Source organism: Podarcis raffonei, chromosome 5, assembly GCF_027172205.1.
Source record: "Podarcis raffonei isolate rPodRaf1 chromosome 5, rPodRaf1.pri, whole genome shotgun sequence".
NCBI classification, from domain to species: domain Eukaryota; kingdom Metazoa; phylum Chordata; class Lepidosauria; order Squamata; family Lacertidae; genus Podarcis; species Podarcis raffonei.
Genome location: NC_070606.1, coordinates 39,234,687 through 39,344,921, shown reverse-complemented (window position 1 = coordinate 39,344,921; position 110,235 = coordinate 39,234,687). Strand labels below are relative to the sequence as shown.

The 110,235-nt window shown below is 40.0% G+C and overlaps 2 protein-coding genes and 1 long non-coding RNA gene across 12 annotated transcripts; 2 read left to right on the top strand and 1 right to left on the bottom strand.

The window, feature by feature from the left end:
- Positions 1-2,323: 2,323 nt before the first annotated feature.
- LOC128414069 (uncharacterized) lies at positions 2,324-8,697 on the top strand. Its single transcript, XR_008330571.1, has 2 exons — positions 2,324-4,516; positions 6,986-8,697. It is a non-coding gene; the product is annotated as an uncharacterized LOC128414069 (long non-coding RNA).
- Positions 8,698-17,521: 8,824 nt separating this feature from the next.
- Positions 17,522-90,650, bottom strand: CPEB3 (cytoplasmic polyadenylation element binding protein 3). Of its 8 annotated transcripts, none has more exons than XM_053388754.1 (11): positions 90,527-90,650; positions 81,679-82,571; positions 58,434-58,593; positions 48,113-48,169; positions 40,669-40,692; positions 35,415-35,582; positions 35,220-35,309; positions 23,669-23,787; positions 20,829-20,943; positions 19,976-20,157; positions 17,522-17,894 (listed from the first exon to the last, which is right to left on the bottom strand). In XM_053388754.1, exons 2-11 carry the CDS (start codon positions 82,558-82,560, stop codon positions 17,667-17,669), a joined length of 2,025 nt encoding a protein of 674 aa, XP_053244729.1. In that variant the 5' UTR covers positions 82,561-82,571; positions 90,527-90,650; the 3' UTR covers positions 17,522-17,666. The 8 variants fall into 8 exon arrangements, with proteins under 8 accessions (XP_053244729.1, XP_053244730.1, XP_053244725.1 ...); XM_053388755.1 differs by lacking the exon at positions 90,527-90,650 and adding an exon at positions 84,680-84,801; XM_053388750.1 differs by lacking the exon at positions 90,527-90,650 and adding an exon at positions 82,805-82,929.
- A 96-nt stretch (positions 90,651-90,746) lies between these two features.
- MARCHF5 (membrane associated ring-CH-type finger 5) lies at positions 90,747-108,330 on the top strand. Of its 3 annotated transcripts, none has more exons than XM_053388759.1 (6): positions 90,747-90,865; positions 102,838-103,040; positions 103,726-103,856; positions 105,601-105,784; positions 106,245-106,381; positions 107,567-108,330. In XM_053388759.1, the coding sequence occupies exons 1-6, from the start codon at positions 90,783-90,785 to the stop codon at positions 107,681-107,683; spliced, it is 855 nt and encodes a 284-aa protein (XP_053244734.1). In that variant the 5' UTR covers positions 90,747-90,782; the 3' UTR covers positions 107,684-108,330. The 3 variants fall into 3 exon arrangements, with proteins under 3 accessions (XP_053244734.1, XP_053244733.1, XP_053244736.1); XM_053388758.1 differs by having other exon boundaries at positions 90,750-90,865; positions 106,215-106,381; XM_053388761.1 differs by lacking the exon at positions 90,747-90,865 and adding an exon at positions 91,014-91,168 and having other exon boundaries at positions 106,215-106,381.
- Positions 108,331-110,235: the final 1,905 nt, after the last annotated feature.

The window sequence follows — 110,235 nt, the reverse complement described above, 5'->3', positions numbered from 1 at the left end:
TGCATTTTTTGATGTTAACTAGGTAACTTGTGTTGGTCCCTGGTCGTGAATTGTAAGTGAGCTGTGCTTCTTGTATGTGTACAGATCATTAACGTTCAATGGGAGATCACTTCTCTGCAAAGAGATGTGTGAGCTCTTCCCATATTTGGAATACATCATGGCGGTTTGTAGAGGGGTTAACTCAGTTTCAGTAGCTAAATGTGTTCAAAACAAGGAAATGAGTTTACTGCTGTGTTCATGCTGCTGTGTGCTGTCCCTCTGGCCCAAACAGTCAAATGCAGAACCACCAGATTTAGGCGTGTGTGCTTTTAATTTGGAAGTATAAGCAACTTCGTAGTAAAATATACAAGTGGAGCATAAGTGGAAGCAAGCAGGCAGGCAGTCTTCTCAAGCAGGTCCTCAAAGAGCATCTTGAGCTATTCCTCCATTTTCAGCTAACTCCAGCTTGAAACACTTGACTTCTCCTCTTCTGTTTTCTTCCAAACTACCTACTCTGCTTTCTGTGTTTTCTCTTTCCCCCATATACAATTCACATCAAAATCTGATTCATTTAAAAACACTGAAAGATGCCAAACTGCCAGGAGACCATCTCCTTCTAGATGCTAAGCAATTGCCCCTGATGACTTATTGATGTTCAGTTTATCAGCAATTTACCTAACAAAAGAATAGTCAGCCAAAAACCATTAACCCCTAAAATGAACATCAAATCTCTGGATTATACCTGTGATCTTAAAAATGTTTACATACCTTGTTAAATGAGCTCTGTTAAGAATCGGTATGAATATTGGGAGGGAGCTGAAAAGTTTTGTGTGTGTTTATTTTAGGGCTGCTGTATGGAAGATTAGACTCCTTTTTAGGAAGATGTTTAGATGTCACTTTCTGCATTGTAAGGATTACTGTAAATTGTTCCCATCTGTGTCTGTTAGGAAGTAAATCTCATTGAGCTCAGTCAGACATATTCAAGTAAGGATGTATAAACCCGCACTCTTAATGTGGTAAATGGGAAGAGATGTCTAGGGGCATGTAGTCCTCTGGAAGCTACAAAATATGGGTAGGAAGCATTGTGGAAGCTGCTATACTATGGGGCGAAGAAAACAGCACATTGGCACTCACAGCAGCAGCTACCTTGGCCTTAATTCAAGAAGCGAAGGTGGGATTAAATGCTGGAATACGGAAACCATAAGGTTAGAAAGCAGAGGCTTCCCACTCATAAAATAAAATAGGCTATAGCTGCCGTCTAGCTATAAAATGCCTCCAGCACCCCTAAGTAACATTGACTTATCAGTTCATCACCTTTATTACAGTTTATTAGTCAATTGGGTGGTTTGTAAACCAGTCAAACACAGTAAAATATGTACATGATCAGCATTTAAGCTTCAAGTATTTACAGCAGGCATAGGCAAACTCGGCCCTTCAGATGTTTTGGGACTGCAACTCCCATCATCCCTGACCACTGGTCCTGTTAGCTAGGGATGATGGGGGTTGTAGTCCCAAAACATCTGGAGGGCCGAGTTTGCCTATGCCTGATTTACAGCATAAACTACCTGATGATACCTTAAATATATGTGCTCTGAGAGAAAAATGCCGTTAAATAGTAGGCTACTTCCAAAAGGGGTATCAAACTGCCTTGGATAACCCACAGTTGCTATTTATACATTACACTTATTTTAGTACATTGGTTGTCATTGGCATTGCTGTGCTTCTGTTACAACACCCACGGGAGTGAGGTAAATATTAATGATGGCTATTGTTTAAGCTCTAGTTCTAGCAAAGTTCTGCATCAACCTGCTTTAAAATGCCATGAGACCTTAAACCTGGCAATTTTATTTCTATAGTAACCCAGTGAGTCACTTTGCAGAGGCTTTAGGCTGTCCACGTTGTGATTTACAGGCATGAATTTCCTATTTCCTATTTGAATTTCCTATTTGAATTGCCAAAAGGTGGTGTACAGGCCTCGGTCCTGTATACCTGAAGGAGCGTCTCCACCCCCATCGTTCAGCCCAGACACTGAGATCCAGTGCCGAGGGCCTTCTGGCGGTTCCCTCATTGCGAGAAGTGAGGCTACAGGGAACCAGACAGAGGGCCTTCTCGGTAGTGGCGCCCGCCCTGTGGAACGCCCTCCCATCAGATGTCAAAGAGATAAATAATTACCTGACATTCAGAAGACATCTGAAGGCAGCCCTGTTCAGGGAAGTTTTTAATATGTAACGCTGTACTGTTTTTAACACTGATTGGGAGCCGCCCAGAGTGGCTGAGGAAACTCAGCCAGATGGGCGGGGTATAAATAATAAATTATTATTATTATTATTATTATTATTACTGCTTAGCTCCATGGCGTTAAATTTCTATTATCCCACCGCTATTTAATTCCTGCATGAAATTGTTGAGTGAACTCATCAAGAGTGTTGGAATGTGGTGCCATCAAATATGCAGATTATCCCCCCTGCCCCCCTTCAAAAAATAAATCCTAATTCTTCATCTTGTTCAAATGAGGCAGTAGAAATGCCAAACCAGTGTTTGGGCTCAGTAAGAGACTGAAGAACTGTCAACAAACTTAAACTCAGTCCTGATTATCAAAACTGAGTTTGGCTTATGTATTTTGTGGTTTTATATTCTGACTTTATCCTTTGAACCAGCCTGAGACCTGCAGATATAGGGCGGTATACAAATTTAATAGCTGCAGCAGCAACCACAACATCTGAATTCATTTCCTTTTCGATGTCATTTGTTTACTACTACAGGCCAATGTGGCTGTTTCAGAGGCAAATGAAATGTTTTCTTCCCCCTTAGCGGATGACTGCTCAAGTCTTCCTACAAGACTAATATCCCTGGTGGTCTTTTGAAGGCGCTAAATGACATTTGCTGTGATCATCTTGGCCTTGGTTTTTCATCAGCCAGAGGAGCTGTTTATAGCCTCATTTTTCCTCCATGGCAAAGTCTCTTAATTAATGCCCCATGATGATTAGGCCTTGTGCATGCAACCTACTAAGCACCATGCAAATGAGGAATCCTTCCCTACCTTCTCCTTTTTCTCCTTGGGCTTGATTTGTTTTACACAGCTGCCTTTTGGTGCAAGTCCAACATTTCATTTTGCCAGCAGCAGCTCTGCAGGTTAGGTTGTAGAAAGCAGATCACCCGGCAGCATTCTAGAGCCGACGTCGACTGCTTTTACATGATCTTACAGGCAAATGCCATAGCTCAATGGCAGTACGCATGCAAAATGTCCCAGGTTCAAATCCCCAGGTAGGGCTAGGAATGCCTCTGTCTGAAATTCTGGAGAGCTGCTGCCAGTGACAACAGTACAATAAGTTTGAAACTTGGAGAATCATCGTTTAATGCAAGGAGGGCACACAAATCATTTTGAAGGCCTCTCGTTTTTTAACTTGAGGGAACCCTTTATAACCTTGCCTAGAAATAAGCATTGTTAGAATCTTGGCTTAAACCATTCCGCTAACTCTGCTTCCCCGTCCACACTAATATTGTGCTGTGGACATCGCTAAACGTGGGCGGTCTGGGTTTTCTACTATACTTAAAAGGACCTTTAGAATTGTTGCTGAATAACGAATAATCTGATCGGTGAGAGAAGTGGAGAGATGATTCAGCAAACTTGCAGACAGAACAGTAGCTGCTTCAAAGATGTGAAGGGACATCATGACTCAGGAGGGTCAAGGTGAGTGGGTTGTCATGGTAACAATGCCCCGTCCTCTGTGATCGCTAGCTGCAGGTTTAAATTTATTTAATTTATGCCCCAAGGAAGTATTGGTTGGTGGATGCCTGTCTGGCTGCTGCAGGTAAACAAAGTTAGGCTCCCTTGCACCACTCCTCAGTTCAAGGGAAGGAGGAACAAGGCTGGTATTTCTCCCCCGTGGCTGTTTTTGATAGGCTTGTGCACGCCTTAGAAGTTTGTACACCAGCATGAGCAAGAGTTGCCAGCTGCAGGTATTCTAATCCGCCTGCGGGACTGACAATGTACAGTTCTACCCTAACAGCACAGGTGGGAAGATGTTTTTTACATCTTACCTGGCAGGTATTTTGATGAGCTTAAAGAGATTTTTCCATTTCAATTACTTCTCAGCAGCAGTGCCAGATAGGAACAGTATTGGCATGAGAGAGACAGAAGGGGAGCTTATCGCTGGAGAGTTGTGCTGAAACTGCTCAGCCACTAATTAAGTTTACAAAAGCCGTTTGAATTCACTGGAATGCAGCTGGAGGCAACCTGAAGCCGCCAGGCAGGGTGCTTTCCCTGCCATCAAAGTGTTGAAATCGGAAATGAGTTGAGGCAGCAGCTGATGCCATTGGGATAAAGCTTAGCAGTGTTCAGTAGCCATCTCAAAGCTTGGGCAGGAGAAAGAAAGATGGGCTGACTAAACAAGAGGCAATAAAATTGTATGTAATCAATTTGAACTGAAGTGTGGAGGACGAAATATCAGGGAACTTGAGCTCCTGTGTCAGTATCAAACTTCATTCCGCTCACAGAACAGCATAAGATAAAACATACAGATAAGACTTAAAACAGGTATGGAATAAAAACTAGTACAGTGGTACCTCGGGTTACATATGCTTCAGGTTACAGACTCCGCCAACCCAGTAATATTACCTCGGGTTAAGAACTTTGCTTCAGGATGAGAACAGAAATGGCGCGGCAGCGGGAGGCCCCATTAGCTAAAGTGGTGCTTCAGGTTAAGAACAGTTTCAGGTTAAGAACGGACCTCCGGAACGAATTAAGTTCTTAACCCGAGGTACCACTGTAATTGAAAGATGATTATATCATGCATACTTAAAAAGATAGAAACAGGGACAGTTAAAAGTGACAATAAGGGAGGGGGAGTGTGAAGGAGCACAGGCCTTGCATTTTGGGCCTAGTTTGTGGCGCAAACCATCCTTTGACGAATATCCATCATAGCAGCACAGAATCTAGCAGCTGAGTATGTAACATCTGGGTTTTCATCTTGAAGTAGCAGGGGGGTATAAAGTTCTGTGCAACCTGGGGATTTGTGTAATATAGGCAAGATGAACCTAGTTTTTATATCTGTATAGTATTGGCAGTGAAAAAAGACAGGCCACACGGGCATTTCCTCTCCTCATACAGTGTCTTCCTAAAGTGGCTTTCCTGGACGGCTGAAGGGAGGGCCTGGCAGCGGGCCAGAGCAGAAGCCCTTCACTGTTTTGGAATTTCAAGGTTCGTCATATATGGCATCTGGGAGGTGAGGTGTCTTCTGGTTTCACAGATTAAACATTTCAGGGACCTAGCTAGATCTGCTTGGCATTCAGTATCTTCCACACACTGTTTGACATTTTTGTTTTTTGGCTTGTTCATACCCCACGTTGAGTAGGATCTGCGGGGTGAAGCCTAGAGTTGTTATTATGTTTAGCACTGCATGTTTCCATGTCATTTGGAAGCCATCCTTGAAAGTTAAGGGAGCAAGGCCATGCGGGAGGAAGGAAGGATAGTCTCAGCCAGTAATTTAGTGTGGCGAGCCATATTCTAGCCTCAATTCTTGCAAATCCAGTTTCAATATGTATGGTAGCATATGTGTTTAGGGAAGCTTTTAATGTTTAACAGACCACTGTATTTTAATATTTTGTTGGAAGCCGCCCAGAGTAGCTGGGGAAACCCAGCCAGATGGGCAGGGTATAAATAATAATAAAATATTATTATTATTATTATTATTATTATTATTATTATTATTATTATTTTATAGACGTGTTTAGGCACTTGCAGGGCTGATCTTAAGAATTTAGATTGTACCAGTTCTAACAGTTCACAATTGGCAATGGGGCCTAATTGGGCACAATGGATTTGGCCTCAAACAGTTTGAGGGCTGCAGGTATATATTGTCCACCTTCAGTCCTTAGGTACGTGAGTATTGCATTTACAGCTTCTCTTGGCATTCCCTGCAACATAACCCCCTTGGGCTTTTCTACCTCCAAAAGAGTGATGGGTTATACCCAAATATATGAAGCAGGTGACCTGCTCAATCTACGGCCATCGATGTACCTACCAAGAGCAAGGTTTGGGCCTTTGGGCAAAAACCATGATTTTGGTTTTCTGATCATTTAGTTCTCATTTGCTCTCCTTGCAGTATGCTGCCAGTGTTTCCATGGCTCTTTCAAGGCCTATAGGAGTTCTCGAGAGGATAGCTGTGTCATCTGCGTAAAGCAGCACAGGGATGTGCTTTCCTGCTAGTTTTGGAGGGCGGAGGTTCCTATTGTGGAAGAAGGGTGCCGTACCATTTATATAGAGCCACTTGTACACCAAAGTCAAGGCCCGGGATAAGCTTCTCTTGCTCGTTTAATAAGTGGCGGCTATTCTGTCCCTCAGGAAGACAGAGCTCCTCAAATTGCAGGTTCTGTCACAGATTCTGGGAGTCAACTACACCGTCTGTATATTGGCATCAGGTGGGCCATTAACCTCAACGGCTGTCGCCTCAGGTGGCAGGGCAGGAACAGCTGGAAGCAGAGCAGTGCTTGCTGCCCTCAGCCGCTGCCTCAGAAGAGCAGAGCCACTGCTGCCGCCAGCTGCTCCTCACCAGCCTCCTTCCCCACACGCCTTCAGTGTGCAAGGGCTTCTCTAGGGTCACTTCCAGTTACCTCAGGTAGCAGTAGCAGCAGGGGAGAGGAGGGGGAATTGGTGGGTGGAGGGGAGGGTGGCAGCGGCAGGGGGAGCCATTTTCTGTTGTGTCTTGAGCAGCAGAATGTATTGGGCCGGCCCAGGACTTCAGAATCTCCTAAGGTATGTTGTCTGCCATACAAAATGTTCAGTATTTCAGGCAGCCATGCTGTCTCTCAAGGTATGCCGTTTGACTTCCCTTCTGCAACGTCCTTTACCACAACTGCCTTGTGAGGGAGGCCAGCTCTCATTCCCAACGGACATTTAGCACTCTATGGTCACTGAGCAGGCTCAGTCCTCATTGCGCTATTTGGGGAGGGATTAGGCCCTTGGGCTTCTTTTGTAGAGCTATAATGAGGGCTTTTTTTTTCTCAGCCGGAACTCGCCGGAACTCAGTTCTCAGGTGGGAGACATTGCCATTATAAGAGAACACAGGAGGTGTTCATGGTGAGTTCTGGCACCTATTTTTCTAGAGTAATAGCAGTGGATATAGTACGTAAGATGCTAGCCTGATTTGAGCTTCATGGGCTGGCATATGGGGGAAAGGCCTTTTCAGTGGTGGCTCCAGTTCTTTGCAATGCTCTGCCTAGGGAATTTCTTCAGGCCTGCTCTGTTGTGATCTTTTCTTTTTCCAGCAGGCTTCTGGAGATAACAGCTGAACTTGGGTTTTTATACAATTCCTGTGTTACAGGGGATTTTTGGGTCCTGCTGTTTTAATGGTGTATTTGTTAGCAGGTGTTCTGTTTCTGCTTTGTTTATATTTTTTGTGCTTCAAATCACCCCGAGGGTTCAAGTTGCTGAATATTGGGATAAAAAAGTGAATAAATTAATAACTCACAAGCAGGTTTCATACATAAGCTAAATATACAGTGATAATGATCTGGATATAGCATAGAAGCCAATGGTTTGTGCTTATTCTAACTACAAATTAGCCTAGTAAAATTGAATGTTCTTTGAAGCAACTAAGTTAACTATCTTCTACAACCAGGACAGTGTTAACTGGATTATAAAACATCTGGCCTTAGTAATTCTGCCAGGCATGCAGTTTCTTCTGTTGCACACCGCAGACCTGCTGAGGCTGATGTTGAGGAAAACACAAACATGCATGATGACACATACTGACCTTCTCAGGAGTGTCAATCCACTGCTTTATCAGTGTCATCTAACACAGCAAGACCGTTCATTAGCTTTAGTTCCCTGGATATTTCTTTCACAACATTTATATACAGCTTGATTGTAATAAAACCTCAAAGCGGTTTAAGATGCTGTTTCTTTCTTTCCCAAACTGATGGAGAGTGAAGGGTAGCTTTTGCATGTTGGGAGAGCAGTTTCACCCTGACTAGCCATGGAGCAGGACCTATTAAGGCCCTGCTAACATCAATCTGATCTCAACCACCTCCTAACTGCCTGCCTTTTTGCTATCATCCCACCCAGGAGGGGACCCTATCAACTTCTTCCTTCTTAGCTTCAGTTTTGCCATTGTAGAACTCAGCAGGAGGATGGGGACAAAATTTGAGTAAGTTGGCTCTGCCTATGGCTCCCTGTCTTCTACCCCACCAGCCCCACTGGGCACCAACCACCTCTGCTTATCAGGATACCCAGGTGAGCTCTGTTGTTGTCATAGTGGTGGTTTCTCTCTGTATAGCATCACTTGTCATGGACTTAATATTTTCTATGAATTTCTACCATTTTTTGTTCAAAAAAATAGAGGTACAAAGTGGAATTTCACAATCTTATGGTTTACATTGTTTGGGGCTTTAATGCTGTTTTTATTGATCCTGGTTTCCTCTCAAATTTTAATTTTATAGTATTTATATCTGCCGCTACATATGGTGCAGTTTATTATAAAACCATTCTGAGGGTACCAGAAAGCAGAGTAAAATAAAATAAATGAAACATTGCCAGTTCTCCATTATAATTTCATGGAAACTAAAGAATCAGTAGAAGTGTGAATTACAACAACCCTGTTTTTAAAAGACAATGGCATGAGTGTTCATGGGAAATATTGTCAACCAGAATTGTAGAAGCATGCAGCATGTGCAAAGTTAGAACATGCCGAACAAACAAATAAAGCTTATGTATTTCAAGCTTACAAGTTATATTTTAATATCACTATAGAAGCAAATAAAATTGACAGAAAGAGTCTACCATTATTATTTCATAATAACACCAAACTGAATATTTACAGGAGCACATCAATGTCAGTTTCACAGCTAGCAAATTATAAATGCCCCATTGTAAGACAGCTATCAGCATTGAGTAACTGGTGTATATTTTTATGACAGTGAAATGCTTGTACATATTTCCTGCATGAACTTATTTTCAGGCTGTTCTTTATAGCATTATTTGAGAATTCACTGTCTGTTGCATTCTAGTAACCAAGGCATCATTCATATAGAAGTCTACAATCCTCAACATATAGCTGTAAGAGCAAGCTGTTATGTTTAGTATTTGCAGCAGGAGGAAATCCCTCACTGGTGCAAAGTGGGAACAGGGTGTGGTGGTGCAGATCTTCCCCCAAAGCAAAAAACATCTTCAGAAGAGGGGAATTTCCCTCTTGACCCCAGCAGGGAAGGAATGGCTTGAGTTTTCCCTTTGCAACAGATGCAATCCTGTTCATTAGCAGCCTTTCCGTCACATGGATTTTTGCACATTAAATTCAAAAAGACACATTTGATTGTCATCTGCAGTCTGGCCCTCAGACTTTTGCCACCCCCACCCCTCCCTAAAGATTCCCAGAAGCTGTTTGGTTTATTGCACTAGAGTTTTCTAGTGGGGCTCTTTTTCCCCCACTGCTGGAGAATTAGCATTAGTCAGCTTTTATGCACACTTGCTGTCCTGTTGCTGACAAAGCAGGGTTTACAGTGCTGCCTGCTTTTCCACTTCCCCCTGGCAAGTTGCCACGCAAGCTGTTAAGCGATCTTGGACTGTTCTAGAAAGAGCTTGGCTGAATCTTGGCATTCATGTCACAATCCAAATTTATAGGCAGCCTAAGAGGCTGCTTTAGATGTGGTAATGGAGATATAGAGAGTGTGTGTATTACTGCTACAGCTAAAGCAGGATTGGGAAGCAGGCTAAAGCAAGGAGAGACGCCAAAACTTGCTGCACTTGGCACTGCAACATCCTAATCTCTCTGATGATCAACTTTGCAATATAAATTTAGCAGTATGGGGTAAGATATACCTTTTTGTGGATGGGGGTAGAATACATTTACTTTCCTTCATAGTGACAAATGCAAGCTCTAGACTCCCCTGGATCAGGACTGCTACTAATTAATTTACAAGAAGCAATCTGGTGTCAAGCGTGGAGTAGGGGACCCTGAGATCCTCTAGGTTGTTGTTGGACACCGTCCCATCAGCTTCCATCCACCTGGCCAACAGTCATGGATGATGGGAATTGTAATCCAGCAGCATTTGTAGGGCCACATGTTCCCTACCTGTAATCTAAACAACATGTGGAATGGCTCCAAAAGGAGTGATGGGATGACAAAGCAACTTAACAGCATTAATGTGAATGAATGTAAAGTGATGTAAACAAGTGCAAGGAATCCCAGCTTTCAAAAGTGGCAGTGAGCAGAGCCACTTTCGGATCAGTGAGCTTGAGCACAGAGAGTGTGCTGTTGAAGTTGGTGTGGGGAGTCGGGGGACAAATTTCAGCTAGATATGAAATACAGCACACAGCTCTGGCCATCTTGGCTCAAAAGGAGCATGTTACAGCTGGGAAATACACAGAAAAGAGCCATCACCGTCTACAATTATCAAAGGTTGGTGGATCTTTTGTACAACGAAAGGCTAAAGAGCTGGGCTTTGTGAATTTATAAAATCATAAGCTGCAGTGAGAGATTGCATCCTCGTGCCAGAACTTGGGTTTATCCACTGAAGGCAGCTGATAGCAGGTTCAGGAAGATAAGAAATAATCATACGTTACACAAAGCAACTGAAACAATGAGATTCTCTAACTCAAGATATGGCCACAAAATTAGCTAGCTTTGGGAAAACGGGCAAGTAGCTCCAATTAAAAGAGAAGTGAACCTGAAGCAGGTTTGAGATGTATGAACTAACCAGTGCTCCCAACTTCTTGTTCTTTACTTGCAAAAGTAGATACATGACTCTGCCATTTTACTGGCGAAATGGTGCTGTGTGATGTGTTGTGGGTGGGAGGGGTAAGCCTGACTCTAGTGCTACACTCCCAGTCAAATCAGTGGTGGTCCTTTGAAGCAGAACTTACTGTGGATTGTCTGCATCATATATTGTTCAGCTCTTAGGAAGCACCGTTGGAGAAGAGAACTTTGTTAGTTATTGCTTCTATGAAGACATTTGCTGGGTCATTAATTAGCATTCACATATTCTCCTTTAGAATGTAATTGAGGTTGACCTGTGTTGTTTAACTGGATGTCTCAATCCTTTTTAGTCATGAGAGATAAAGCACAGCTCCATGCTTTAAAAAAAGAAGCAGCAGACTGCCAATTATGAGCCAACTTTTCCCAACAATCACTTAGCCACCATCCGGGATTCTAGGTGTGTTTGCTACGTGTCAAAAAGGCAGCTGAGGAGAAGGGTGAGAAGGTGCCGAGGACCAGCAGTAGGCAGGGGGAGCAGTCCCCTCCCAGCCACTACTTAAAATTATAGGCGTCTTCCATGCCACTTCACAGCTGTGTTAGCTTAACAAATAAGTCTCACCTAATGCCTACCCCCATCCCTCATGTGAGAGCAGCAGATGAATGCTTCTGGTTCAGGAGGGATTCCATGTGAAAGTTCACAACATGTGGGCAAACTTCCCACATGAATCCAAAGCATCATGAAAGGCCTCAATGCACACTATTGCTATCCAATGTGTTTTGGCTATACAGTGGTACCTCGGGTTACATGCGCTTCAGGTTACAGACTCCACTAACCCAGAAATAGTGCTTCAGGTTAAGAACTTTGCTTCAGGATGAGAACAGCAATCGTGCTCCGGCGGCGCAGCAGCAGCGAGGCCCCATTAGCTAAAGTGGTGCTTCAGGTTAAGAACAGTTTCAGGTTAAGAACGCACCTCCGGAACAAATTAAGTACTTAACCCGAGGTACCACTGTACACAATTTTGGCTTTCGGCATAAACCCTGGAACATAACCCCTGCACGGGTTTTGGGCTTACTATATAGTAAAACTGGCATTATGGCTTTAGCAGGATTAAAGAAGTGGCTACCATGTGCTACACGTACGAAGGGCAAGTTCCCATTTTGTAAATGATTGCTTGCCTCCACCTTTTTCATAAGACTTCTATTAAACTAATTGAACAAACAAAAGGACTTTATTAGGTGTATGTGTTTAACTGATTAACCTGAAACATTGACATTTCGTATTAAGCAGACAATCAACTAACAGAACAAGGGGGCAAGAGAATGTGCATGCGTGTTGTTAAAGCGCAAAATGTGTAGGAAGGGTTTTCCCCATGGCTTTCTGTTAAATGTGCAAAGGATGACAAGTGTCAGTACTTCATACAACTAGATTTAATAAGTTATTACAGAAAAAAAAATTGTCCAAACTACAAAGTTGAAGCAGTTGTAAGCAATAGCAGCATTGAGCTCCATGTTTAGTCACAGTACTGCAGTTCCATACAAAGCATTAGTCCAAGCCAAAAAAAGGTAAAAGCCTTTTAGGGTTACTAGCAAAACCAGTCTAAGAGAACATGTAGTAAAAGATATGGTACATTTAAAATTAGTTAGTTGAAAAAACAAGTACAGAGATTTTAGCTGTGAACACTCTAAAAGTTATGTCCATTATTTTGACAGCAAAATTACAAATACCTAATACTTTATACCCAAACAGAGCTACATCCAGAAAAAAATAAATAGCAGAAATGATTATCCCGTATTAGCACCCTGGATTTCTATTTGTTGCTAAACGTTATTATTAGGTAAATTTAAAATGTGCAGAATGACATAACAAGCTCCTGATCTGCTACCCTTTTGGGGTATAGAGCAAACCATCAGCATGAATATAAAATACTCTGTGGTAAGACAGAAACACTACAACAGCAGAGATTGAGAAGAAAAGTTTTCTGGTTAAAAAAAAGGTTAAGCTGACATTATACAAACTGGTGTAAAAAGCAACTACATACAAGCCAGGTTTAACAAAAGACTTTTTTATTATTTGTTTTACAAATCTGTGACTAATCTTTCACTCATATCTTGCAAATAGAGATGTCACAATACTGAAATATTAACATGGGGGATTTCCCCCAGTAAAGCACTATACTTTTTGTACTACTCTAACAAAGATCATGAAATCAGCAAAGTTTATTTGCTGACTGCATATTTGTAATACAATTGTCTTTTAGCCCCTGCCTTCCCAAAAGGCAAGTGTGTAGGCAGAATCTAAGAACACACTTTGTACCACTTTGCAGGAAATTTAGAAATTTCTCCTCCACTTCTATTTTACTTGCACAATTTGTGTACATCCCAACCAGTAGTAGTACCTAATTATAGAGTCTAAATTTTACTCACTATTTTATTTTTTTCCTATACATTTCTTACAAAAAGGACACAATGGGCCAACTCTAGACATTTCTACAAGAGATCAATAAATTACCCCCCTTAGGTAGAAGCCAGCGTGAGAATAGATCAAATCTGGCAACTGATCTATCTAGGGATGGCTATTGGATGTTCTGTTTATATAACACCAGTTTGGTTTGCAGGATCGGAAGGGGTGGATAATAGTACCTCTAGCATCGGCACAAAAAAATCTGCCAGGATAACAGCAAAAAGGTAAGGATTAGATAGGCAAAGGGTGGTGGTGATGAACTACATAAAGTGAAGCAGTGTTTTGATAGCAGCAACAGACGTTGCACTTGTGATATTTTTATTTTTTTAAAGGGCCAACACAAAGGGATAAATATACAAGAAGCTCAAAAAAGTGCTCAGATATATAGTAATAACGGTTGCTACACATGCATTACTTAGCACTAACTATGTCATAAATTACACTGTATGGTAATTGCACTGTAACATTATGCAGATACTATACAACTTCCTCCATTTGTTCTGGGTTGCCACTTAAAGAAGTGCATGAATAATGCAGCATGAGGGGCGAGTGGAATAAATAAGATAATGGCAGATCACACTGAAGCATGTTGGGAGAGATTTAAAATAACAGTCCAAAAGAGACCATAAAGAGTATTGGCAGGGGATGGGGGGGGGCGGGCAGGGAATTGACCGAGCATTAATGCTGTGTAGTCTCCATTTGTTTTTTCGGCACTTGCAGGAATGCTGGCTGGGCCTATGCTAATGGCGGGGGGGGGGGGAGCAAATTTGCATTACACTAAACAGCCATGGCTGTAAGCCTGTTATTTTTGTAGATTGGAGTTAATTACAACAGCAATAGTGTTTTATCAGCATTGGTGTTGTATAAATCTAGACAGCGAACTGGTACTGTGACATCCCTAATATCTTCCTAAATCATTCTGACAAAGGAAAAAAAAGGCTTCTCAAAAATATCACATCATTTTCCTGCTTCATTCTGTAATTTTATTGCCCAATTATTCATTACAGTTTTTCAATCATTTTACATATCCAACCATTTTCACACCATTGTAAACCACAACAGCGAGTTAATACATAAAGCTTTGCATTTCAAAAAACTAGACACTTTTAGTAACAATATTACAAAGGTTTTTTCTTAGCTTCAAAAATAACTGAAAATGAAAAAAATAAACTTTTAAAGAATTAGCATCATAAAATTAATTTATTCCAAGTAAAAATACAAAATAATATTAATGACATTGACCAGATATGAAAGTCTCTCCCAGAAACAACTATATTAATGGTTGAGAAAGCACTCCTTAAAGAAAATCTGAAATAAAAATGAAAAATATGTCAATGTTTAAATTTCTCTTAGCAAAAAATCTTTCTAAAAATAACAATGAAAATTTGTCTCAGTACAAAGGCTACATTACTATTGAAAAAATACCAGCATGAAGAAAAGGTACATATTTGACAGTAGAAAAATGATCTTAGTGAATCACAATGTCTAAAGTTTGCAATGAAAATAAATCTGCAATAAAGATTTATGCCTTTTTTCTTTTCTTTTTTCTTTTTTTTATACAAACAGTACAAACAGTATTGCACATAACAACAAATAGTCGAGGTTAAGTTGCCTTCAAAAAAAATCGACTAGTTCAAGTCTCACATCAAGAGAAGGCCACAAGAGGACCTGTTGTACCCAGGGACTTCTTAGTCAAGTTGCAGTTCAGAACACCTTATTTTAAAAAATAACTTCTTTTCTTGAAGGACCCTCTCATAATAATATAACATATTAACAACTTAGGGGGCACATTCATTTACAAAACAAAAAGGGACCATGTTATAATTTAATAAACTAAAAAAGTATCTTTAAAAAAATACAAACAGAAGAACTCTCACAATTCTGGTCAGTCGTGCATAATTGCTTGATTATAAATATACAAATTAAGGGAAAAATATTTTTTCACCTTCTATTCACAACTTCCAGCACCAAATGCAGTTTTTTTACACCTTTCGTTGCTGTGTTTTTGTTTTCATGTTATTACTTATATAACTTCCAGCATCTCTTTTTCTCGCTCTTTCCCTCCTTTCTTTCCGGGGTGTTTGTACAATGAGAGAGGGATATTTCTTCAAAACTGTGTATTATTGTTTCACATAATTAGGTAGACTTCTGTAGATTAGCTATGATCTTCAATATTACAGTTATAAAGCTCTAACTTCTTCATTTTCAAAAACGCAAATAAGCATGAAAAAAATAAAGTTACCCATCTGTTAAATCATTTCCTCGCAGAATTAAATTAATATATATTTTTTTCTGAATAAACTTACTTAGAAAATATTTTCTTTCCTATATTTCAAAATTGAGGTATTGCAAAAGATCATGTCAGTCAGAAAGCATGCCTTTTTCTTTTAAAAAAGAATAATCTGCCAACTATTGAAAACTGTCTAGATACAAAAAGTAGTGCATAACAAATCTTGTATAGATGAAAAGAAAAGAAAACCCCAAACAGAAGAAAAAAGACAGCTGGGCTGGATAAAGCAATATCACAAAAATGCCCAGAAGAAAACGTGAAGGGATACTACGAATGGTTTTGTTTTGTTTTTAAACCAGTAAAAAACTATTTTTCTAAACACAAAGTTTCTTTCAGAGCCAGTAATTGCAACTAAACATTGAAAGAAAAACATACAAAGTTAGACATTAACAAGGCCATCACAACACACAAAATCCGTAACATTTAAATCTACTATGCGGTGCCAGATCCAGTCAGATTGTCCCCAGAACTCCCAGGGGGTGGGGTGGAGAAGGGAACTCACAAAAAACACAGAAGAATAGTGTACACGTCCTCACTTTCTTATAGTTCGCACACTAATGTGTGCTTATGTGTTTGTCTTGCACGCCCAGAATACATGCTAAAAAAATGTCCACTGTTATAAAGTAGATCTCAAATATATTCAAGCTTCACAGGATACATCCAGGGTTCAAGAAATTAAATGTCACACCCAGAGAGTAGACATCTTGCAAGTTAACTTTTGTATGCAGACATTTCTTTAGCACTACTTCCCCACTACCTTTCATAAAATGTGCCTAGTTTATCAGCCTATTAGTGAAGTTAGTAGTGTACATACGCTGCCATGAGCTCTTTGGTTTTCTGGACAAGGGCTGCAGCTACATAAATGGTGCAAGCATTTATGAGATTGTAATTAAAGAGCTCATAATTAATTTTGTGAGTGTGCATATGTATCCGTATCTTTCAGAAGTGATTGAACGTTAGATATAGAGGCTTAAACAGTTAAGTTTGATCACAGTACTAGACATAATCACTTTTACTATATAAAATAAATTGCACAATATATAACAGAGCACCGCAAAGTACTTCGTCTATCATTCAGAAATTTGTTTTAAGGATATTCTACATCTAGTTTTTTTAAAAAATATTTGTTGTAATATAGGTCATACTGCAAAGGGCTGATCCTAATTTCAGAAGCATTTACATTTACTGAGGCATGCCTTCCTCCAGTCAGTAATTTGTGTCTGGTGTGCTAAGTCTGTGTGTGGGTTTTGTTTTGTTTTGAATAACAAGTACTTTGTAGTCTATATAAATCCTTAATTGGTGCATTGTGGGCAGATTTTCATATGAGACATATATAAAAAAAAATTATTGCATGCAGCAACCTGATTTAAGTAAACATGCAGTCAAAACTATTGACCTTCCTTGGAAGCTATACAGATCTCCTTTCAGCAGCCATCACGGTTTTAAATCATATAATCATCTTTTAAACTGATAGATACCCTAGCTTGAATAGAGTATTGTGGTATTAGTAATACCATCTTAATAGCAGCAAAAGCTATTGCAGCATACATTTACATAACACTAAAAGACCTAACCAAATAGGAAACCCTCAGCAAAACAAAAAGGGGTGGGGTGGAGAAAATGTGATCCAGCTTATGAGGTATCAACCTTACCAGTAAAAATGGAGAGCAACTAAAGGCTTTTCAGGGTTATTCCTATGCTAAATGACCCAAACTAATGATTGCTGAATATCCATTTTAAGTTTTTGCTACATCTGCCACCTACCTACTTGTGAGTGTTACCTTTGGTAAGTCATCTGCTAGGGGCAAGTCTATAAGTTTCTGAAAATAAGTGCATGCTCCAGTTTTAAAATAAAATTATAATTTTAAAAGTCGTTCTCACATACACACCAACTCAGTAAAGGCTGATGAGAATGGCAGTCTACTTATTGTCAGACATGACAAGTCTCGTGTAAGAAATTAAGGTACCAAGCAGATGTTTGTGTGAATCAAAGTGCAAAATCAGTATAGTTACACTCTGCTAGGCTTGTATTATACTGGACACAGAGTTCAGTAATGTGACTGTAAATAATCATAATTATCATCATCATAATAATAGTAATCGTAATAAAAAGACCCATCTCTTCATTAAAGTAAAGGATGAATGCACAGATTTCCAGAACACTAAAGCCCTGAGGCAGCACTCTCTTCTCCCTTCAGTTTCTTCAGTTCCAGTACTTCTTTGCTGCTGGATTTAGGCCCAGACTTCAGCTCCAACGGAACGGAACGTGGCGTGGCCGATCCCCCCCTTCCTTCACGAGTGGTTTGTGGAACTCTCGCCCAGCACGAGAGTGAATGCTGGCCCAACAGTATTCGCAGTAATACTGCAAGCAGGTAACATTGGCACAGAAAAATGGAGCAAATTTTCCACCACAGCGAGTGCCCTGGCATTCATCACACATCTGATCATCAAGCACATATGGCTTCACTTCCACCTATAGAAAGGAAGGAGAAACACAAAATAACTCAAAATAGAAAGAAGGCTCTGTGAATTCATCTCATTCATCTGAACACAGGACAAACCTGTATAGTGTATAAATTTGCCAGAATAGCCAGTAACAACACACTCTACTTAGCTTTTCAGTATCAGAGACAATGTGGTGCTTCTGGCTGCTACAGTTTGTCACATCACAGAAGTGCATGGGTTTAGAAAGTGATCTGTCAGAGCTCCCACCATTGTACATTACCATCATGGGTGTCCACAGGAGTTTTTCTGGGGTGGGGCAAAGTAAACTTAAAGATGGGAATCGGGACTAGAGGGGGGACAATTGCCACCTCCACATGGACACCCATATTGCAAGACAAGCCTCAGGCAAGAGCAGCAAGAATGTGTCCTCGTTTCATTACTATTAACTTAACCTTCCAGGTTAATAGTATCAAAATTCTCAGTTCCAATTTTAGATAGAGCAAGTCTACCCAGAAACCTTACGAAAACTAACCCTCGTTATTTCCTGGCCAAAGCTCTCCCACAGCGTTTGGAGAACTGCACCGAACATGAGAGAAGTTTGGGGAGGAAAACTGCGGGGGGAGGAAGGAAATAGAAGTCACTGACAATATCAGTCATCAACGACCTAGGGAATCTGCTATGCTTCAAAGCATTTGCTGGAACTTCCATTTGCATCATTACGTAACCCATGAATGAGCCTTCATATATCAGCATAAAAGTCTAATGTTTTCAAAATCTGCTCTTTTAAATCCTTTTGACGTATTAATAGCACCCCACTCCTATTACAATAGCAAATGTTTAGGATCTCCTTTATATTAAGATCAAGTTTAAAGTACTAGACAGTGCTACTGACCTTAACATAGAGCTTCAAGCCCAATAAAACAACCACATTAGAACATTAACTTGTCATGATCACTGGAAAAAGTGATCAGAGTAGAAAAAGCCTTGTCTTTCTTGTCCTGTCCCATTTTTCTTTTCATAACATTAGATGCTATTGCCAAAATAAGTCTTTAATGATTCAGTGTCAAGGTAATTACATTCTGAGCTCAGCATTTGAGCCAAAGCGACAGCATGACTCAGGATTAACACTGATGGTTCCAGTCATGCAAGAATTAATGGCTTTATAGATTAAGCCCTATCAGATTTATCACACTTAAAAATTATAAATCTGTAAGGATATGAGTCAGCCAAAGTTAAGCATACTTATATCTCACTGGTTTCAATGGAACATGCTTACATACTTCTCATTAAAATCTATGTGGGGGTTTTTCCCCTAAGTAAAGTCTAGAGAGTTTGCTCTCTCCTGGGTGGGGTGGCAGCGCCATTTGGATATTCAATCAGAGCTTTAAAAATATATAATCTTTGGATTTTTTTCACATTCCCTATTTTATTTCTTTAAAAATACATTTCTATGTAAATAAGGTCAAGCCTGAAGAAAAATACGTGTGCCATTTTCACAACAATTTTTTGTTAAAATCATACCAACAGCAGCAGTTTTAGCTGTGGGATGAATTAAGACTATGAAGGAAATCAATTTCATAGGAAAGGGTATTGTTGCTTTGACCTCACATATTTTTGAATATCTGCTATTCTTCCACCTTCCCACATTTAACCACAGTACTTTTGGCCAACTACTGTCTAGTGTATTTTCCAGCCCAAGTGTTATATCCAAAAGTATATTACAGAAAAAAGTAACAAGGAAATTGTACTATGTCTTCACTTATGAAGACAATATTGATTTTGCACACTGTTATTGAAACCCATTTGAGATTGGAAAGAATTTACATTTTAAAATCTAGCAAACACTAAATTTTGGCCATTAAAACAGTGATCAATCACAAACTCATGGGAGGGCTCGTAGCACTGCTGGGGAGGTCATGCATTACATAAAGAAGGTTCCTAAAAGATCTCCTCAAGTAGGACTTGAAAAGGCCACAGCCCAAGATTCTTGAGAGCAAATTTTAGTCAGAGGAGACAGTGGTGGATAAGATGGGCAAATGATTTGAGCCCACTAAAGATGCCTGCACAAATTGTCAGCCGTGTCAATCAGTCATGTGGCATTTTGCTTACCCGTTTATCAATGTCATTGTGTTGGAGCTGGACAAAGCGAGCACTTATAGCAGCAATATAGCTCTGCTGATTGGAGAAAGCCACTCTACCAGCACCTTTTGGGTATTTCAGCTCTGGGTCCGTATCAATGCCAGCATAGCAGACTCCTCCATACAAACGATCCATAATCATTGCTAGTTCAACTGTAAAAGAATATTAAACTATAAAAGACCTATACATTCATTCAACTTCCAGTAGCTAATTTGTGACTTCTTGTTGTTTAGTTTTTTAGTCGTGCCCAGCTCTTGGTGACCCCATGGACCAGAGCACGCCAGGCACTCCTGATTTCCACTGCCTCCCGCAAATTTGTGACTAGTCTACATATATAAAAAACCAAAATTCTTGATAGTTATAGCCCCAGGTAATCTAAAACAGTAAATGGAAATGATTGACCGTGTAAAAGACAAAAATCCTAAAAAAGCAAACAAAGCCAAATGCAACAGAAAACAAACTTCATAAACCAAGACAAACGGAATACCAGAAATGTAAACAAGTTCTTACCAGTTACCTATCTATGACAGTCAACTGATTTTAAAATGAATTGTTTTATATTTCACTGTTTAAAATGCAGAGCAGTCAGTATCTCAACGCAAGTGGTTTTTCAAGAAACATTTAATGAAGATAGTTCTTTAGACTGACATAATACTGTATAATATGTAGTTTGTTCTTTAATCTTGCTGCTTAAGAGGGGAAAAACACATCGAAGTCCTTGCCAATTTGAAATATAATGAAAAGCTCTAGAGACTATTACTGCATCATTCCTTAAACATTTCGTTGGTCATGGTTTTGGTAACCATTAAACATATTCACTCACCAGCTCTGAGGGGTCGTGGGACTCCTCCAACAAAAATAGTTTTTCTGGGGTCTAAAGGTTGAGAGCCATCCATTACAAAGTCACTGTCACTTAAGTTCCAAGGTCGAATTTGCACCTGAAAAAGCCAAAAGATTAGCTTCATTTTAAACTTCTATTTTGAAAGCAACAAAAGTCAAGGGACAACTTTAATCCTTTCCCATTTCTAACAGTTAGCAGTATAACCAAGTTAATTCCATATAAATACAAATCAATGAAGATGGGATGTTCTAGAATTTATCAGAACAGATATGCTGCACTGAAGCACCATCATAAAAGCATCAACTTCTGCAGCTATGCAAAAAGAATGCAGTCAGCAGGCTTGCCCCTAACCAGTGCTGTATCTCCTTGGTGCTCACTACCACCTTTGTCTATCAAACTGGCCTGTTAATTTTGCAGGTACAAAGTAAGCTAGAAAACCTCCATTAGGATTCCCAAATACATCATCTAGATTTCAAATATGTTCAGATATTCCCAAACACTGGTTGTCTTACATGTGACAGCTAAACTGACCAAAAATAAAATAAAAAGCATGGTATCCAGTCAACTCTTGGGTTCCATCCAGGCATAGCAAATCATGCTAATTTGACTTGCCAGCGAAAAACGTTGTGTAAACTTAAAATCAGGGTGTTCATCACTGAATGGAACATTGTTAGGGGTTAGTAAACTGGTGAGCAGCACATACAGAGCTTCTTGCAGAGATAAAATGCAGTATAAGAACAAGATATGTATATGTTATTTTAACAATGTTGCCGAAGAAAATATTTGCTTCGTACATAAAAATCTAATCTGCCCACTCATATCTCTTATAAACTTAATAAAAGGAAATCATTTCATGCAAAAAGTCTAAGTTGTATTTCTTCCATAATGAGTATAAATTCAGTTAAATGCCACATACACAGTCTCTGAATTTAATATTAATTATGGTAATTTACTATTTTATTTACTGCCTCTAGAAATAAGGTTGAGCAATATTTTTTCACATAAATCTACAGCATTTCCTCCTATTTGCTTCTTTTAATACACAATCACACAGTAGAATACAGGCCAAGATTCATTTAATAAGCATTTCATACATTCTGAAAACAGAAGAAAAGGTGGTTGGTAGTGAACTTAATTCCTTTGCTTAGGCTAAGAGGATTGCCCAAACCGAAAGCATTTACGCTGTCCATTTAAGAAGCCAGATGGCTGAATTTGGGACAAAGTCTTTGAATTGTTTTGAACCAAGCAATCAACAAAAAAGTCATTTTCATAAGCCTTACAAAGCCGTGTGAACTTGGAGAAGGTGTTTATAATATCTGAATTTGTCACATCTATGCATTTTTTATCGAGTCAGAATTTTAAAATATTCTAATACCTGTTTGGTTTGTTTTAAAATTCTCTACTGAGAGCACCCTCATCACCACACCTTCATTCATGCCAAAGCCAAGTTCCCCTGAAGACCTTCTATCTACTCATACAATCCTTACCCCATTTTAAAAGGAGGGAAATAGGGCGAGTTAGTTTCTCCTCAGAATCAAACATTGATCCCTAGTTCGTATTTTACTTCTCCCATTTAGCCACAGTGATGGGGTTGCTCCACATCAGTTCGTGAATAGCGGCAAATACACCTGAGAGAATTTTGGAATAATTCCCAATTTGCATACTAGGTAATTAATGTTGATCTGGTTCAGACACAGTTTTGCATTATACAAATGAGACTCAGGCTTATGTACACCTTTCACTTCTTTTTTCAATTAACCCTGGTTCATCATTAGGTCCAAACCTGAAACTGAACTATAATTTTGCAAAACAAATGAAGATCATAAGTAGTTTTATTTGAACTATAGTTTAGGCAAACAAGACAAGTCAGTTTGTCTAGGTTCAGATACAAATAACCATGGCTTTTTAAAAATGGAAGCAAAAGTCTCACTGTGATCATACTTATGGGGGTGGTGGCAGGAGCACACACAAACCAAAAGCCTGTTCACTAATGTTAGACTATATATTAAGACTGAATGATGCTATTAAGAAGAAAAATCAGCTCATGTGTTTTACCTATACACTGCCTTACACCATGACATATCATTCACTTGTGATATTTTACTTCAATGCAGTACTGCTAGACTGCCTTCAACTGTACAGAATTCAGTACTGTTATGTCTGCAGCAATGGAACTTAAGTAAAATAAGGTTAATCGTTATTTGCAAGCTGAAACATCCCATACACAAACTGACTCACAACCCAGTCAAAAGAGCCATATACTCTTGCACATAATTTCTTTTACATTGGAGTATCTACATTTCAAATGAAAGGCGCTAACCAGCACATGGAAAGGGATGCACATAAAGAGTACATTAACACGCGTGATAAAGCTGCTTTGTGTGCTCACTAGAGCTCCCGTACATGGATCAGTTTGTTGGACCAGGGCATTAATCTATTATACAATCTCAAAGGAAAGACTTTTGAATGCTAAATTGTTCTGACATTTACTGAAGTTTAACATGGTCAATATATGCTAAAGCAATATGCCAGTATAACAGACAAAATAACAGGACAGAGACAGCCATTTTTGCACAACAGTAGTTGACTTTCAGCTATATATATATATATATACACACCCCGTATTTTTCGCTCTATAACACGCACCCAACCATAACACGCACGTCGTTTTTAGAGGAGGAAAATCCGTAGGCATGCCACCCGTAGGCATTCCCTCCATAACATGCACAGACATTTCCCCTTACTTTCTAGGAGGAAAAAAGTGAGTGTTATGGTGCAAAAAATACGGTATTTTAAAAAAGGTAGTATGTTGATTTACTTACTGGTTTGTCCTTGATAGTGGGACTTGATACACATAGATAAAGTTTCCCATCCTCTTCCAGACAGGCATCTATTAGAGCTTGCACAGAGCTTTCTTCCTGGAATAGCAGAAAGGCATAACCTTGGAAGAGAACAAAATTACAAAACAGGAATAGAGTCAGAAGATATAAATTATTGTGGGAAAGCAATACATTTAAATACACAAATATTAAAATTAAAACATGGCATGGATTCTGTATGACAGATGTATCGTGGACACAGTTGATTCAAGGCACAATGTTGGTGTGGAAACAAGGCATATACAAACATTCCAGACTCAAACAGGGTCAATTGTTTTGTTTATACCTGACCTCCTAAGGCATTATTTGCATGAAGGCTTAGGATGGGGTTTAATGATTGCTGCATTTGCATAAATTCACAAGCAGAAATGTTATGTTGGGGCATAAGTAAAGTGGGCCTGATAACTGTAGAAAGAAATTTGTGTGTGTGCGCGCGCACGCATGCACGCACGCACACACACACACACAGAGAGAGAGAGAGAGAGAAGATGCCCTTGCTCATTTTACTGGCCTTCACCCTTCCACCACCCTCTTGCTCAACTGCCACAGGCCCCACGCACTCGCCCATGCTACTGCACCTCTCCTCCCGCTCAACCCACTCGCTGCTGCACAACCAGCTTACTTGCCCACTCTGTTAAGGTAACTCTTAAGTTTTGTGCGCCAAAGCACTTGTATATGCAGCTGAATCAGCATTTTAGCACCCATACCCCCTGCAGTAAATATTAAGAGTGACAGAAGACAGCAAGACTCTTGCTGGTTTTCCTCCATTTGTATCTCACCATTAGATATGATCCTATACAAACGTTGAAATAGAACGGTTCCTACCACTTCATAGGAAGAGGATCAGGCTAAAAGACAGACCACTCTCCATATATAAACAATAATTCTATGCTAAGCGAACACCTGAAAAGCCCTTCTTTTAAGTGTACCTATGAGATATCTTGGATCCATAGCTAAATATTAATATTTGAATTGACTCAAACAGATAAAGATAAATAAAAAATAAGGTGTTTTTCTACTGGTAAATGGTAGATTGAATTTGCAAATTCAGGAAATCTTTCTAAACTGTTAACAGCATATCAGCAATAGAACATATCGCTTATAGATATAAAATTTGTTCTGTGCACAGGCACTGTTCAGAAATGTTTTACATAGAATTTCCTATTCATGACAGCTACTGCATTTGATCAGAATGGGGAAGAACACATTTAAACTCTATGACCATAGCTATTCAGCAAAAATACATTTAAATTGCAGACATTTGACACTTTGCCAAGTGTGTTAAAACTGTTTTTCAAGCTTTATAATGTCACCGCAGTGGGCTGCTCCCAATTCCACTGCTGTAAAATGATATTTATTGAGATGACATATAGGCCCCTCTTTATGAAAAACATGAGAAAAACATTTAGTATTTTATCCAAGCCATACCCAGAGTAAACCCACAGAAATCAGTGCATCTAAGTTAGTCCACATTTTTCAACTGGTCTACTCAGAATATAACTTACTTGAATACAGCCCTTAAGAAATGTAGGCAACTTTTTTTTTTAATTAGTTACAATTAGCATAAATGGTCATTGCTCTAGAGTCAGGCATATTTTTTAACTTTATAATTGTATGCTTTGAACACTAATAAAATTGTACTTCAAAATCCAAGGATGAAATGAAAAGTCAAAGAAGCTGATTTAAGAATACGAACCCAGAGGTACTTAAAAAAAAATCTGCAGAGTTTCATTTAAAGCGTTGCTGTGCTGTGACTTGCTTTCCAAAAACATCAAAGGCATTAGCGCTAAAGAAATTGCAAAATAGAAGAGACTAATCTTACTTTAGCTACTGCAGAAGAGTGATATTGCATATTAGGCTATGAAGCTAGTTTCTTTAGGCAGTGGCAATGTACTGCAGTGCCAGCTGACTCATTCAACCAAGGAAATGGTGCATAAACATTTCAGATGTGGTAAAAAAAATAGTTTTACAGCTTGATTCCTATGTAGTGCCCTCCTGTCACAAAGCCACAGGAAAACTGCCACATAAAAGACATTATTCCTTATTGCTATTGGACTTCTTCGTATTAAAGCTTTAAACTAATTTATGCAGCAGTAGCATCTCTGCATCACAAATACAGAAGCACACTGTAAAGAATGAAAGTTAATCTATAAAAGGACGAAGCAACACGGAGAGAGCATAATTATTGCTAGGGATAAAGAAAATCTATTTTGCCTTAACACTCCATTGGAAACATGCAAGAAATTTGTGTCAACTGATCCATTTTCAATGAGCTTTGAAGAGCTGCCCCCAACACAACCGGGGTCAGGGTAAAAGAGTTTCCTGTCCAGGACTGGCAGGATTGCTGACAAGTGTGCACTGGGGGAAGGAGGGCTGGAGTCTGACTCAGGAGAGGTGGTCAATGACATGTGCAGTACTGCACAGGCCAGGAGGCAAGAGCTGGAAGCAGGGGACTTTTCAGAGCTGGAGGGTGGAGCACAGGATGTGTTGGAACAAGAGGAGGAAAAGGCAGGTCAGATAAGTGAAGGACTAGGTGTTTCCCCACCCTCTCCTGCACCACTGTCTCTCAGGAGGGGATTGAAAAGGGATTAGGAGAGGAAGCTTCCACGCAGCTGTAGCCTCTGTCATGCAGCCCATCAGGGAAGGTAGATAAACTGGTAGAGAGGGAGTGGTCTGCTGTTGTGACAGCTGCTCCATAGAGTGTGTAGGTATCCAGAGCTGTAGAAGCTGTAGAACAGGGGATTAACCTCTGATGCTCAGAAAAAGCCATTTACTACACCAGGAGACTGAGAAGTTGTCAGCTCCTGGGAACTCGGATGGGAGTCAGTGATTTAAGTGCCCAAAACCCAAATAAGAGCCCTAATGGGCGTAGGGTCTGCAAAAGCCTTCCTTTCTCTAATTATCTCTGAGACAGTTATAATTTATCACTGAGAGGGGTTCTCTATCTGGAATACCCTTCACATAGGGATGGCGAGACCGTTCTCGCATCCCTATCACCTGAACCAGTGCCTATCCACAACCTTACAAGTTGTGACGATTTGCTACACAGCAGGCGAAACCCAAATGGCAACAGCCAATCAGGGAAATTCCTGCCATGCCCCTGTCCCAATGACACATGACACACGATGGCATAGCAAGGTCAATCACAAAATGCCCTAAAAGTAGGGAGAGATGGGCGGGTGTTCCGAATGCACGAGCCGAAAGAGGAAGCTCTGGGTCACGTACATGGGTATATATGGTCCCTTGATCCATTTAGACTGCGCCTCATTGGCCAGATTGAACCCAACATTGAGGGACCTACCAATCGGGTGTTGTGGCTGACCAATCTTACCCACCCACAACACAGGTGGTCAGTCTCCAGGTCTCACCGCAACGTGTGCCCTCTTTTAGGGAGGACACAATTTATAGTAAGGTTTTGCAACTCTAAATTAATTGTTTAGTGGTCATGGTTAGCATCATTATTTGGGGGAAAATATGAAGTTTCAATACAAAACTTATTTTAAGTCAGTGCTTTAACTTAGCCATTTTTCTTGTTGATTTAAATCATTAATTTGAGTTGCCTTGATTTAAATCCAGTGCTTTTTTCTGGGGGGATGCAGGGGTATGCATACCCCTAAACATTTTGTGAATCTAAGTTCAGCCTCATTGAGGGGCAGTATTTCAATATGAGTAGGAAAATGAGAGTACCCCTAAACATTTTTTAAGGAAAAAAAAACCTGCTTAAATCAGTGCACCCAGCATTACAAACAACTGTTATGGTTTGGTTATTCTTGGCAGGCCACTACATCTTTTTACGTAGAAATATCATATTACTGTTTTGATTACATCTTTCTCCTTAGCTTTATAAGGCAGCTCTTCTTTCAAAAAATCACATCAACTTTAAAGCATCAGACTAAACTGCTAGTACAGTCCATAACAATTTGCAACAAAATGTCGACTAGGGACATACTAAAAAGTTCAGGTGCTATATTCAATTTTAAAATGGTATTTGTCAGTCAAATGAATGAGCAAACAACAAGAAAGATTTCAATGAGGCAAGGATGAACTGCGTTACATTTAAGATAGTATGTAGTCTTTCATAGACAAGAAACAAACCTAAAGTACGATTTAGATTTGGCACTTGGTAGCAATAGGTGGAATAACTTCCAGGTAAGAAAATTACATTTCTATTTCTGTGAATGAAATACAAACAACCACTTCAGAAACCAGTTTAGCATTAACATAGTAAAATGAAGTTTTAGTTTTGTATTCTAAAAGTGTAAAGAGATGACAGATAGAGCTATCATCCTATATATTATGCATGCACACATACACACACATTGATATACATGAACATTCAGGATGAAGCTGAGGGGACAAATACAATCATCTACTTCATACGTAACTGAAGTTGAGTTGTGTGGTTTTAAAGATCATATAATATGCAAATTGAAGGATACAGGCTTCTTCAAAACTCATTTTACCAATTCTGCATTTTTTTAAACAAAAAATTAAAACTCTGAAGCTTTTTGTCATCCAATCTATTTATGATTTTTATTTAGACAGTGCCACTTGCATACCTGGCACATGAAGCAGGGAGAAAGGCGACAGCAGTAAAGAGGATTATGTTTCACAGCATGTGCATTTGAAGAGTTCAGCTGCAGGTTAGCCAGTGGGGAAACCCTGCAGCAATCACATTTATTGTGCCCATGCCTCTTAAGATAACATTAGGAAAGAGCTTTGGTTATCCTATTCCATGACTCTGCTTTCTTCTAACTGATCAATCCAAATCTTTACTAAAACATACCTGACCAAGGTCTTATTTTATCATGCACTTATGCAAGTTACTTTTATTGGCTGGTACCATTTTTGATGTTTTCTGTGCTTGCTATTTAATGTACCCAATTATATTTTCAAATGTATTTTTATGTGATGAAGCATAGTGGCTAAGAGATTGAATTCTGTATCAGGGCACCCCTGCTTCAAATCTTGCTTCTGGTGTAAACTTCCTAACTGGCCTGCGGTAAGCAACCCTCTCTCATCAAACTTCTCCCAATCTGCAATATGGGGGATAAGGACACTGGTTTACCTTATATAAGTGTTGTATATATGATTACAACAGAATAATGCATATAAAGCATTTTGAGCACACTATAAGATGTTAAATAATACTATTAGGATTTTTACAGTATCTTCTATAGAGTCTCTTCTAGGTGGTACATGACACCAGTCAAGCTTGCAAAAATTTATCATTTGTCTGATAATAAATGTTGGAAATGTAAAGAGAACGAAGGTACATTCTTTCACCTTTGGTGGACGTGCCCAAGGATTAAGGCTTTCTGGGAGATGATCTATAATGAAATGAAAAAGGTATTTAAATATACCTTCCTGAAGAAACCAGAGGCCTTTCTCCTGGGCATTGTCGGCCAATTGGTGCCAAAGAAGGATAGAACTTTCTTTATGTACGCTACAACAGCAGCAAGAATACTCATCGCAAAGTATTGGAAGACACAAGATCTACCCACCCTGGAAGAATGGCAGATGAAAGTGATAGACTATATGGAACTGGCGGAAATGACTGGCAGAATCCGAGACCAGGGAGAAGAGTCGGTGGAAGAAGATTGGAAGAAATTTAAAGACTATTTGCGAAAACATTGTAAAATTAATGAATGTTAAAATGATGTCGGATTGAAATGAAGCGGCCTTAGCAACAAGGCTAATAAGAATATGTAAAAATGGATTGATAACGGATGAAAATATAAAGTTATAATATGTTGAGATATAGAATTAAGATAGAAATAAAGAGGGTAAGGATTTGCTGAATTAACCATGTGAACGGCAATACAAAAAAGGGAGGTGTGAGGAGGTCGGGGAAATAAGTAAATGAAATCTAAGATATGAAAAGATTGATTTGTTTTTAATTATTTTCTATTTATTTTTTCTGTATTTTGCATTTTCCCCCCATGTATTTTTGTATTTTTTGTATTTTTCCTTTTTCTTCTTTTTTACTCTGTAACTTTTTTCTTTTTGTAAAACTTTAATAAATATATTTTTTTAAAAAAAATAGAGTCTCTTCTAGGAATAATTGTGAGATACAAATTTTAAGTAATAGAGCAGGCATTTTATAACTTAATAGGAAGCTTATGCACAAAATATTCAGAATTATCTCCATAACCACAAAATGCACTTTACTCAATTGTTTGCAACTAAATACTTTAATTTGAACAACTGCATCAACTAAATTATACTTTTTATTAACTCTAAAACCATATTTTTCTGTGTATGATGATGTTTTTTGCTTTAAAAATAGTCAAAAATTGGGGGGTGGGGTTGTCTTATACATAGGTGGTGAATGCACAGGGGTTTGAGTTTGAGTTCTGGTGTCGGCGGCCCAAGCTCGAGTTTGGTCTCTGGCCCAATTTCTTAATTTTGGGATTTAAAAAAAGGGGGTTGTCTTATATATGGGGGCATCTTATACACAGAAAAATACGGTACTTTGCCATTTGCCCTGGACATACTGTACTGTAATCCTCAGCAATATACAATACACTCCAAGAATCTTCAAAACAACAAATGCTACTTCAGTTTTTCATAGAAGCAAAATCATGGATGGAACTAACACCCACATCACACACAGTGCAGTGCTTCAGAATATGGAGAATGTAAAATGCTATGTGAAAGCCATTTTTTGAATGTCTCAGAGACCAGAAATAGTAATCTCTTGTTCAAATATAGGGACTCAGCTTTAATTCCAAGAAGTCAGCTGTGTGAAAACACTTATGTTCTTAGCACTCTAAGACTCTATTTATTAACATAGTATGAAGATGGTTGGCCTTTGCAATTACAGCTTTTTGATTTAATATTTAATCCACAGCATTACTGTTTAATAAGCAGCACACTTAGCTTAGGATACAAACCATAAGAATACTTACCGTATTTTTCGCTCTATAGGACGCACTTTTTCCCCTTAAAAAATGAAGGGGAAATGTGTGTGCGTCCTATGGAGCAAAGACACCATAGCCCCGCGGCCCTCTCCCGGCTGGAGAGGTGACGCGCGGCTATGGCAGGAGCCTCCATAGCCGCGAGTCACCTCTGCAGCCGGGAGAGCGCGCGCGGAGCTAAAGCAGCCCCCCGCGACCCTCTCCCGGCTGGAGAGGTGACGCGTGGCTATGGCAGGAGCCTCCATAGCCGCGCGTCACCTCTCCAGCTGGGAGAGCGCGCGAGGAGCTAAAGCAGCCCCCCGCGACCCTCTCCCGGCTGGAGAGGTGACGCGCGGCTATGGCAGGAGCCTCTATAGCCGTGTGTCACCTCTCCAGCCGGGAGAGCGCATGCGGGGCTAAAGAAGCCATAGCCCTGCGACCCTCTCCCAGCTGGAGAAGTGACGCGTGACTATGGCAGCAGCCTCTCCGCTGCGCCTTTCCGCTGCTCCCTGACCTGCTCTTTGGGGCTGGTGGTGGGCTTCCCCCCACCAGCCCCAAAGAGCAGGTCGAAAGGAACCTGAAGCCTGGAGAGCGAGAGGGGTCGGTGCGCACTGACCCCTCTAGCTCTCCAGGCTTCCAAGGTAGCCGCCTGAATGCACCTTAAACGGCACCTTGTTTTAGAGTGGGAAAACAAGAGGGGGGAAATTCTCCCACTCTCTGTGCAGCGCTTCCTGCCGCTTCGCTGAAGGGGCGCTGGGCAGAGAGCGGAAGAATTTTTTTCCCTTGTTCTCCCCCCTCTAAAACAAGGTGCGTCCTATTGTCCGGTGCGTCCTATGGTGCGAAAAATACGGTAAATGATTTGTGGTGATTGTTTAAATAATAATAATTACATATACATTTGAGTGATGACTTTAAGGTATCATTTCCTAGTACCGTAATTGGCTCAGGAGTAAAACATCTCAGAGTAACGGTGCTCAACAACAAGTTAGAGGTCTTTTGGTTAAATTAGTAGAATAGGAGGATATAGCGTCTATGCAACTGCTTCCTAAGCATTGGATAGAGTAAAAAAGAAGGCAATATGTAGGTAGTAGTGCCTGATGATTTTTCCAAGAGTTTGTGTAAAATAATAATAATGTACCTGAAAGATCACAAAGAAGCATGGGGTTGTGTGAAGTATCAATAAACTTTGTATTTCAGCAACATGTGACTTGACTGGTAAGTAAGGCTTAGAATTTGAATGACAGGAGAGCATTGGAGGAAGATCTGGGGATTTTGATTGTCTAGCTGGGTCAGATGTTATGTGGAAAAGAAAAGCAGAAATCATATGAGACACAAAACTCTGGTAAAATAAATTCAACTTAGAAGCAGGGTGCATCATCATCAAGCTACTTCAGTGAGAGGAAGGCAAGGTATTCAAAACAAACAAAGTGAAGCGGGATTCTTGACTAACACTGTCGCAGGGAGAGTTGGCCAGTATTTATTCAGGAATGTGACTTAAATTAACTTAGTCAAAAAGTAGGGTGGAGAAAAGACAAAGAATGGGGGAAGGGGCTCCTTAGCTTTGGCACCTTTCAATCCCTGTGCCTCTTTAACACTAGCCAAGATGAGATTTCTTTTAGTGAAATCTTTGAGCTGTTTGTAGCTGTTGAATGCCTTGTTGGCAGTTTTTCACAACTTGGTAGTAGAGAAAGCAGCTGATTCAAAATGCATTACCTAAATCTGAAGACACCAAAGGAGTAGAGTTGTGCTTTTCAGTACAGGACCACTAACCCCAGGGAAAAGTTGTCAAATCTTTTGTATAGATTCTCTCTCCTTTACCTGACATCTCACGCAAAGCTTCAACAACCTTGGATGTGAATTCCTATAATAATAATAATTTAATAATAATTTATTATTTATACCCCGCCCATCTGGCTGGGTACTTAGAACCAAGAGGAGTGGTGATTCTGCTGATGTACACAGCAGACTTCCTGGCTAAGTTGATCACATGTCTGCTGTTGAAATGTTGCTGTCCTGGGAGCAACAAACATCCTCTTCCCAGTGCAGCTCAGGTATTCCTTGCCACTACGTCAACTATTCCATTCTGACTTGCCCCAGTGGGGCTGCCAGGAGGGCTTCTGTCAACAACTACCTTGGAACCATCATTACCAAGAAGTGACAGAGGAGTTTCCCAACAATTACAGGGAAATAATTGACTGAAGATGTACATACTCATCACAAAAAAGTGTGGGGCTGACAAAGCAATGGGAATAATAGGTTTTGTGGGTGGAAATTCCAGAAATACAACCAAAGAGTTCCCTAATGTTGACCACTGCAAAACTAAGACAGGAATGGGAACATACAACTTTAGATGGCAAGCAGACCTTCAGTAGGATTCCAAGTCTTTAACCCAAAAAGCTGCTGGGTGACATGAAGAAGCTTTCCACACTATGGCACTACAGCCAATAAAAGGAGCAGTACTTGCCAAGTGTCTCTGTGCCTTCAAAACACAAAAGCTCCCCTTCACTTAAGGGAGTTGGAATGTGACAATGCTGGTTGGATGGTCAAAGATTTGGTGGGTTACCTAGAAGATTCAAAACACACTTATAGAAAAGGGGTGTGACACCCATGGTGTTGCACAACTATAGTTATAAGCCTGAGATAAACTTTTAAAATATTTACAAGTCACAAGAAAGCAAAATGCTGCAAAGGATACAGTAAAAAGTACTCTTAGCTAGCTGGCATAGATGTTGATCTCAGTAAACAATGGCAAGGTTATTTTTTTAAGCATCCTGACAACCAGTGACGAGTGAGAAGAATGCTCAGGAGGAGTTAGAAACATGATAACAAAGACTGTTGACATAAGAATGTGAACATACCTGCAAAGGCACCAGCCTTTTGAACACAGAAGGAATGGTACTGCAGTTGTCAATTAAGTACCTGTTCCCAAGTTTACCTGACCAACAGAGTTTAATATATTCGTGCTACAGGGTTTGTGCTGAAAGCTTTGACAGCTCAGAAGTCAGTTATAAATAATCTGGAACAGTTGTGACCGAGTGTTCTTTAGCACTTTCAGACAGGCATTCAGGGCAACTGGCAAGGGCTTTGAAAGCTGTTTCCCACATTAGAACCATGATAAAAATAGGAAAAGACTGTTTCCTTGTCTTCTGCTAAAATAGATCTTACTCAACAAGATTTTTACAAGCATGACAGAGCACTGATTTAGCTTCCTCAAAGGTAGTTTAAACTGCTTCCAACAGTAACAATTAAGGCCTTTTGCAGTTCAGCAATAGGTATTTTTTAAAACTAAAGCAAGGGGAAACATGCTGGCTTGGCTCCATAGTTCCCATGTACTCATGGGATGCTTCTGCTGGAGGAAGAAGGGAAGTGATTTTTGCCAATTCCTTCTCCCCCTGCTCCTTCAGACCCCCGTCTCTTCTGAAAATCTTCCCTATAGGGATGCAGAAATCTGTGGAATAGTGAAAGAGATGCCACAGAGGGAAGGAAACAGGCAATAATAAACCCCACCGTTCCCCCAGGGAGGAGTTTCTCCTGGACTGCAATTCTTTATGTGAGCTCAAAGGCAACTCTGAAACCCACACACTATTAGGAATCACCTGGTCAAGCAGAAACTGGTTTTACCCTAGGAATGTATGATAAAATAAAAATAAAATCATATCCTTCTACAAATGCTCTTTGGGGAAAAGGTATCTTTAAACTTTGCAATCAAACTGGCAGGTTAACTGATTCATTTTGGTTTTCTCATCAACATGTTTATATTGTATATTCACTGTGTCATTTTTTGCTATAGTTAAAAATCATTTTGGAAAAATGCAGTTGTTTTTAACATAAACAATTATCAAGTGGATGATCCTCCAGTGATCTGTCCAATAGTTTGAATAGGAATCACAAATCTTATTAGTCAGCATGCTCTCAAAAATATTACTGCTAGAGATGCTTCACTTACTATTAATCAACTCAGCTCAACCCAGCTAGAGAAGAGGAAATGTACGTTTCACAGCCCAAAATACGGCCTATTGAAGTGGCATACATTTTTCTAGGCTAATCATCAGGGGTGATGGAAAATGTAGTCCAGCAACATCTGGAAGGCACCACACTGGCTACTCCTGTCCTATACAGTATGCCTGTGACTATGAAGTATTGTATGGACTAGCTTTGCAACAACTTTAAGCTCTTCTAAACAATCCAGATGCTGGACACTCATGCAAATGGTTATGAATTTATGTCCTAAAACACTAGCAAACACAATGATATTGCATCTAGCATATTGTTAGAGTGACCCTGTGTACATGCTCAAGAGAGAGATTAAAGAACTTTGAAAAGCCAAAAGGAAAAGCCAAGAACCACATATGTCTTTAGAGAAAGAGAAGAAAGAAACTATTCACATACAAAGCCTCATGTGCTGAGATTCTAAATTCATTTCTAAAAAAAATACTGTTAAAAGGACATCCTTTTTGTGTTTATTCCATATTCTACCATCAGAAGCAGCTTAATTTAAAAATACTTCAAGCACTTAAAAACGTATACTTAAAAATAACATTCACACACAGAAGGAACATTTACATGCACCAGAAGGCTTATATTAACCCGATTACCTTTAGGTGGAAAATATGACTTGCTTTCAGCTTTATGAGGCCAGTCTACTACAAGAGGTCCAAACCTACGAAAGCTGGCAGTGATTTCATCTATATAAAAAAAAAGTTGTAAAGACATTTAGAAAGGGAACTTCAAGGAAAAATGACAATAATTCCCTTCCTCTCCCCACACTGAACATTACTATTTCATAGTACCTTCATCAATGTCAGGAGGCAGACCTCCAACAAACACCTTCCTAGAATAACGTTCCACTCTTTCACCATTTTGACAGCGGGTTGGAGAGCTAAGACCTGATGATAAAGACTGGTCACCATGACTGTCATCTAAGAAGCCATCTTCGAAAGGAAAGAGTGAAGAACGACCTGCAAAAAATGTTGTAGTGTATTAGAAGTCAGAACATTACACTTTTCTGGAAAGACATATTCAATGAACAAACTAAGAGTGTTTTAAAATGTTGCAGTTCATGCTTCCCCCCAATGGGTTTTTAAATCCCTTCTATCATGCTATGCTATCACTGTTGTAGCCAGAGGTAAGTGAATTCTATATTGCAGATGAGTACAAATATTTTCTCTTGCCTACCTCTACCACATATTACAGCATGACTTGAACAGTGGTACTCAGATCACCAACCAATAATACACTGTTACTCTAGATGAGCATCTACAAGTGTCAAATTGATGGTGTAAGACACCTGTGTCAAATATAGGAGGGTTCAGATGCTGTGAATAATAATTATATGATCACCATGCATCATGAGGGACGAGTTGAGGTTTGCTTTCAGCACTTCTGTTGGGATTCTGTCCTTTCCTGGGGCTTTACCACATGCCTTGGAGTTGATGGCATAGACAAATGCCAACCAACCAACCACCACACAATTTTTTAAATATGTACTTGATCCTCCAACCATACATGTGAATAAGTGTCATTTCTGATATCAATACATGTCAAGCATGTTACCAGCAATGACCGGTTTGAACATGTGCAGATGACGAGGGTAATGTTGGGACCCCCTTACTCATTCATCCAGATGCACACAATACACACAGTGGTCAAGTGAGTTCAGAAATTAATTTTGGCTGGCTTGGAAAGAGGAGATAAAAGATGATAAAGTAGCCCATTCTGTTTGTAGATCACAAAATTTATCTGTAGCCATTTTCATGTTTTATAGCATTGATTAGAATGTAGGTCTGCAGGTAGGATTTTGTAAATGTTAATGTATTTTGTCCAGCATCTATGTTTTAGTTGCCTAGGAAATTATTTTTATTATTGTAATAAAAATCAAACACAGAAGATTAATCTCTTATTCTGTCACCTGGAATGTTCATAATAATTATAATGGGCAATATATTATAAATTTAGGAAACTAAAAAGTTTTGAAAGGGCCAGTTATATTAAACAATTTTAAACACATGGGAAAAACTCTGTGCTAAGGTGCTTGCTTTGAAGAAATGCTGGATGCATAAGAAAATTTCATCTTAAAATGTAAAGACTAAAGTGGAAGCACAAGCAAGTCCTAATTAATGTAAGTAGCCAATATAGTACGATTGCATCTTACGCACAATTAACTTGCATGATTTTTACTTTGCACAGTTGAAAGCCGTCTGTTTGAAAGCCCACAAATTAATTGCATGCAAGGTGGAGAGCTTAAAAGGTCATTTTGTAACTTGGTTTTCAGACTTGCTTATTGGGCTCTGGGATGCTCTCTGCCTTGCTTGGAAGGTAAGGATGGTCATGTGGGAGCAGTTCAGGTACACATGTTTTTGTGTATACACACCACTGCAGAACATAACACCCTTGCAAGATCCAATCATACTGTAATTCCTATTTTGGATACACTCAAAAACTATGGGTTGGATCGCAAGATAAAAACAAGTATGTGGAAGGAAAGTTTTGCATGCCCGCACTCCTCTCCTCAAATACCCACCTGTGCCCCACTCCAGAGGATCAGAGGGCCTTCCTAAACAATGTAGGAAGGGGTGTGGATGGGGTGTGCTAAGGGAGTAGAAGACTGCCCCAGATCAGGCAGAGGTCTACTCAATTCCTCACCTCCTGCAGTGCCCCCAATGCCATATGCCAAAACTTCTGAAAAGGATTTTTGGGAGGTTCAGGTGGCTGTAAGGAACATAAAATTTTCCTTCTGGAAACTTCCTTAGGTTAAATTAACTTATCTTTGTATCCAAATCCATGTTGGAAAACATTTTCATCAATAATTAGTTTCTTCAGTCTACCCCTGTTCATGTGTCAGTGCTGCTCGGTGAAATTTTATCTTGACAAGGAACCTTGTTAGAAAGAATGCTGGTCATCTCAGCTTTCACTTTAAAATGTTACACTAGTTCAGAATTGTAGAGATAGTCTTAACGCTGTGGGTCTTTCTAGATTTTTGTTTATTTAAGGTATTTGTATCCATTTCTATCAAAAATTAATCAAGACAGTTAAAATAATAAATACCAGCTAAACAATTTTATAAGCAACAAAAATCATTTAAGTTGCTTTAAAATCCAGTAGGGCAAAAGTTGTAAATGTTTCTAAGCAGCAGCACCCAAAAACACTCTAAATACATTTTGCTATTCCATAGACTTGGTGCCAAAATAGAAAGCACCTTGCTTCATGCGTGCCCATTGTTATCCAATAAGCATTCATGGCACTGATGCATCAGCAATCCCCAAAGCAAGAAAACTGCAACATCTATTCCATGAAAATGTCAACCTACAAACTTTTTTCATTCTTAATAAACCTGTTTTATTATCATTTTAAATACAATTTCCCAAAGTTTCATTATCTGGAAACAGTTTTTCAAAATGGAATTTTACATGTGAGTAAAATAACAACAGAAGTTCGACATGCAAGATGACTCAAAATTTCTCTATTATTTTCTCTAAAATTCAGTAAAAGAAAATAGAGAATAGGATAATGACTCTATAATGCGTTGATTGTTTGGCTTTCTCATTTGGTGAACTGAAATGCGTGTGTTCTTGCATTCCCTCTTAATTAGATAATGGTGTTGGGAACAGTTATCCTGCATTCACAACTCTAATTTTAAAAGTGAAACAATTCAATATTTAGTTAAGGACAGAAATGAAAAGGACAGAAAAGTGTAACATGCATGCAGAACAATAGCAACGAAATATAAGTAGAAAAGGGGAGGTCTCTCAGATCTAATATTCCCCTCCAGCCTCAAGCACCATCATGTAACCCTGCCTAGAAATGATGGAAAAAGCCAGGTATCCACTGCAGTAAGAGTCAAAAAAAGGAGGCAGATACAAAAATAAGAAAACTTCCCTATTCAAGTTAGAATATGAACTATGAGAATATTCCTTCTAGTAGTTTTGATTAACTAACGAACTCTGCTTAGCTGGGGGCGGGGGATCCAGTTGCTAATGTGTTCCCTGCTCCACATAGTTTTCTTCAGTGCTTATATTTCAAAGACAGATAGTATTTGTGCTTTTTAAAATAGAAGGTTGCACATGAGACTAAGATATTTTTGACTCTAGCCCTTAGTATATTAACAGTGCATTGCTATACATGTCTACTAAGAAATATTTTAACGGGACTTATGATTTTAATGGAACTTACTTACAACTAAGTGTTTAGGATTGCAGCCATGTCTTGGCTGATATGGAAATCTGAGAAGCATGAAATCCTGTAGGCCCTCACTGGTCAGCCAGCCAGTGGCACATCGTTGGAATGATTGGCAGATACAGTGTTTGGCCATATTATTCAAGTCTGGAAATGGTGACTGAGTAGACTGGTTACAGACATCGAGAGCATGGCAATATTTTGGGAGGGAGCGGGGAGGTTGATACCTGTAACAACATTTCTTGAAGTGGGTATCTGTGCTGTCAAATAGGCCTATGCAAATCAACATTTGTGACTTCCTTTTCATCATGAAGTATCCAAGCACAAAAGTACAGCCTATGGTCCCTTAAGCATGTACCCCAAGGACGGCCCTTGGTTTTGGGGATCATTGGTCATGCTGGCTGGGGATGGTGGGAGTTGGACTCCAAAAACATTTGGAGGGTCACAAAGTTATTTATCTATGCTCTAGGTCATGGGTAGGCAAACTAAGGCCCGGGGGCCAGATTCGGCCCAATCGCCTTCTAAATCCAGCCCGCAGACGGTCTGAGAATCAGAGTGTTTTTACACAAGTAGAATGTGTGCTTTTATTTAAAATGCACCTCTGGGTTATTTGTGGGGCATAGGAATTCATCCATTCCCCTCCCCAAAAATATAGTCCGGCCCCCCACAAGGTCTGAGGGACAGTGGACCAGCCCCCTGCTAAAAAAGTTTGCTGACCCCTGCTCTAGGTGCTGAAGTTTGCTGTATGCAAACACAGAAGCCGTATGTGGGATTCCACAGAAACCAGTAAGAATAACATTCTCCTTTAAAGGGCCACAGTAGCCTGCCCTCCCCCCCCCCATCTCTCTCTCTCTCCTAGGAAACTTCAAGACTAACATGCTAATTTCAGCAGCAACCTTTCAGTTTTAAAATGAGAAGCCTTGTCTTTTTAAAAAACAACAACTCAGCATAACTTTAAACTGAAGCTGCTCCTTCAACAATGTAATAAAACATACTGCATCACTGAAAAACCATCAAGGCAGAATATGTGCATGTGTTAAATTACTCAAGTTCAGTTTCAAGTATTAAATAATAACTTTAAAAATTGGCAGCAAAACAATGATTTGTGATAAATTAACCATAAGCAATTAGAAATTTGTATTGCATTGCAGAAACAGAATCTGATACAGGAAAGCTGTACAGAGCATTACAGACTTGGAGGTGGCATGATAAAATAATAATTACCCACAGTATATACACATATTATTATGGTCTATCATAGTCTCTGATGAAAACTGAAATGGGTCATAGCTTTAAGAGCTGTGCCTGGGGAAAAGTAAAAACCTCCAGAAGCTCCCAAAAGTGCAGAAACAGTGGTACAATACATGTATACTCTGGTGTGCCTCTTCTAGGCAAATGTTTGATATTTTTTATCAGCATTTATAATCTTACATGCTTAAAAGCAACAGAATTTTTTTAAAAAAATAGAAAATTGAACACTTCAATTTTTTATTTTTTTGTTAAAGCATGTGAGATCATAGATGTTGATCCACACCTGTTCACATAGATCTTTGAAAATAGTTAAGCTTTTTTTGCCATTAGTAATATATCAACATTTCATGAATATTTTACTTTGGACAGTTCGGCAGCTACTGTCTACCACTACAGCACTGTGTTTTTTAAGAGAAACAAACAAAATCTCTCTCCTTTCAAAAACACTTCTCCACTATGTTCATATAACTGTAAAGCTATATATCCAGTATTGGGACTAGTGCCACTATGGCAGCAAGGGGAAGACACTCCTGTTGCCCCACAGAAATAACCAGCTGTACATAGCCTCAATTTGCTGTTCCCATCACCATATTCAGTAAAATTTAAAATATTTTTTTTTACCTCGTCTCCGCCCATAGCTCCTGGCTGCATGTAAATACAGAAAAATATAGTGGGTATTGGCATAACAGTAATTACTATATATATTGTTTTCTGCAAAATTCGGCTTTTGAAGTAGAAAGTAGTTTAAGTAATTCAAACAGTCCTAGGGTTAGTGACTGAGAGAAGCACTGTCTGGGCAACACGTTTCCCCAATGGCAAAGAATCTGTAGTAGGTGTCTAGAGGATGTAGACATTTATCCAGATGCCTATCTTGAATGATTTTTATGTAGAAAGCATTTTTAAAAGAGTTCCTCACAGAACTCAGTAGAAATAAATATATACAGCACTGAAAACTCAGCAATGTGCATTGTCAAAACATAACCACCCATCAGTATCTGTTTAAATGGCTAGACACAGAACGAAAAGTTGTGTGCGTGCGCTTATTTGTATTTCCCAGCAACACTAATCTTCAGTATTCATCTCAGATCTTGGCGAAATAATGTCAGTGAAGAAGCTCACTAGAAAACTCTAATTCTTACAAAAATGTTCAACGTATTTTTTATTTTATTTTTTAAATTACAGCCCCCAAAGTGGGGTTTGATTGTTTTTTACCAACCTTGACAAAACTGAGCCATGATAATAGTACATGGGTTACTAAATGTAGTAGAAGAAACAGCAGAAGGGTGCTTATCTGATTGAGGCAGACAACTGAAACAAGCCATTTGGTAAATGAAGCTCTGAGTTAATTAAATGGGTTAGTGTGAATTTCTATACGTTGCTTTATGCAGCTGAATCTTTATGAAGCTCCCACAATACTACCTGACATAGCATCTCTGCATTTTAGTCACACATGCTATTCCTAGAAATGCAGGGTCTATTATCACAGTGAGAACAGCAAATGGATATGGTTTTCATTTTCTGATTGCTGCCTCCCTGCTGCAGAAATCTCTGAATTTTGTATTCTCCTTGTATTTCTCTTCTATCACAGAGAAAAATGCAGGCAGGCTGGGTAGGTGGGGGGGATACTGTCCAAAGGTGTTTTTATATTTACGGAGGGGGGCATGATTTAAACACAGAACTTTATGGAATTCAGCCAGACAGTCCTTTCTATGAAGCTAGCTTAATGGACATCCCAATCTATGTGGCAACCAGAAAGCACTTCCCAAATAAAATAGTGAATAGCTCATGACTGCAAGACGAACATTTTTGGCATTGTAGGTGAAGAAGATTTGACTCTTCTAGCCAATATGTAGCTCATTTTCACATTCACACAACATAAACTTAACAGAATTCAAATGGTTGTAAGCCAAGTGACCCACATTCAGAGAGGAGGCCAAATGAATCAAATGGCTTAATTTAATCATGGCAATAGGATTTCTTGGAGTATGACTTACTCTGTTTATTTTTAAAATAGGTATGTTCTGCTGTTTCAGCTATGGACTGCATAACCCTTGGTGGAAAGGGTATGTAGGCAGTGGGCTGTGTAAGAACTAAACTGGCAATAAAATTTTATCCCTCTTGTCCTTTAATAAGGTCAAGAAGCTTACAGCAAACAAAATAGAGATAATGCAATTTAAATATAATAAATATTTTGGAAACAGCAATAAAAAAGCAATAGCAACAAAACATAGCAGCAGTAAATGAACATTAATAATCAGGCAGTGATTACGAACATTAATCAGGTCAGTGATCGCTTTCAGTGGGGTGACTGGAGTGCATGGAAGGGAACATATAAAAAGAGAGGTGTCCTTAAGGTACTCCAGTTCTGAGCAGGGGTTTAAAAGAAAAGCCCGCAGAGTTGCGCCCAAAGACCGCACAAGATTGGAGTATTATACTCTGGTCTCATAAGCCCACAGTCTTCCTAGAAACTAATGAGATAGTATGCTGAGGATACTCAGCTCTGATAATATTTCAGCCTGGAACGCCACATGACTTCACTCAGAGATTTCATGTAGCTATTGAGAAACAGGGCAGGGTTGCAGTTTGGGAGGGACGGACATACTTCACAGCCTCAACTTTTGGAATGCAGAACTGGCATTCATTCACATGTCTTAAATATGCCATTTAATCTATGTTCTATATATGAAATTTTAGGATACTTAACACATCTATCGGGGCCAAACAAACATCTGAAAGTTTGGATTCAATGTGCAGAAACTGAAGCTAAACAATTGGTCCTGCTGTGCTAAGCTAGTTCAGATCCAGAAATTTGGACACAAGATTTTACCAACATGGCTGTGAAAGAGAAAATTATTTATCTTAAGTGTGACTGCCTGGAAAAGTATTTGGCAAAGATTCCTTGAGTTTTTCCAAAGCCTTAGATTTCTTAAGAAAACTTCATGCAATTTAATGTTTGCATAAATATGGGGTGGGGCAGGTTATGTAACTTTTCTTTTAATGTATTATTTCTTTTGTTTCACTGATCATTGTTCCCCTTGGCAAGGGATAGGATGAGGGAGGGAGGAAATTATAGCTAGTTTTGAAATGCTTTTATTTATAACATTTCTTTGTGCTTTAGGTGCCAACTTAAAAAAAAAGGACTGAAAGAAGTTGGAATCCTGTGGCATCCAATGGAAGGGCCAAGAGGCAGAGCAATAGATTCCCACCATCACCTTCTGGCACTTGCCACCAGAACCAACCTAATGCTACATTATCAGTCATCATTCAGAAGCACCAGCTTTTAAAAATTAAATGCAATTAAAAAAAACCCCATGAAAGCCACAATAATATTTAAGAAATTTTATAAACCATTTAATCAAAAAAATCAAAATCTTGTTTGTCAAGGGAGGTGATTTATATCATCTTAGTGGCACACAGACCATTTATGTTCCACCTCTTTCATGTTAAGTTGAAGAGCTCCACCAGTTGGTTTTTGCAGAAGTGCCTTCACCCTTCCAAAGTTAAGATTCCCCATGCCTACTGGGTCCTGCAAGACGAGCGTCACCTGGGTCTTAAATCAAACACTCAATGGCACCATATCTCTATTCTCTCTTCCATTCTGTACATCTTGGATCTCATCCTTTGAACAAACGTTTCCTCTACGGCTTCTGCTTCCTATCCACCAACCATTCACCACAAGATCCTGTTTACCCTTCAACAGCCACTATTTGAGACCCTGAATACTGTTCCACTCCAGAACTAATCACTCCTTTCCTCCACTTTTTGGAGTATCCCAGGTATAAGAAAATCCAGACTTAAGGAAAAGAAGTGCAGGAAGGCAGTGATTTGGAGGAGAATGTCATATGGACAACAGAGAAATAATGAAGGAATAGGAAGCTTACACTAGCCACATTAGACAACCGTATGGATGAGCCCATAGTTCACTGGCTCAGAAGTACCAGAAAACTGTGGCCGGAGACCATCTTGGCTATAATATTTGGATAGCCCATTCCCTGCCCTGCAGGCCTTTTTCCACCTGGCCTGGGAGGCTGGGGCCTGATTCACTCCAGCTACAAAAGTTGAGACTGCTGAAGAGATGAGAGATGGTTTTGGCTGCCTCTTAGGGCAAACCCAGGTCATCAAACCTGAACTTCCACAGCTGCCACTTGCCATGAACAGTGGTTGGTAGCAACAGATGCAAGTATGTTCTATGCTTATGATAATATTTTATTCTCTTGCTAATTATGCTGTTTTAAGAGTGCATTTTTATTTGCCTTCTAGTAAAGTTTTCTTTTGTAATGTTTACGGGGTTTTTTTGTCAACTTTGCTGTGTCAAATGTACATTCCACAGTTGCTCTCCTCTGTAATGTTTTAAATCTTTAAGGTAATATTTTAGTTTCCTGGTAATTATGTTGCTTTGAATGTATACTTTATATTTTGACTTTCTTCAATAATGTTTTCTTCTGGATTGCTTTGTTTGGTGTTTAAATGTAGGTTGTAAACTACAGATTTTTTTTCTTAACAATATAAAGCAGTATAGAAATGAAATGAATAATGATGAATAATTATTTATTAACTACCAAGTCTTCAATCTAAGGTCCGAGGGTGGGTCACAACATTAAAACACAAGATTAAAAACAATTAAAAACAACTTACAACCATAACTCTCCCCCGCTCAAAAAAAATTAAATGATACCAATGACTAAACATAAAGAAAATAATATGACATGTTAGTAAAACGTTTCCATGGAACTAGGGAAAGAAGGACAAAAATGCTTGGATAATGAAAATGCTAATTAATCTCAGTCAACTAAATACTATCAATCAAAAATATATTTCAACCCATTCCTCCTTTTGTCTACTAGAATAGGAGCAGAATAGAAGCAAGAAGCAAGTTGGCAAATCACTGCATGGCAAAAGTGCACAAACCACATCTAAATCTAATACTTTGGTTTGAAGCAACTTCCTATGAAAAAATCAACTGACTGCTGTGGATAATATGTCTTACGTTTGTTAATAGCTGATTTTTCCAGAGTCTAGCTTCCAGTTATACTGGAAAAGTCAACTACACTAAAGCCAACTTTTTCAACATTTATCTTGCTCCTAATGAAGCCCAAACAGTAGCCAAGGTTTGTTCTATGGGTTACCACTTGTGGTTTGTCTAGGGGAGATAAACCACAAGCCTGGATTCAGACATAATGCTAAGCCAAACCATGCATTAACTCGCAGCAGGGCAGCAGCAGGACCAGAGGAGCAAAGCAGCTGCAATCTCTCTGAGATCCAGCATGTTTGCTCATTTGTGCTAAGCCTTGGTTTGGCTTAGCATTACATGTTAACCAGATCTGTGTGTAGTTACAGAACACATTCAGGTTACTAAAATATATCCTGCAATAGAGATTTTGTATATTAGTGTGACTCTGTTCTCAAATGATGAGGTCAGCCTCTAAGAGCCTCATTCCCTGAAACATGTCTAGCATTAGATTCTGAAGTAGGTTTAAGCACAAACGGATCAGTTCCTTTTAAAAACCTAATATTTACTCTCACAATGGAACTTAGCTAAAATTATAGAACATTTAATATGTGGCCTGTAACTACAACAGGGTGATATTGATTCTATTAGGTAACCTTTAGGCAGAACATTAGAGAGACATCTCTTGGATACTATTTTGCTACTGTCCCTGTTTACAGTGGGGAATTACCTCAGAACTATGTTAAGATGCGGGTGGCGCTGTGGGTTAAACCACAGAACCTAGGGCTTGCCGATCAGAAGATCAGCGGTTCGAATCCCCGCGATGGGGTGAGCTCCCGTTGCTTGGTCCTTGCTCCTGCCAACCTAGCAGTTTGAAAGCACGTCAATGTGGAAGATAAATAGGTACTGCTCCGGCGGGAAGGTAAACGGTGTTTCCGTGCGCTGCTCTGGTTCACCAGAAGTGGCTTAGTCATGCTGGCCACAAGACCCAGAAGCTGTATGCTGGCTCCCTCGGCCAATAAAGTGAGATGAGTGCCGCAACCCCAGAGTCATCCGCAACTGGACCTAATGGTCAGGGGTCCCTTTGCCTTTTTATGTTAAGACAGAGATAGTCAATGTGATGTTGAACTACATCTCCCAGCAACCCTGACAACTTGGCATTCTGGCTATGGTAGTGCCACAACATCTGGACATACCACAAAAGCTATACCACAAAAGCTACCCGCTAAGCAAGGGAAGAGGAAGGCCAGAAGGAATTTAATCATCAGCCATGTTTTTCCTTTAGTCACTGAAAACCATCATGCTGCAATATTCTGGTGTGAATAAACGTGTGCCTTTGAGCATATGCAGAATGCCCTTCACTAACCAATAAACAAGTATTGTAAAGCTACTGTTCTTGCCTTCCCAACATATGGTATTAAAGACCTGAACAGGGCATAATTCTCAGGCTGCTGAAGCCCAAAATGTTTCACTACATTAAAAAAGGTACTGCATTGCACATGCAGGTCCTGCTTACTGAACACAATGCATTACCTGGAAATTTTTCATTTGGCAAGCCTTCACATAACATATCCACAATTTCTATTATTTCCTATGGAAATATTTCTAAAGCGGGATTTGTCCCAAGGGTTTGTTCCTGAAATGGCTGCAGCGAATCAGCAAAAGAGAGATAAAGTTTTTTATATACAGTATATAAAAAAACCTGATTTGTCCAATCTCTCCTGCTCTCTGATTTGTCTGATCTCGCTCCCCTCTTCCTCTCCCCATGGTTTCTTCTGGAAAATGGCTGCCGCCAACCAACAAAGCATGAACAAACAAGGAAGTAAGGAAGGAAGTCAGCTGTTCGGATAAGTGAACCTGCTGAGTGAGATTTGGGCATAATCCTTTAAGTGTGGATAACTGATCTTTCAGATAGCAAGCGTGCAGATAGTGGGACCTGCATATACTGGACTAAGTGAATGAGGTGACATAGTAGAAAGACACTCCTATGCCTCACATAGAATCATAAAACTGTAGAGTTGGAAGGGACCCTGAGGGTTATCAAGTCATCCTCCCTTACAAAGCAGAAATATCAACTAAAGCATCCATGACAAACAGTCATCTAACTTCTGCTTAAAAACCTCCAGGGAAGGACAGGGAGCATAGCTGTCAATGTTTCCCTTTTTCAAAAGGGAAATTCCCTTATTACGAATAGTATTCCTCGCAAGAAAAGGGAAAAGTTGACAGCTATGACAGGGAGTTCATTCCACAGTCCCTTACTACTGGTTTTGGGAGAGGTTTTTAAGTTGGGGTTACCAGCATGGCGTCCATGGGCACAACAACACCCATGAGGACTTCCTCTGGCACCTGCAAAGCCTCTGAGCCCTCTCCCACTCAGAGCCCCATTTGTCGTGAGAAGGCAAAGGTGACTATCCCCCTCCCCATGTTTGAAAAGTACAAGAAAATGAAGGAGCATTGTTCTTAATTATAATGTTTTGCATGCAGCCTTTCAGCAAGTTATGCTCAAAGTGATGATGATGCCAGAACAATGGGCACTTCTACTTCGTCTGTTAGCTATATTTGCTTTTCAAGAATCAGATGAGCAGCAGAATAAAAAGTGGAATGACTGAGAAAGGATAAAGTATAAAGGGGGACAATCTGGAAAACTGGGAGCAGGAAAATGGTGCTCCGCAGGAGTCAGAGAAAGAGAGGTGAGACATGCATAAGAGATTCAGCAAAACATCCTCTCAAAGCTGCATTTTTATTTTACACACCAGCAATAATTACCATCAAATCTCAAATCACATCCATCTCCATTGATTGCATTGTCAAAAATCACAGATCTGTTATTTCTAGCACTGCCATGGGAACATGTATATAAGGCACAGATTATTATGGATCCTCATGATTTTATAAGGGATCTCCACAAAATCAGCATCTGATCAAATATTACCTCTGTGACCATAGATGTGTTCTGTTATTTGTTTCACATTATAGTAGCAGTAGAGACTGATTAAATGTACATAGACTTCTATTTTTCCTTTCTCTTCACTGTATCCAAGAGACAAATATTTAAAAGCATATTGCGTATAGCCAAATTATATAAAATGCATTATAAGAAGATAAATGTAGACTTACTATTGAGAGCCATAATGTTATCTGTTCCTGGATGATGAAAATTTATACCCATACGACCTAAAAAATAGAACATTTTGGCATCATGTTTTATGTTCAATAGGCTACTTTTCAATGCTAGATTTCACAAATACATAAAAAATGGCAATGAAACTAGAAAAGATTTGCTTTTTATATACTTGTCTATAAGAATGTTTAATAGTAATTATGCATTCTATTTGCTAAAAAACAAAAAAAATGGAAGGGGAAGATCAGAGGAACTTTAAACACTGCCAATTTCACTTTATTAATTTAATTAAATGTAATATTTCAGTTCAGACTTACACTTTTTAAATTATTAACATGACAGACCTATGTTAATCATTTAGTATTATTTTATCCCAACCAACCCCAAAGAAGTCCAGAGCAGCAAACAAAACAATAAATAATTATAAAAACAATATAAAGCATATATGGCGGGGGGGTTCTTATTGTAGCACATGCCACTTTTGGACTATCTTTAAGGGCAGTTACATGTAGAGCGCACTGCAGTAGTCAAGACTGGAGTTTACTACAGCATGAAGTACTGAGACCAAGCGATCACCATTTAGGAATGGCAACAGCTGACAAAGTAGCTTTAGCTGGGCATAAGCATTCCAAGTCACCGAATGCATTTGAGACTTCAGTGATAGATTGGAATCCATGCGTACTCCCAAACTATGAACCTGTGCCTGCAGAGGAAGTGCAACCCCTCCCAAAGCCAGTCATTTACTTAATTACAAGACATAGGAACCAGCCACCCACAGCTCATCTGCCTTAGTAAAACTGAGCTTTGGTTTAGGCCTCCATCCAGTGCATCATGCTTCCAGGCACTACTCCAACACCTTCACAGCCTCTCCAGATTCAGATGGAATGGGAAGAGAGCTGTGTTTTTATATAGGTTTTATTTTGTTTTAATGGGAGGGGTCAGGGCTGCCTAGGAGTGGGTCCCAGCCAACAAAATGTCTAGGGCAGGTTCCACCGGGGGGGGGGGAGGTGCACTGGGACAACCGAACTCAGTGATCATGGGTAGGAGGAGGAGTTACACTAAGACCAGACCATGTCATTACCGAGGAGGCAGGTTTAGTCGTTATTTGAGGACTATCCCTGCCTCCATGTCTGGTCTTGTCCAGATAGATACTGGAATCAGCAAGGGATACCCACATGACCTGAAGGTGCTGCTGTGCAATGCAAGGTCAATGATTCATAAGTCCACTGCCATCCATGAGAGGACTTGACCTCGCATGTGTAACAGAGACTTGGTTGGATGAAGCAGATGGGCCTGTTATTGCTGCTGCAGTTTAAAAAATCTTAATAGAAGCCTCACTTGACATTGGAAGGAGAAAAAAGGCACCTTCACTGGAATTTGCTACCCACATTGTTTCATATTCATTCATGGGATATCCATTTCCAGGAATAACAAGCAAGTTATATACTGACTTCTCACTGTGGTATAGTAGGGTAGCCCTATACCTAATATGCAATCATCCATTCCCCGAAGGGAGGCGTGCACACTACATAAGCAAGTAACCGCATGTGAATCCAATCTAATCTCTAGCTATGTCTGCAGAAGAATCCCATATGGCACACAAATGTCTGCCAAAATAGTTATCAGCATAATGACTGCAATAAAAGGTTACCCAACCATTTAAATTGTTTTATGGTTAGATATGAGTGAATAAATGAGCATGCTATGAATTATGGCTCTCAATGCATATTTAATCTCTCTCCTCCTTTCCTTTGCTGAGGCTGGAATTGTGCTATTCAACCAGATATAAAAATAGAATCAAGAGTGTGACATCTGGGGTGTGTGTATGTGTTCATTCAGTCACTCTGCCAGGTGCTGCCTGTGTGACATTTTGTCACCTGCCCTTTGCCTTCTATTTTTAAGTTTCTCTTGACAACTACCTTCCCAGAAAAGCAAAAATGTCAAATTGTATGAGTAGTCACGCATACTTGTTCTTACAATACTAAGAGCTCTAAATAGGAAAGTACACATGATAGTTTCAGTCTTCAGAAGCTCCTTGAGTGAATAACTTAAAACTGAAATACTTGGCATTAATTTTTGTTTGAGAAGTTGATCAGCAATAGAATTAGTAATTACTGCTGTTTCAAAAATATCTCAATAATATTAGACAGCATTCTGTGTTTTAGTTTAGCTGTACCCAAGAATCTCAGCTTTTAGGGAGAAGACTACAGTAGTAATAACGTCTGACTGAAACTAATACAAATACAGCTGTGTTTTTTGGTTGATATTTTCAGTTTCAAGTTCAAAGTGGTTAAGGACAAAGTAACTTTAAATATACCAGTTGAAATGTTTGCATCATGTACGGTATTCAGCTTGCAAATCATGACAGGGCAGTTATTGCCAACCCTGACTGGGTGCATAACACTTACTCTTCCCCTCATTCAACTTCTCTGGCTTTGGTCTCCCTATTTTTCCAGCCAGGGAGGCGGCACTGGTGGAGGAAAGGTGGGAGCGCACTGCCCCTGACATCATCAAGGAGGGGGTACCATCGTGGCTGTGCCCCGGACACCCGCTGCACACACCCCTACCGTGCCAGGCGGCACACCCCCGCAGGCACGCACAGCGTGCCCCCGGGACGCACACCACGCCCCAGGACACGCACCACACCCCCATGGGTGGCATGCTACGCCCCCAGGACATGCACCAGCCATGCCACGGCCTGCTTTCCGCCCCCAGTGCTGGAGCATGCAGCTTCGCCCCTGGGAGGAGGTGTGGGGACAGGATTTTCCTGACCAAGAAAGCATAGCAGAGAGCTGTGCCAACAGCACCTGTATTCTCCCTCAGTGGTGGGCCTGCATGCAGTTACTTGGGGCAACTTTAATTCACCACAAGGCACGTGCTCAATTGCAACAAGTCTGAATCATTTATTTCCCACATTTCGGACAAAGGTCTGCCAAAGAGGCTCACATCTGTTGGCAAAATGAGACACAAGCCCTGCCGTCATGCTTACAAGCTTAAAAAAGATAAAAAAGGGAAGTGATGAGAAAAGGTAGAGGAGGAAGATCCATTAGAAAATGCCAAAACGAAGTGCCAAGTTATAAGCAGCCATTTGTATTCAGTAGAGACCAGAACTTTTTTTTGCCAGTTTAAGATTTGAACATTTTATTATTCTCAGTAGCCCTACTTAAAACATTAGGTTTATTTCAAGAACTACTAGGGAACAAAATTGGATTTTTGAAAATGATTATAGTATCTGTATTAGCTGATGTCCTCTACTATAGAGCACATATTCTATTTTTTCTTTGACAAAGGTGTTGTTCAGATAGCAAAACTTCCTATGGCAAAAACTATGATTCAGTATAAGCATGGCTCAAGAGAAACTGCAGTATTAGCACTGTAAGTCGGACCATAGTTCTCCACTCCAGAGGCACTAAGGTAAGAGTGAACAATTTCATGTGCATCAAGTTTCTCACTATGTTTAAATTTAAGAGAACATAAGCAATAATGGTAAGATGGGTCAAATCCCACTTCTACTTTACTTGAAGGCTTCAAGCAGCTCAAAGCACAGGAGAAAGAAATAATTCATGCCAGTGTACAGTGGTAGGAAAATAGCTGTTGTGCTTAACAACAAGAGAGAAAGCAGATTGAAAGACTGCAAATTCTTCAAAAATAAAAGAAAATAACATCTATCCATCCACCTACTCCTAAAAAATGTTGTTTAGATATTAGCACGAATGAGTTACACATACATTGCCTACCAGATTAAAAATATATATTCTGATTAAATCTATGGCAGAAGTACTGCATCTGAAATTTTATCAACAAGATACTTCTAAACTTCTATATATATTATAATTTAAATATTACTACTTATATTTTAAAGGAATCTATGTGGAATTTAAGTATATTTACAGTATATTTAAATAGAAAACTTTTTAATGGCTTAAATAAGGTATGCAAACTGGTTTTAAAAGGTGTACAATATTATATTGGACTTCAGATTCCCCATAGATAGGGAAGGTAAAACAACTTTGACTGCCTCAGAACTTGTATTTGGCTCACAGTACCTGAAAAAAACCCCAAAATATTTTAAAGTTCTAAGAGGTCATTCTTCTTCATAAATGAAATATTCTAAACAGAGAGACTTCAAACACACTTTATGTAAACATTATGTTGCAGCACACAATGCCCTCTTTAGTTTTTCCTTTTTAGCAGGCAGTCCCAGCGGTACTGAGCCAAAAAGAGTTAGCAGCCAACTGTGTAATTCCAGCCACGTGACCTCAGCTGACTGGATTTGGGTTAGAGAACTCGTGCATTCCTACAGGAATACTGAATTTCATTCCCTTAACATTATCTTTATCACGATGCCCTTCAGCTGCCTGGTTCTCAATAATGCAGAGAACTACAATAAACAAGAATCACCAGCAGTGTCAATATTGCTGAGCAAAACAACTACCGTATTTTTCGCTCCATAAGATGCACCTGACTATAAGATGCACCTAGTTTTTAGAGGGGAGAAGCAAGAAAAAATATATTCTGCGCAGAGCATGTAAGCGGCTCTTGCTTTTCTTGCTTTAAACCCTTCCGTCCCTTCTCCTGCTGCGCAGCTCTCGCTGAAGCCAGCAGAGCAAGAGTGATAGCTGCGCAGTGCCTCTTCTTCTGCTGGCTTCCCAGCAAAGCGGGATGAGGGATGAAAGGGAGCCCTTACATGGAGCCCCTTCCGTCCCTCCTCCTGCTTCGCTGAGAAGCCAGCAGAGCAAGACCACAAGAGCCGCACACATGCTAGGCGCAGCTCTTTAAAGAGCGCACGGCTCCAGCAAGAGCCTCCCACCTGCATTCGCTCCATAAGACACACATACATTTCCCCTTACTTTTGGGGGGGGGTGTGCGTCTTATGGAGCGAAAAATACGGTACATGACTCAGCGAAAATGAAAATAAACATCACCAGACTTTTTAAAAAACATACATTTTACGACTCTATAGTTCATTAGAAAACCTATCTGCTACAGTTTAACAATAGTGATGGCTGGTAGACATTTGCATCTGTTCAGAGCAAAGGGCAATTTATAATGTGCCCACTGGACTAAGTAACAAAGCATACACATCAAGGACATGATACTCAGTTCCCCCACCCCACTTCACAAATGCAGATTCAGATATGGAACCAGTGGTCCACATGCTTCCATCAGCAGGTGGCCAACGATAATGATCAAGTCATTCCTGGAGAATTCCTGGAGAACAGGCGAAGTCCCGGCAGACTGGAGGAGGGCAAATGTTGTCCCTATTTTCAAAAAGGGGAAAAGAGAGGACCCAAATAATTACCGCCCAGTCAGTCTGACATCAATACCAGGGAAGATTCTGGAGCAGATCATTAAGCAAACAGTCTGTGAGCACCTAGAAAGGAATGCTGTGATCACCAATAGTCAGCATGGATTTCTGAAAAATAAGTCATGTCAGACTAACCTGATCTCGTTTTTTGACAGAATTACAAGCCTGGTAGATGGAGGGAACGCAGTGGATGTAGCCTACCTTGATTTCAGCAAGGCATTTGACAAGGTGCCCCATGATATTCTTGTAAAGAAGCTGGTAAAATGCGGTCTTGACTATGCTACCACTCAGTGGATTTGTAACTGGCTGACTGACCGAACCCAAAGGGTACTCATCAATGGTTCCTCTTCATCCTGGATAAGAGTGACTAGTGGGGTGCCACAGGGTTCTGTCTTGGGCCCGGTCTTATTCAACATCTTTATCAACGACTTGGATGATGGACTCAAGGGCATCCTGATCAAATTTGCAGATGACACCAAACTGGGAGGGGTGGCTAACACCCCAGAGGACAGGATCACACTTCAAAACGACCTTGACAGATTAGAGAACTGGGCCAAAACAAACAAGATGAATTTTAACAGGGAGAAATGTAAAGTATTGCACTTGGGCAAAAAAATGAGAGGCACAAATACAAGATGGGTGACACCTGGCTTGAGAGCACTACATGTGAAAAGGATCTAGGAGTCTTGGTTGACCACAAACTAGACATGAGCCAACAGTGTGACGCGGCGACTAAAAAAGCCAATGCAATTCTGGGCTGCATCAATAGGAGTATAACATCTAGATCAAGGGAAGTAATAGTGCCACTGTATTCTGCTCTGGTCAGACCTCACCTGGAGTACTGTGTCCAGTTCTGGGCACCACAGTTCAAGAAGGACACTGACAAACTGGAACATGTCCAGAGGAGGGCAACCAAAATGGTCAAAGGCCTGGAAACGATGCCTTATGAGGAACGGCTAAGGGAGCTGGGCATGTTTAGCCTGGAGAAGAGGAGGTTAAGGGGTGATATGATAGCCATGTTCAAATATATAAAAGGATGTCACATAGAGGAGGGAGAAAGGTTGTTTTCTGCTGCTCCAGAGAAGCGGACATGGAGCAATGGATCCAAACTACAAGAAAGAAGATTCCACCTAAACATTAGGAAGAACTTCCTGACAGTAAGAGCTGTTCGACAGTGGAATTTGCTGCCAAGGAGTGTGGTGGAGTCTCCTTCTTTGGAGGTCTTTAAGCAGAGGCTTGACAACCATATGTCAGGAGTGCTCTGATGGTGTTTCCTGCTTGGCAGGGGGTTGGACTCGATGGCCCTTGTGGTCTCTTCCAACTCTATGATTCTATGATTCTAAGTCTTTTCTAATAAATAATTATAATTATAATTATTATGTTAAAAACAATAGTAAATACTGAATTGTTACTGTCTAAACTACCTATGTCATAACTGGTCAGCTTATGATAAGACCTTAATTGCTCTTCTCTGGCCTTTGGGATTATTAAGACACATATGGTGCTTCAATTAGGTTTGCCAAGCAGCTGGAGAAGACCTTTAGTTCAAGAAGAATAAAAGCTTCTATATGGTGATATATGTTATCATACAAAGCTGCTTCTCATGACTTCTAGGTCTTTAACACAACAGTTAAGAGACATGGGCAATTCATTTAACATAAGTTGCAGCAAAGATTCTGTCTCAGTATGTAAACTTGACTAGTGGGAATTGTGTTCCAGAGAAGGCAACAGGCTCAGCAAGATCAGTGCTATACTCAGGCACAATTGTATAAAGAATAGAACCAGAAGTCAAGTCAGGAGGACACTTCATAAAAGAATAGGTGTTGAGAGCTTTTCACAGTGCCCAGTGGCAAGCTGACATTTTATCTGAAAAGACTTAATGGCTATGAAGCAGACCTTCCAAGATTCATTTATCTGGCAGAAGGACAACTGAACCGGCAAGCACACATTCATATCGTCTATTTTCAAACACAATAGTTTATTTTAACAGAAAGAGACTAGCATATTTTTACTGCACAGACTGCTACAGACTTTCCCCAAATGCCTCTTATTTCATCATAGTTTGATACATTTGCTACGAAAATTCCAAAACACCTCAGATACTTGTTTAAGGTCCAGTTGGTAGGCCAATACTAAAGCCAGCTTTATTATTCAAATTATATTTATCCCACCTTTCTACCAAAACTAGTCCTCCAATTCACAAGCCTACACTGCACTTTTTCTTGCCTTTCTGTGAAAGACTCCCAAGCTAAAAGACACCCCTTTAGAAAAGGATGGAGACTAGAATGCATATGCACAGGTTTTTATCAACTTTCCATGTTTCTTCAAACATGCATTTGCATTTTTATGCCAAATAGGGAGTACTGGAACACTGTGTGTACAAATATCTACTGAGTTTGACATCATAACAGCCCATTAAAAGCTGCCTCAAGCATCTGGCACACATATATGCAAAGTAAATCAGTCCTTGAGACATAGAATACATCTCATGTTACCCCTGCAGAGACAGGTCACATGGTTTTATTCAAGGACAAATAAGTGTACTGCAACTTCAGACTGAGTGTTTAGGTTAATTCTGATGTTACTTTTTCTAGTACTGCCTTTACAAGATACGTAGGAGAGCTGTTTGTTATGAAGTTTGTTATAACACAGCAGCACCTAGGCCATACTGCACCAGAGACAAAAGCAGGAATGGGAAACCTGTGGTCTTCTATACATTGCTGGACTGCAACACCCATCATCACTGGTCATGCTGGTTGGGGCTGATAGGAGGTTGAGTACAATACTCAAATCTTTCATATGTATGTCTGTGTCCACGGGAAACCATTTCCAGGGGTCTTTGTCTTGGCACATTTGCTGTCTGTGTGCAGGAATGTTTTTTTTTTTTGTGGGGGAGCATTTCAGAGGCACAGGTGTGCTGTAAAGGTCTAAGTTCCCATTAAGCTCAGGTATATGTAGTTTTCTTCTGTAAGAAACCACCCCCCACCCCCCAGTTATTCCCTCAAAAAAAGAAGAAAGCTAGCCAATTGTTTTTAGAAACATACAGAAAGCACATAATGTTGAATAGAAAGAAAACAGGCCCATGTGGTGCCATTTGGGTGGCTGGTTTGTAAGAAAACAAAGAGAAGGTTAAAGCTACATCTTTCCAGCATCATAATTATCCAATCTGAGGCCAACAAATGCAGCTGAAAGTTCCTCAAACTTGGCCTTCCAAACCTATCAATCAAAGATGGGGGGTGGCATTCAAACACAAGAACTTACACTTGGATTCCCAAATAATGTCATGGAAGCTTGCACACAGTCTAACTAGTCAGATGACTCAGGCTGCCATTTCCCCACAGCCATGTTTTTAATTAGGTTAGTTAGTAAATATCATGGGGCACTAAAGCTATCTGAATCAGAAAAGGACATACAAGCCTGGACTCAGTGGTGGGCTGGAGGAAGAAAAAGAACCAGTCTGAATCCTAGCAAGGTGAAGGCATTGTAGATGAGCACTTCCTGAGGCCAGATAATTGGTCAGTTGCCTTCTTTGGATGGTATTATATACCACCTGAAAAAGCAGGTAGTTGAGCTACCACATTGTAGCTCAACAAATAACACAGAGTGTGCTCCTTGTGACTTTAGAGCCCACTGATTAGCAAATACCACCACATCCTAGCCACAGATACACACTGCATTGGCACAATATTGCTTAATGCCATTATGTTGGCATGTCCTAAAACTATACTTGAGTTATGTGAAATCACAGAAATACAGTAAATGTTTTCAAACAAGTTTATGCATTCAATTCTATTAATTCAGTTGTATGATATTTTGCAAGTAAAATTACTAGGTTTAGGGAGAAATTCATGGCATATCATTGTGAAGTGAAACAGCAAATATTGTGGGAAACAAGTGTAAATAAAACATTTGGTCAAAATGGCATTGCAGGAATAGTTCACTTCAGCTCAACAAGTAATTCCAAAGCAGTGAATCCTTTTAACAGGATCTTTACTTGAGGCTTGCATTCTGAACTTCACTGGAATTAAAAGGCTGAAAGATGAAAACGCTTCACTGCTCTGAGTACCAGTTCCCATATTCACTTGCCAGTCTTCAGCCTTCCTACAACCAACCTAAATTGATGATTTTGACCTCCAATATATCCTAGGTGTCCCACAGAGCTTGGAATGAATGCAAATTCATTTTCTGCTTCATCTGGACAGTTGAATACAAGATCAGTCTAGATCCCAGACATCCTGTCCCATGCTCAAGACTAACTGCTTGATCTCCAAAGTTTGATAAGCAATTAGATATTGCTCAAAATTTGTGCACTAAATATCTCTGAAAATATTTTTTTCAACAAAATCCATTGCTCTCTGTTAAGTAATTCCTAAAAGCTATATGGCACATTTAGCTAAACACTGGCGAGACTGATGTTGAAGTAGACATTAGTATGAATTATTAAACTAAAAGCTGCCCAAACCACTCACTCACATAGTTTATGATGAGTGCTAGGAGTAGTTTAATCTTTATCACTGGAGCTGAAAGAACAGCCTGGTCTTCTCAGCTGAAGAGATATCAATATTTCATTATCTCAACCAAAGAAGTGATTTTTTGAAAATGTAATCGTTCTTTCCCCTAATTCCAAACCATTTGAGATTTGTATCCACATTGGAAACATGATAATTATGGGTAGATATTTAAACAACCACTTGAAAATATTAGCAACCCATTTCATAACAGAATAACTGGATTATCAATTTTGTAGGTTTCATTGATTTAAAAATTAGAAGTTGAAAGCCTAAGATCTTTTTGTAAAAGAAAAAAGTCCTCTAAAGAAATCATTATTATTTAGCACCCAGTTGCATCATTAACCACACTATATGCTTAATTAGTTGAGATTTTTAAGCCAAAGAGTAGCATAAAACATATTAACAATTTGTTACTAGCAAAAAGTATAACATAAATGTTATTGCAGCAAAAAAGCTGTTTTCTTTTAAAGTGAGTATGAACATATGAATATTCCTAACCTGTAAAATGATTCCTCCACATTATATCAGCGAAACTCATTGGTGGGCCACTGGGAGGGTAGTGTTTACCTTTAAGAGGCTCATGATCAGTCCTTATCATATCCATTAATGAATTTTCCAAAGAGTGCAAGTTAAAAGTATCATAGGGCCGATTCCGGTCCTAGGAAAAAAACAAAAAATAAGAGGACCGTTACAATGTCATCACTAAATAATGCAAACACTTAACACTTTTCCCACTCACCACAAATTTATTGTAAAATTAGCAAAATATGCAAAGCTCAATATGGTAAGCCCTTCAGAACATTTTGAGTGCATAACATGTAAAGAGAAAGATCCTCTTTTCTATAAATGCAACTGATCATGGCAAGTGTGAATGTTGCAAAAAAGGACACAGTTTTAACTTGACAGCTTATTGAAGTGAGTAACCAGAAAGGTCTCAGAATGTCAGAATCAATGCTGGAATAAAACTATAATGAATGTTCCTCTTCTATTGCAACATTATCTGGAAGGAACCAAATCCACATCTAAGACAACGATTTCCACATATCCCTTCCATTTCCCCCACAGATTGAGAAATAAAGACATTAAGCCACAAAGACCAAGAACTAACAAGATGTACTGTAATTATTTCAGTTTATTTAGAGAGATTAAGAAATTGGCATCCAAATTATGTGAAGCATAATTTGCACTAAATAAATAAATACATCTATTTTATACACCCTAGATCTAGAATAAAGCAAATTCTATGATCATATGAGTTTATGCAAGCTCTTGGATTTCTGCTGACGTGCCTTGCCTGTTGTTCCTCCCCCCAAGCCTCATCAAATGTGCAAATAAATAAAAATCCTATTCCAGATGCCGCTCGACACTCAAGCACAGCTTGGGGGTGGGGCAAAGTAGGCTGCAGAAGGCAGGAGTAGATAGAAAGGGTCTGTTCTGTGATTGGAACATTGTAGTTCTTGAGATTCAAAGCTAAAATTCCCTTAATTTTGTTTTAATCCCATTGCTGTTCACATTAAGCTTGCTAGAAGGTAAATAATGTATCAGTACAAGGTGGATTTTTACATTTCCTGGTATCTTAATATGCAAAACTAAGAGATAGGGTAGCCAGGGCGAGGAGGAAATCAGCCTCACTCAGAAAGAGTGTTCCCTGAAAATTTTACCATTTGCACCCAATAAGAAGCTTCGCATTGCCTGCTTGCAAAAATAAGGCAATTATTCTGACACAAAACCCTTGGGCACAGCAAGATTGTGCAAACAACTTGAGAACAGATAAAAGCAGTGAAGCACAGCAGAAGACTAAGCAGCACACAGTGGCCTCTCTAAAATCCTTGCCAGCTTCAGCTGATTTTTTATTTTTTATTTTAGTGTTAGCAAGCATTGCACAAAGAATCAATTATTAATCCATATCAAAGAGCCTTTTCATACTCTTTTTTTGAAGACCGTTTAAAATTAAGCTGATGACAACAAATACTGTCTCTTTCCTATGGAAGCTTCTATACTGATATTTTAAATTATGTTTTTACCAGAAAGAAATTTGGGAGGTGTAGCCCATATATACCCAGACCAACCTGTAAGAAAAAAAATATTAGATGACAACCTAATTCTCACAATAACCCTAAACACAGAGCTACTTTAATTGACTTCCAAGTGTGTTCAAGCTGGTAGTAACCTAGCTCTCTTGACTGAGTGGAGCAGCAAAATATGTAGTCTCAGATAAAGTGTCCCTGGCACAGCCAAAATGTGACAATTGATTGCATTACAAGTCTGGAGAGAGAAAACCCATGAGTGGGCAAGCAGAACTAAAAGCGGGCCTTGTTCACATGCATGATCCAGAGACAGTACACCTGTGCACACGAGGACTTTACACAGAGAGGAAGGTCCAGTAATTTCAGTGCCTCAGAAAATTTGCTTGCAAAATATTCTAAGTGTTTTCAATAAGAATATGGCACGTTTTCTCTCTTCTGCAAGTGCATTAATTAACAGTTATGATAATGATCAGAAGGGTAATGTGGGGTGATTCCATTACTTCCTAACATTCAAGTAAGATAAGCTTATTATGTGTGTCTGTTCCAGTATCACAAAAAAAGATTCACAGTTTAATGGGAATTTATACACAATCTTCTCACTGAAGAACAATATTAACCATTGTACTCAAACTGTTTTACATAAATTCTCAGCGATTTGCTGACACCTATGAAGTAGGTCACTTTTATGTCCACAAATAGGACCCTACAAGTAGGACCTTCAACTATAAGTTGCGCTGTATCTTTACCTTCTAACTGGAGTGCTCCAGTTCAGAGTTCCATCAGCTAGCCATACCTGCCTCCAACAGACCATTCCATTCTTTTCCTTCTCATTGTTTAGCTACTGCACAGGCTCAATCCAGGTTGTTTCAGATTTATTCCTCCCATTTTACTGGGCTTTGAGATTTCCCTGAACTTGCTGATATGTTCCCCTTGTTTCTGAAAGCCCCATTCTAGCTCAATTTCTTTCAATACTCACCACCCAAGTTCATTATTATCCCAGAATGGGATGTTGGATAGAGCAATTGAAGAGTAGGCAGAGGAATTGACACTATTTCAGAGTCACACCCAACACCTTTCCTCAAGGATATTATCCTTTCAGTTGCTTTTCAAGGGATAAAATACATGAATATACAAGGGATAAAGTTTAAATAATTTTAAACAATACTCATATCTTCAGAAATTTCTCATTCAAGGTAATGGCTTTATTCATATTGTACTGCTTTCCTGCCTACTAACACTTCCGGAACTTCACAAAGAAATGTAACATCCAATAATAACGTTAATCATCAGGAGTCTCTTTAAAAATGGAAGATAAGTGACCCAACCATTTTGATTTCCTTAAACCCCTGGATAATAATAAACACCAGAACAGGACAAACATGCAGTGCCAGAGTGCTCAACTTTACTAACACCCATGTTTGGCCTGTTACAAGCAGATAAAAGGCAGGCATAGCTCATTTCAAACAGATTCCTGTCTCTATTATGCTTCCACATCAACACACCATCAGCGATTATCTCCGCTACAAACACACCCAGAACAAAACATTCACTTGGGGGAAGGGGGAAGATGTGGCAACGGGCAGAGGGCTCCAATGAAGACTGGAAGGTTTTGGTGGGCGTTTCCTCATGCAAGAAAGTATGCTCAGAAAGTCATTATCTGGCACAAAATGGAGAGGCATGATTTCCCATGATTTCCTGGCAGGAGAAGTACTCTATGTGTCACTTGCTGCCAGATGGGCAGCCCACTGGAACTGTCAACTCTGTGTTGGAGCCATCTGCCAACAGCTACTCTGTTCCTTCTGATCATCCCCTAGTCATTATATATATAATGGAGTAGGGTGGTATAGGAGCTGATGCACCTTCAAGCATTAAGTCAAATGCGCAGAAAACCTCCTGTCAACCTGACTTAAATACAAATGTTCTATGGGGCCCAAGCAACACTGCTCAACCAGTAAGCAATTAAGGGCTTTTTGAAGATTAAGTGGCGGGGGAGGGAATAGTATATTCAACAATCAAACATCATTCTAAGAATGTACAAATTGTCTTGCACAATCAGACTAAAGTACAGTAATCTAAATCTAATATTCTGTATATAGTCTACCAGATGTCTAGGTACTTGGAAACAAGGCAAGAATGTTATGTTCCTCCTCTGTTTCCGTCAGCATCCAGTACTTTGAGGCATAGTGCATCTGCACTGAACTACAGTATTGTGGTTAACAGTGTCCTCCATGAATTTGCCTAATTGCTTTGTAATAAAATAAAATTCACCCTGAAGGTATCTGAGGAAACATTCTGTTATTTTAACTAATTTGTGGTTTGTATTGTCTATGCTCTGGAGTTAGTTTAACGCAACTGAATGGCAAGTTAGTTTAAAGAGACCTCACTTAGGATTTGTGATAATGATATAATGTTTGTAAGTTTCCAAGAAGCTCTGTAAGAAGGTTTGGTAGAAATATTGTTTAAATAACATGGTAAGATAAGATATACATAGTCCAATATAAATGAAGAAATTGAAGATATGTAATAATTACGGAAAATTATCAGACATGCTCCCCTTCATGGATCACTGCCTTGCCGTGGCGAAGGGGCTTGAAGAACTCAGAGAAGCTATGAACTACGCCGAGCAGGGCACACAAGATGAACAGGTCATAGTGGAGAGTTTTGACCAAACGTGATCCACCTGGAGGAGGAACCGGCAAGCCACTCCAGTATCCTTGCCAAGAAAACTCCATGGACAAAGACAACAGGCATATAAAAGTTATGACGCTGGAAGATGAGCCCCTCAGGTCGGAAGGCGTCCAACATGCTACTGGGGAAGAGCGGAGGGCAAGTACAAGTAGATCCAGAGCTGATGAAGCGGCTGGGCCAAAGCCGAAAGGACGCTCAGTTGCGGATATGCCTGGAAGCGAAAGGAAAGTCCAATGCTGTAAAGAAAAATATTGCATAGGAACCTGGAATGTAAGAACCATGAACCTGGGTAAGATGGAGGTGGTCAAAAATGAGATGGCAAGAATAAATATTGACATCCTAGGCATCAGTGAACTAAAATGGACGGGAATGGGCGAATTCAGTTCGGATGACCATCACATCTACTACTGTGGGCAAGAAACCCGTAAAAGAAATGGAGTGGCCCTCATAGTCAACAAAAGAGTGGCGAAAGCTGTACTGGGATGCAATCTCAAAAATGATAGAATGATCTCGATACGAATCCAAGGCAGACCTTTTAACATCACAGTAATCCAAGTTTATGCACCAACCACTGGTGCTGAAGAAACTGAAATAGACCAATTCTATGAAGACTTACAAGACCTTATAGAAGTGACACCAAAGAAGGATGTTCTTCTCATTATAGGGGATTGGAATGCTAAAGTAGGGAATCAAGAGATAAAAGGAACAACTGGCAAGTTTGGCCTTGGAGATCAAAACGAAGCAGGGCAAAGGCTAATTGAGTTCTGTCAAGAGAACAAGCTGGTCATCACAAACACGCTTTTCCAACAACACAAGAGACGACTCTACACATGGACATCACCAGATGGGCAGTATCGAAATCAGATTGATTATATTCTCTGCAGCCAAAGATGGAGAAGCTCTATACAGTCAGCAAAAACAAGACCTGGAGCTGACTGTGGCTCAGATCATCAGCTTCTTATAGCAAAATTCAAGCTTAAACTGAAGAAAGCAGGAAAAACCACTGGGCCGGTAAGATACAATCTAAGTCAAATCCCTTATGAATACACAGTGGAAGTGACGAACAGGTTTAAGGATTTAGATTTGGTGGACAGAGTGCCTGAAGAACTATGGATGGAGGCTCGTAACATTGTACAGGAGGCAGCAACGAAAACCATCCCAATGAAAAGGAAATGCAAGAAAGCAAAGTGGCTGTCCAACGAGGCCTTACAAATAGCGGAGGAGAGAAGGCAAGCAAAATGCGAGGGAGATAATGAAAGATACAGGAAATTGAATGCAGATTTCCAAAGAATAGCAAGGAGAGACAAGAAGGCCTTCTTAAACGAGCAATGCAAACAAATAGAGGAAAACAACAGAATAGGAAGAACCAGAGATCTGTTCAAGAAAATTGGAGATATGAAAGGAACATTTCGTACAAAGATTACCATAATAAAGGACAAAAGTGGTAAGGACCTAACAGAAGCAGAAGACATCAAGAAGAGGTGGCAAGAATACACAGAGGAATTATACCAGAAAGATATGGATGTCTCGTACACCCCAGGTAGTGTGGTTGCTGACCTTGAGCCAGACATCCTGGAGAGTGAAGTCAAATGGGCCTTAGAAAGCACTGCAAATAACAAGGCCAGTGGAAGTGATGGTATTCCAGCTGAACTATTTAAAATATTAAAAGATGATGCTGTTAAGGTGCTACACTCAATATGCCAGCAAATTTGGAAAACTCAGCAGTGGCCAGAAGATTGGAGAAGATCAGTCTACATCCCAATCCCAAAGAAGGGCAGTGCCAAAGAATGCTCCAACTACCGCACAATTGCACTCATTTCACACACTAACAAGGTTATGCTTAAAATTCTACAAGGAAGGCTCAAGCAGTATGTGGATCGAGAACTCCCAGAAGTGCAAGCTGGATTTAGAAGAGGCAGAGGAACCAGAGACCAAATTGCAAACATGCGCTGGATTATGGAGAAAGCTAGAGAGTTCCAGAAAGACATCTACTTCTGCTTCATTGACTATGCAAAAGCCTTTGACTGTGTCGACCACAGCAAACTATGGCAAGTTCTTAAAGAAATGGGAGTGCCTGATCACCTCATCTGTCTCCTGAGAAATCTCTATGTGGGACAAGAAGCTACAGTTAGAACTGGATATGGAACAACTGATTGGTTCAAAATTGGGAAAGGCGTACGACAAGGCTGTATTTTGTCTCCCTGCTTATTTAATTTATACGCAGAATACATCATGCGAAAGGCTGGGCTGGATGAATCCCAAGCTGGAATTAAGATTGCCGGAAGAAATATCAACAACCTCAGATATGCAGATGACACAACCTTGATGGCAGAAAGTGAGGAGGAATTAAAGAACCTTTTAATGAGGGTGAAAGAGGAGAGCGCAAAATATGGTCTGAGGCTCAACATCAAAAAAACGAAGATCATGGCCACTGGTCCCATCACCTCCTGGCAAATAGAAGGGGAAGAAATGGAGGCAGTGAGAGATTTTACTTTCTTGGGCTCCATGATCACTGCAGATGGTGACAGCAGCCACGAAATTAAAAGACGCCTGCTTCTTGGGAGAAGGGCAATGACAGGCCTAGACAGCATCTTGAGAAGTAGAGACGTCACCTTGCCAACAAAGGTCCGTATAGTTAAAGCCATGGTTTTCCCAGTAGTGATGTATGGAAGTGAGAGCTGGACCATAAAGAAGGCTGATCGCCGAAGAATTGATGCTTTTGAATTATGGTGCTGGAGAAGACTCTTGAGAGTCCCATGGACTGCAAGAAGATCAAACGCATCCATTCTTAATGAAATCAGCCCTGAGTGCTCACTGGAAGGACAGATCGTGAAGCTGAGGCTCCAGTACTTTGGCCACCTCATGAGAAGAGAAGACTCCCTGGAGAAGACACTGATGCTGGGAAAGATGGAGGGCACAAGGAGAAGGGGGCGACAGAGGATGAGATGGTTGGATAGTGTTCTCGAAGCCACAAACATGAGTCTGACCAAACTGCGGGAGGTAGTGGAGGACAGAGGTGCCTGGCGTGCTCTGGTCCATGGGGTCACGAAGAGTCGGACACGACTAAACGACTAAACAACAACAGCATCAGACATGCTGATGGAAGTCTAAAAGAAAAAAGACGTGTGATGAATTCCTAATGTTTAATTGTGTTATAAATTTGTTTTTATTGGAAAATTAATAAAAATTATATACAAAAAAAGAGAGACCTCACTTAGGATAGCAATGGGAAGATTCCCAATTTCTAACTACCTATGCTACTAGCATTCCAATGACTACTTGACTGGAGACATTATTAGAAACATAAGTAGGTGGAAGCAAGACAGTAGGGATAGATCCTTTGCTGACACACACACACACACACACACACACACACACAAACACACCCCAGGATGTGCTTCCTGAGGACACATATATTCCTGAAACTCCTGAAAATGCAGTGTAGTAAAAAAAAGAGAGAAAATGCATCTACACTGAGCCATAAAAAGCCCATGATGCTAAGGTGACTAGGGCAGGGGTGAGCAGATTTCAGGCTTGTCAGACTTACTTTGTCTTTTGCTATAACCCAAGATCTACCAGTAGCAGAAGTGAACTGAGCACACACTCCTCCAACACAAAAGTTCACTCTTGGCTACCCCAAGATATATTCATTTCAGAAGCCTAAGTTAGGTGTTAAATGTTATTTTAACAAAAAGTTATTTTGTTGCTGCTACAATTGGGCTCTGAAACACTTGGAGATGTATTGGAAATGGCCTAGATACCTACTACTACATCTGATCTACTTTCTGCCCACCCATGGACGAAGGACACACAAGCCCCAAAGTTTCTTCAACAAGGTCTAAAAGAATAATGTCTTCAGTATAGCCATTGTATATTAGCCTACCCTTTATAAAATCTTGGAGTGAGATAAAGAGAAAATTAACATTTATACCTTCTCTTTCTTTCTTCACCGATGAGTGAGTGAAATACAGAATTTTACTTGATTATTTGTAATTTTCAGTAGAATCATTTTTTTTAATTGCTTTTAAAAAGTAATCCAGCAAATGCAGGAGGATTTTCTGCTATGTGACTACACTTCATTATTATGTTGCTGTACACAGTAAGAAAAAGAGCAACAAAAACCCTTCTGTGTTATAATTGTTTTAGCCCAGAGGAAGTTTCCAGGAATTGGAAACTTTTGCCCCATAATCAAATGAGAAAAATAAGCTCTCAGCAGCAACCCAAGGGCAAGGAAGACTTCACACATTCATATGAGAATGCACAGGAACATTTGACTATTTCTCCAACCTCCTGTTGGTGACAGTGATATTTTAAGGGACTGGAAGTAAAAGACAAATCCTCATCATGATCTAGCAACTTGAGATTTCAATCTGTACAGCTCAGTATAACCCAATTTGTGGAAGTAAGTTATACATTGTAAATAAATGTTTTCTTTTGTCAGTCTGTTTCTTTGATCCCCAAGCCATTTATTCTTCAAGCTCTATTAGTGTATCTGTGCTGTGTATGACCTAGCCTAGCAGTCAATTTCAATGTTTAATTCACCTGGCAACTTAGAAAGAAGAGAGGGGGTGAAATTTCCACCATTAGCAAACTTTAATAATGCTTATCTCAACAGTGGGCTTCCCCTTCCACAGAGCTCAGAAACAGGAAGAGGACAGTGTTGTCAGAGGCCTAGGAATCAGGACGACTGGTTAGAGCCTAGGAGCAAAGTGACTTTGATTATACACACATTCCTTGGTCCTCTTACTTTCTGTAGGAGCCGTGGCTTGCAGGTTTTTGTAACTGATCTTTCAAGCACTTCATTCTACTTAATGTTTACAATATTTTAAATACAGTTTCATAATATGCTTGCTGAACAATTTTGAAAAACCTATGCTTTTCCATTCCATGATTAAGAGGTATACCACCACACAGAAACCTACAGTTAACCTAGCTCACCTAACCCAGCAGTTCAAAAATGAACACCACTTATTTCTGCAGGAGATTAAAAAGATATTACAGAGTACTTTCCTTTTTTGTCAAAGGAGAAAGTGGAAGTCATTATTCTTACTTTTATGACTGCACTCCAGCAAATTATCTGCAGACATTTTTACGATCGACTGAGAACTTGTGGCATTTAGGTTACAGTTAAATTTTGTTTAGCACCAAGCTTCAGATAAAAATCTGCTCACACATTCTGCTTTATGAATCTGTTTTAAAAAGCCAATGACTACTTCTATTGACTAAAACTGGTAAAATTTACATCTATATTCAAAAATTTAAGAACAAGTCATACCAAAGTTGGCCATCAGTTTAAAAAGCTCAAAAGACAAGGAAGGAGAAATGTTATTTGAATCTGTAGATTCCTGGACTATAAAATAGCTTGGCTTAAAAATAACGGATCTTTAATGCTGGCGAAGCTGTGACCCATTTTGTTAGCAAAGAAATGCTACTACAACAGTTTAGGCACATGTCACAAATCATACAACTAGGTCACAATCCAAGCCAATGTAGCAAGTTTCTGGGATGCAGCAGCACATTAATGAGTCACATGAGTGGCCCTTTGCCAAAATATGATGCCACAATGTCTTAAAATGAATAAAAATAAGCAGGGTGGTGGTGGTGATTAACAAGAACATGAATTACAAGCCAAATAGGTTTTGGCCACCACAAAGCCACTGGTATGAGCTTAAAATATTGTAGACTGACCCTGATGAGGTTTCAAGTAATCATTCACAGCCTGTCTGGGTGACCTCATATCGATATTTTACAGACTTTAATTATGCAAGCTCAACAATATGTTGTCCTCAAATTATGAATATTCATGGCTGTCTCCCAACAAACATTTATTTTCCAACTCATTCATAATTGTTCTGTTGATTCTCAATTCTCAGAAGACTCAATGTTAAGTAGGCTTCATGGGCAAAGTTTTAACAATATATGTAGAAAGCAGGAGTTGGGAGCAATTTAAAGAGCAAAGGTGGCATACAGGTGAAAACTGCAAATACCTACCACTGCCAGCCATTGAACTCTCTGTTGTCCTCCCCAAGCTCTTTCTCTCAGCTGGTCTCACTTTTGGTTTCAGAGTACAGCCAACAGAAAAGTTACGCATGGGGGGGTGGAATATGTGGTGTTCTATTTAACATTCACACGCCCATTTTGCTCTTACAATCAAACACACTAACCTTTCCCTATACAGTTATGGATCTGTTCCCATCACATCTTAATAACTTTGACCTGGGGCCTAATAATGTGAACATTATTGTTATTTCATGCACACTCAGGAACCTCTTTGAAGCCCACCCACTTAGTATTCCAATATCATCCCATATTGTAGCAGGTGAAGAGCTCTAAGGATAGCCTGAGGAAGTAAGAACTCCTGGAAAATTTAGGGCTTTGTGCCTGCTTTTCGTTTCTTTCATGGTGGGAAAATACTCATTATGTGAGCACCCATCTTCTCATTGTGTTTAAGCAATTTAAAGAAAAATCACAGTTCAAGCCAGAGCTACAAAAGGAAGTGTCATCATGTAATGATGAAGTTGTGAGCAAAGAAGCCACTTTCTTCTGCAGCAGCTCAGTTGCATGAGGTCTTTCGTGACAACTAGATGTAGAACATAGCTGAAATCACCTCCAATGCCACAGGACAACCAACAATATAATGAGGATATTGCAGTCCTAAAACTAACAGGGTTAAGAATTTGAAGTTTTATTCAGGTGAATCAGTCTTCAAATGCAGTCCCAGTGAAGTAAATTTTGGATCATCCTGAAGTAATCAGAAGTTTTTACTTATGAGAAGTTTCCCCATTCAAAAGCATACACCAGGGCAAACCTTTGCTGTACATTTTACTTATATTTTATTATGATGGCAAAGCAGCAGAACATCTTAAGACCTCTAACCCTTCTGATTCAACATAATGTTAATTTATTCTATTCTTATTTTAGTAGCAACATCCAAAACTCCTACAAGCCAATAAACTACAGGAAATATTCCAGAAGAGAAATCCCAAAAGCTACAGGGACATAAGAGTTTATCAACATAAGCAGTGAAAAATAATACTTATTTTTCTGGTTATTCCTATTATTGTTATAACCTACAATTTTAAAAAGTGTTGAATTCAAACATATATCTACTCTCAGTATATCTGCTAACGTTTTACAAGTACACACAAGTCTGTATCCTGAAACAGTATGATTTAAGCGTTTAAATAAGTACAACCAGAACATCTGCAATGTCAGTTAACCATGATGCTTTCCCACACACACCCAAGAAATTGCACTAGGATCAAAGAGCACATTTTGAAAGCTTCAGTTTTATCACTGTATGATCAGTTTAAATAACTAGCCTAGGTACAGTCAACATGGTGCCTTCTAGATGTTGTTGGATTCCCCTCTTCCATCAGCACCAGCCAGCATGGTCAATGATCAAGGATGATTGGAACTGTAAACAACCAACATTTGGAGGACACTGCATTGGTTACCCCGACCTATAATGTTTTCATTTATGATACAAACTACTCTTTACAAAGTAATGTGACCTAGTCCATCTACTTTGGACTATCTGGAGGATGCACTACATAAAGGAACACTATGCTCCATAAACATGGATTTAACCTCATCTTCAATGTCCATTTCCCCATTTAAGTCAACAACATGCCCAGATGTAGCTTATCCTACTTGATCAAGTTAGAGACTCCTATAGGAAAGGTATACACCTCTAGGAATATGAGGAAGTGTGTTTAAAGGAAGGGTCTCAAACCAGATTCTACTGCATTCTGTTACTTGTAAGTCAGTAACCAATCAGTGACTGAAACACTTTTAGGTGACAAGAGAAAAACTCTCTCTCTCTCTCTCTCTCTCTCTATATATATATATATTTCCTTATCACACATGCCTTTCATAAAGATGAGGTTTTTGATCAATAGATCCAGGAATAAGCAATTGCTCATCTTCTGCATGGCTTCTGAAGCTTTTGTGCTGCAATAGATCTTTATTTTATTTCAGTGGTAAACAGAAGAAGGTGACTGTGCCTCTGGGCATGGAAGAGATCCAATGCAGATTTTGGTATTCAGATATTACCTTTGGCTGTTTTTGCACTTGCAAGAGTCTAGATGAAATTCCACACATTACACATAATTTTAAAACGCATTTTGACTTCTGAAAAACATTTGAAAGCTGCTTCAGATATTCCTTATTTTAACATGGAACCAGAAAAAAGGAGTTTGCAAAGGAGCAATTTAAAATCACCTGAACTATAAAACTGTATATAATATTTTTAATTTTATGACAATTTTCAGCTAAATAGAAGTAAATGAATTACACAGCGACCTACAGTCTTTGAGCAAAGGAAAATGTGAACAATAAATATTTTATTGTAACAAAATTATAAGAGAACCCTGGCCTACTCACATTAGAATGTGACACTGAATTTTGGTGCAATAGGCACAAATGGCACAAACAATATAAAAACATTTTCCAGTTTAATTAACCCTGCAGTGAAGTGGACAAGTGCCAAGTGACCTATGGAGGACCCATGCTCAAGTCTTCGCTCAACTGAAAATCTCAGTTGCCTTGGGCATGTCACCATTTCTGAAGCTTGACCTATCTCATCAGCTAATAGAAGATGAGAAGTGTAAAGCACTTTTTACCCACCAAATATACTTCAGAAATTCTGTCCAAACAGAACAGAGGACCACAAACCAAACTAATAATAGCACCCTTGAGTATTTCTGCTGCTGTTCTCCCAGCAATGACAGCTTGCACACTTCTTTAAATGCATAGTTTTTTTTAGTATTCATTTTGTAAAAATACAAATGAACACAAGATGAAACAGTAGCAACAATCAAACCAAGCAAAATCATAAATATACTGTCATACAATTATAAAACGGGGGAGAAAAGAGGCAAGGGGTGGGGAATGGTCTCCAGCTGAAATGCTACTTATACCCTCCATGTCATAGGGTTACACTCTTATTTGTGAAGGCCATCATTAGTGCCCCAGCGGAGGGCACAGCGGAGTTTTACTTTCCCCCCCTTTTCTTTCTTTTTTTAAAGAGAAGTAAATATCTAGCCCTCCTAGAAAGGAAGTTATGAAGAAAAATATGCAACTACCTTTCTAAGTGACTTCTGTGAAATGACCCAGGCTGCCTGCTCCCATCTGTCATTGTTTTTAGCCAATCAAATAAGTCACAGCTGGAATTGATAATTGTTTGGACATCAGGCAACAGGAATCCCCGGGGTCCTAAAGAGCTGCTGTTTTATCCTCCTCTTTAGTGCATTTTTCCTGCTTCTGTCTTACTTTCTAGTCCTTGGAATCTCTGTAGCTTGCCCTCCTTCCTTTTTCACTAGCAACCAGGATGAAACTTTCCTGCCGTTGATGCATTTCAGATCAGGAGGTCCCTAGAAGTTATTTTCTGCAAATAATACTACACAATTAAGTGTAGATGGATGTTAAATAACTCCCCCCCCCCCAAGGCAAATATGAAAACTTTGCAAAGAATATTAGGATGTCTCATGCTGCACAGGAGCTAAAGACCAGGCACTTAGTAACAATTCAGTGTGCAGTGAATTGTCTACACAGAAGTACGTCTCTGTGATTAATGGGGCAGTCTAGGCTTTGGTTTAGGGGTTGGTATTGGAGAAAAACCAGGTTCTAGTGCCTTTAACCAAAGTGGCCTTGGGCAGGTAGGAGCAGGTGCACAGGCACTCAGACATTAGGTCTTCATATATGAATTAGACAGTACAGTCATGGCTTGAGTATGGAATATAGTTATGGGAAAAGCTTTGCCAGGACTGTGCTGTCTAATTTATTGTTATGCTACACTTCCATGGCAGCTATTTTGTGACTGGCATCCACAGCACCCTCTCAAAATTAAAAATGTGTCCACTGGTCCAGAAAGGCTGATGAACCTACCTGATTCAAATAGTACTATATATGAAGACCAAATGTATATGTGTTTGTGTATCTGTTACTACTGCCAAAGGTCACTTTTTCAAGCTAGGCAAGAGTTGACAAGTCTTGTGATCACTGAATGATTGTGGCTATGGTGAATTCCTTAGAATACTTTTGGCCACCAAAAGGGGACATAGAACCCAATTGCATTGCCCCTGGTCAGATTCTACAGTGCTGGGATATAATTGAGTATGAGACCAGCACCTGAAAATTTTAGAGGTTTTCCCAAGAGCAGATTAAAAAGAATGATAACCTGTGACCAAAATAGCACCATCACAGGACAGGACAAGACTGTGTTTTTCAGTGTTGCCTATTATATTCCACAGTGCCAACACACATTTACAGGTGACGTATATGCTTATGGAAAAGGCAGTGGTAAATCCAACATGCCTATAAAACAAGTTTTGGTTGGCCCATGGAGCACAACGTTATACAACTTTCCATTTCCTTTCAAGCATGGGATATTCCAGGTCTCTGTCCCTCTGTCCCCTCAGCTCAGTTGCATCTAATTTGGTTTTGCCTAGCAATGCCCTGAAGGAATAAGTTGTAGGTCTTGAGTATTACACTGGGGCAATCATGCCCGGGGATTTGTGATATTGGCTCACCAACCAGTCTAACCTAGACAGTCCCTCTTCAGCCCATTTTTTCCAAAGAACCATTCTGTCCCCAATTTTTATGCAAACATACCCAAGAGCATGCTTCTCATGGAAGAACCGAGGTAACATAAGTACAGTTTCCCATGAAAAGAAACAAAAAAGGGAGGGCATGTGACATCCTCACAAGTCACTGCTGAGCACAAATATAAAAACAATGTAAAGCTACAACACATATACAAATCAGTTCAAATCCAACAGATACTAACAGGGATACAAGTGTCCACTTAAAAGGAGTTTGGATTTGATATCCCGCTTTATCACTACCCAAAGGAGTCTCAAAGCGGCTAACATTCTCCTTTCCCTTCCTCCCCCACAACAAACACTCTGTGAGGTGAGTGAGGCTGAGAGACTTCAAAGAAGTGTGACTAGCCCAAGGTCACCCAGCAGCTGCATGTGGAGGAGCGGGGAAGCGAACCTGGTTCACCAGATTACGAGTCTACTGCTCTTAACCATTACACCACACTGGCTCTACTCACCACACAAAGGCTTAGAAGGACACTGGACAATGCACTTGTCTGATATATAATAGGAGGGAGTTCCAAAAGGTAGGTGCTGCAATGCTAAAGAACCAATTCTAGCATCACGCATAGCAGACCTCCTTAATGATGGAGACTAAACTTGGGACCTTCCACATGCAAGGCAAATGCTATACCATTGAGGTATGGCCCTTCACAACCAATAAATGATTCTTTTCCAAGAGCCTGTTTATTAACAGGGATAGCAGGATTGTCAAAGAGCTACACGGTGTGCTAAGTAAAAGCCCAACAACTCCTCTCTCCTATGTTATAACAGTAACACAGAGTAAAACAAAACAGTATAATATAACTAAAATAAAGCAAATGTGTTGCTGTGTATATGAAGGAGAAGGAAGGGGAAACCAGAAGATCAATGGGGATTGCCAGAATGTGTTATTTCACACTAAAGAAAAAGAGGGAGACAACATGGTGATCCAAAACAAACTTAAATTTAACAAACAGAATTATCGTCCATGCAATGCCTGTGTTCAAAATGAGTAAGTCCATAGTCACAGACAACTTCAGGAACTGTTTAAACCTAGGCTATAGTTAAGTTTGCAGGAACCAGGTCTACAGTGTTTCTCAGCAGAAGACAGCTGATGTAATCAACCTGGGTAGAATAAGGCAGCTGGACAGCAACTAAAGGCCAGGCCTGCACAGAAACTTATTCCTGTACAGTACAGGATTTTCCAGTGGAAGATCAAGTGTAAGCAGAAAGTCCTTCAGCACTGCTGGTTCATAGAAATTTTGACTTGCCCATTGATGCACATACAGAAAATAGCAGGAAATATAATAAAGAAGGTAATGTCACACTCCTGGGCCATGTACTTCACGCTGGAAAAAGTCTGCCAGGCCTCAAAAACCTCCTTCACATAATCCAGAAACAAACTATCTCATCCACATTTGGCCCCCACTTCATCACCCACTTCTCACATGCACTCCACAACAAATCCTATTTGATTAGATATCTTAAAATATTGACATATTCCCTTCCTGGGGGGGGGGGGGCTGGGATGTGCTTTGCACATTCTATCTACCGTAAGATAGAACCATTCAAGAAATCCAGTAACTGTTAGCAGGGTTGCCACAAAAACATAGGGTTCCCCTGTACCAATCTCTCCCTCACCCCCATAATTCTTAATTTGTTACTATGAGACCTACCCACCAAGTCCAACTATTTAGCATGTAAAGCTAAATTCTCCACTCTGAGGATATAAAGGGGGAATACAGTCTCATCTTCCCGGCCTTGCACATCTGAAAGGCAATACCCAGTGGTGACCATATGTTATTGAATCTGATGTGCTGAAGTGTGCAGCATCAGAATTGAAGCTTTGATAGATGTCACATTCATTCAGATAATTTTTTAAAGATCCATAATCTCTTCAGTGGAACTTGAAGCAACTAAAGGCTCAACTTCAGGTGTGTTCCTCAGCATGTGCTGTGAGTCCACCAGTTTCTTAGGCTCCTTTCACAGCATAGCCACAAGCACAAAGGAAACAACCCCACATACAATAAATTACTCCAAGTGAAGTTGATTATGTACAGCAAAAGGACAGAATAAAAATTATAAGCTACGGGAAAAGAGAAAAAACAATTCCACTGCAGGATATCTTTGGCTAAAAATTAGGTCTGGAGTTTGTGGAATCACTGCTCCTCAGATCACCATCTTAACTGGAAGTCAGCTGGCACATATTGTTCAAACTGGGATTGGATACAATACAGTATTGTATGGTACGATAACCAATTTATTTCTGGCTTTAGAACTAATGCACAAGCCACATTACTAGCCTTTGACATTAGAACAGGGCTTATTATTATGACAAAGCATTTTAAGATACACATCTGTACCAAGGGTCATATTAATATTACAGGCAACTCCTCATTTGTGCAGGGATTGCATGCTGGGTTATCACATGAATTGGCGGAGTGCAAATAAGCCCGCCCTGTTCTAGGGTCAAAAACAGGGTGTGCATCAGAGGTTGTGTGCCAATAAAACACGTGCAAAATGGTCACTGCCTGTATTTAAAACCTCTCTCAAAACAAGTAGTGTTCTGTAAAAGCTGCATCCAATTCTTTATTTTTATATTTAAATGTACTTATTAAATCATCAGTTTTAGTCATTTTAAAGGCTGCTGCATCAATTAATATTCTAGTCTCAACAACAAATGAACTGTGGAAATTAGCATGGAATTAATTTTATGTTTGAGTTTAAGCAACATGAAAAATTATTCAACCAGCACTCTAACCCACCCATCCATCATTTTTCCATACAATGACTACTTCAACAGCATCTGCTACAATATTATCAAGAAGCAACAGAACTATTGTATAAGGAGTGTTAAAGCCATCATCCTAAACATTTAACTTCCTTTTCCTAATAAGTAATAATCAACTGTAGCTTGAAGGAACCCAGAATATTGCTTTGTATCTGTAACAAGTAACAATAATATAATTATCACATTTATTTTTATTAATAATTTTTGTTAACTATTCCTAGGTCACCTTTCAGGAAAAAAGCCCCCCAAGGCAGTTTACATTAAAATATACAGCTCTCATAAAATACAATGATTTCAGCAGTTAAAACCAACTCAGAGTCCAGCCCTATAGCTGATACAACTAATTAAACCATTAGTAAAAACAGAATTTTAAACCAACAGCAATAAATCAGAAAAGCAGCCCAAGATCTCAGATTGTTTTTCCCCAAAATAAAAGCAAATTGGAATAAATAGGTTTTCAAGGACTGTTTAAAAGCCAAAAGGATAGACCTGGCTGTACATTTTGATTCCTCTCATCTAGGAGCTCAGTGCAACACACGTGATGTTCTCACTTTATTACCTGTGGGGTAGGTTAGGTTAAGAGACAATGACTGCCCAAGCTCAGCTAGTAAGCTTTGCAGCTGAGCAGCAATTTGAATCTGGATCTAAGTCCACTGTTCCACACTATACTGAATTTATTCACCTTAAAACAACTGATAGCTCTCTTATTACTTTCAAACACTAGCCAGATTTTTTTTAAAAAAAGGTTAGAATATATTACACGCACAGTGTGAAAGCAAAATAGTTTTAGTGCCAGGACATGTGTAGAGTTCCTGCTGAACCAAGCTGCTCAGTAGCAAATGGTAGCCAAGATATTGTGTTTGCTTGCTCTCTTTTTTGTTTGATAAGCAAGGTATTTTTAGAGCAACATATGGCATAATACTAACATCGTCTAGGATAGAGCTGCACAGCATTAATTCCTCAAAGTACATAAATCATAATACAAAATATTTTTAAATTCTTAAATATACACTCTTAGCATTAAGAGTCTGTAGTCAACATTACTGAAATTTAGTTCCAGCTCACATCTGTTGTGCCATACTCTGTTGTGTATACTCAGGATTTCAGAACTATTCCCCTATGGACCTAATCCAAGAGGCATGATGGGCATTCAAAAGTTTAGAAACTTACTGCATATTTTTCAAAGATATATGCAGAAGTAATGAAAATGACACTAAAGTAGCCACACATATTTTAAATGATCTCCAACTATAAGATTAATCTAAAAAATCTAAGGCTCTGGATATCCTGGCAATAACTCAAGAACAGAAGCATTACAAGAAATGTTGCCCTCTAATACATAATATTTGAGCCAAATGGGATACTTAATTATGTCAATACTGCAACATCTAAATAAGGTAATAATCGGGAACAGCAGCTTGACTTTCATTTAGAGAAGCAGTCAGCTACTACAAACAAATTATTTGGGAAAGGTAGAGAAATGAGGTTCCTTCTCAGTGCTTGCAGCTGACACTATCAAATAATATTTTGTATATTCTGAAGCACCAATTCTAAATAGGACATCATACAAAAAAGGCAGGATTCAAAACCTTTTTCCAGCAAGGACCCCTTATTTGCCTTTCATCTGTGTGCCTTGAAGACTGAAATCTGCACCTGCAGATTGTGGGATTCTCATAAAAAGATAACAAATTCTGAATATGACTGAATAACCACAATTTTTCAGTATGTCACCACACATTCTTTAAATTCTTCTTGAGACCATTTGCAAAGCATGTATTGATGGTGATGAAAAACAAAGTCTACCTTTAAGATCATCACCCTCACCTAGGTATTAACAAGCATCTTTATGTTTTCATAGTTCATACAGGGTAAGTTAAATGTAATATTTAAATTTAGGCAGCTAAAGAGTTTTTGCAATGTATATGTAATTTTAGAACTGCCACCTTATCTAGTCGCAACATCATTTAAAGTAAACATGCCAAGTTAAAGCTACAAAATGAAAACATTTCAAACAACACCAAATAGCAAAAGGCGTGACAAATTTGCCCAATTGTTTTTTATGGGAAAATACTTGGCAACATATGTTTAAAATAATAATCGTGCCATTTGGTGTTCTTAGTATTTAGTAAAGCTCCCAGGTGTATGCATGGCATAGTCATACTATAAACTTAAATTAGCTTTATTCTGAGTTAGTTTATATGCTGCTCTTTAAAAAAAGCCTTCACAACATGGCTTACAATAACTTAATACAAATGTGGCTCAAAACAACCATAATGATGAAAGCTATTTAATTAGAATTGCAAAAACAAAGCAGCAGTATTTCAAAATAAAACCCAGCACAGGCCTTGAAATGAATTGGCAGGCAGTATTATATAGTACAGTACAGGTGTTATGTGTTCCAAATGCCTGATCCTGTCAAGCAACTGGGCAGCTGTGTTTCGTAAAGTTGAAATTTCTGAACCATTTTCAAAAGCAACCCCAAACAAGTCTGACTTATAATAGCCCAGTCTGAACGCAGTGGAACTATCAATGCATACTCCCCAATAAATCTGGAACTGTCATTTGATGACAATGCTAAGAATTCTGTTGGAAATTAAGCCACACCGCCTCCAACTTCCAGAAGCACAAACTATGAAACAAGTTAAGTCCATACTATTAACATACCTACTAAATGAACCATGGAATGAGTACTAGGTTCCCCCCTCAGAGAATATTCTCATGTCATAAATCCATCCCTCATCAACGTAAGCCATTTCTTGGTTGAAAAATCACATTTCTTTTTACAAAAAAAATAATAAATTCTTATGTTGGCTTTTACTTTAATAGGATATTTAAAGAAAAGGAAGGTTTTGATCATATTTTAGAACCAATACGTTAAATTAATATTGCCTGTACAATGTATCTATTTTGAGTCAAAATCAAATGTGCTTTATAAATTACTTTTATTTTCTTTTACTCTTGACATAAACACAAGATATGTCAATGCTTAGAATGTGAGTATTGCAAACATTGGGCAACATCTAATGAATGGACTTCCTTCCTATCTACTTTCTCCCCAAATCTGCTCTGGAGGACTCCTGGAGAATGGGGGGCGGGGGGAGTAACAAGTAAGAAGAAAGGAAGGGGAAATACTGTTGCACCAGTGGAAGTCCATTCCATGGCAGCCACAACTGGATGTCACTTATTATTTAGGAGGAAAATGCTATATGTTAGCTTGTCTTCATTGTTTTAATGGAAAAGTGACTTGTCATGCATGTCAGTCTAACACCTATATTTCAGAAAGTCAATGTAGTAACCTATATAGCAATATATAGGTTACCATATTTGTCATTAGGCACCACAGAAGCATCTAATTATACTTTACACTTACTTCATGGAATGCAATAATAGACTACAATTAGCAGACATAAATGTCTCAAGAGAAGTCTGTCTGTCCATCTCTTTGATTTTTAAGATATCAACTGGCAAGAAGCCTGCAGCTCCTTTCACACAGAAGAACCAGTAGGAACTAAGCAACTCTCCCTTTAACAGAATTAAGCCACACAATGAAATCTGAAACCAGTCCTCTTATTTGAATGGAAGGAGGCAAGCAGCATTGCATGCTCAAGAGCAGGAGGTGTGCAACACGGTATGGGGCCAAACAAACGGTAAAAAAAATATACAGGATAGTATTGGGTTGAAATAGACCCCAACTTTTTATTGATTACAGATGTAAATAGACATAGGCAAAGGCATTGGGTGTGAATCCAGAATTAATCAACCTGCCTACTGGTTGATCAATGGGATGGGTCATCCCTGGGATGAGAGTCACCCCTTGACATATATCAAGTTGGACAATCCACCAGGGCCACCACTCAGAAAGGTGCTATGGCCTATTGGCCCCGCGTGTAGGCTCCTGGAAAGAAACACCCCATCCCATACCCTTTTAGGGGGTACACAATAGGCTAAAGATTCAACCCTGTCCCATCTGCAAAAAGTTGTGACACTTGCTATGAGGTGGACCGGCCAATTTGTCTACAAGAAAAATTAATTCATGGCTCTGAGAACAGTAACTAAGTGTTCCATAGCAAGGTCTTCACACTGGCTTGCCTGATCACATTTGAGCATGTCCACACATACACAGGGTGAGAAGGTGGGAAACCCCCAGAAGAACTGGGGCCCCAGGTACAGCCACAATTTATAGGATATCAGCAGGTTAAAGATAGGCTGCTGACACAACCTAGCACTCTCTGATTGGCCCATTGGAAAGGACTCTTCGTGCCAAACCATGCAGCCAGAAGCGGAGGCTCTGGCATCCCCCAATGGCCATGCAGGAAAGATGGCCCAGAACCTCGCCACTGCCATGCAGCAAAGCGCTGCTTCCTCAAAGCTCTAGGTAAGCAGGTATCCTTAAAAGATTTTATTCTGCACTACTGAATATACTGGATTTTAAAATCAATCCCAACAGTAACTGTTTATTGTAATTTATTGCCTGAATTGGAAAATGTAACTTTAAAAGAGTGTTCCTTTGAAACCAGAAAACAAAGTGATTTCACTGCCCTTTAAGAGTCCAATTTATGCATTTAGAGGCAACAACTTGGGGCAACCAACATAAAACAAAAAAGCTTCTATCTTCATAATCTGATACAGGATACAAGGTAAAGTGCATGTGCCAATTATTCAGTTGAGGCGGCATTTAACACCAAGACAAGTTCCATTCTACATTAAAATTTCAGAGCTTCTATTTTCCCCAGTTTCAGTTGTTGCAATTGATCCGCCCTGACATCTTAGATAACAAAACCAATGAAGGACACTGCTGCTTTAAATATTTCAGGGCTTATGTAGCTAGTAAATAGGCTCCATTGCAATATGGTTGTGAAGGTCATGTCCTATTGTATCTTTCCTCTGATAAGGCATAAAACTGAAGTTTAAGAAATTCATTCACACAAATATGTTCCCTGTATTTCTTAATCTTGCATGTTGCGATTAGAAATTTCCTTATTGAAAGCAAATGATACTCAAGTCAACACACATCCAAAACTCCTTCAAACCCACACCCTAAACACATTATCATGATTACACTTCAGCAATTTCAGCATTTTATTTGCATTCATCTGCCTGATTTTGCAAACCCAATCCTGCTGAACCTCATTTCTCAGGACTAATAAAGTAAAGCCCTTTAAAGCAGAAAGGGTTTGGCCCTTTAATATGCAGAAGGTAATTAACAAGATTCCTAAACTGTTCTCGGTTTTAGTCAGCCATTTAATTTCAAATTTGAAGCCAACTACATTAATGGATCCATTAATGTTCCTATATTTCAGATTTAAAATAAATAAATAATACTATACCAATTAAAATACTGGAACATGATACATCCTAGGAAGAAGGGTGGGAAGAAAAGGAGCACCAAGAAGCAAATATTTCTGATCCTTAAAGTCAAAATTAAAGGGAAACAAAGAATATTGAATCACAACCTGACTATAATTTTTACTTGAGATTTTTAACATATGTGAGTGCCCTCAGCTACTATATAGCTTGAATTATTTCAGTGAAAATAGCTAAGGAAATCAGGCACGTGCTAGAATGACAAAAGCGGTGTTTGATGTAAAATAGAATTATATTATGAGACAAATACTGAAATATCACTTCCCCTTTACTCAAATAAAAGACATTACCTGAAAAGGCAACAGATTGTTACCATTGTCAGTCCTGAAGGCGTTGTCTTCCATCCAGGATTTTGGGGTTAGGGGAGCAGCCCGTGGAAACTTTGGTGGGGCAATGACATTGCTAGAGAAGGGCTTCTTAAGAGGCGAAATGGGATTAAGTGGGGATGGCACTCCAACTCCCACTCCTACACCAACACCCACACCTACTGCCCTTCGAGGGTCCCTGCCAGCTTGCAGCCCGCCCCAAGGATTGGAAGGTGTACTCCAGGCGGCATTTTGGTGGTTATTCCAGCTGGAAGGAGAAGAGGTGGAAGCTGAGGAGGAGGAAGGTTTGCTGGTCATGATGGGCTGATGGCTATAAGCAGCATTTCTCTGGGCAAAAGATGCCTGATTGGGGCTGACTGGCGATCTCCTTTGCTGCTGCTGGGCTTGCTGCTGCTGCTGTTGGTGGTGCTGAGTCTGAGCTAGGCCAATCTGGGGGGAGAAAGTGCCACCAAAAACTGGATTTACATGGTGAGGGAAATTCTGGAAAAGCATTGTCCCATTGACAGGGGTAATCCCTTGGAAAAAGCTATCATCCACTGCATTTGTGGTCCCAGTAGACCAGGTGCTTCCGAAGGAGGGAGACAAGGAGGTGCCAGCTGTAGGTTCCTGCTGAGGCTGGTGGAAACTTAAGCCTGGCAAGATGGGGGACTCCATCTGCATCTTTTCCTTGCTATTTTGGGCAGGAGCTGCTGAGCCGATGCTAGTCACTGGGCTGCTGTCCTCCTGTTTGGGTGTCTCTGACGTGATGGGCGTAGAAGGGGCTTCTGCTGCGTTTGGATCTTGCTGCTGCTGCCGCTGCTGCTGGGGCTGGGCTTTGCTTTTGTCCATCAGTAAATCATCCTGCATGGTTTGCGCAGCTGAAACGAGAGGAAGAAGGAAAAAATCCAGAAGACAGACTGTTAACATTCATATGGCTGCTTTAGCCTTCGCCTCTGCTGCTTGCAAGAATGCCACTGCGAGCGTAACGCTGCCGCAAGTTGCAAGGCACGACTAATACGTAATCCCTACCCCCCACCCCTCTAGGAGTAACAGTTTGAATCAGTGTAATCGCTCCACGTCGCTTCTAAAAATACATTTGAAGATGTTTCACCCTTTTTGATGTCTTGGTTCCCTTCAGTGTAAAGGAAAGGTATGCTTATAGGGCAGAGATATACAGCAATTTCGCCACGTCTCTTTCTCATACACCGGAACTCAGAGCTCTCGCCTTGCAATGAGAAACTGATTCTGGTTCCTGTTTTTCCGTGCACCCTCCTCCTTCCTTGTTATTTGCATACGTCAATAAATACTGCTGCGTCCTTCAGCAAGGTTAAAAAGACAGCAGCCTTTACTCTCCCCCACCCCCTTTCCTATGAATAGACTTTTTAAAGGAGCCGCATACCCATTTCACTTAATCAACAAACCGGTTCAACCAAATAATTAAAAACAGTTCAGGATCCACGATTTTAAAGCCCTGAATAAACGAAAAGAACTAAGCCAAACGGTATTTTTTTTAAGCTACTGAAGGGGTGGGAGGCATCTTACACGTAACTAGGGGATACAGTTTTGTTTGTTTTAATAGTCCTTTTGTCTCCCATGTTAAATATGGCATATAATAATCCAAGAACTAAATTGCTTTGAGCAAAAAATACTGAAGCCTTCAATCCCGCATAAACTGGGGAAAGTATTCAGACGCGTTAACACTTCCTTGTAGGCATCCTCCTGCTGCAGATTTTTCCACGCACAGGCATAAAACACTAATTAATTCATATTGCCAATATAAATCACCAGACAGTAATAATGACCATTTTGTCTTCTATCTATTGTTACTAAAGAGCATTCCCTACCTCTGCACCTATGAGAACGCTATCAGAGGAACAGCAAATAGTTAAATAGGCCAAACAAAAGACGGCCGTCTGGAAAAGACGCTGAACAAATTCATAAATTAAACAGGCTTGTTTTAACAATATAATTTTCTCAAATAATGTTACAACCTTCAAAATCGAATGTATCTCTCAACGCTATTTAACTGCATCAGCAAAATAACCAATACTTAAACAGGGGTTGCTTTGAGAAGGGTGTGAAGAAATATGAAGGTAGTAACTTCCTCTCTCATATCCACTAAATTCAAAACATTCCTGAATTTAAAATCCCTCTTCATAACAGGTAATCAAGTGAAAACAGCAACATTTTTAATGGGCATAGAAGAAATATATTCAAGCAGTATTTTTATTTTATTTTATTGCTGATCTGTGCACACAATCTAAAAATAATGCCTTGCAGGGAGTGCATAAAGAGAGTATTAAGCTAAATTCCTAATCCGAAAAGGAGCAAACTAGCGCATCTGTAGCACGCAGCTTTGCTGCTGCTGTAGGGGGTGCAGGGAAACCTTTAAAGCAGCACTGCAGCAAGCCATAATATAAAAGGCTTTGTGTAGTTTTCCATTAGCTGCGCTCCGATCAAAGTCACCACAACAGTAAAGGAAGAAAAATTAATACAATACATTTCATACAAAGAGGGACAATCAGATATATTGCTCTTCTCCTGTGTTTTAACGGCCAGTTTAGGAAATCATTTAAACAATAGCCAATAGTAACAGTAAAACTATTGCTTCCAATATAGCAGATAAGCTGTGCTACAACAATTTTAAGGTATTTTTTATCAACTTCATATTGAGACACTAGCTAGCATTATTTCCCCCATCGCTTCTTATACGTAATATTTCACTACAGATCTACCCCTCTGTCAAGGTCAATACCTAACCATTACGTGCACGCAGGCAAACTGAAGAGAGGCAAATTGGGTATTACTCGGAAAAAATAGGCAGCTAAATATCTAGCACTGGGCTGGTATGCGGCGCCTCCTGTTTCCTCCACCCCCTTTCCCCCCGTGTATTTGTGCCCGTCTAAACTACTGTACATGAAAATCAAATACTCCCATAATACTTCGTTTGCATGCAGTAACCCGCTTAGCCGCCGATAACAGTTACCTTTTGAGTATTCTGTATTTAAAGATCAATAAAAGGAAGGGACAGTGTGTCTATTTCCTTCTTTCGGGTTTGGTATATGACAAATAGAAATTGCTCTGGCAAGAGCACTTTGACAACTGTAAGCAGAAGACGCATGTGCAACCGCGGAATTGTGGGGATTGAAGTCTTTCCTTGAACAGAGGCAAGCTGGGAGAAGAGTGCTCAAAGCACCGAGGCACGTTTGTAAAACTGAAAGACCTTGCAGCTCTCTCATGGCTGAAAGCCTCTCGATCACTCTTCAGGAGGCAAAACTGGTTTAACAGGTACCTTTGGAGCCAAGCATTTTATTAGGCACGGGTCACTCTGATTTTAATTTAGATATGGGTCAAGATGTTATTTTTAATTTTTTTAGAGAGAGATTTGAGCCGCATCTAAATTAAGATCCAACAGAGTAATAGTGATCCCATAGTAAGCAACTGTAATACTAGCTAATTATTGGGTATTTTTCAATTTTAAAAGGCACAACACAAAAACACCTGGTTGCCATAATGGATCAAATCAAAAATCTATCCCGTTCTTTCTCCAACAGTGCACATCATACAACACTAAGAAGATTACAAGCAAAGACAAACCCCCCATGTTCAGGGGTGTTTGTTTGTGTGTGTGTGTATTATGTACATACATACACACAATCACAGCAAACAACTGTTATGCTCATCTTCCACCTAAGCATTTTCAGGTGTGTACAGTGGTACCTCGGGTTACATACGCTTCAGGTTACAGACTCCGCTAACCCAGAAACAGTACCTTGGGTTAAGAACTTTGCTTCAGGATGAGAACAGAAATCGTGCTCCGCCGGCGTGGCAGCAGCAGGAGGCCCCATTAGCTAAAGTGGTGCTTCAGGTTAAGAACAGTTTTAAGTTAAGAACGGACCTCTGGAACGAATTAAGTACTTAACCCGAGGTACCACTGTATACTGCACTGCTGAAAAGGGGAAGGCAATTGACACAAAGTTTTATTTTCATCTTATTAATGGGAAGCAGGTTTCATATCAGTTTCTTCAAAATATTCTTACTGTTTAAGTTATTATAATGTCCTTCATTCTTAAAGCATATCCTAGTCAAATGCCTTGGATTCACATATAGCTTTTGGGCAGGGATAAATTTGGGTAACATATATTCCTGCAACAAAAGTGGCAGAAATGGAAATCCTTGTTTTTCAACACATCACGTGCATCAGAATTCCTTTACTGTGCTTTAGATACCTACTTCCCAACCCCACAGTCCCAAAGGTTGTCAGGTTAGTCTGACTAACCAAAGTACAGCATCATCATAAATCACTTTAATTATCTCTCTTCCTGTGTTATGAATAATAATAGAATGGCGTGACTTTAATAAGTCAAGTTAAATGTACAGAATTGCATGTTTTCCCAATTACCAACCAATGAGCATTTTACTTCACAGTAGTACCTTGGAAAGACATATACCAAAGATTACTATGCTTAAGTAGCATTATGTATATTGTACTGTTAATAAGAAACAGGGCTTTTAAACAAGTTTGGATTTGACTATGTTAGATTTCAGCCACCAATTGTTTATTCAAATGTCAATTCCAGAAAGTACAATCGTGCCTTTCTCCCATATAAACTATCATCTTCCATCTGCCTCTGATCTGAGGAAGGCCGTGGAAAGCCTGAATTAGTGCCTGGAAACTGTGAGAAGCTGGATGCCAATGAACAAACTTAATTCAGATAAGATGAAATAACTGTTTGTAGGATCTAGGATTACAAATACAACCTGTCATGGATGCAGCTGCACTCTTTCTGAAAATTCAGAATCACAGCGAGAGGGTATTCCTTCATGCTGCTTCTGCATTATCAGATCATGCCAGTTGACTAGAAATGCCTTTTACCAAGTTTGGTTACTATACCACATGTCCCCTTTCCTGGAGAGGGCATGCCTAACCACGTCAGTCTTGCTTCATTTGTAAACCATTCTGTATTATATTATTTTGGAACTAAAATAATAATAGGGAGCCAGACTGTAACCTGAAAAACAGGTGTTTATTTTTATGTGTAGGGATCAAACAAGAGACATAGTAGCAGCTGCTTCTGCCCACTCCTCCCCTAGGTCCTTTAATCCACCCCTCTCCCCTGCCTGCAGGAGCAGTGGTGGCTGGTGCCCAAAGTGACTGGTAGGGTGGAATGCAAGAAGACCAACAGTAGGAGGAACCAAAGTGAATGGCAGACTGAGGCACCCTTGACTGGTTGTAAGTAAGAAGATGGCTATATAGGGGTTGAGTAAGGGCAGACTTGGGTTGGTAGGGTAGTGCCCCAATTGCCCCAATGGGTCAGCCTCCACTATGCAGAAGTGAACAGAAATCAGCCTTTGTCTCCATCCCCGCCCCAAGATGGGGTTGTCTCCAAGGCAAGCTTAAGCCAAGACCCTAAGACAAGAAAGCATTAATTGCCCCAACCACAGCACCATTTTTGCACTGAACAGAACATCCAAGAAAGTCAGCAGCAATGAAATAACTCGTTTGCATGCCTTCTCTTTTTCAGGTTAAAGGAGGTCCACTATGTCTTTTCATAATTATCTTTCAAGTCCTGGAACAGTGGACAAAAAGGACAAGGGAATAACAGACAGGATCCACCCTGGCTAGCTTTTTTGTTGCTTGATCACTATGGCAAAAGGTTTTTATTTTCAACACTGACTGGCAGCAGCTCTCCAGGGTTCCAGGCTCAGAACATACCCAGCACTCTCTGGAGATACCACTGGGATTGAATCTGTATTCAGAAGGTTCCAGGATCAATCCCTGGTATCTGCATAAAAAAGGATGAAGAAGGGAAAATATAAATGGTCTGAACCTGGTATAAGAGGACAACTTCTGGGGTGTGAGGGGATTAGGGGAGGGATGGTACCTCTATTGGGGGACGCATCATGCTCCGTTGCGGGTAGTTTGGGAGTAAACTCTGAGGAAAAATCTGTACCCACTGCCTTGTGGGACATCTTTGGAAGATGAAAAGGCCAAGGAGTTAACCCTACACAAACCTGGAGTGCAGTCCCTAAGATGGTGCTTTCTACGCCTCCTTACAACAACTCATGCAGCTAAGCTTGTGCCAAATGTATTACTCTACTTTCCTTTGGACCACATCAACAAGGCTGAGAGAGGGGTCTTGTCATCTCAGCAGCCCAGGCTTGTGCCACGAGGAGGTCACTTTGGTGCTGCTTATGCAGCAGTTTGATTTCACCCCGAGAAGCACACTCTATTGTCTCTTAAGACAGACAGGTCCCGCCAACAACAACAACAACTCATTCTCAATGCTGCAAGCTAAATGCTAATATTCAAAATATACAAAACTATCAGTTAATAGGAAAACAAATTAACAAGCTAACAAGCAGCTTTAAATGGAGCAAAACAATGTATCAGAAGGTTACACTTCTAGCATTCTATAGTATACCACTAGCATGACTCCCAAAGCAACTCCAATCTGCAGACAGAAATAACTAAGAATTGTTACAAACCCTATTAGCTAAAATTGTTATACAAATTATTGCATCCCACTTTGTAGTTCTGCCATGTTTAACAATTGCAAAACCAGTATCAATTACTATATAGAAATTAAAATTGGAGATAAATTATCAGGGAGAAGTAAGGGAGTTTAATTCTTTCATAAAATTAACCAAACAGAAACATTAAAGGTAAAGGGACCCCTGACTGTTAGGCCCAGTCACGGACGACTCTGAGGTTGCGGTGCTCATCTCGCTTTATTGGCCAAGGGAGCCGGCGTACAGCTTCCAGGTCATGTGGCCAGCATGACTAAGCCGCTTCTGGCGAACCAGAGCAGTGCACGGAAATGCCGTTTACCTTCCCGCCGGAGCAGTACCTATTTATCTACTTGCACTTTGACGTGCTTTCAAACTGCTAGGGTGGCAGGAGAAGGGACCAAGCAACAGGAGCTATTAGGAACTGACTAATTTTAAGTTTTCACATTTGTAGAGTGCACCAATTTTGAAGCAAAAAGACAATTTTTGCACAGAAGTGTTTTGTTGAGTCTGAAATTATGGTGTTGTGATCCAGTTGTTTGAGCAGCAATATTATCAATATGTGAACAGCTCTACCACTTTTTCACCTTCTAATTCCAGTGTGGAAACACCTTACCAGGTTCCAGTCTGATTACAGGACTGGAATGGATGAGGGCTAACAAAGTAAAAAATTAATCCAGGTTTTGCTTAAATATCATGGTTTGGAAAATCTAGTGATTAGAATGTTTAGATTTGACTCTGGATGGGGTCACACTCTTCTTGAAGAGCTAGTTACAAAGTCTCCAAGTGACATTAGGTGTCAGGAATCAGCTTCAGCTGGTTCAGCGGTTGCAGCCTTAACTAACCTGACCAGCCACAGTGATGCATGTACTCCCATTTCACTAAATCCCCGTAAGAGAAGCATGTTGCTACTTATTTCTATATCTATGTACTTGGTTATCACTGTCTATATGCTAGTCTGCATGTTTAAACAAAATATTGAAAAAGATAAAAGGTCAAAAAGTGGCAGCATTCCTTTGGCTACTTTACAGAACATTATATAAAGTAGACCCCAATTGGTTAGGTTACTCAGTTACACCATACTTCAAATTTGTAACATTTTCACATAAATTTAGAGCCTGGATGTTTGCCCCTTTACTCAACATGAATACCGGTACACAAACAATAATCTTTTACAAAAATGCCTCCAAGCTCCAGGACCCTCTTTCAAGGAGAAAAGTCTCCTGAATGGTACTTCTGTTGACTCAGAAATTGAGGTTGAGAAACACAGCCATAATAAAATGTTGGTTTCAATTACAGCCACAGCCTCCCCAATAAAAAAAGATTTGGAGAAGCCACAAAACTCATGAAAATCATATTATCAACCAACTCGCAACCCCTGGTCACTGTCTCTTCGAGCTCCTACCGTCGGGACGGAGATACAGGACGATGGAAGACAAGAACGAGCCGTCTTAAGAACAGCTTCTTCTCCAGAGCGATCTCGGCCCTGAATGGGAAGCCTGGACTTTGAAAGTCATCTAATCTTCCTTGCTGTACTATACTGTATTGTTTAATTAGTGTTTTTATGGAGCAGTCAAGTAATTTCATTGTCCCCGAGAGGGGGCAATGACAATAAAGATATTATTATTATTATTATTATTATTATTATTTGCATAATTCCTTTTTTTGAGGCAGGTGACTTTTTTGTGGCAGGGTGGTGATGGTGGTGGTGGCGGCAATTGTGTCATCTTTTTCCAAGAAAAGTAGCCATTCTCTATAGTGGTTCTGGCTAGCACAGTGAAGAGTTGGGTTGAAACCCCTCAGCTGGGAAACTCACTTGGTGACCATGGGTCAGTCACCCCCCTCTCAGCCTAACCAGGGAGCTGGAAGGACCATTTGCACAGAGGGAAAAGCCTCCTGGAGCAAAGGCTAAGTAGATCAAGGTAACAAACAAGTATACTGTACATGAAGTTCTTTAAGCCAGCACAGTCAGTCAAGGAGTCACAGCCCAGCCACCCCTTTGCCCCAAAAGGACGTCTGTGACGAGGGGGGGGATGGGAGAGAGTTGCCCCCCCCCCGCTGAATGCCCTGGGACAAAGGAGGCGCACCTGTACCAGTGGGGAAGGCAAGGCAAAGGGGGCCGAAGGAGCTTCAATGTGATGATGTAACCGAAAAACACCTCTCCCCACCCCACCTCACCCCACCACCGTCTCCGCACAGGGAGCGGGGGAAATGAGAGTTGTGGAAACACTCGCCCATCTCTCTCTGTTTCCTCCTCGCCAAGGAAGGGAGGGAGGGTGGGGAGCAAGGAACAAGAATTGACAGCGTCGAGGTGTGTGCTGACCTTTCCCTCAGCGAGCGTAGCCATCTCGCCGCTCCCCCAGCCGAAGGCAAAACCCCAACCCCGGCCGGCCCGCGCTCTCACGCAGCGGCGGCGGCGGCGGGCGAGGAGGAGCAGGGCAACGAGCAACTGTCGCGAGCGAGGGCGCCGTTAGAAGAAGGAGAAGAAGGCGGCAGGGGCGAGGGGGTTGGGAGGGGGAGGGAAAGGGGAATTTAAATCCCCCCCTCAGGGCCGGCGAAGAGCGGGAACTACATCTCCCATGGTGCCTTGGGCGCGCTCTGCGGTATCTCAGCTCGGAGTGGGCGAGAAGGGAACCAGGCGCAGCGGCGGTTCCTCTGTGAGGTAAGAGGGCCCGGCGCGTGCGCAGTTGCCCTCGCTCCTCCCCGTCCCCTCGCCCACTCCGAGGCTGCGGCTCTGTTGTGCTTCTTGCTCTCCTTGCCCCCCCCTTACCGGCCTAGGTCGCCATCTAGTCAAAGGGGCCCGTCGCCTCCTGCCGCTTCCTCCTCCTCCTCCTTGGCGGCAGGCTCTAGGCCTTGCTTCCCCCGACCGGCTCCTGGCGCCTGTCGTAGCCGAGCCCCCGGGCTCCCCGCACCCGGAGAGGATGTCGGAGCAGACGGGCTTGCTGATACCGCAGACCATGGACAGGTACGGGGAAAGAAGCGGAGCTGCGGGAGGTCAGGCGGGCCCGTTTCCAGGTGCGCCTTGAGGGGGTGATTTTGGAGCAGGAACCGGGTCGAAGGGAAAGCACGCGTGGAGGCACCGCACCATCCTGGGTCGCGACGGCCTATATGCGTGCAGAAAGTCACGGGGGGGGGATTTGAGGGGAGCTGCTTGCCCTAGGCCTGAGCGGATGTGGAAACGAGGGCTCAAAAAGAAACGCAGGGCTGTTTGTGTCTTTTTTGGGGGGACACGGGATTGGAGAGTTGCTGCTGTGTCCCCACCAGGAGCATTCTGAGGGTTAATGAGGCCTTCGGCCCAAATCACACACACACACCGTTTGCTGTCAAATGTCTTCCAGTAGAAACTGTTGCTAAGTTCACCTTGCAGTAATCGTAAAATTGGTAGCCCCTACAGTGCTGTTAAAAACATCTATGTCAACACCCGTAACCCCTATTTTAGTAGCTTACAGATCTTGCATATAAAACAATGAGTTGTGATCATGGATGTTTCCACCACATGGAGCAACCTTGTGCTCATACTACCATTGCATGTCCGAGTAACCTTTTCTATGTCTTTGTCACTATCCTTCAGCACTGACTACTTCATAGTCCCCAGGCCTTCATTCCAAAAGAGTTTGAATTCTGTGGCCCAGAAGGACAGGAGTGCTACTGTTCTGGCTTCGTGGTTGCAGGGGAGAAGCAGAGAATAAAGATTAAGTTAGAAACCTAATATGTGGAGGGTTGGGACAACTTTTCAAAGGATTCTTGTAGAGTTGAGATCCAGCTATATGACTGTGGGTTGCTGTACTATCTTTTCATTCCATATTGTGTACTGCTACAGTGATCACTGTAGTTCCACAGTTTTTGTTGGCTTACCTTTTATCTGCAGTAATAACATGTAAAAGACGGGTCCTGTTAGTAATTCTATATAAAGTATATTGCTTTTCTGTTGTGGTGGGTGGCATGATAATGGAAATAACCCAAACTTAGCCTGTGCTTTTTTTCACTTAGTAACAGAAGGTAAATTCCCGTATCTTTGAGAACAGCCCTATTGACTTGAGTAAGGCAAAATGGTTACATTAGTCAATTGAGGAACCACAGTCTCATTTAATTGCATTCCAATAATATAGGCAACAATGAATTTATGTGTGTCCAACTGATGCACGACCATGATAGGGCATTGCAGCAACCTGGAAGTGGCTGGAAAGGGGACAGGAGCGAAGCAGGCATATGCATGCTCCGCCGTCGCATGTGATGACCCAGAATGCAACTCCCACACAAATCATGTGTTGCCTGTATTGTAGTTACTGGATATAAGGGATTGATACTGGGTGTTGATATGGGCTGTTGGAGGAGGGGTAGTACCTCTGGTGGGGGACACATCATGCTGTCTGGGGTGGTTTGTCCACCTTTGGTTCCCATCCTGCACTCAGTCAGCTCTCAGCTGTGGCTCTTAGAAGCTGTCGGCATGCAGCAGTGGCCACACCTCAGGAAATGGCTTCAGCTGGCTGGCTAAAACAGCTGAGGGTAGCCAATGGGTCTCAAACACTCAGTGTGTTAAGGACTTTCCCTGCACGTCAAGACAGGTGTTAGTGGATTGAGCGGATAAGACGAATAGTGGATCCAACAGTCAAGAAGGTGGTATCTGCACATGCTGTAGTGGGAGGTGAGGGGCAGATGGCTCATCAACCTGGTAAGGTAGGCCGTTAAGGAAAAGGAAAATCTGATCCAAACCTCCATTGCCTTGCAGCTATACTCATCCATAAGAAAGGCTTTGGAAGTAAACCCTGAGGAAAAATCTGTACCCGCTGCCTTGTGGGACGTCTTTGAAAGATGAAAAGGCCAAGGAGCCAACCCTACACAAATCCAGAGTGGAGTCCCTAAGATAGTTAGATGGCATCTTGTACGCATCCTTCCAGCAACTCCTGCATCCAAGCTGATGCCAAATGTATTGCTCTGTTTTCCTTTGGAACACATCAGTGAAGCCAAGAGGGGGGTCTTGTTATCTGGGCAGCCCAGGACCTTTCGCCCCAGAGAGGTCACTTAGGTGCTGCTAGCACAGCAAAAGCAGTGCAGAAGTCTGCAGTTAGAAGTTACTGGTTTCTGCAGCCATAACAGGCACTGTGATTCTCCAGTGGTTTGACTGCACCCCTGGAGACACATTCCATTGGCTCTGGAGACAAGACAGATGCCAACTTAATAGATAAGTGGATTTTTTTGGTCACATTGTTTGAAGTGTATTAACAAATCAAGAGGAAACACTGTCATGAGCTATTGGTTGTATAGTGTACAATACCAGTTGCTTGGGATATTGCTGTTGGTTTGTATCCACAAAATGAGAGATACAGCATAAGGACAATTCTTTATTGTACCACCTTGATGGAAATGGTTTCACTGGTTTTTAAAGAAGACTTTTAAGTTCATACTATTTAGGCTAAATAGTATATAGTATAGCAAAATAGAATTTGTAAGACTGAAGAAATGCATTGGTTTGCCTGCTTACTTTTAGTTCATGTTAGCCGTCATCCAAAACTCCTGAAGTTTTAATTAGCATTGACTTAACTAAACAAAGAGAATGCTAAATGAAATTTTGGAGAGGCAAATGCCAATGTACCAGTGCTTTTTTTCTATAAAAATAGGTGCTGGTTCTCACCATGAAGTTGTTACAGTAAGTGCCACGCTTCTTAACAACAACAAAAGAGGTGCTGGTACTGTGTACCCTTGAGTACCCCCTGGGGGGAGAACACTGCAATGTAGTTGATCTTCATTTATCATATTTAGAAATGAGCCTTTCTTAGTGAATACAGGGGAATCTCTCTCTTTTGGAAAATTGTTGCCTTGCCTATCTTTGTGGTAGGAATGCCTTTTTTAAGTGAATGTTGGGAGTTAGTAAGGCAACTTACATGACATGCAGCAAACTACCCTAATTTACCTGATATATGTAACCTGATAAGGGATGCGGGTGGCACTGTGGTCTAAACTGTTGAGCCTCTTGGGCTTGCCGATCAGAAGGTCAGCGATTTGAATCTGCAACGGGGTGAACTCCCATTGTTCTGTCCCAGCTTCTGCCAACCTAGCAGTTCGAAAGCATACCAGTGCAAGTAGATAAATAGGTACTGCTGTGGCAGGAAGGTAAAAGGTGTTTCCATGCGCTCTGGCATTCGTCATGGTTCTCTGTGCACCAGCAGCGGTTTAGTCATGCTGGCCACATGACCTGGAAAGCTGCCTGTGGACAAAAGTATCTCCATAGTTCAGATGGATCACTGCTGCTGAGAGAGAGTGGCTTGTCCAAGGCTACTTAGGTCACAGTTCTATACACAGATGTAGAATGCCCCATTGAATGCAGTGGTTGATGACTGAACCAAAGTTCAGGAGTTATGCTTTGCCAGCAAATTCTAACATCTGTCTCTTCTGCAGCCCTTCTTCATCTTTTATTGACTTCTCTAATGTGAAAATAGTCTCCTGTGACATAGAGAAAAACTGAGGAGAAGATCCCCAGGCTGGTTCTTCCCCCTGCCCCATACAAAGTGTTATACTACAACCCGTATCACTCCTTACTGTTGGCCATGCTCAAATTGTAGACCTCTAAACTTCTGGAGGACACCAGGTTACTTCTCTCCCCCTGGTGACTTTTGGCCTGGTTCAGATGTTTGCCTGTGTCTGTTTCCTAGTGGAAGTGCAGACATTCAGCAGCCCTTCCATCATGTTTGTAATGTACCATGGATACCTGCACGTATAGAGGCACAATAGCATTTTTGTCTCCAAAATGGGAGTGACAGTGTTTTTTTCATTAAAAGAAAACAAGATTTGCCATTCAATAGAGAATAAGCTTAAATTTTAAAGCATTCTGCACACACTTCCCTGGGAGTAAGCTTGGTGGACTTTTAGGAGAATTGCTTCTAAATAGACATTCATCTGTAAGTGTTGGCAGAAGTTGTGTATTTGAAAATTATTATACAATGGAAAAAAGGGGGCAATGATCACTCACATTAAAATTCAGTGGTGGTGTGCTATTTGCTGCTACTAGCTGCAGGGGCAATTAATGTCATAAGGACATGTTAATTCTTCTCATATTATTGTAGGATAGTAAATGAAATTGGAGATAAATGTTTTTTGTTATAAATATATATCTTAATAAATCTTTTAAAGTACAAGGCATAAATACTTTAACTTTATCTTATATGCTCTTAGGTTGATTTTAATGTTCTTTTTCCAGAAAAAGTAGTTCTTGTTTTAAAAATTAATTTGGAGGTATTTTTTTATTCTCTGTATGCTAATTTAAACAACAATCTGTGTGCTCAATAAAGAAAGGGATTTTTAGGCACAATTGCAGTTACTAGAAGTAGTTTCTGTATGTGGAACAGAAAGTTTAATTACTGGGAGTAGCAGTTCTGCAGTTGCTAGAATTAATTGCCACCCACGGAAGGAGAAAACAAATACCCTAAGCCATTTACACAATCAGCAAAACAAATAAGGTATTTCAACCAGTGGTATTTGAATTATTTGTCTACACGTTCACAAAGAGGAAGGTCTGCTTCCCAGTGGCAGAATTATTTAAGAGCAAAAAAGACACTTTCTACTTCCTCTTTCCACTCACAAGATGAGTGAACATGATGGTTGGTGCACACAGATGAAGAGTGGCTGATTAGTGAAGTTGTGTTAGTAGCAGTGACAAGGCATAAAATTCTAGCCTAGTGGTGCAATATGATAAGGAAACATTGTAGAGTCTTTAAATAGTGTCAAGATTAAGTACTTAACAGTGCAATCCTATACACACCTACCTTTTGTTTACATAAGACCTTTTGCAATTCCACTAAACATTCATTACTATAGTTCAACCTAATCAATAATATCTTGTTTGGAATATCTTCATACAGATCTTGTGAAATTTGTCCAGTAATAACCCTACCTTGGTTTCCTAAGATGCTTCTAGTTCTTCCCCTTTACTGACCAGTTCTGTATCTAATTAAAACGACGTTTTGCGTGTCAAACTGCAGAAGTCAGGCAAATAGGTCAGTACTGTAATCTCACAGAAAATAGAAAACATTGAGAGTTTAGAACAACATTAATTTTCAAAAGCAAATGATGTATCCAGCGAAATAGTTCTACTAGTAGAAGGACTTTTAACTATACAATAGAACTTCCCCCCTCTTTTCCCGTGCACCCTCTAAATGTTCTGGAGATTTCCTCAACCATTTGGAGCACGTTTCTGGGGTCCATGGGGGAGAGACGAGGGCAGGAAAGTTCCACTGCTCAGCTAAAATTCCTTATGCTAGAAGAAATGTAGGATGCCACTCATTCTGTATAAAAAATATTGAGCATTCTTTTGCTGTACATTCTGTGTGCAACAGAATGGTTGTTGTTGTTGTTTAGTCGTTTAGTCGTGTCCGACTCTTCGTGACCCCATGGACCAGAGCACGCCAGGCACCTCTGTCCTCCACTACCTCCCGCAGTTTGGTCAAACTCATGCTGGTAACCTCGAAAACACTATCCAACCATCTCATCCTCTGTCGCCCCCTTCTCCTTGTGCCCTCCATCTTTCCCAGCATCAGTGTCTTCTCCAGGGAGTCTTCTCTTCTCATGAGGTGGCCAAAGTACTGGAGCCTCAGCTTCATGATCTGTCCTTCCAGTGAGCACTCAGGGCTGATTTCATTAAGAATGGATGCATTTGATCTTCTTGCAGTCCATGGGACTCTCAAGAGTCTTCTCCAGCACCATAATTCAAAAGCATCAATTCTTCGGCGATCAGCCTTCTTTATGGTCCAGCTCTCACTTCCATACATCACTACTGGGAAAACCATGGCTTTAACTATACGGACCTTTGTTGGCAAGGTGACGTCTCTACTTCTCAAGATGCTGTCTAGGCCTGTCATTGCCCTTCTCCCAAGAAGCAGGCGTCTTTTAATTTCGTGGCTGCTGTCACCATCTGCAGTGATCATGGAGCCCAAGAAAGTAAAATCTCTCACTGCCTCCATTTCTTCCCCTTCTATTTGCCAGGAGGTGATGGGACCAGTGGCCATGATCTTCGTTTTTTTGATGTTGAGCTTCAGACCATATTTTGCACTCTCCTCTTTCACCCTCATTAAAAGGTTCTTTAATTCCTCCTCACTTTCTGCCATCAAGGTTGTGTCATCTGCATATCTGAGGTTGTTGATATTTCTTCCGGCAATCTTAATTCCAGCTTGGGATTCATCCAGCCCAGCCTTTCGCATGATGTATTCTGCGTATAAATTAAATAAGCAGGGAGACAAAATACAGCCTTGTCGTACGCCTTTCCCAATTTTGAACCAATCAGTTGTTCCATATCCAGTTCTAACTGTAGCTTCTTGTCCCACATAGAGATTTCTCAGGAGACAGATGAGGTGATCAGGCACTCCCATTTCTTTAAGAACTTGCCATAGTTTGCTGTGGTCGACACAGTCAAAGGCTTTTGCATAGTCAATGAAGCAGAAGTAGATGTCTTTCTGGAACTCTCTAGCTTTCTCCATAATCCAGCGCATGTTTGCAATTTGGTCTCTGGTTCCTCTGCCTCTTCTAAATCCAGCTTGCACTTCTGGGAGTTCTCGATCCACATACTGTTTGAGCCTTCCTTGTAGAATTTTAAGCATAACCTTGCTAGCGTGTGAAATGAGTGCAATTGTGCGGTAGTTGGAGCATTCTTTAGCACTGCCCTTCTTTGGGATTGGGATGTAGACTGATCTTCTCCAATCTTCTGGCCACTGCTGAGTTTTCCAAATTTGCTGGCATATTGAGTGTAGCACCTTAACAGCATCATCTTTTAAAATTTTAATATTGTACAATTATGGTTATGTGTCTTCTGAAAAGGCTCAGGGAAGAATTCAACGTTGTGCTAAGCAGAACACTCCATCAGAGCAAGCAATTCTGTTTGCTTGATGGTATAATTTGCCCTTTCCTTCCCACCTAATGTGCTGTTCCAGGAGTTCCTCCATACCAGGGGGAGGAGATGGGGGGAAGCCGTATTGTGCTAGCAGATGTCCTTCTGTGGGCTTCCCCTGGCAGGACTAGTTAAATGAATCTCTTCTTCCTGCACCATCCATGTAAAATTTAGTTGCTCACACTGCTTTAAATCCCCAGATTGCTTTTAAGAAAAACTTTGCAGTAGATTAATACAGAAATCAAGAAAAGGGAGGTATGAGTATCTATCTTCTTGATGTTTTGTCCACAGAGCCTCACTTACAGGGTCATAAATATTGAAATTAGTTGTTATGTGCACAACAGATGGAAAGTGGTGGAATCTAGTGGTGCTTGAAATTTTACTTTTCAAAATCCCTATCAATTGAACTTAAGACACAAAGTAATAGCCAGCTGTCTGGCACAGAGCAAATGGAGCCACACCTATATTGAAAAACAGGCTCTTCCCTCACATACTTGAATACATTCTACTTGAACTGGCACGGAACTTGACGATTGGCATTTAAAAGCAAAAGGTGGCAGAGCAGCTTTTAAACTGATTGTGGGGGGGAAAGCTGACAGGAACAAAACAGGGTCTGGTTCAGAAGAAGTGTCCCCTTCTCCACCAGATGAAGAAAAAAATTGATTTAAATAGGGGAGGGGTAGAACTAAGCGTTAAGAGGGCAGGGGGCACAGGGCTGACATTTCTGACTTACAAAATGATGTAGCATAAAACACACATGCCAAAAGATACTTGGAGAGCGAGAGCGGCTATATTTGTGTGTTTATGTGCTAATGCTACTAGACACCTCTGAGCCAAGATGGGCAAACTGGAGTGTTTGGTCTTAGAGGACAGCATTGCTATAGTGGGCATAATGGAAACCTGGTGGAACGGAGAGAAACCAGTGGGACATGGTTATTTCTGGATATAAACTCTACAGGAAGGACATCATGGAGGTGGCATCACTGTACACCGGGCATAGAGTCCCCAAGCTAGAAATCCCCAAAGGGGTAGAATCCTCCACACAGCTGCTGTGGTTGATTATACTTGGCCCCAAAAGTGGGCTTACTATCTTGCCACTGATCAAAATGTGAAGATGATAGTGAGATGGAGAATGAAATCAAGGAAGCATCCAAAAGAAGAAAGTGCTGTAGTAATGAGTAACTTTGACATATATGTAGGTGGACAATTGCCAAGGAAGTCCAACACGATCACATTTGACTTTAAAAGAGGGAACATCCTGTAGCCAGCAGGATGGCCACTGTGAGAATAGGATGCTAAGCTAGATGTGCTGCTCAAAATTAACAGCAGTGTCATTTTTGGGAAACTTGAAATCCAGGATGCAAAGATCCTCTTTCATGATGTTAGAACTTGTGGATCTCCACTGAAGCTGAATGCTAATAGTAGCTAGAATAAAGAGATATTTATTTTCAAGACTGAAATAATAAGTCTGTTCTGAAATGCTTAAAGTAGAAAAGAGTTGGGGAAAGTATACTATTGCTAATTCATTTGGTTTTATATAGTAATGTTGAGTTTTCAGAAACTATGTTTTGTTTGACCTAGCTAGCTGTTTCTATTTTAGGTTGCAGTCTGAGTAGCGACCTGATTCTGTACTAAGACCAGGGTAATGTTTTATTCAATACAAGAAAATGGAAAATCTGGCAAGAACTGGGATCCTTGTGTCAATGGTTTTATTTAGCTCTTTCTGCTGTAGCTACTGTCAATAGCAAGATAAAGCTGATGACAGAAAACAAGGGATTTACTATTCATTATTCATAACTTGCTAAAGGCTTAAGAATATAAAGGATATCATGTGATTCTTTTTGTAGGCCATCCATTGTTTAAAATATAGCTGTTGAGCAATAAATTGGATGAAACTTCTTGTTTAAAAAATGTATGTGACATTGATCCATTGCTGTATCAAAATGAATTTGATAGTCTTAATGATATATATTATATTTCAAGCATATAACCTAGTATTAAACATGTTTTAATACTTCAAAGTATAGCCTTTAATAACTAATTCAAGGGTGTTATTTTGCAAGATTGTAAAGTCATTTTTTCCTGTCATCCAAATGAACTTTAGACCTCTTGGGGTGTCAGGTTGCCCCAAGGCGTGTCACAACTTTATCTGTGTGGCCCAGTTTTGCACTCATTAACAGTTCAGAGGTAGCCATCATACATTGCAACTTGAGCAAGCTATGAAATATGTCATGTATGTGTCTTCTAGGTAAAAGAGTTGATATACCAGTCTGATATTATTTTTGGTTGAAAACACTACTCAAATTTCAGTGAGGATGTTTAGTAGTTTCTGCATTTGCGACTTTATTTCTGTTTTGCTTTTTGATGTGTGTGTGTATCTATGTGTAGAAATTCCAGTTCTTCTGTAATAGTGAAAAGAAAGATGGAATTGTTGTTGAACTTATTTCCTGTATGCATTTTTTTTAAAGCTCGGATAAATGCTTTTCTATTGCCATGTAGTCCCAATATCTTACCACTGTCTCATCGTTGCTTTTTGGGGGGAGAGGGTTGCCTAAGTAATGGAAAGCTGAAAGTAAACAGGGAATACAGTTTGTTAGATGTGAATACAAAACACACACACACACACACACACAAATAGTGGACAGAGCTGTAGTGAAATAAAGGTAGTAATGATAATCATAGCTAAGATTGGGTACATAAGATAGAATACACCATAGAAAGAGTATATGTTAATTTTTGTTAAGGGACTTTCCCAAGATAATTTGTTGATTGCTATTGAGCATGGGTAGGCAAACTAAGGCCCCAGGGGCTGGATCCAGCCCAATCGCCTTCTAAATCAGGACCGCAGACAGTCCAATAATCATCGTGTTTTTCCGTGAGTAGATTGTGTCCTTTTATTTAAAATGCATCTCTGGGTTATTTTGGGGGCATAGGAATTTGTTCATTACTTTTTAAAAAAATATAGTCCGGTCCACCACATGATCTGAGGGATGGTGGACTGGCCTACGGCTGAAAAAGTTTGCTGGCCCATGCTATTGAGGGCAGGGTGGTAGTAATTAAGTTCCTTGTGTCCTTATTCATGAATTTATAAAATTCCTAAAAGCCACATCAGCTGGTGCTGCTTACTTTAAAATATTTAAATCTTTATTTGAATAAACTCTGGAAATCCTGTGCCAAACGGTTTATAACAATGGTAAATAACGCTTGTGCAGGGGTGCCCCATCAGATCTTGTTGGTTTGCCTCCATTATTCTGAGCCTGGTGGCAGGCACCAAAGTGGTTCAGAACAGTAAGTAGGAATGCAGACCTATTTTCTATGCTGTAGTTTGAGCTGAAGAAGTAAAGGCCTTATACCACAAGCAGCAGTCTGAGGTTCATTGGAAATGTATTTGTTTGCAGAAAAATGTGTTTAATTGTTAAAGCACCCAATTGGTATGCATGCTGCTTCAGAAAATAGATGAATTTCAAGATGAAAGATTTGATCAGTCCACCCTGCCTTCAATTTAAGATTCAATTTTGATTATCTTCCCAGTAAATTGTCTACTGTTGTTTTTGCTCCTGATACAACTATTTGTGTATCTTTCCTGGATGAGGATGGGTTTTTTGTGTTTGCGTTTCTCAGATGCCCTGAGAATGTAAATTAGCCATTGAAAGGCAGGATAAGCATTTTGGAAATAAGAAATACGATTATTTTCTGCCCTATCATGTGATTATAAATATGGAATAGATTAAAATAGTTTACATAAATAAGCATTAATTCATTTCTATGCAGGATTTTTTGAACACAATCAGCCAGAAATGTTTCCTGTGCAAATGTGGGAAAGTTGTAATTAGCTGTACAGTTTCTTTGTGGATTTACTTTCCTATTCTGAACTCTAGATCATTCTACTCGTCCTGAATAACATTTAATAGTTGTAGTTCTTAGAAATTTTTGTATTTATTTATTTACTGTATTTATTATATTCTGCCCAGTAACAATATTCTTGATGGAAGTAAGAAAGAAATGAAGTGAATGAAGGTAGAATTCTGCTTAGTTGCAGTGTTATAGCTATGTAGATTTGACATGATAAGAATAATGGAATTTTTTCTCTCTCCATATTGGAAAAGGAAATGTATGTCTCTTTTGCTGTGCATTTTCTGTATAGTGCTGTGATTACGATTGATTGTGGAAAGCAAAGGGCTCTACAGACTTAGATATATTTATAATGCAATCACTCCATTATCTGAACAGGAGGGGAAAGATCAATTGCAAGAGGGCAATTTTCCCTTCGCTAGATTACTGTCAAACACATTTATAACTAAAAATAAAATAATCAATCTACAAGAGAATTACGTGTATTTCCTTCCTTAATTTTACAATCACATTTTTCTTTATTTGTAAGTGTTGCCAGGATGTAAACATTCCCTATTCAGGAAAGACCAAAATATCAATATTATATGTAGAATACGTAATTTGTTCATTTGTTGGAATACATTAACTTTATGAATAAAGCAAAAAATTGCAAATGGACCTCAATTACTTCAGACACGAATGATGCAAAATATGATTTTAAGAAATGGCATTAGGATTAAGCACACACATTATTATTTTTTAAATCTAGCTATTAGAATATGGTATTGATGAATTTGAGTTAGTAGCACTGCATTTAGGAAATGGCCTTTCTAGGTAAACAAGTTAGCAATAAAATGGTTGGGGGGATTTTATTCTTACGATATTGACAGCTAAAGCTTTCTGGTGTGTCACTTGTGCTTAACTTTCAGGAGTTGTTGGGTGTGTTTTGCAACTGATGAGGATGACAGAACAGCAGAGTGGGTGAGACCATGCAGGTGTAGAGGCTCTACGAAATGGGTTCACCAAACTTGTCTACAGCGCTGGGTGGATGAAAAACAGAGAGGGAACAGTACAGCTCGTGTTGCCTGTCCTCAGTGCAATGCAGAATACTTAATAGTATTTCCAAAACTAGGTAAGATGCGCATGTGAAACTTCCATGAAGAGTGGGTTGCGGGCAGCACACAACTGGAATATTATTATATTACCACCATTACTACTAATATTAACCAGGGGCTCCATCCCTGCTTGCTCAGCTCCTCAACCCCCTCACCCTCCCTTGGCAACTCTGCATCTTTTACACCTCACCCCTAACCCTCACAGCTCCTTCCACCCACATGCTGCCCACCTGTCAATCACCTTATGCCATATTGATGTCAAGGGGTGCTTCACTTTGAAGCCCCAATTTCAAAGTGGACCACAGGGATTTAAAACCACACTTTGTAAACATCCTCATGAGGCCTTTCAAGCCTTAGTGGGGGCTTGAAGGAGATGTGCGGGGCTGGGTGCGAACTCCCATCTGCCTATAAGCAATGCAAACTGTAGAGGGTGGTGACATTTTACATTCTTATGTAATAAGGAAGATCTCATCATTTGCCTTATGCACAATTGTCTCAAGGTGATGTACAGTGATGCAAGGGACAGTGTAACATTCAGGGTTGGATTTTGTTCTGTTATTATCCTGCACTGAGATTCTCAGAGCAGCTCATAGCATCCAATCATAAAAGACAGTGATAGAGTTAATAGAGGTAGTGCCATGCTATATACTCTTTTGATTCATCATCTCTGCTACAAAACTTTATTTCTCCTTTATGTTATAGGTCCAGTTGTTTATGTCTTGGACCTGGCAGATCGCCTTATCTCAAAAGCCTGTCCGTTTGCTGCAGCTGGAATAATGGTGGGCTCTATCTACTGGACAGCTGTCACTTACGGAGCAGTAACAGTGATGCAGGTTCTGATGCACTTTCTAAATGTTACATTATCTTAATCAAGCTGCAAACTTCTAGACAGTTGCTGAAGAAGTTTGTTTGGTTTTTTGTAAGGAAGAAAATTCCGTAAGAGGGTTGGAAAACACAGTTTACAAGAGCGTGACTCCATATTCTTCTTTCCTTACCCATGTGGTGGTTTTTCCTTACCCGCCTTGCTATTTCATGTAACTCTGTGCTTACAGATTGACAAATCCCATTTAACAGGCACAGCTGTATTCAGCTCCTACACACACACACGCATCTGTTTGAATAAATTTCATCATAAATATCCTGCAAAGCCTCACATCTGTCCATTTCTGCCTGTGTCTGTATTTCTCTGCATATGCCCACTTGTACTTGTGCTTTTCTATTCATTAACAAGCTCTGCTAAACTATATGGGAGTCACTGCGACTATTTGGATGAGAAACAGATTCCTTGATAATTCCTGTTGCTTCTACCTACAATCTGAGATTTCTCTCTTGCTTTTCTCATGCTCACCATGATTCTCTCACTGCTTATTGCTCACCTTTCCCACTTTTTTTGGGTGAGGGTCAGGGGAAGGAAGCAGTCACTGTTTCACCATAAAGCTTATTGGATGACCTTGGGCCAGTTATTCTTGCTTGGGCTAGCCTTCCCCCTGTTGTGATGATAAAATGCTTGTGTATTCTGTTCTTCAAGGAAAGCTGGGAAACAGGTGAAATAAATACCTAGTTGAGAGCAAAGGGAGAATACTCAGAGCAAGCCCTCAGCCTGGATATAGACTTCCTATATAGTTTCAATGAACAAGTTTGTTCTCAGCCTCTTCCCAATTTTTCATCTTTTCTGTCTAGAGGAATACTTGGAGGAAAGATACAAGCCAGGACTCATTTTTGATGCGCTCCTACCTTTGAGTATAGATATGGAGTCACTTGCAGTACCTTCACCATCCATCTGTTCACTTTATATATAGTACTTGAAGCAGGCTTTTGACAACTGCACAGATGTGCTCAATGTACTACTGCTGTCATAACAGTTTTCAATTATTTATAGATTGTGGTCATTTATCAGCACAACTGTGGATTGAAAAATATCGGACATTTTAAAAAGTTAGCTTTACTCATGGGTTCTGTTCTTGATACATAGTTCTAGGAACATCATTTTTGAGTAGCATATATATATAAAACATTTATTTTGAAGTTTTTGTGGAGTAGCGCTCTTTCTTGACTGCAACACTCCTCATGACTCATATCAAGATGCTTTTGGACATATATAGCGGAATTAATACCGAAAACAGCTGCTTAAAAATACTTCCTTGTTTCAGATCTAGTCCATTTCAGATATGTATCTATATCTTTTTAAAATGGTTTGTCAGGTTTCAGTTACAAGATTGTTTCCTGTGCTGCCAAACTCATATGCAATAATTACGTATACTCAGAAACAGGATTATTTGACTTGATGGTGCAGTGGTTCTAAATGGATATCTAGCCTAAGAGAGACAAACAGTTGCCTAATCGTATGAGTTGCTCACCAGCCGAGAAGGTCTGGCACTCTGATCTCGGTGTGCAAGAGAAGCTAATAGCACTACTATAAGTGTATAGGGCAGTGGCATGTAGGTTCTCTGGATGGTGGTTCAAATTAGGTTGTTCTTTAGTTGTAGCTCCTGAAGTCAGGCCATTGTAAAGTAGCCACATTACCTATATTTAGAATGGTGCTGTGCTTAATGTAATAATGTGTTTTTTATTCATCAGGTTGTGGGTCATAAAGAAGGCCTCGATGTTATGGAAAGAGCTGATCCTTTATTCCTTTTAATTGGACTTCCCACCATCCCAGTTATGCTTATATTGGGAAAGATGATTCGCTGGGAAGACTATGTGCTTAGATTGTGGCGAAAATATTCTAACAAACTACAGATTCTGAACAGCATATTTCCAGGTAATGCTACCAAAATTTGAGTAAAATATCTAGGATTGGCTGTTTTTGTGAGGGGGGTGGTAAGATAGATTTTAGTATCCAAAATACAGCACTTCTCTTTTTCTCTCCTTGGTGCTAAGTAAAAAGACATTGTCCAGCACAATATTTGGTTAGAGGAGTTCCATCTCCCAAATGCAGCTTGCAAGAAGGTATTGCAGTATAAAGACTAAAAACAGTGTAATTGTGAGCAGCAGCACTTTCTAATCTGTGAAACTAGAAGTAAATGCCATAAATAATTTTATTAGAATGTGTTGCAGTGCATAAGTTTTCTGGCTAGGAGTACTCAAAACCATTAAATCGAAGAGCTAATTGGAATGGAGAGGTTAAATTTGTAATACAAATCTGGTTTAGTGCACTCTAATTCTTGGTTAGCAATGGCATTTTTCTTTAGGGATTGGATGTCCTGTTCCTCGTATTCCAGCTGAGGCCAACCCTCTGGCAGATCACGTCTCTGCTACTCGTATTCTCTGTGGAGCTCTTGTCTTTCCCACTATTGCTACGATAGTTGGCAAGTTGATGTTCAGCAGTGTTAACTCTAATCTTCAGCGAACAATTTTGGTAAGACTGTGTAAAGTTTCCTTTATAGAACTAGATTGGCAGACGTGTAGGAGATTTGGCTTCTCTCTGCATATTTTCACCTTTGTCGTACTTCTGTCAAATAACACGCTTGGTGTGTTTAGTTACATTTACTGTTACATAATATCAGTTAAAAGGGCGTGGGTGGCGCTGTGGGTTAAACCACAGAGCCTAGGACTGGCCAATCAGAAGGTTGGGGGTTCGAATCCCCGCAACGGGGTGAGCTCCCATTGTTCGGTCCCTGCTCCTGCCAACCTAGCAGTTCGAAAGCACGTCAAAGTGCAAGTAGATAAATAGGTACCACTCCGGCAGGAAGGTAAACGGTGTTTCCGTGCGCTGCTCTGGTTCGCCAGAAGCGGCTTAGTCATGCTGGCCACGTGACCTGGAAGCTGTACAGCGGCTCCCTCGGCCAATAAAGCGAGATGAGCGCCGCAACCCCAGAGTCGGCCACGACTGGACCTAATGGTCAGGGGTCCCTTTACCTTTTTAATATCAGTTAAAATATTCAGATAGCATTTATATGGCACTTTGGAGTTCCAGTAGGTCCTATTGCATAGGGTCTGGGGGATAGTGGTGGTGCTTGGGGTCCAAGGATACTTTCTGGTTGTTCCTTTGGAATGCATCCTTAACTGCACATGATGTCCCATATAGCATTAGGTATGGAGCAGGTGGGTGGGTTGTTTTTTTTAAGGAAACGGCCTTGTGAGCCAAATTGGGACATGCTGGAGGTGCCCCACCCTTGCTCTAGGATTGCATTCACACAATCCTGTGAACCATGGACTGGAGGACTGGGCATGAGCTGTGAAGGATTGAACATCCTCTTCTTCTCTTTTGTGTCAGTGGCCCCACCCACCTGTCAAAATGGCCCATGGGGTGTGTGTGAGAAGGTTGAGATTCAGCCCTAGAACAAACCGTAACCCTCCCCTCCCCATTTAAGTGAATGAAAACTTTCAAAAGAATGTGCAAACTCAGCATAGAAACATTAGATTACCCCCATTGTGACAGGGAAATGTATGCTTCGGGTTTTAGTACAGAATTGCTCTAATTAGCCGAACTTCAAAGGAAACGGGGCTTGACAATCCTGTGTGTGTATGTAACCATTAAAAAAATATATTAGGAGTTAAACATGTTCTGTCAGTTTTGAATAATTGTTCCCTTTTATTTTAGGGCGGAATTGCTTTTGTTGCTATAAAAGGAGCTTTCAAGGTCTATTTCAAACAGCAGCAATATTTGCGACAAGCTCATCGGAAAATTTTAAACTATCCCGAGCAAGAAGGTGCATAAATGACTGTGGATGTCAGACTTTTACAATCTCATCTGCTATATTCAGCAGCAATGTACCCATACCTATTATTTGGCTAAAGGAGCTGAAATTGGAGGATATGTTGCTGATTTTTGTGGTCCCCCCACCCCACCCCCATAGAATAATAAAATACCTTATTATGGCAGGGCAAATCCTCCTTAGTTGTTGATCCTAAGAATGTGATTTGTTTTCACTGATGTGTTTACTTTGTGGCGGAAGACATCTGAATCATTTTCCTATGGGCAAATGTTGCCTTCTTTCAAAACAGAAGCCAAACAGTTGTGAAGTTAATAAATTATGTGCAGACTGTATTGAATTATATTTTGTATGCTTATTGCAGTAAATGCACAGTACTTTGCTAAATGGGCCAATATAAGAAACTTCTAAAAATATGCATAGTTTATTATTGCCAAGTGGAACTCTGGAATGTCAGTTAATAAGGGTTCCCGTATTCATAGAGGAAACTAAAGAATAAGCCTCAAATTAGTGATAGCAGAACTCAACTCATTTTCTTGCTAGTTCGCATAGTCCATCATAACAGCCCAGATTGTTAGAAGTTTCATTAAATATAGAAAAACCTGTCTGGGTCAGATAACTTGGAACACCAGCAAATTGCTTTTTTTATTTTTTTAAAAAATTCAACAGTCTTTTGGCTCTTTCATTGTAATGCAAGTAGCATTATATACAATTAACTCCTGTCTGTCACCAGTAAAACTGAAAAACTGAATTACAATCTATATGTGACTAGTTTCAATATTAGACTGCTGCTTAGTGCCAGTATGCTGTGGAAGCACAACCAAATTGTGGAGTCATTATTCAGGCTAAATCAAGAAGCAAGGGTTCAAAAACAAGCACTGGTAACACATAGCTGCGTTTAGAAGGAAGTATAAATGTTCAGTTGTGAATGTTAAAAGACTATTGATTACACAAGTCAATCCTGCTTTACTGAAGTCAGTTTTCTATTTTCTATTTTTATTTTTTTAAGACTTATCTGACACTCACCTTAACTGCGTCTCTTTTGAAATCTATTTTCAAAGTGTCCTTGATTTTGGTGGCACCTATAAGTAAATTCTTTGGATTGGAGCATAGGTTCCAATCTAGACATGTGTGCACAAGTCCCATTCCAGTTAATGAGATGGATTTCCTAGTACATGGCAGGATTGAGGTTGATAAGGGAGATATTTAAATTGCACTTTTTCTTAACAGTAGAAATTAGTGTATCAGTGTTTAAATTTTGGGTTCTGTACAAGTCACACCATCGCGAAGTAACAAATGACAGTCATTCTGGGTTTACAAGTGGTATTTGCTTTGGCAGGATTAAAGAACCATTGAGTGTCTCTTAAACTCTCAAATTATGTTCCAGTTCAAATATCTAATGCATGGGAAAGGTAATAAACACATCTTTTTAAATAGTTGTTGACCAGAAGTGATGCAAATGGGGGGGAAAGTCTTTGTTTGATTGTAATAACGTATGCTAAAGAAATATTATTATTTCCATAGCAAGCTTTACTTTAAATATAAAAATGTAATATTTTAAAAGGTAATAATGACCAGCTAGTATTCCAGCATTGGTATATGTGGAAAAACCTAAAGCATAACAGAATACTTTAGTTTCTTGTTGTAAATACTAAAACCCCCCACTGTAAGTCAATTTGACTTTTGATATCTATATATTTATATATTCAGCAGTATCCTGCAGAATGTTGGCTTTCTATGAGTTTTCAGCACTATAAAACATTTCTTGCAGAAATTCCTGTTGTAAGAAGCCTTCTAGGTGATCTTTACTTTATATACACCAGCTCTTTGATACCTGCTGGTTTTTAAACTATCTCTTACAAAACCTAAAAGTACAGATTGGTTGGTCTAAAATTTTGTTCTATGGTAAAATTGCTGAAATTATTGTTTTATCACTACAAATGTACTGTGAAGAATGTGGGATTATATTTTAAATTCAGTAGCAAAAAGCATTTCCTTGGTCACTGTGCTTTTGACATGTTTTTAGTAGTGCAATTTACGATCACATACTGGATTAGATTGAATAAAGTTTTTTTATATTCTTTAGGTGTATGGTGTCAAATATAGTAACATAGATTGCTTTAATTCCTTTAAATGTTTGGGGGAATAAACTATTAAACACTGAACTATATCCATTGCTTAATTTAACAACCAATATATTAGTTTGATTATTTCTACTAGCATACATCAACTAGCGACATCAGATTTCAGCTCCCATAAAGAAGCTTGCTGTTTATTATCCCAGTTCTACGAGAGCATCTTCACTCTGCCCAGATTTAGTTATGCAGGATTATGTTGTACTGTCTATAATTCCTTTCTCTTTTCCACTGCAGATCCTTGGACCATGCCACCATTTGCTTTGCTTTGCTTAATTTCATAAAATGGCTGAGCCCACCTTCTCCAACCCCAAATTAGTTAACCTATTGCTTTATGCTTAATGAACATTGAGAAATGCAAGTTGTGTGGTTCTGGAAGTGATATTTCTATTGCTGTGTAGGAGATTGAAAGCCTCAATGTG

Bases quoted from the DNA above. Each gene is read 5' to 3' on its own strand.
- CPEB3 (XM_053388750.1), bottom strand. From the start codon at position 82,895: ATGAGAAAGAGACGTGGCGAAATTGCTGTATATCTCTGCCCTATAAGC. The intron at 58,594-81,678 runs GTAATGTCTTTT...TTTTTTTCCTAG, and splicing joins ACAATCTGTTGCCTTTTCAG to GACCGGAATCGGCCCTATGA. The intron at 17,895-19,975 runs GTAAGCAAAATG...TCCTTTCTATAG, and splicing joins ACAATGACATTGATAAACGG to GTGGAAGTGAAGCCATATGT.
- MARCHF5 (XM_053388758.1), top strand. From the start codon at position 90,783: ATGGTGCCTTGGGCGCGCTCTGCGGTATCTCAGCTCGGAGTGGGCGAG. The intron at 90,866-102,837 runs GTAAGAGGGCCC...CTTAACTTTCAG, and splicing joins AGCGGCGGTTCCTCTGTGAG to GAGTTGTTGGGTGTGTTTTG. The intron at 103,857-105,600 runs GTTCTGATGCAC...TTTATTCATCAG, and splicing joins GAGCAGTAACAGTGATGCAG to GTTGTGGGTCATAAAGAAGG.